We start from the raw sequence: 134,010 nt of genomic DNA, 5'->3' as shown, positions 1-134,010 counted from the left end.
AGTTTGAGACCACCCTGACCAACATGGAGAAACCCCGTCTCTACTAAAAAAATACAAAATTAGCCGGGCATGGTGGCACATGCCTGTAATCCCAGCTACTCAGGAAGGCTGAGGCAGAATCGCTTGAACCTGGGAGGTGGAGTTTGCGGTGAGCCAAGATTGCGCCCTTGCACTCCAGCCTGGGCAACAAGAGTGAAACTTCGTCTCAAGAAACAAACAAAAATAAAATAAAATAAAATAAAGTAAAGTAAAATAAAATAAAATATAGCGTCGGCCCCCAGTGGTCTCTAACTCTGAGGCGAGTCCACACACAGCCTCTAGTGATTTGTGCCTGCCTGCTGCTGGCTGCAGCAGTAACTTTTGTACCGTGTAAACTGTGGCTCTCTGTATTCATGTCTGTCCCCAGCTTTTAAGGTGGTGATTTGCCCGGTGACCTCATTTCTCTGGTTATTCTAAGAAGTGTTGTTGATTTTCAGTTTGTTCAGTTTCTTCTTGTTGTGAGGTTGGGAGTAAGCACTGCAAGTTCTTTGCATGTCAGAGTGAAAACCAGAATTTGTGAATCCAAATAGGTTTTTCGTTTGTCCTTGTTTTGTTTTTGTCTTTAACTGTCCTCTTGTCGTATCATGTTCTTTTATTCACATTCTTTGGAGTTTTTTTCTTTCTTTCTAATTATCTCTTTTTAATTTTTCTACTTTTTATTTTGTAATTATCCCAGGAGGATTTTTTGGTACTTACTCCCTTTGCTCTCTAGTACCTGCTATTTATTTGGTTTATGTACATTTTCTAAACTTTTCCTCTATGTTTTCAGTTTCATCAATTTTTAATAAGTTATTGAATGAATTTATTTAGATATTTATACTTCTTTTTTTTTTTTTTTTTTAGACGGAGTTTCACTCTTGTTGCCCAGGCTGGAGTGTAATGGCCTGATTTCAGCTCACTGCAACCTCTACCTCCTGGGTTCAAGCAATTCTTCTGCCTCAGCCTCCCAAGTAGCTGGGATTGCAGGTATGCACCACCACGCCCAGCTAATTTGGTATTTTTAGTAGAGATGGGGTTTCACCATATGGGCCAGGCTGGTCTCGAACTCTTGACCTAATGATCTGCTTTCCGTGGCCTCCTAAAGCACTGGGATTACAGGCATAAGCCACTGCGCTTGGCTTATTTATTTATTTTTAATGGATAAAACTATATATATTTGTTATGCACAACGTGTTGTTTTGAAATATGTATACATTGTAGAATGACTAAATTTAGCTAAGTAATGTACACATTACTTTGCATAATTATTTGTGATGAGAACATTTAAAATCTCTTAGCAATTTTCAGGAATTTAATTCATTGTTATCAGTTAGTCATATAATAAAGTTATACAATAAACTACTGTTATACAATATATCTCTTGAGCTTATTTCTCCTGTTAACTGAAATTTTGCATCTTTTGACCAACATCTCCTGAACCCGTCCCTCTCCACAGCCCCTGCCAACCACCATTCCACTCTCTACTTCTATGAGATCAACTTTTTTAGATTTCATATATTAGCGAGATTAGTGGCATTTGTCTTTCTGTGCTTGACTTATTTCACTTAACATAATATCCATATGATTGCAAATAACAGGATTTACTTCTTTTTTATGGTTAATAGTATTGAATTGTGCATATATACCACATTTTCTTTACACATCTGTTGATGGACACTTGAGTTGATTCTACATCTTGGCTATTGTGAATAACACTCAGTGAACGTGGGAGTGCAGTTATCTCTCCAACACACTGATTTCATTTTCTTTGAACACATATCTGGTAGAATTGCTGAATATGGTAGTTTTATTAAGTTTTTGAGAAGCCTCCATATTATTTTCCGTAATGGCTGTAGCAATTTCCATTCTCACCAACAGTGTGCACATGTTCTCTTTTCTTCACATCCTCTTCAATACTTGTTATCTTTGATCTTTTTGGTAATAACCATTCTAACAGGTGTGAAGTGGTATCTCATTGTGTTTTTAATTTGCATCTCTCTGATGATTAGTGATGTTGAGCAATTTTTTAAAAAAATTTTTTATTGAAACAGAATCTTGCTCTATTGGCCAGGCTGGAGTGCAGTGGCACAATCTTGGCTCACTGCGACCTCCATCTCCCAGGCTCAAGCAATTCTTCTGCCTCAGCCTCCAAGTAGCTGGGATTACAGGCGCCCACCATCACACCCGGCTAATTTTTGTATTTTTAATAGAGATGGGGTTTCACCATGTTGACCAGATGGTCTTGAACTCCTGGCCTCAGGTAATCCTCCCACCTCGGCTTCCCAAAGTACTGGGATTACAGGCATGAGCCACCACGCCTGGCAGAGCAATTTTTAATATACTTTTTGGCTCTTTGTATGTCTTCTTTTGAGAGATGTCTATTCAGGTTCCTTGCCTATATTTTAATCAGGTTATTTGATTTTTTACTATTGAGTTGTTTGGCTTCTTTATATAGTTTGGATATTAACCTCTTGTCAGATGCACTGTTTGCATATATTTTCTCCCATTCCTTAGGTGGTCTCTTCACTCTGTTGATTGTTTCCTCTACTCTGCAGAAACTTTTTAGTTCGATGCAATCCCATTTGTCTGTTTTTGATTTTGTTACTGATGTTCTTGGGGTCATATCCAAAAATGACCCAGGCCAATGTCATGGAGTTTTTCCCCTATGTTTTCTTCTAGCTTTATAGTTTCAGGTTTTATGTCAAAATCTTTAATCCATTTTCAGTTAATTTTTAAAAATCTGGTGTGAGAAAGGGTCTAATTTTATTCTTGTGCATATGGATGTCCAGTTGCCCCAACATGATTTATGGAAGAGGCTGTCCTTTCCCTATTGTGTGTTTTTGGCATTTTTGTTGAAACTTAATTTTCCATAAATGTGTGTATTTATTTCTGGGCTCTCTATTCTGTTCCATGGGTCTATGTGTCTGTTTTTATGCCAGTACCATGCTGTTTTGATTATTATATGTTTGTAGCAGATTGTGAAGTCAGTCGGTCTGTTCCCTCCAGCTTTGTTCCTTTTGCTCAAGAACCTAGATTGCTTTGGCTATTCAGGGTTATTTACAACTCTATACAAATTTCAAGATTGTTTTATCTATTTCTGTGAAAAAATGTTATTGGAATTTTGATGGGGAGTGCATTTAATGTGTAGATTGATTGCTTTGGGTGGTATGGGCATTTTAACAATATTAATTCTCTCGATCCATGAACACAGGATTTTCATTTATTTGTGTCTTCTTAATTTCTTTCATCATTATATTATAGTTTTCAGTTTAGAAGTCTTTCATCTCTTTGGTTAAATTTATTCCTAAGTATTTTATTTTATTTTATTTTGTAGGTATTAGGTATTGTAAATGGGATTGTTTTCTTTTTAGGTAATTTATTGTTAGTGTATAGAAATGCTCCTGATTTTTGTATGTTGATTTCATTTTACATGTGTGTACCAAATTTGCATATTAGTTCTAACAGTTTTTTTGGTGGTTTTCTTTTCGTGTTGGGTTTTTTTTTTTTTTTTTTTTTTTGGGACAGAGGCTCACTCTGTCGCCCAGGCTGAAGTGCAGTGGCGTGATCTTGTCTCACTGTAACCTCTGCCTTCTGGGTTCAAGCGATTCTCCTGCCTCAGTCTCTTGAGTAGCTGGGATTATAGGCACTACCACGGTGCCCAGCTAATTTTTTGTATTTTTAGTAGAGGTGGGGTTTCACCATGTTGCCCAGGCTGGTTTCAAACTCCCAAGGTCAGGCAACCTGCTTGCCACAGCCTCCCAAATTGCTGGGATTACAGGCATGAGCCACCGTGCCCTGCCAGGGTTTTCAATATATAAGATCATGTTGTCTGCAAACAGGGACAATTTTTTTTTTCCCCCACAATTTGGATGCTTTCCATTTCTTTCTCTTGTATAGTTGCTTTGACTTGGACTTCCAGTACTATGTTGAATAAAAGTAGTGAGAGTGCCCATGCTTGTTTTGTTTCTGAGGAAAAAACCTTCAATTTTTTTTTAACTGGTGAGTACAGGCATACCTCATTTTGTCACACTTCACTTTATTGCACTTTGCAGATATTGCATTTTTTACAAATTGGAGGTTTGTGGCATTAAGCAAGTCTACAGGTGCCATTTTTTTTTTCCAACAGCCTGTGCTCACTTTCTCAGCATTTTTAGCAATAAAGTATATTTAAGTTAAGGTAGGCACATTTTTTAGACATAATGCTGTTGCATACTTAATATACTACAGTATAAACATAACTCTTGTAGGCACTGGGAAGCAAAAAAATTCATGTGACTCTGTTGCAAAATTAGCTTTATTGTAGTGATCTGGAACTGAATACACAATATCTCTAAGGTATGCCTTTATGATGTTAGTTGTGGATTAGTCATCTATGGCTTTTATTGTGTTGAGGTACACTTCTTCTGTACCTAACTTATTAAAGAGTTTTTGTCATGGAAGAATATTGAATTTTGTTAAATGCTTGTTCTGCATCTATTGAGATGATCATATGGTTTTTATCCTTCATTCTCTTAATATGGTGAATCACATTTATAGATTTGTATATGTTGAGCCATTCTTGCATCCCTGGGATAAAGACAAATAAAATCAGAAATGAAAGAGGAGACATTACAACAGATACCACAGAAATACAAAGGATCATAAGAGACTACCGTGAAGAATTATATGCCAACACAATAGACAACCAAGAAGAAATGGATAAGTTGCTAGACACATACAGCCTACTAAGACTGAATCATGAAGAACCAGAACATCTGAATAGATCAATAATGAGAAAGGAGATTTGAATCAGTAATAAAACATCTCCCATCAAAGAAAAGCCCAAGACCTAATGGCTTCACTGCTGAATCTTACTGAATAGTTAGAGAAGAACTAACACCCATCCTTCTCAAACCCTTCCTAAAACATTGAAGAAGAGAGAATACGTTCTTCTCTTTCTTTCCTTTTTTTGTATGATTCCATTTATGTAAAATGTCCATAGTAGGCAAACCCATACAGACAAAAAGTAGATTGGTGGTTGCCTGGGGCTGAGGGAGGGAGAAAATTAAATGACTGTTAATGGGTATGGAATTTCTTTTGGGTTTGATGAAAATGTCCTAGAATTGGATAGTAGTGATGCACAGTTTTCTGAATATAATAAAGACTTCTGAATTGTACACTCAGTAGGTTTGCTTTATGATAGATGAATTGTATTTCAATTTAAAAAAGTTTATCTGAAGGAAAAAACACAATGTAGCCTGGAAAAAAATCTTAGCTCTTTAAATCACTAAAAGTATAACCATCTTAATCTTTTTTTTTTTTTTTTTTTTTTTGACATGGAGTTTTGCTCTTGTTGCCCAGGCTGGAGTGCAGTGGCATGATCTCGGCTCACTGCAACATCTGCCTCCCGGGTTCAAGCAATTCTCCTGCCTCAGCCTCCTGAGTAACTGGGACTACAGGCATCTGCCACCACACCAGGCTAATATGTTTTTGCATTTTTAGTAGAGATGGGGTTTTACCATGTTGGTCAGGCTTGTCTTGAACTCCTGACCTCAGGTGATCTGTCCACCTTGGCCTCCCAAAGTGCTGGGATTACAGGTGTAAACCACCAAGCCCAGCCAATTTTTTTTTAACTGCTACTTTTTCCAGTTTCTAAAAATGCACCCAAGTGAAGCTCCTAAGTACATGAAAAAAATATGCCACCAAACAGAAGTAGATAATGCTAATTTCTAAGAGAGCCTTACATGATTTTCAGGCAAGCTCTCAACAAGTGATTGGTCTTGCCACGCCGAAGTATGCTGGTCATGTGACTCGTGCCATTACTATACCAAGAAAAGAATGTTTGAGGGGTTTCTGCTGAGTTTGTCATGATCCCTTCCACTTTCCTAATCAGCTCTTCAAGCAGATAACTGAAATCGTGTTCTAAATTGGTTGCGCTCAGGAAATAAGCAATTGTTAATATCACCAGTGCTTAGAATGAATTTTTTAAAAATGAAGTTTGAAATCAGTGCTTTACTTTTGCTTAAAAGTAGATTCAAGACAATTTAAAATGAAACATACTAGAATTTCTTAAAAGCCTACAATTTTTCCCATGTAGGTTTTTTTGTGGTAAAATATACAAAATATAAATTTTATCAGGCTAACCATTTTAACTGTACAATTAAGTACGTTCACATTGTGCAACCATCACCAGCATCAATCTCCAGAACTTTCTCATTTCTCCAAGTGAGATTCTATTTTTTAAATTATTATTATACTTTAAGTTCTAGGGTACATGTGCACAACGTGCAGGTTTGTTACATATGTACACATGTGGCATGTTGGTGTGCTGCACCCATTAACTCGTCATTTGCATTAGGTATATCTCATAATGCTATCCCTCCCCCTGACAGGCCCCGGTGTGTGATGTTCCCCATCCTGTGTCCAAGTGTTCTCATTGTTCAATTCCCACCTATGAGTGAGAACATGTGGTGTTTGGTTTTCTGTCCTTGCGATAGTTTGCTGAGAATGATGGTTTCCAGCTGCATCCATGTCCCTACAAAGGACATGAACTCATCCTTTTTTGTGGCTGCATAGCATTCCATAGTGTATATGTGCCACATTTTCTTAATCCAGTCTATGATTGATGGACATTTGGGTTGGTTCCAAGTCTTTGCTATTGTGAGTAGTGCCACAGTCAACATACATGTGCATGTGTCTTTATAGCAGCATGATTTATCATCCTTTGGGTATATACCCAGTAATGAGATGGCTGAGTCAAATGGTACTTCTAGTTCTAGATCCTTGAGGTATTGCCACACTGTCTTCCACAATGGTTGAACTAGTTTACAGTCCCACCAACAGTGTAAAAGTGTTCCTATTTCTCCACATCCTCTCCAGGACCTGTTGTTTCCTGACTTTTTAGTGATTGCCATTCTAACTGGTGTGAGATGGTATCTCATTGAGGTTTTGATTTGCATTTCTCTGATGGCCAGTGATGATGAGCATTTTTTCATGTGTCTGTTGGCTGCATAAAGATCTTCTTTTGAGAAGTGTCCGTTCATATCCTTTGCCCACTTTTTGATGGGGTTGTTTGATTTTTTCTTGTAAATTTGTTTAAGTTCTTTTTAGGTTCTGGATATTAGCCCTTTGTCAGATGGGTAGATTGCAAAAATTTTCTCCCGTTCTGTAGGTTGCCTGTTCACTCTGATGGTAGTTTCTTTTGCTGTGCAGAAGCTCTTTAGTTTAATTAGATCCCATTTGTCAATTTTGGCTTTTGTTGTCGTTGCTTTTGGTGTTTTAGACATGAAGTCCTTGCCCATGCCTATGTCCTGAATGGTATTGCCTAAGTTTTCTTCTAGGGTTTTTATGGTTTTAGGTCTAACATTTAAGTCTTTAATCCATCTTGAATTAATTTTTGTATAAGGTGTTAGGAAGGGATCCAGTTTCAGCTTTCTACGTTGGCTAGCCAGTTTTCCCAGCACCATTTATTAAATAGGGAATCCTTTCCCCTTTCTTGTTTTTGTCAGATTTGTCAAAGACCAGATGGTTGTAGATGTGTGGTATTATATCTGAGGGCTCTGTTCTGTTCCATTGGTCAATATCTCTGTTTTGGTACCAGTACCATGCTGTTTTGGTTACTGTCGCCTTGTAGTATAGTTTGAAGTCAGGTAGCATGATGCCTCCAGCTTTGTTCTTTTCATTAGGATTGTCTTGGCAATGTGGGCTCTTTTTTGGTTCCATATGAACTTTAAAGTAGTTTTTTTCCAATTCTGTGAAGAAAGTCATTGGTAGCTTGATGGGGATGGCATTGAATCTATAAATTACCTCGGACACTATGGCCATTTTCACAATATTGATTCTTCCTATCTATGAGCATGGAATGTTCTTCCATTTGTTTGTATTGAGAGAATCCTTTCAAGCTCATTTCACAAGGCCAGCTTACCCTGATACCAAGTCATAGAAGGACACTACCAGAAAAGAAAATTACAGACCAATATCCCTGATGATCACAGATGCAAAAATCCTCAACAGAATACTAGTAAACCACATTCAACAGCACATTAAGAGAATTATTCACCATGATCAAGTGGGATTTTCCTAGAGACATAAAGTAAAAAGTAGTGAGTTTAATTTTTAGATAATTTATTTTGTTTCTAAAGGATCTTTCTAAAATATAGAAAAAATTATTAAAAGATAGGCATCAATATTCTGATTTTATTATCAAAATTTTCTGATGAAAGATTTATAAGAATAGTGCTATTCAAATATCCCTTCCCACTTCCCACTGGCAACTGTGCCATCGGTATCTTTGTCAACAAGTTTCTCACCAGTGCAAGGCACCATGGATACTTAAGGATATAAGGTAAAAAGATTGCAAAGTCAAAACTGCAAATTCCATGAAAGAGTCAGGATTTAATGGAATTGATGGAAATGATGTGGCAGGCTCTTAGGTAAAGCCGTTACTGATTAAAGATCTGGCAGAAATAGACCTGATAATTTTAGAAGAGAAAATGACAAGAATGATGGCCAGGAGCTTCAAAAGAGAAAAGACTTGCATACTGAAGGATTAAGGAAGGCTTTGGGAATGCATTGAAGAGCCTCTTGATCATCTGCAACGCATTGAAAGTCAAAGTTGAATGAATACCATAATGCAGTTTTTCGGTCTGGCGCATATTAACCATGCTCATGCTCTGTGACCCATCCATTTGGCTCCTATGTCTGTTGTAGCTTGTAGTACTGTCAGAGGCATATGAACCAGAGCAACTCCATCTTAAACAGGAGCTGGGTAAAACGAGGCTGAAACCTACGGGGCTGCATTCCCAGATAGTTAAGGCATTCTAAGTCACAGGATGAGATAGGAGGTCAGCACAAAATACAGGTCATAAAGACCTTGCTGATAAAACAAGTTGCAGTAAAGAAGCCAGCCAAAACCCACCAAAACCAAAATGGCCACGAGAGTGACCTCTGGTGTCCTCACTGCTACACTCCCACCAGCCCCATGACAATTGACACATGCCATGGCAACATCAGGAAGTTACCCTATATGGTATAAAAAGGGGAGGCATGAATAATCCACCTCTTGTTTAGCTTATCATCAAGAAATAATGATAAAAATGGGCAACTCGCAGCTCTCAGGGCTGCTGTGTCTGTGGAGTAGCCATTCTTTTATTCCTTTACTTTCTTAATAAACTTGCTTTCACTTTGCACGGTGGACTCGCCCTGAATTATTTCTTGTGCAAGATCCAAGAACCCTCCCTTAGGGTCCAGATTGGGACCTCTTTCCTGTAATGGTCACAATTGTCCACCTGCTTCCTCTTGTGGAGACAAGGACCAGCCAAAGGAGAACAAACAGGCTGTTTATTTAGAGCTTGTGGTATAACAAGGAATTCAGCTCCACCACCTGCATTCAGTAGGGGCTCAGGGGCGGAGGAGAGCAGGAAAGCTGTAAAGTGAAGAAAGGAAAGCTTCTAGGGTGACCTGATTGGATGTTGCCAGACTGGGGGTGGCTCAGGCAAAGTGAGCATCTCATGCCAGTGGTTTGGGGAACATATTTGGTTTTCTCTAGTTGGTCCTAATTTGGAAGCAGGGGTAAAATATACAGAAACTGGGTGTCGTGGACCTGGAAGGAAACTGAGGCACAGCTTAAGCCACAAAAAATTTATCTGAGCCACATTGGAGTGACTGTAGCCCAGGAAATGCTTCCAAGTTACCTTGGGAAGTGCTTCAGAGAACAAGGGAGGATTCTAAGCTTTTAAAGAAAAAAGGATGAATCAGGAGAGGGGGCAGTTGCCAAAGTCGTTTTCCAACTCTTACAATGGGGTTGATCGCGGTCAAAGCAGCCCTGGAGCTGAGGGTTGGGTGTGACTGTAAGAGGTGCCATTGGAGAGGGAGAGGGCCACCACAGCAGATGCCTTGGCAGCCGCTCAGCCAGGGGGATGTAGCCTGGGATTGAACATTCTCCACTTGAGCCGCCAGAGGCTCAGTCCCAAGTGGCCTCCCAGCTCCAGCTTAGCCCCTTAACTGACAGGTCGCAGGCTTCCCTGGCCAGGCTGTTCACCGGTCCCGAGGTTGCGGGCCGGTCCGTCTGGAGAGCCTGGCCTGCCTTCTCTGGCTGCTGCTGCCGAGGCCGTGGTGGGCGCTCTGCGGTCACACCCAGGCCGGCCTCTGGCCCTAGTCCGCTTGTGTGCTGTCTCTTGATGCTTCCGGGCTTGTGTTGTTAGGGAGTGTTTCAATAACCCTGCACTCCAACCCCGCTCACCCCCAGACTCAGTGGTTTCAGACATTCAGCTTCACTGGATTTCTGAGTGGGCCTGCAGCTGGCGGTCCTGGCCCGGCTGAGCAGAAGCTTGTTTTGAACTTGTTTTGGTCTCAGCTGATGACTTACTGTATGAACAGGCAGTCGCCTAAGAAGAAACCCAAAGCAGCTAACGTTCAAACGGAGCGGCAGGCTGCTGGCTAACCCGGGCTGGCCTGGGCCGGGGCAGCTCAGCCGTGGTGCCCCAAAGCTACCCAGCTTCATCCTCCAGCTTCATCCTCCAGCTACCCAGCCCTGCCGTGCTTCTCCATGAGAAAGGATGGGAAGCCCGTGTGCACGCCCGCTGTGAGCCTTGGCCGGCGTGTTTGCTAACGTGCCAGCCGTCGAAGCAAGACACATGGCTGAGCGCAGGCCTCCAGGGGGAGGGACCGCACAGCTGCCCGGCAGAGTGCACACAGGCGTCTCCACAGCGCTCTACCCAGTGACTGCGGTTTTGCCCAGCCCTCGATCTGGGTGTGGCCGCATGGTTTGCTTTGTTCAGGAAAGTGAAAATGGTTGGATATCAAGAGAAAACTGCTTCTTGGATGGTTTGATAATTGCCATGTATGAAACACAGCATCACTACTTTTATGTATGTATGTATGTATGTATGTATGTATGTATTTTTAAGAGACAAGGTCTTGCTCTGTCCCCCAGGCTGGAGTGCAGTGGCACCATCATAGCCCACTGCGGCCTGAATCTCCTGGCCTCCAGCCATCCTCCCACCTCAGCCTCCTGAGTAGCTGGGACTATAGGCACATGTCACCATGCCCAGCTAATTTTATTTTATTTTATTTTTTGGTAGAGGCGGGGGTCTCACTATGCTGCTGGAGCTGGTCCTGAACTCTTGGCCTCAAGTGATCCTCCCACCTCAGCCTTCCAAGTCGCTGGGGTGACAGGTGTGAGCCACTGTGTTTGGCCTGATACTCCTTTTTAAGCGAGGTTTTAGTCCATGAGTCCAGAATGTATGAATTCATAGGCAAAATATTTAAAATGAGGCCACTGGACTGCTTTTCCGCAGTTCACACATCTGTTTTATTTTCACAGTACAGAGATAATTTGGAAGTAAATGCTTTTGTGGAAATTTTAAGTGTCATAGGAGGCTCTTTCATTTGTATAGTATTTAAGGATTTATTTTCAACATCCACAGGGAAAAATTTATTCCTTTAATTAGGACTGGACTCAGTTTCCCAGTTAGGAGCCCTTAAGTAGTAACAGTCTTGCTGATGGGTTCCATGTCCCCCAGATTAAACCCTGTGTAGTAACTGTCACTCTTTATTACCCTTAAAATGAATCATAAAGAAATGGAGTTTAGACTGTATTTAAGTTCAGCAGCTATGCACTTCTAGATGCCCGTGCGCACCGTGTGCACAGGAACGAGTGCAGCGCAGCCGGGGGGGAGACCCCGCAGCTGTGCCCCTCCTGCCACGACTGCCCTGAGATGCGCCCTTGCCGGGAGACCATCAAACCATCCAAGAAGCAGTTTTCTCTTGATATCCACTAAAACAAATGTTCTGCTCAAACCCTTTACCTCGTGTACACTTTATTCGTGGAAAAAGTTGTAGTTTTATGTAAGTAGAAATACTAAAAGAAACAGAAATAAAGGAATAATACACGTTTGAGCTTGTTTTGGTCTCAGCTGATGTTTTGGTCTCAGGCAATCTGTCCATACAGTAATAATAAAGGAATAATATCACTTCTCGCTGTTTCTGAAACTGTTCTGTTTTATTGTAGCTCTCTCCGTGGTTTGGTCGTGGCATATTTTAATGAATGTTTTTATTCGCATCCTTTCCTGCGTCAGTCTCGGCATAGCCAGTGTGGGTCCGTGTTTATTCCTCAAACTAGGACTTACTGTTCCGCGCCCTTTTATGAAAGCGCTGGGCCGGGAACACAGTCCCAGGTTCACCCGGCTGAGCGCGCTGCCCTCGCCGAGGCCGCGGGTTAGCGGGAGGGGGGCGCAGACGCTGGGTGCGGGGGTGACGCCCGACTGGGGAGGGGAACACGGAAGCCAAGAAGACCGGCGGGAAGGGCGGGAGGAGAGGGCAGAGACCCGAACCCAGAGCGCTGCGCTGCAGGGAGGGGATGGGCTGCGGGCAGGTGCGGGGCGCGCGGCGCGGGAGGCGGCAGGGACCTTGCTGGAGCCCCGGCGCAGGGACGCGGGGTGGGGGCGAGGAGGGTCGCGGGGCAGGAGGGGGAGGGCGAGGGGATGAGGGGTCTGGGGGCGCGCGGAGTGGGGGAGAGCGCGGGGCGGAGCCCTTTGGAGAAAGTGGTTCCAGCGGGGAAAGGGGAGTTTTGGACTCCGCGTGTGACGGTGACTTTTCTGCAGGGTTTTGGCCCCCACCCGTCACCGCAGAGGCCTGCAGCTGTAGCGGAGCAGGGCGGCCGGGGCCTTCCCTTCTGCGGGCGCCAACGTCCCGGGTCCTGGGCCCCGCGGCCAGTGCCAACGCAGGAAAGGCCCGGGGCGCCAACACCGCTTTGCTGTTTCCCTTCTGGGTTCTGTGATGATACATTCAGCCCAGCGTGTTTGCTGACCCTAAACCGGCCCACTCCCAAATCGTGGTTCTCGAGGATCCCGGGTCGCGGCGCTGACACGTGCGGGGTGGAGCCCGCTGAGACTGTGGAGGGGTGACCGCTGGCCACAGTTGAACTTTCAGGTTCTGGAGGGACGTCCGAATCCAAACACATATATATGTCTATAGAAAGTGCATATATGTGCATACTTTTTATAAGTGGAAAACACAGTTCCCCTGGGATCCAAAATATTTTTTTCCTGTTTTCTGAACTGTTCGTCCTCACCACGCGGCCCAGTACCCACCCGGAGTGGGCACCCGAAGGATGTGGAATTCAGAATGTCCGGTGGTAGAAGTACATTAAACTACTTTGTACCCGGTGAAATCACAGGAGGGTTTCTCCTGGATTCAGGCAGGATTCTGACAGAAAAGGTGAATGCATCCGTTTTTAAATGTTAGAGTAACTCATTCATCGGAAGGAAATGTTCCCACCACAGTGTCATAGTTTGGGTTTCACAAATAAAAGTACAGGTGGAGATCTCGGCTCTCTCACTTACTGGGTGCGTGTGGTCTTGGGCAACTTACTGCACTTATTTTGAACTTCAGTCTCCTCATTTGGAAAATGGGAGTGATAATATCCGCCTCAGGGGACTGTAGAGGGATTAAATTAGGTATCGTGTGAGGCCCTTTGCCAGGGCCTAGTGGGCAGCAGTGCTCAGGAAATGCAGTGTCCTTTCTTCACTTTGGTCTCAGACGATGGCCAATGAGACGTACCACCCGGGTCAAATGAGTGTCTATGTGGAACTTTATTCAATGCCATTCCTTATTAATGGGCACCTTGTGGCAAAAGTTTACACGGGAAAGAAATAGGCTGTTGTAGAATTGTTAAATAATATTGAAACCTTGTTTTGATACAGTCTGGTTGGGTACAGATATACCACAGAAAAATTGTTTTTAAACTAAGAAAATGGAGACAAATGAACATGTTTTATTTGAATATAGATCATTCCATTTAAGTTTTAATTTAGCAAGTTGAAACCACAGGTTTTCAAACAATGGCAATTTCAGAACTTGTGGTATGTGAGTTTTGTGTCTTTTCCTCATTATTTAAAGCTCCTCATTCTTTGAGAGTGTAGTAAAGTTCTATCATTTCAGACATCAGAATTAGCATTGAAAACATGGGATTCTTTATCTGGATTGATGAAAGTAATTTATTGTTTGCTGTGTCAAACACAGCATGCTATTTGTCACATTGTGGTTTGTGTATCTTTCTAGAAGCTTTCAACTTTGATCTGAGGCAAAGTACACTCAGTAGCACAGATGACAGAGCTAAAAAAAAAAAGGCCAGTGATGTGCATTGTCACTCACAGAGACTCTAAATCAACAAGCATGGAGACGCGGAGTAAAAAGCCACCTGACTTTAAAGAGGCTTGTACGTTCTTGTGAGAGAGCAGACCTCTGCCTTTCTCCGGGGAGACAAAGGTGTAGAGCGATTTATGAGTTAAAGATCGGGTTCACTGTGTGCAACCCAAAGGCACCTCCTCAAGGCCAGAGCCTGGTCCTGGCCTGCAGCCTTAGGTAAACACTCGCATTTAAAAGACCGCGCAGAGCCAGGACTCCGTGCACATAAAGGCGGCTTTCTTCAACTGTCATCAGAGTGGATTTTAGAACGTGCTTTTAATACTTACAAGGTTGATGTTTGCCTTTTAAAAAATGCTATTTGAGATCGTTTCTTATTTAACTTTCACCTTGGCGTGCCTTTTACCTGATTCGTGGCAGCATTAAGGAAACTCACCTTGTTGTGAGACCAGACAAAGATTTAGAGCAGTGTCGCACAGTATGACCTTTTAGAAGTCAAGGCTCCACCAAATCCTTGTTTAAACACCATAAAAACTGGATGAAAAGCAACAGCATATAATCTTAATCTGAACATTTGGTCTCAGATTCTTTTTATTGCGCTTGGGTTGATTATTCGGTGAGATAAATTAATCGTGTCCCAGGATAGCTGTGTACTTCCATTTCCTTTCTGATTTTTAACAGACAATGGCTCAGATCAATAAAACGGCAAAATAAAGAGGTTTGGAATGAGGAACATTGTTGCATACCTAAGTCTGTACTCTTCTAGAGAATGATTCTCAAAAGAAATTCAGCTATGCTGTTAAATCTGCATTTGCAGAGTTATTAGTAGGACTTTTAAACTTGTATATTAAAATGATCATTAATAGCTGCAGAATAACGCATGGTCCAGATACAACTATTTATTCAAGCATTCCTTTAGTTATTGACATTTTCTGTTATGTGTTTTGCAGTAATAATATTCCTGTGCATTTATACGTATGTACCTGGTGTATTTTAATTCAAGCGTATTGAGCTAAAAAACACATACACCTTTAAAATTTTATAGTTCTATGAATTTTAGCAAATGCAAACTGTCTTGTAACCACCATCGAAATCACAATGAACAACACACTCATCATGACAGAGTTTCCTGGTGCCCGTGTGCAGCCAGTACCTCCCATCACACCCAGGTGGGACCGGCTAGTTGCAGGAAAACAAGCTCAGGGTTCCCACTGATTCTACATTACGGTGAGTTGTATGATTATTTACAATGTAATAATACAATGTATTACAATGTAATAATAATGGAAATAAAGTACACAAATGTAACGTGCTCAAATCATCCCAAAACCATCCTCATCCCAGGTCCATGGAAAAATTATATTCCATGAAACTGGTCTCTGGTGCCAGAAAGATTGGGATCTGTTCTAAGCCTTCTCTGGTGAAGTTGCCCTTTGGTAAAAAGCTTTCCTATGTAACACAAATGTGTCCATACTCTGTGTCCTCTAAGAAGTCTATCCACATAGTTCCTGCAGAGCCTGCCCTGTTACCAGTTTTCCAGCTGTATTCCTTCCAAGTCCCGGGCCATCTGTTCATACTGATGGCTCCTGCAGTCTCAGGCCATCTTCTCTTTGGGGCAAAATGAACAGCCAGGTACTTTGCTGGGAGTCCTGCCCACTGCAAATATTTCCCTCAACACTGTCCTTCAGAGCCATCTCTCCATTTCTGGGCCAATGTAGCACGTATTGTGCACAACCATCTGTAAACGAGTCCTGAACCTTTGATTTCTCAGTCAGCAGGTGGAGGATGCTGTTCCCCAGGCTGCAGCACGCTCGAGAGGATGTGACGTGGCAGAGTGCTGAGACGGGGATCTGAGCCATGCGCCCATGCGGCTTGTGCTTTAGAATCATTTTGGGTGGAGCCAATATTCGCCACTTCAACTCAAGAACGGAGAGCTGCTGTGGCTTTGTGGTCGGAAAACACCCAGTTCATGGTGAAGCGTAAGAACACAGGAGAAGTGGGGCAAACTCTCCCTGCCTCCCTGCAAAAAAGTTTTAAAGAATATTTCCAAATCAGATATATGAAGATTCTATTGATAAATTAAAATGAACAGACACTCAAGTAAGCAATAAGCTGTGTTTCTTGTCATTAGGTCTTATAGATCTTACCTCAGGAATTTTAAAGCTCACCTATTACTTGCATCCAAGATTCTCTTTACCTTTACCAGGTAAAGTGCCTTCGTCGTTTGTGCTGCTACAACAGCACATCTGAAACTGGATACTTTACAAAGAATGGAAATTAATTTGCCCAAAGTTCTGGAGGCTGGAAGTCCAAGATCAAGGTGCTGGCATCTGGTGTGGGCCTTCTTGCTGTGTCCTCAGTGATTCTGATGCAGCTAGAGCTGGAGGACCACTGGCGGAAGACAGGAGACAGCCAGCTCCCTCCAGCAAGCCCCTTTACAAGGGCATTTAGTCTCATGGCCTAATCGCCTCTTAAAGATCCACTTCTTAATACCATCCCATTGGCAACACCTGGATTTTGGAAGGAGCATGTTCAAACCGCAGCATGGTTTGCTATGTGATTTTGGTTGTATACAGCATGGCTGTATCATGCTAGGCAGAAATATGACCTTATTATTGTCTTTATTTGGAGGTTAAACATGGTTTAAGGAGATGTGTATTGGTACCAAAGTGACAAAGGGGGAGCTTGGGATGGTGGATTTTGGATGTCAAGGTGACAGGGTGTTAAGGGATGCCCAGATACCTGACAAAGCACCATTTATTCTTATGCTTCATTGGGCCCTGGGCATGGCCCTCTTCTGCTAAAAGGGAAGTCCAGTTGGCCTGGTGTTTGATTAGAATGAATGTGCTGCCCCAGGCATGTCTGTGAGGGAGTTTCCAGAGTAGTTTGGTGTGCGAGTCAGTGGACTGAGTGGAGAAGATCTGTTGTCAATGTGGGTGGCATCCTTCAGTCGGCTAGGGGGGCCCGGATCGAGCACAATTGCAGAGGAAAGGTGGATTCTGGCCCCTTCTTCCAGAGCTGGGACGCCCTTTGTCTCCTGCCATTGGACATTGGAACTCCAGGCTGTACGGCATTTGGACTCAGGGACTCACACCAGCCCCCTGTGCACCACCCTCTCTGGTACTTGGGCCTTCTGCCTCACACTGAGAGTTACAGCACTGGCTTCCCTGGTTCTGAGGCCTTTGGATGTGATCTGAACCACGCTGCCGGCTTCCCGGGGTCTCCAGCGTGCAGACGGCCTGCCATGGGCCTCCCGAGCTTCCATAATCAAGTGAGCCAATTCCCTGATGAATCCCTTTCCTCCAGCTCCTATGAATCACGTCGGTTCTGTTTTGAGATGCCTGGCTGAAATGCTAGGCATTGCAACACCAAAGATGGTCTCTATTTCTTTCTTTAAATCACACGCACAAAGTTCAGTGGCAAGCTGTGTGTAAAAGGCAAGATTCCACAGGCATTCCCACACAAAAGGCTTTAGTGACTCCCAGGGCATTCGCTCAGCAAAAGTTAACACTGGGCACCTGCTCTGTCCCAGGCCCTGTGCTGGGCAGTGGGGGACAGCAGCAGGCAGGAAACTGAAGTCCCTGCTCTGTGGAGCTTATAATTTAGTGTAAGGCACGGCTAAGACTCATCCCAAGAAATCAGTGAGCAGACCACAGTGCACAGGCCCCACTCCAGGCCATTAGGTAGCTCAGCTCATCCGGGAGGAACAGTAGCTCCAGGGGAGATGCTGACTCTGTCTTGGGCAACCTTGAATCCATGACTGAGGCGGAGCATTAAAGAATACCCAGTACGTCTGGGAATGACACAGAGCTGGGAGAAACAGGACATGCCTCATCTTTCGCTCATGATTGAATAGAGAAGTTGCCAGGAACTGATGTTTAACCCTGGGCTGTCCACTGGAATCACCTGGGAGCTTGAAAAGCGCCCCGATGCAGTCCGATGCTCTGGGGAGCGGGCCCCGGCGTGTGCGTCTCAGCAGTGTCTTCATCTTCTGTCTCCACTGGGCTCTGGCCACGCTTTCTCCACAGCAGTCCTCAAACTTGATTCTCACAGCAGCAGCAGCAGCAGCAACTGGGAACTTGTTAGACATTCAGATTCTCGGGCCCCACTCCAGACTCACTGAATCCGAAACTCTAGGAAGGAGACCCAGAAATCCATGCTTTAATGAGCCCAGGTGACTCTGATGCAGCTAAAAGCTAGAGAACCACGTTCCTGGAATACCCCTTTTCCCCAGCAGTACTCATCTTGCAAGACTTGGCTCACGTGCCCTCTCTGGCAAGGCATCCCAGCATCTGTAACTCCCTGTCCGCACAGGCAAGTCTTCCTAGCACAGCAGACAGAAAATCGTGATGGTGACTTTGTGCCTGTGTCTCTGCTAGACCTTGAATTTCCTAAGAGAAGGGATTTTTTTTTTTTCCTATTCATCTCTTCATACTCTGGAGCCTAAAGTAGTACTTGAAACCTATTGGGAACTTCAAACCAGTCTTTCTCTTCGTAGCCAGCGACAAAAGAAGAAAGTTCTGGCTGCAGTGCTGGGCCTCTGACCAGCTGCCCGTTCTTGCTCCAGGGCCTCCTGCCCTCTGGCTCCTGCTTGCTGCCGGCTCCTCCACTTTTCTTCCTGAATTCAGAAACAGAAGTGGGACTAAGTAGCTCCCCAGCAAGGCACACACCAGGTGCTCGGGAGGCACAGATGCAGCTCCTGACTCAATCTCTAAGCACGGGGCACGTTCAAGTTCAGCACCCCGGCGTCCAATGCAGTGAAGATTCAAGGGGGAATCTCAAGACGTAGCTGTGGAGTCTTAGGACAAGGGAATGAATACTATTTATGTATTTTTGTCTTTAATTTGTCTTCTATAAGCCTCAAATGGGGATTAGGTTAGAATCTGGTGTTTTATGTTCTAAGTATAAGAATACTGAAAAATCAAATCTGATTTACTTTTCCTCCTAAGCACCGATCAGTGCTGTGCTAGAACTTTCCCTTGGTGTGTGCTGGGACTCATCTCCACAACAGTTCACTTTAGCCCTATTGGTTCTTTTAAAATGGACAGTTTTACAAGGCAAATCTTTCTAATATTGGAAAGGATACTAGAAAGGAACACATATTTACAGAGCATTTACTACTCACCAGGCACTATTTTAGGTAATTTTGCATAAATTGTCTTATTTAATCCTCATTCTACCTTTTCAAATGGGAAGCACATTCTAAGTTAAGAAAAAAACAAAAACAAAAAAGGCCAACCAGCCCAGAGTTAGAGCCTAAGAGACTCGTTCAGAGAGGTAATAAGTGATAGTGATAGAATTGGTAAATATTTATTCAGAACTCACAGATAATTTTGTGTTTAGCACTTTTTCCATACACTAAGCTTGTAGGAGGTCCATGAAATAAAAATTATTTTAAATGTTCAGTTCTGGTTTATAGTCACTGATAAGTTGTTCTGAAACAATTTGAAATTGTTTCTAATTTTAAGGAATGACAATGATGTGACATGTGTTGATTTAAGTCCAACTTTGACATTTTGTGGGAAGAAATCCTATAATTCTAGACACTAGATTTATGCCAAGAGTAATTACTTCCTCGTGTTCTGTTTATTTAGGAATTAGCCAAAACCAGAATTTTTCCAGATATACTGTTTTCTTTAACTAGTAGGAAAAGAATCACCAGCTAACACCATTCTCAGAGTGGTCTGACCCTGCTAAGATCGTGTCATAAACGTTGGGCTTCACTGTAAGCACTTTTGGTCCAGAGTTCAGTTTCAAACAATGGACCGTGCAGAACTGGGCGTTCCGAAATTCTTGACAGCTTTCCTGTTTGCTCACTGGGGAGGGTAGATAAAGACTCGCTTAGGTGCCTCTTATCTCTAGAATTCTGTAGATGTCGTTGGGGGGCTGGGAGCCTGGGACAGCTCCCCTGGCATGGACCAGGGCTTTTCCTACCTTCCAATATGCCTTCGTTGTAAGATATTAAAGAGGAAAAAACCCCAATAAGCAAGGACATATTGAGTGCTTGCTCTCCTGTGATACTCACAGATAGGAGAAAATATGTGACAATAAAAATCCCCTTGGGAACAACTAAGATTACTTGGCTCATCGTCCTTCCTCTGTAGAAGAGTAAATTGAGAAGAAAGTAAGTAAATTGGACAAGGTTGTAGATTATTTATGATCAGCACGAAGTCGACTCATCTGATCTAATAATGAGTCCACGGCACCTTCAAGGTGCTTATCGCTTAAATTAAGAAGACTGGTGGCCGGGCGCGGTGGCTCAGGCCTGTAATCCCAGCAATTTGGGAGGCCGAGGAGGGTGGATCACCTGAGGTCAGGAGTTCGAGACCATCCTGACCAACATGGTGAAACCCTGACTCTACTAAAAATACAGAAATTAGCTGGGCGTGGTGACAGGGGCCTGTAGTCTCAGCTACTAGGGAGGCTGAGGCAGGAGAATCGCTTGAACCCCAGAGGCGGAGGTTGCACTGAGCCGAGATTGCGCCACTGCACTTCAGCCTGGCCACAGAGTGAGACTCCATCTCAAAAAAAAAAAAAAAAAAAAAAAAAAATCACTTAACATCCGCAAAACGAGGAATAACTAAGCATCTGTCCATTTGACAGGAAGCCAGAGGGGCGGATGGGTACCAGGCAGGGGCTTGAGAAAGAGTCTCCTCAGGTGGACGTGGGGGCAGGAACGTCGCCGTGTGTTCAGGGCCAGGAAGGAGCCTGGTGGGACGCAGCAGCCGCAGTTGGAGGAACGGGCTGGTGGGGAAGCGGGTGGGGTCATCGCGGAGCCCACGGGGCTGCAGGGGCTGGGCCCGGTGTCCTCCAGTCCTCGGAAGATCGCATGGAGGTTTAGGAGGCATCCGTTTTCTCCCCCGTGGTCTCTACATTTCCAGAATGATTTGTAAATACTTCTTTTGCCGGTCAACAGAGCTTTCCGTTCCATTTTTAAACACACCTGCCTTTCCAGCAAGTCTGGGGCCTCCTGAGGCTGGAGCCCGTCTCCCGTCTGCAGCCCGGTGCGCGGGGCTCGGGGCTCGCGTGGCCTCGCAGGGGGAGCGCGGGGCGCCCCTGTGTTTGGAGGGTGGGCCGAGGGTGGTCGTGGGGGAGGAAGCCAAGTAAAGGGGGAGGCGCCCAGGGCCGGATGCACGTCGGGGGAGCGGTGCTTGGGCTCGGGTGCCCCGGGCCGCCTCCTCTTCCGCCTGGCACCTGCCGTCCCGGGCCGCCCCACGGGCGTCCGCGGAGCCTCCCTCCTCGCCGCCGTCCCGAGTCGCCCCGCGCGAGGCTTTTCCAGGTGCCCCGCCTGGACCGAGCCGGAGTTCCTGGGTCCCCCACCCCCAGCTTCTCCTCCGCGGCAGGTGCGGGCCGACTTTTCTCCGCAAGGTGGTCCCGGGACTCCGCGCTGGAAGCTGAGTGGGTGGGGGCCGCGCGTCCTCTCCCTGCCCGCCTCGCTCGGGGGGCAGATCTGGGGGCCTCGGAGGTCACGGCCCAGATTGCCTTTGCGTGGGGTGAGACGGGAGACCCCGGGGCTGGGGCAGGAGAGGCGCCGTCCCCAGAGATTTATCTGCCGGGCTTCGCTCGGGTGCGGGGAGAAGGGACCGCGAGGCCTCAGAGGCGCTGGGAAGGTGGAACCCACGGGACCTGTGGTGCCGTGCGTGGGGCTGAGCGGACAGGAGGCTTCGCGGGGAGCCCTGGAAGGTGGGCCTGGGGCCAGGCTGCGGGGTGCCGTGGGCTGGGTGATGAGGTGCCAGGTGAGGGGAGTGGGGCGGTGCCCAGGTGTGGAGGGCTGGGCGGTCCCCTGCTGAGGGGGTCAGGATGGTACCCAGGTTAGGTGGGGGAGGTGCACAGGTGAGGGGTGGTGGGGTGGTGCCCAGGTGTGGGGTGCCGGGTGGTCCCTTGGTGAGGGGGGACAGGGCAGTGCCCAGGTGAGGGAGTAAGGCGGTGCCCAGATGAAGGGGGGTGGGGTGATGACCAGGTGTGGGGTCCAGGTGGTCCCCTGGTGAAGGGGGCAGGACGGTGCCCAGGTGCCAGCAGTGGAGTGGTGCACAGGTGTGGGGGTTGGGGTGGTGCCCAGGTGTGGGAGACCGGGTGGTCCCCTGGTGAGGGGGGCAGGGCAGTGTCCAGGTGCCAGCAGTGGGGTGCCCAGGTGTGGGCAAGGAGTGGTATCCAGGTGCCCAGGTGCTGTGCCCAGGTGCAGCTTGGCTGCAGGAGCCAAGTGATGAGGGTGCTGTGTGGGGAGAGGCGAACTGATTTCTGCAAGAGAAAGTAAACTTCCTTCTTCCATGCAGATGAATAAGATAGAATTAATTATATAGATTATAATTATCTAGTTATAGAGATAAGAATACGTTTTATTCTTTAGTTAAGGGCTCCCAGTTAAAACTAGCTGAAAACAATGACAGCTAAATTCTATATTATGAGATGTTGGCTACTTATTAAATTCATTATCAAAAATATATACATACATATTTGCAGTCCAATTGCATTTCATAGAGCACAGACCTGAGCAGCACCTAGCAAGGGCAAGTGTGCACGAGACACTTGTTCCACAATTTTGTACCTTTCTGTTTCTAATGGCCCAACTGGTCAACTGTGGCAGGGCGATCATGAACCTCATACAACAGCAGAAGTGCTGGAAATTTTAACTATTTAATTTTAGGCTTAGACTTAGCTATAAATGCTTTCTGATGAGAAGTTCTGTCTTTTCCTTGAATGATTTCACTTCATTTCGTTTTATGTAGTCTCCATTCAGTCATGAATATCTTCCCCAAAGTACCTTTGTAAATCATTTTTTTTTTAAAATGCTGTAGTTTACTTGTGACAAGCTATAAACTGTATTTGAATTTTTAGGTTAAGTAAGAAACCCATTTTATCTAATATTGCAGCAAAAAAAACAGAACAGTTCCAAGAAAAAGAGGATAAAGTACTTGTTATTCTAGTGATAATACAACTGAATAAGAAAGATTTTCTTTTTCCTTTTTAGTCTTGAGTTCATGAGCTTAGGGAAAGCAGGCTTCCCTCTGCTTCTGGCAGCCTTGGCCATGGGGTCTTCACTCTCCTGTTTGGGCCTCACCTTGCAGGGGCTCCTCACCTTGCAGGGGCCATCCATTCCATCTGCCTTCCAGTGTCAGCCCAGGCCTCCTGTCTTCCCCTTCTCAGGCCCTCCTGGTGGGATCCCATCGCATCCCCTGCCTCCACTGTCATCTGCTCCACGTGGTATCTCCAGGGGGACCTCTCTGCTGGGCTCCAGGCCGCATAGCTGTGGGTAAGGCACCTCCCTTTGCACGACTTGTCTCCTGTTCTCTTGGTGTGGAGCTCACAGCCCTCTGGCCTAGACGTGGGGCTCTTGCAGTGGCCCCTGGTTTAGCCTCCACATCCCATCCACCCAGCTGCTCACGTCACACACCTGGGCCTCATCCTTGATACCTTTTACTGAATCCACCCTATGTGATGACTTGAATCCTGCGGGTTCTCTCTCTTGAATGTGTCCTGAATCTGCCGTTTTCTCTCTGCTGCCCATGGGCTAGGTGGCCGGCATGATGTCCCACCAGGACCCCTGCAGTCCCAGTGCACCCGCCTGGTCATCCGGGGACCTTCCTCACTGCCTGCTGCCTGCACTGTGTGGAAGGACAGAGGCTAAACGAGGAAGCCTGGAACTCTGGTCTCATGGACATGGCAGCCTGCCCACCACCCACGCCTGCCCAGCCTTTCTTCACGCAGCACGTAAGACTGTTTTAAAAATACAAGTATTATCCTGTCCTGTTGATGAGTCAAATGATCCCTCACAGTCCTGGTCTTGGAAGCCCCTGGGGCCTGCTCGTGGGCAGCCTCTGTCAGTGTGGGTGCGGGTGATGGAGGCTGGGGTGTGTGGCTGGCAGTCTTGACCAGGTGGGTGTGCATTTGGCCACAGAGCTCAGATGCAGGGCTGTGGCTCCAGCGCTGGTGGCCGGGGTGAGGGTAGAGAGTAATGCAGAAGCCGTGGCACTCTCTGGCCTAAGCCACTTATTCCAAAGTAGGAAACAATCTTCTACATGAGGTCAAGGGGAAGGCTAGGAAGAGGGGGAGTGAGAGAAGAGGAACAGGAAGCAATAGACCTTGGGAGGCTTTGGCGGGTCCTCTTTATTCTGCAGGTGAAGGAAGATAACAGAGGTTCTTTGTCACGGAGTTACTAGAATCAGGTTTGTGTGTAGGTAGACAACCCTGAAATTAAAGCAGGTTTCTTGCAGAGGGGAGTGTGTAGCCACAGCCCTAGGGAGCTCAGCAGCTGCCCCTTCCGCAGGCATCACAGGGGCTTGGAGAGCTGGGAATTGCCCGGTGGGACTGGATTCCTAATTCTGTGTGAGTCATAAGCCCTCAGGCGACTTCCAGACTGAGGAAGCTGCGGTGCATTGGTGGAGGGAACGTGGGAGGAGGTGAAGGCTGGGGAGAGAAGGGGGGCCTTTGGAGGCTGATGTTGAAGACAAGCTTGGCTTTGGCCTTTTGCGTTGATGCTGGTGAAGATTTTCAGGGCCTCCCTCCCTGCACCCGCTTGTACGTGTTGAAGATCCAGTCCTAGAGCAAATGCATGGGGAAAATAAAATACACAGTCCCTGTCTTCAGGGGACTTGAGGCCTCATCAGGATAGGAGGTCGGCACACGTGAAATAAATAGGAACATGCGAACGTGTGCCTGGGTGCTAAGTCCGCAGGGCTGGGTTTCTTGATGTCTGTTACCTGGAAGATGTAAAGGAACAGAAGAAGCCTTTCTTAGACATAAAATGCATTTGTAAGGTGGAATCTACTCTTGGCTTACTTCAAGATGCATTAAAAAAATGGACATCATCCTTATAAATCCCCTAATCCACAAATGAGTAGTAATGGTGTATAACACTGGGGAAACATTATTCCTGGTGTGTAGTGGGAAAAAAAATTACTTTATCTCTAGATGGTAGTTATTTTAGAATTTTCTAAAAACATTTCCTGGTTTCACGTTGCCCTTTTTCTGTGGTTTGTAGTTAAAACGTGGAGAGCGGAATCTTCTGGGCCCAGGTAACACACCTTTGCTCCGACATTCCCTTCACTACTCACTGGCGAGCTCAGTTGGAAATTCGCTCCCAGTAGGAGGTTCCGCAGCAGACACATGGTGAGTCCCGGGAGAACTTCGTCTTTTAATTGCAGAATGTTAAAGAAAAAGTCACTCAGGTAGCAAAGATTGGCTTTTCAGGGGTGCTTTTATGGAGCTATTAACTCCGAGACACCATTACTTAAATGTAATTTTTATTATTACAATTAAAGACTGATTTGATTTTATGAGATCATGCATTTTTATTTTATGGAAGTTTTATAGTTAAATTCAATTTAAAACATTACTCTGTATTTAAAATAAAATATAAGCAAGTACAGTGTTAAAATTATACCATACTTCTCTTGCAACTGATGTTAAAACTCCATGCAAGTGATCACTTTGGTAGAAACAAATGTTTCCTGATACAGCTAGGTAATAACTCAAGGAAAGTAAACTTGGTTCATTCTGTTTGTGAAGTTACCAGCAGTTGTCGGCTTATTTAAAATACCAAGTCTAATTAAGTTTATTGTCAATTTTTTTTGTGTGTGAAACATAAACGTTGATTTCCTCTCGGTTGATTCTTGGAGGAAGGAATTTCTTTGGGTCAAAGGGAGCTCTCCTTGCTACTTCAGTGTTTGCAGTGTGAAGAGTTGTAAAAGCTGAGACTAGCCACTCAAAACGCGAGCTTCTGGTCCTGACATTTCACAGAGAGAGGGAGGCTCATGAACCGACTAAGACATGGTTGTGCGGCTAAGATTTCTGTAGCTATGATGCTGCCATCCAGGCCGACTTAAGACGGGAAGTTTCCATGTGAGTTTTTGGAAGGTTTTGGGGTTTTGTTTTTGATGAAGGAAAAGAATGTGAAAGAGTGTTTGCACCAGACAGATTGAGCTGTTAGTAAACATGCACCCTTTAAATTAACTGATGAGAAGGACAAAGAAGGTGCTTTGTCGTTGTCAACTGGATTTGTCTGAAGTCACAGAGGCAAACAGGTGAAGGGGCAGTCCCTCTTCAACTCCCTAATGGAAAGCAGAGATTAAACCGTGCAACGAGGAGAAGTTGAATTGGATTCTTCCTCCCATTTATTTTGGCAAAAGCTTGCTCTTCTTTCTCTCACTTGCCTTTCTTGCTGGGGGAAGCCTGGTTTTTCCAGAATCAAATTAGCATAGGGACAAATATTGCTCAGGAATGTGCGTCCTTTCAAGATCCTCAGCGCTTGTGATGAGTAAGCCTCTGTGTAGTAAGTGGCTGGAGACACATCGTGTGGCAACCCCCGCTTCTCGGCTGGACTGGAGGATAATTAATCTCACTCTCAGCACTGCTGAACAGACAGCACTGTTCAGAGTCAGGGACGATGGGTGGGCCAGGCCCTTACAAGACACTGTCCTTAAATCGGGTGCTGGCTTCCTATCAGCACGTTGCTTTAGTCACTTCTGCCTTCACTCTTTATAAAAAACAGAAAAGAAAGGATAGTAGGTTTACAGGGGACTGTTTTGGTCCTGGGAAGAGAATGCAAAGCCCGAAGGAATCCTAAAGGAGGAGAAATGGGGTAGAGACCCAATGGAAAGGAGTCGGCCTGTCCTAGGAGAAGGTGGGCAGGTTACCTTTTCAGCAGTTTTCGTTTGCAAAATATGAGTGTCTGGGTTTAAGCTGGCATGTGTCAGAGAAATGCAAAAGAGCCAGTATGGAAATTTAAGATTGGGTGCTGAGTTTCTTCTTTTGGTAGAGTTTTTTTTTGTTTTTTTTGTTTTGGGGGGGATAGTGACTTCTAGTAACTAAGCAGAGTTAGGGTTGTATTTGCTCTTCAGAGTTGGGGGTTTACCATCAGAGGTTGAATGCGATAGTAAGGAGGTAGAGGTGTCCTGGGGTGCAGTTTTCAGACATGATATGACACCCCTCTTAGGAGTCCTCCAAAGCAGGTGCCTCTGCCAGGCGAGCCTTAGGTGGACGCTGGTCAGAGAACCACAGGGGTCTCAGCTGTGAAGGGATTGAGTGGACCGGACAGGCTGACCGTGGTGCTCAGGCCTCCACTGCAAAGTTACCAGAATTCTGCAGGAATGGGTTGTTGTCTTAGCGCTCATTAAACCAGTCAGGCAGCGGGTGACCATCACGGGTGTGGACCCTGGGAGCCAACGTGCCGGCTGATGTGAGGGCCTTGGCACTCAGGCTTATGATTTATGTGCCCAGCTCACACGTGTCAGCTGCAACCATTTCACTCGAGTGTTGGGGCCTAGAAAGCAAAGACTGTGTCTTGTTCTTTTGTGGATTCTGGGACTTTTCTAACCTAAGATTCCTCAGTCCTAGTGTGGCCATATTCGTGGAGGGGGGCGGTTATGAGTATGAAACGAGGTAACAGTAGTGTTTACACACTGTTGGTGAGGATGTAAATTAGTGCAACCTCTATGGAAAACAGTATGGAGGCCGGGCGCATATAATAAACACATATTAACAGCATCAAGCGTAGCGCTTTCTAGAGGCTCCCTGAAGACGCCCATGCCCCTTCCCACATCAGAACTGCTCAGGCACTTTCCCAAGGGCTCTGCCATTCTGCACTGTCCTCACCTAACGGCTGGACCTATAGTGGCAAACCAAATTTGACCAATTATGATTTGGCACTGTCCTTACTTCTTAACGCTCACGACCCGGACTGAGAACTTGAAACTGGCCACCTCTCACTAATGATTCTGTGACTGGCTCACAACGACCTGTGATGGGAAGGGCACAGGTGAGGGCTCAGTGCCCAGAGCAAGCCCCTTTGTGCTGCTTAACTGCTGTCTAAGTGACGCCTCTTCCCTCTGAAAGACCTGGTGGCTATTAAGGTGCACAGATAATGAGAGCGGGTGGTGGAGTCTCCCAGCCAGGCACGGAGCTCAGCGCCTCTTCCGGGCACACAGTGAGGCTGCACTGCCCAGGGCCCCTTTCAGCTATGCGAGGCCACTGAGTCCTCACCAGTGGGGTCTGAGTGGGAGTGATGTGGGCTGCTGCTGGCCTGCACGGGGACACTTCTCTCAGGCAATCTTTTTTTTTTTTTTTTTAAATAGTATAAATGTATGGAGTACAGGTGTGGTGTTGGTACGTGCACATATTGCATAGTGGTGAAGACTAGGCTGTTAGTGGAACCGCCATCCAAATAGTTTACAAAGAAGCCATTAAATCTTGTTTAAATCTTCCACCTCCCTCCTGCCCCCGCCCTTCCGAGGCTCCAGTGTCTGTCATTGCACTCTCGGCTACCATGTGGACACTTCCTCTAGTTCACACATATGAGTGAGAACATGTGGTATTTGGCTTTTGAGTTGTTTCCCTTAAGATAATGACCTCCATATGTGTGTGTGTGTATATATATATATATATACACACACACACACACACATATATATATACACACACACCACATTGTCTCATCCTCTCCTCTCTTGATGGATACTTAGGTTCACTCCACATCTTTGCTATTGTGAATAATGCTGCTGTAAACATACGCGTGCAGGTATCTTTTTGATATGGTTTATTTTCCTTTGGATCGACACTCAGTAGTGGATTGCTAGATTGAATGGTAGTTCCACTTTTAGTCCTTTGGATCGAAACTCAGTAGTGGGATTGCTGGATTGAATGGTAGTTCTACTTTTAGTTCTTGGAGAAATCTCCGTGCTGTTTTTCATTTTGTTTTTTCAGACAGAGTCTCACCCTATCGCCCAGGCTGGAGTGCAATGGCGTGATCTCGGCTCACTGCAAACTCCACCTCCCAGGGTCAAGCAATTCTCATGCCTCAGCCTCCCAAGTAGCTGGGATTATAGGTGTGTACCACCATGCCTGGCTAATTTTTGCAGTTTTAATGGAGATGGGGTTTCACCACGTTGGCCAGGTTGGTCTCAAACTCCTGGGCTCAAGCGATCCTCCCACCTCGGCCTCCCGAATTTCTGGGATTACAGGCATGAGCCACTGCTCCCGGCCTCCATACTGTTTTCCATAGAGGTTGCACTAATTTACATCCTCACCAACAGTGTATAAACATTCTCTTTTTTCCACATCCTTGCCAACATCTGTTATTTTTGTCTTTTAAGCAATAGCCATTCTGACTGGTATAAGATGGTATCTAATTGTGATTTTAATTTACATTTCTCTGATTAGTGATGAGCATTTTTTCATATGCTAGTTGGCCATTTGTATGACTTCTTTTGAAAAACGTCTATTTTTGTCCTTTGCCCGCTTTTTTAATGGGCTTATTTTTGTTGTTTTTGTTAGTTGTTTGAATTCCTTGTAAATTCTGGATATCAGTCCCTGGTTGGATGCATTGTTTGCAAATATTTTCTACCATTCTGCAGGTTATCTGTTTACTCTGTTGATGATTTCTTTTGCTGTACAGAACCTTTTTAGTTTAATTAAGTCCCATTTGTCTATTTTTGCTTTAGTTGTTTCTGCATTTGAGGTCTTAGGCATAAATTCTTTTTCTAGACCAATGTCTAGAAGAGTTTTCCCTAGGTTTTCTTCCAGTATTTTTAGTTTCAGGTCTTACATGTAAGTCTTTAATCCATCTTGAGTTGACTTTTTTGTTGTTGTTTTTGTTTTGAGGCAGCTGTCTCAACTCACTGCAACCTCCACCTCCCAGGTTCAAATGATTCTCCTGCCATTGCCTCCTGAGTAGCTGGGATTACAGGTGCCCACCACCACGCCTGGCTAAGTTTTGTATTTTTTTTTTTTTTTAGTAGAGATGGGGTTTCACCATGTTAGCCAGGCTTGTCTCAAAATCCTGAGCTCAAGTGATCTGCCTGCCTCCGCCTTCCAAAGTGCTGGGGTTACAGGTGTGAGGCACCATACCTGGCCTTTAGTTGATTTTTGTATATAGTGAGCGATAGGGGTCCAGTTTCTTTTTTCTGCATATGGCAATCCAATTTTCCCAACACCATTTATTGAAAAGAATATCCTTTCTCCAGTTTATGTTTTTGTTGCCTTTGTGAACAGTTGGCTGTAGATGTATGGCTTTATTTCTGAGTTCTCTATTCTGTTCCATTGATCTATGTGTCTGTTTTTATACCAGTGCCATGCTGTTTTGGTAACTATAGCTTTGTAGTATAATTTGAAGTCAGGTAATGTAATGCCTCCAGCTTTGTTCTTTTTGCTTAGGATTGCTTTGGCTGTTCATATTCTTTGGTGGTTCTATATAACTTTTAGGATTTTTTTTTTCTAAGACTGTGAAAAATGACATTGATATTTTGATAGGGTATAATGAGTCTGTAGATTGCTGTAGGCAGTATGGTCTTTTTAACAATATTAATCTTAACATCCATGAGCATGGGATGTTTTTCCGTTTGTTCGTGTCATCTGCAATTTCTTTCATCAGTGTGTGGTAGTTTTCCTTGTAGCAATCTTTCACCTCCTTGGTTAAATATATTCCTAGGTATTCTGTTTTATTTGTAGCTATTGTAAATGGGATTGTCTTGGGCGATCCCTTTACTCTCTCCCAGTTTCCAGGTAGATGTTGACCCCCTGGGAAACCTTGGAAGCCACACATTGATGATGGCAGAACCTCCATTAGCTTGAGTCTTGAAATAACAGTATAGGGGGTAGCTCTCCCCAACCCACCCCTCCATTGCCAGTCATGGGGCATAGCTCCCCACAACCCACCCCTTAATTGCCAGCCATGGGGCATAGCACCCCCTAACTCACCCCTCAATTGCCAGCCATGAGACATAGCACCCCCACCTTGCCCATCAATTGCCAGTCATGGTTCATAGTGCCCTGGAACCCACCCCTCAACTGCTGGTCATGACAGAATATCCACACTGGACTTGTGGTTTGAGAGAAAAATAAAAATTTTGTCTTGTTAAGCTATTTAAATTTTGAGGATTATTTGTTAAAGATGCCAGTATTTTCCTACCTAAAAGAGGATTCCTTATTAAAGGCTGTGGCACCACCGTACCTCAATCCCTGAACCAGAAAACGAAGGCAACAACTTTAATATTTCTTTATCCTTATTTCCAGACCAATTCCAAAGCCTGAATTTTTTTAAACTTTTAACTTTGAGATGGTTTAGACTTAAAGAGTTGCAAAATACTGCAGTTACCAATATACCCTTCCCTCAACTTCCTCCAATGTTAGTATCTTATATAACCATCATATAGTAATCAAAACTAAGAAATTAACATTGATAAATACTATTAATTAAATGACAGAGTTCGTTGGATTTCACTCGTTCAGGGACCTGGTAAGACATAGTAGGAATAAAATGTGAGACTCTTGTGTACTTTGGATTACAGAAGCAAAATATGGTTTTCACACAGTTGGAAGACAGCCAGCTGCCCACAGTGTTATCACCAAAGAAAGACTACTAGGTGGCTCAGAACCACACGTGTATTGACGTGAAACTAGAAGTAACTAGACACGTGAGCCTAATTTTTTTTTTTTTTGAGACATTCAAGTTCAGCTCTCCTACTTCTTTTCTTTTCTCTCTTTTTTTTCTTTTATTTTTTGAGGCAGAGTCTCACTCTGTCACATAGGCTGGAGTGCAGTGGTGCAATCTTGGCTCACTGCTACCTCTGCCTCCTAGGTTCAAGCAATTCTCCCACCTCAGCCTCCCCAGTAGCTGTGACTACAGGTGTGCACTACTGTGCCCAGCTAATTTTTGTATTTTTTGGTAGAAACAGGGTTTCACCATGTTGGCCAGGCTGGTCTTGAACTCCTGACCTCAGGTGATCTGCCTGACTTGGCCTCCCAAAGTGCTGAGATTACAAACGTTGGCCACTGTACCCAGCTTGAGCCTAATTTGATCCCAGAATTAAAGAACACCATAGACTGAGTGCGGCGGCTCACGCCTATAATCCCAGCACTTTGGGAGGCCGAGGCAGGTGGATCATGAGGTCAGGAGATTGAGACCATCCTGGCTAACACGGTGAAACCCCATCTCTACTAAAAATACAAAAAATTAGCCAGGCGTGGTGGCGGCACCTGTAGTCCCAGCTACTCAGGAGGCTGAGGCAGGAGAATCGCTTGAACCCGGGAGGTGGAGGTTGCAGTGAGCCAACATTGTGCCACTGCACTCCAGTCTGGGTGACAGAGTGAGACTCTGTCTCAAAATAAAAACAAAAACAAAACAAAACAATAAAACAAAAGAACACCATAAGGCTGTCCCAAAGGAGGTACCGGGGGGAACCTTGGTCAAGTCAAGAGAAGAAACGAAGGACTGAGGATTATTTGTATGAGTTTAAATACTTATAAACATTTAGAGTTTTGCATAAATATATAAATCCAAGCCCAATGTATGCAAACTTATTGGGCACAGTCAGCCTGTTGCTCCTCCAGTGACAGGTCAAAGGACGCGATGGACTCAGCCTAAGTCGCATACCCGTTCTTCCTTTCTCTTCTAGTGCTGCCATTACAGTAGACGAGAAAGGCAGAAGTGGTATCTCACGATGGGTGTCTCTCAATTCATGACACATGAACTGAAGCATTATGGAAGCATAGTGACACATGAGTTGAGAGAAGGCAGGGCAAGACCTTGCTCTCCCATGCCTTCAGTGGGTTGGGCTGATGTCAGAACAAGCAAAGAATCCTGTTGTCTGATTTTACCCTCTCCCCTGGTTGCTGTCCAGAGCGTGAGGTCCACCCAGCCTGGGAGCAGATAGGGGTTGACAGTGCAATGGCTGTATCCTCTGCGTGGACGTGGTGAGTCCTGCAGACAGCATTCCATTTGTTCTTCCCATGAGCGACGCTCCTCATCTCTCCTCTCCCTTGGCTTGTCCTCTGTTCACATGTGAGGTGCTCACGTGGGAGGTCATGCCCATGAGGAGGATGGGTATGTCTTGGGGATGAGGGTGGGGAAAGGGTCTGATGTAAGGTGCTGCAGGGAGGTGAGATGTGAGTGGGAAGAGCTGTCCTCCCATTTCCCTATGTGCCTGGATGTGAAGGGTGAGCACAGGAAAGGAGGAGAGACAAGCCTAGGAGGTGTCCACACACGGAAGAGGACTTCATCTGACAGTGCCACCTGTGTCTCAGGGCTGCTGTGGCAAAGACCACAGACGGTGTGAGGCTGAAGCCACAGAAATTTTTTCTTACAGCGCTGGAGGCTGGAAGTCCAAGATCAAGGTGTTGGCAGGGTTGGTTTCTCCTGGGGCCTCTCTGCGTGGCTTGCAGAAGCGTCTTTGCCCTATGTCCTCACAGAGTCGTCCCTCTGTGTGTCTGTGTTTGAATCTCCTCTTCTTATGAGGACGCCAGGCAGATTGGATTAGGGCCCCCACCTAATGACCTCATTTTGACTTAATCACCTCTTTAAAGACCTTATCTTCAAATACAGTCACATTGCAGGGGCTAGGACTTCAGCATATGAATTTTGAGAGAGGGAGAACTCAATTCAGTCCATAACATCCCATCATGAATATAATGATCTGTAGATTTCAGCCATGTAGCTCAGTTATATCAGTTGTAAATACTGCAGAAGACTCTCTTGTCTGCTACAAAAGCATGATGGCCCTTTGGTTCCTGAAGCCTTGGATGCTAGAACAAACACATAAATCAATAAATGACCTCTACCTAAGCATTTGCTTTTTATGTGCATAGTATAAAAAGTCTGACCCAGAGCTCCACTCTCAGCATTTTCATTTTTGTCTGGAAACAGCAAAAGGGGAAGGGAAAGAGCATGAGTTCCTGGCCCCAGGCCTACTGTGGACCAGGTTTATCGCTGTGGACAATTCCCACTTAATTACTATTTTGACCCGTAGCTTCCTGTAACCTGGTTGTTAATTATGTCTGCTCTTCTTACCTCATAGATTTCATGAGGATTGAATAAGAGCACAGAGTGAAACCCTTGGCCATTATGGTTGCTAATAATTTAGTTTGGCTCTTCAGTTCCATAGATATTTATTGAGAGCTTATTATCTTCCAGGAGGCATTAGGGATATAAAATTGAAGAGAATGGGCCTTGTCTTCAGGAGAAGAGAAAGACAAGGACAAGATGATCTCATACACAGCTCATTTCAGGAAGATAGATGTAGACACAGTGTGCTGTCCAAGCATGAAGGGAGGGTACTTAGCTCAGCCGGGCTGTAGGTGGGGCGGTCACGGAAGAATTCTGGCAACCTCTCATCTAATGGATGACTCCTGGAAGCGTAATTCTGAAATACTCTTTAGAAAAACAGAGTCAGGAATGCAACTGAGGAAATCAGTCGGCAAATGGAAAATAGTTCAGATATCAGATTTAATGTGTTCAGGTATTAAATATTGTTGATAGAAAATCCAAAAGAATCTACAGGTAAACTCTTAGAATTCTTAGGTAAGGTTTTCAAGGTTGCAGGATACAAGGTTAATAATAACTGCCTTTCTATATACGGTCATTAAACAACTGGAAATAAAATTTTAATAAATTACCACTAGCATCACAGACAGGAAATTTCCATGCATAATTGTAGTGAAAAATGAGGCGATCTCTGTGCTGAAAATTAGAAAACATGGTAGAAATAAAGGAAAGAAGAGCTTCATCTATGGACAGACTTGCCGTGCCCATGAACTAGATGTCATGTTATTGGTAAAATGTCATTATTTCCGAGAACATCTGTAGATTCAATGCAGTTCCAACCAAAATCTCAGCAATATTTTTTGGAAATTGATACACTCATGATAAAATTCATATGAAAATAAAAAGGGCCAAGCATAGCAAAGGCAATTTTGAAGAAGAAAAATAGTTCAAAGATGACCCATCTTGTAAATACCCAACGTTATCATAGATTAAAATGGCCCAAGTATTTATGAAATCCATGTGTTATAAAACATGTCATCTAATCTCATTATTTTCCTTATCATTATTATTTTCCTTATTCTGCTCTTATCTTTAATTCCGTCTGTATTAGTTGGCTCAGGCTGACATAAAAATGTAGTACAGACTGGGTGGCGTAACAGACATTTATTGCTCACAGTTAAGGAGGCTGCAAGTCCAAGACCAAGGTGGCAGCACGGTCAGGTTCTGGTGAGGGCTCTCTCCTTGGGTTGCAGATAGTCATCTTCTGTGTCCTCATGTGGCCTTTCCTCAGGGCTTGGCGGGAGGAGTGGGAGGGAGACAGAGAAGAAGAGAGAGAGAGGGAGAAAGAGACAAAGAAGGAGAGAGAGGGAAAGGGAGAGAGAGAGGGAGAGTGTCTGTTCTTATAAGGACACTAATTCTATGGGATCAGGGCCCCACCCTTATAGTCTCATTTAACCTTAATTATTTCCCTGGAAGCCCAATCTCCAAATATAGCCACACTGGAGGTTAGGACTTCAACATATGAGTTTTGGAGGTGAGGCAGCACAGGTAGTCAAGGAAATAACCATGTCCTTGCAATGTGGCAACTGTGGTGACCACACTGCCAACACAAAAAGCCCCAGCATTTGCACTGTCGTCAAGCTCACTCAAGCAAAGCTGTCTCCAGTGGGGAATTTCCCCTGTAGAGAACATGTGCATTTTGATTTTGCCTGTCCTCAGACTGACCCTTTGCTCACTATAATAGTAAACTACACACCCCTGGCTGGAGATTTCAGACATTCATGAGACCTGTGACATATTGTGCCCAGGGGCCACACAGAACGTGCTTCCTAGCAACATGTCTTCCCACCCCTTTTGAACAATCAGGTAAGACTTCCATAAAGGGGCCTGGTAACTGTCAATGCTGTCTCATCCTCACGAGGAACCCGCTCCAAATCCTCTCCGAAGTGTTACTTCCTCATTTGCACCTAACACTCAGAGTGCGCTTTGTCCCCGAGATCAGTGGCTCAGTGCTGCACCTCCTTTGCTGTGTGTCTCTGGTTTACATTCTTTTAACAAAAAAGAAAAACCGTGGTCTCATAACCACTGTCAACAAAGGCACACAGACGTTCCATCCGCATCATCTTCCTCTTCTTTCTCAGGATTTGCAAGCTTATGTTGGACTCTTGGCTTACTAATTTTTAATTTTTTCTCATACATGCATGTAAGGCTAAGTATTTCTCTTTGGATACTATGAGAGCTGTTTCTCCAAGGTAATACAGATTCTTTGATATGTATTACCTTCGTTATCATTTGGTTCAAATTAAACATGTAATTGTCCTGCGAAGTGACCTCAGTTGGCAGGGCCGTGCATCTCATTCAGCTGTGTGGGTGCAGCGAGATAGTGATGAAATGGGCTTAAGCATCGTATTTTAAAGATGACTCCAGAGACATACTGCTTGGCTTCAAATGCCTGCTTTATTGCCAATAGGTCTTTGACCGGGGTAACTTACGTAACTCCTATGTGACTCAGTTTCCTCAGCTCCAAAGTGGGAAAAACAAGGTGTGTATTGTAGTGTGTGTGCATGCGTGCGGTATTTTCATCTGTCCTGCTTTGGGAATTCCTTCTTCAAAGTGTTCTCATTTTTGCTTCTTTTGGTCCATGCAGGCTTCAGCAGTTCCAGTCTAAATTTCGAGGTAAGTTTTTTGCTTGGAGTTCCTGCTGTCTTCGGGCAGTCGTATTCAGACTCTACCCCCTTCTCGTGCTGCAGATTTGGAAATTCTGCACCTTATGGATGATGTTTCACCTCTCCAGACCCTGGGGAGACAGCGAGTGTCTTTACGCTGCTCCGTCCATTGATAACGTGGCCTTGTGGCTTTGCCCATCACCTGCAGAGCTCAGCCAGTCTCCCTGCTTTGGGCACAGGCTGCACATCCGGAAGCTGTGTGAGCTGGACTGCAGGTCCACTCTCCTGCCCGAGGCCTTGGGTCACCTGTGTGCCGCCGGCTGCTTCTCTCACCCTTGACCTCTGGGGCTTTCTGCTCTTCCTCTTGAGCTCAGCTGTGTCTTTTAAAAATGTTTATTTTGAACTAGTTTTTCTGGCTGACGGCAGTGGGAGAAGCACTGGTTGCATCAGTCCAGGCCCCCGTATTCTTGGAAACAGGACTGATGTTCAAGCACAATTGTTGTTTTAAGTAAATGACACCCCTTTATGTGGCCTGGAATGAGTCTGGACTTTAAAAAATTAGTTCACATGATTCATTCATTATACTTTTCCCCAATGCAATGTTGAACTGTAGCAAAATTCTTGGCATGAGCATTCTTTTCTATTCTTTTAGGCATAAGCTGCCGCTGGGGGGGTGAGCCATCTCCAGCACAGAGCGTCAGTCTCACCAGAAGAGGATGAGGCAAGAGAGCTCAGCTGCTGGAGGTTCTCCTCCTCACCGGGCAACTTAGGGTTATAACATCTACAGCCTCTGTCCACTGTAACTTTGTCCAATAATTTCACTCTTCCTTTCCAGGGACCCTTTTTGAGTCTGTTGGTCTTTTATGCAGTGTCTCTGCTTTCTTTAATAAGTTGATTACACTGAATATCCATTAGAGACCACTCTTTTTTTTGCAGCATAACTGAATTTTGAAGATATCTCTGGAATTCTTTGGGAAGAAATGGATAACTACATAAAACTATATCTGAGTATATTGAACAATCTCAAGAAAAGTATTATTGGGCACCGAAAATTATTTGAATTCTCTTTCTTTTCTGTTTTGTTGAATTTCATTAGACGCTCAAATTCTAAAAGTGAGGCATCTATCTTGCACTTTGGCCGAGTGCCTGGATCTGTTTGAAATTGGATCTTATAAATATTCCATCAAGTCCTATGTAATGGGTTTGCTTTTTCCTGCCAGTTAGCCTGTGTGGATGGCATCTGAAACGTTTGTGACATTTTTGCAAAACTTGACAAAAACATTTCAAGCATTAATAGTTTAGTTAATAAATTACTCAGCACCCAAACACTACATTAGTTAAGAAAATTCTTGACACTGATCCTGCCATTTTACGTTTGACATTTGGTAGGTGACTGCTAGCCTGCAATATATCAGTTTAAAGCTGCACCTCAAATGGCAGCGCTTAGAAAATGCCCAGTGCAAGGTGACTTGGCACTTTCCTAACGAGGAGGGACAACTAGTGAAATCAGGTGGTCGGCTCCGTTTAAGAACTCATTTCATTTAGAGAGTCTGACTGGGCAGTCATCTTTTTTTTTTTTTTTTTGAGAAAGAGTCTCACTCTGTCTCCCAGGCTGGAGTGCAGTGGCATGATCTCATCTCACTGCAACCTCTGCCTCCTGGGTTCAAGCGATTCTCCTGTCTCAGCCTGCCAAGTAGCTGGGACCACAGGCGTGCGCCACCATGCCCAGCTAATTTTTGTATTTTTAGTAGAGACAGGGTTTCACCATATTGGCCAGGCTGGTCTTGAACTTCTGACCTGGAGAGATCCGTCCACCTCGGCCTCCCAAAGTGCTGGGATTACAGGTGTGAGCCACCGCGCCCAGCCTGGACTGGGTGTTCTACACTAGAAAGCTCCCTCTGCATGCCCACGCAGGACTCAGCACCACAGGACCAAGCCATGTGCATTAGTACAGTGTTTATGAATACATATATTCATAGATAATTTAAACTATTTTAAAAGTAGTGATAAAAATAACCTCCTCAAATTTCAGTGTATGCTACATTTTAACACACTGGAAAATAACAAGACAGTAAGACATTACTTTGTGCTTCTAGATTAGTTTCTTTGGGGAAGACTTTGAACTAAAGATAATCCTGCCATTTTGTGGTCAGTATTTGAACTTCTTATAATCCATTATTAATTTAAAAGTTCTATCTCTATAATGATCTTTCTTGGAATTTAGGCTTGTGATTCCCACTAATGTCAACGTCTGTAAAAGACAGTATTTCCAAAGCATTACATATATGTGTGTGTATAGACACGTGTGTGCGTGTATTTGTAGTGGTAATACTGGCTCAATGAATGGCCACACAAGCTTTCACGTTCACTTGACATTTGATCTAGTGACAGCTTATCCGTCATTTGTGTGGTAACAAGTGAATATGCATCTGGCCATCGTGCCCTTATATTTTTGGTACATATGGTAGATATTGTAAACCTGGGATTGCTTTACATATTTTTATAGTTTCCTACTCTTGTTGCAAACATCTGGGTCAATTTGATTGAAGAACAGCCAGATTGCAAGGTGAAATGTTAAAAACCCATGGTTATTTTCAACTATGTAGGGCAATGTGCAACCCAAACAGAATACCAACGTGAACAGGATACAGAGGCTGGTAAATATCTGCAAAGGTCATGAGCAACTCCTGGTTTCTGTGTTTATCAGAATTTGTTATAATTTTCATTGATTTCCTTTATAATAGGAAAATATTTCCTTTATAATAGGGTATTCATTTATGTGTTTACACTTCCAATATACTCTCACTTTTGTTTTGTATATTGGGGTTCTGTGTACATATTTTTACTCCAAAGAGGGTTCTGCTACTAAAGATATTTAAAAACTGATAAAATGGCAAGAACATGGCTAGGAACTCATGAAGAGTTAAGTTTGACTTTTGGTTCTAAAACCTACTAGATGTATGGCCTGGACTAAGTCACCTAATCTCCCAGAGACTCAGCTTCTCTGTGGGTTGAATATGGGTAGGACCTACTGCATGGGTTTGCAATGAGGATGGAATAGATAACGTAGGAACCACTGAGCATAATGCCTGACATAACCTTGATGGACACTACATAGTATTGATTACTGTTCATATTATTCTGATGTGGTAGGATTTTTGGCTTTAAGACAGAATAATCAAGAGTCAGGAGCTCTGGACTAGTGTGTGGAGAAGTTCGACAGCTGGCTGGTTGTGAGGAAACATGGTGTTAATTGAAGTTTAAGTAAGTTTAGGAGTGAAGAGAGGTAAGAGACATGGTGTGGAATGAGGCTAATTTTATGTCCTTGTGTTTACATTTGATAAATACCATTTGACTTTCAAATTATGAGTCAGTGTTAAGGAAGGCAATGGGAACACAGACTTTTACATTGTCTCTGTGTTCACGATCTCATATAGGATTGAATCGCACAATAGAGTTATATATAGATTCAATAATTATTATATTGTTTTCATCAATTTAGAACTTAGAACTTTGAATTTGGAGGGGATATAAGAGATTATTTAGAGTATGTTTGCTCACTTTATAGATGGTGAAACTGAGGCCAGAGAATTGGGGAACTTGTGCGTAATAATTACCAACTCACATCTGCAACCTGGATTTCTTGGTGCTCAGACCAGTGCCCATGTGGTTGTCCTGGCCTGGCAACTGTTACACTGTGGGCTTCCAGGTTGATCTGGTTCCATATATCCAGGTCCTTCCTCAAACTTGGTGCCAAAGTTCCAGATTGTGCATGTCATGATTTTTGGGAGTGAAGATTGAGTCCCTGTAGATTAGATTACTCTTAGGACTTTCCTTCATAGAGCATACAATTCTGTTAGTGATAACCCAATTGTGAAGCAGTGGGGTGTGTACTTTTATGCATTTCCTATTTTCCATCACTGTGAACAAGGACAGAAAAAGCAGAGAGACCAGTCCTTAGAAGGATTGGTGAATGGCAAGGCAGTGAAAGATGAAGAATTTACTGATACTAGAGATAATTTCTTCATGGGGAATTTAATATTAGATTAAAATCTATGCTTTTTCCTCTCCCTTTGCAGCTTATATAAACCAGACTTGGCTGTATGGTAGTCACTCATTTAAAGAAAGCTGGGCAGAGATGTAGGTGAACACAAAATTCAGCATGCTTAGAGTTTTTATTAACTGGTTTATTAATTTATTCATCTATTCATCAAATGACCATTAAGGACCTCCTATGTATTGAGATCACAACGCCTAGCATACAGTAGGTGCTTAATCAGTGGTGGATATTATTATTTCTATCATTTCTATAGTAATACAAATACTAATGAAAACAACCCTATGCTGAAAAATGCTGAAGCAAATTAGGTTTCATCTGTGCAGAGCTTAAAGTTTGGCAGGAGTACCGTGATCAGCCAGGAAGATAGAAAGCATGCTCGTATTTGTAGACATTTACTTGAGTCTTGATTTTTTTAATCCACGCTGACAATCTCTGCCTTTTAATTGGTGTATTTAGACCATTTACATTTAAAGTGATTTTTGATCTAGCTGGGTTAATATTTACCATGTTTGTAACTGTTTTCTATTTGTTGAACTTTTCCCCTTCCCCTCTTTTACTGAGTTCTCTGGCTTTAATTAAGCATTTTATATGATCTCTCTCTCCTCTTTTGGCTTATCAGTTATACTTATATCTAAATATTTTCTTAGTGGTTACCCCACAGTTTGCAATATACATTTACAACTACTTTAAGTTCACTTTCAAATAACAATATACAGTTCACGAGTAGTGCAGATAGGTACCTTATAACAAAATATTCCCAATCCCTTCTGCCCATCTCTTATAATGTGGCTGTCATTCATTTTCCTTATCCATATACTATAATCAACCAATACATTATTACTATTGTTACAATGAAAAAATAGTTACTGGTAAGAAAAGATTAAGGATAAAAAAAATTTTCCCTTCATGTATTCCTTCTGTGATGCTTTTCTTTTCTTTAAGTAGATCAGAGCTTCTGCCCTATATTATTTTCCTTTGGTGAGAAAGGGAGCCAGAGGAGGCTGGAGATGGGTAGTTGTCCTCCCTGCAGGTGGTAGGTGAGATAAGTCCCTGGTAAAGTCTTTTCCCTGCAGAGGAGGGCATTGTGATGGAGAATGCTCTTGGCGTCCTTCAAAATGATTACTTTCCCTCCCCCTGCCTAAAACACAAGGGATTTTTTCTTGGCTCTTTATTTGAGAACCTGGTGGGGTTCCTGGAGGTAAAACTATGAGAGTGTGGACGCCCCCTAAGGTTGGGCCAGGAATTTCTCACTCTCAGGCTGGGCCATGTGCAGCCTCCAGAGGTTCATCCAATCACCATCTAATATTCCTGCCAGCTTGTGGCTCCTGCCCTCAGCCCCGGGTGAGCTGACTCCAGTGCTGGTTCTCCGTGTATGGTCTCTCCAGTTCTCGGAGCAGCAGTTTTCCCTGTGACCTCATAGTTCTTCAATGGATCCATAAAAGGTCCTTGATTTTCAGGTTGTCCGTTTTTTTCCTTCCTTGTGTTAAGGACAAGAGCTCCGGAGATCTAAGCTTTTTACATATTGGAGTAATAACAACTACTAAGTAGTTAAGGAATTGTTTTAAAGTTCCTCATCTTTGTTTTACATACACTTTAATACTTTTAAAATATTTCCTAAAGCTTTAAGCTAGGAAGTTTGTTAAGCTATCGCAAATATTACCATTTTTAAAATTAATTTTTGTGGAAAAAGGGTGTTAATATTATTTTTCTATAAAATACTACCACATCATTCCAGCTCTGGGAGTATCACTTAAGAACATAATTTTACAGAGTAAGGCTTTCTGCGTAAATATATATATTGTAATAATATGTCTAGAATGTCTTTTGGTATTATAATCTAAATCATTTGTCATTTATCTTACGCTTAATCTATGCTGTAAATTATCTTCTGTGATGTCTCATTAGTCAACTAGGTTTGTGAACTCCTGATGACGTGGAGCTGACTTATACCCCTTTAAATCTGGCACCCCCGACCCCCCACCCAAAAATCTCAGCACACTTGTGTTTGTAGTCAACAGAGATTTGTGCCCTTGGTTCTGGACGATACGAAGATGAATAAGAAGGAAATGGCCTCACGCCCGTGGGACTTAGATTACAGTGGAGAAGACAGACTTTACTTCCAAAACCGTGCGAACCATTTTTAATTAAGATGGAATAAACACCAGGAAGGAAAATACCGTTTGCAAAATTTAATAGTACAGGGTGACTTCCCACTGAGGAGGTCCACAGAATTTATTGATTTCTCCAGAATGAGCCCTGAGGACGCGTTTGCTTGTGTAGCAGGTGTAATTTTCAAATTCACCTCAGCCTGACTCACATTGTCACCACAGGATACAGGTGACATTTTCAGAAACAAACTTTTCTGTCCTTACTAGCAAGTGTTTCAGCCTGTGTGCCAGCCACTGATGTCACCACAACATCTGATATCCATTTCGTAGACTATCAGAAATGTGCTGCGGGTGCAGTGTGGTTTCTATTAATGTTATTAGGGGTTGTGTGGTTGAATTCCATTTCACCCTTCCAGAAAAATATCCTCACAGTAAGTGATCCCTGCGAAGCAGAGCGCTGGGAACGTGGCTCTGGCATTGTCAACCGTGGTCATGACAGTGTCATTTGCTCCTGTTACCGTGAGCATTTGTGTTTTACTGCAAATACTCCAGATCGAAATAATAGGGATCTGGAGGTTTTGAAAAATCAGAAGAAAAAACATGACGTTTTGCTTGTGTTTCTGATTTTTAAAACTGTACATCAGTGTGGTAAAAATTAGTTTAACCACTGTACGTTTTGCCACTAACCTGTGACCAGGCTGCTAATAAGAGACGTTTGAAAGGCAGCTTTTCATTTTCCCTCTTCCATGCGTGTGTGGACTTACCCTACAGCTAGCGGTGGAGCACTCGCTTCTGCCTCCAACTCGTGGCTCGTGTGCAAGGTCCTTCCCGGCTCTTGACCTTTGGAAGTCACAATCCTCAGCACTGAATACTTTTAAAAATAGTTTGTAAGCGTTGTCATTTAATGTTGCTTTTTACACCAATTCTGTGAGGGGTCATGCAGTCGAACGTCTCTGTGGAGTGGGCTGCCAAGATGTTACTGTTCCCACAGATGAGGAGCCTGAGAATTACTGAAAATGCTCACCAGGAAGTCTGCTGTAGAAAATAAGTGGGAGAAGCCGGGGGCAGCGGCTCATGCCTGTAATCCCAGCACTTTGGAAGGCCGAGGCGGGCGGATCACCTGAGGTCAGGAGTTTGAGAGCAGCCTGGCCAACATGGTGAAACCCCATCTCTACTAAAAATACAAAATTACCCAGGTGTGGTGGCATGCACCTGTAATCCCAGCTATCAGGAGGCTGAGACAGGAGAATCACTTGAACCTGGGAGGCAGAGGTCTCAGTGAGCCGAGATTTCACCACTGCACTCCAGCCTGGGTGACAGAGCAAGACTCTGCCTCAAAAAAAAAAAAAAAAAAAAGTAGGAGAGCTGAATGTGAATGTATATCTGTGAATTCAAGGACTGTGTGTGTGTGTGTTTGTGTGTCTTACCCATTCCATCTCATTCCTGCACCCCAAGTCACAGACTAAAACCCCACAGGACCCAGCAGGTGGTGCCTGTGAGTGAGCTGGCTGTGAGGCCATGGAGAATGGCAAGGCTTGTGTAGAAGTGGAGAGTCCCCGCACCATCTAAGGGCACTCAATATGAATTTTCAAAATTCTATGGTTGCTGCAAAGCACCCCTGCTGAGGTATTTTCCTGGAAGCCGCCTTACGTAAAAAGTTGGGAAAGCAGCGGCCTGGGCCTAGGGCTTCCGTATTCATTGCAGCACGGTTCACAGTAGCCAAGATATGGATGTGACCTGTGTGTCCGGCGGATAAAAAAGGTGTGTGTGAGAGAGATACACACATACACACACACACGTGCCTGTGTGTGTACACACATATACACACACACAAAATGGAATATTACTCAGCCACGAAAAGAAGGAAAGTCTGTCATTTATGACAACCTGGGTGAACTTGGGGGACACTGAGTGGAATGAGCCAGGTACAGAAGGACAGACTCTGCATATTCTCACTTAGATGTGGAATCTAAAAAAGTTGAACTCACAGAAGCAGAGAGAAGAACGGTGGTTACCAAGATAAAATCTTGATATCTTGGTTCTTAGAAATGCAAGATACTCACTTAGACTGTCATGATGTGGTTAAAATGGGTGAAGATGCTGCGTGCCGCAGGGAGAGGCAACAGGACCTAGAAATGTGTAGGAGAGAGATATATATATATATATTAGATGGAGTTTCTGTCGCCAGGCTGGAGTACAGTGGCATGATCCCAGCTCACTGCAACCTCCGCCTCCCAGGTTCAAATGATTCCCCTGCCTCAGCCTCCCGAGTAGCTAGGATCACAGGCATATGCCACCAAGTCCAGCTAATTTTTGTATTTTTAGTAGAGCCGGGGTTTCACCATGTTGGCCAGGATGGTCTCGATCTCCTGACCTCGTGATCCGCCCGCCTCAGCCTCCCAAAGTGCTGGGATTACAGGCGTGAGCCACCGTGCCCAGCCATAATTTTTTAAAAGATTAAAAAATTACAATTGTTTATAGAGCATTACTTAGTGAAATACCGGTGAGCACTGTCTCCCTCTCTTTCTCTCTCTATATTTATGTTAATATTAAAGTTCCAGCCAGGCACAGTGGCTCAGGTCTGTAATCCCAGCACTTTGGGAGGCTGAGGTGGGCCGATCACCTGAGGTCAGGAATTTGAGACCAGCCTGACCAATATGGAGAAACTCCATCTCTACTGAAAATACAAAATTAGCCGGATGTGGTAGCGCATGTCTGTAATCCCAGCTACTTGGGAGGCTGAGGCAGGAGAATCATTTGAACCCGGGAGGCGGAGGTTGTGGTAAGCTGAGATCACGCCATTGCACTCCAGCCTGGGCAACAAGAGTGAAACTTCTCAAAACAAACACACAAACAAACACACAAACACCCTGAAGCTCCACACTTTCAGTTAACTATGTGTGGGCATGGTCTTTGGGCCCCGCAGAGAGTGCAGCTGTGCACACAGTTCTCTGTTTGGCTCCACGTCTTACCTTCCTAATGGATGAATCTAAGTCTGGGGTTTAATGGAGATCAAGCATCCGGATGACGCACAGTATCAATAAACAGTATGCAGAGACTGTGTAAGGAAATACTCCTTTTTACAAATAAAAGATACTCTATTTGGATGGTTATGTAACTTTACCATTAAAAGATGGAGTTACAAGAAACAGTAGCATTTTGTGTTATAACAACACTAAACTGGCTGGCTTTTTCTCAGCCTCTGTTGGGCATCGTAATGTGTGAGTAGTCACATTTCATCGAGTTTTAATTTCTTCTGTTGAGACTTATCATGGAATTAATTTCTTCCTCACTTTCTGATGTTCTATCATTTTTTCACCTTTGCATCGTTCGCCTGGACTCTCGATGTCGGAGGAGCCCACGCCGAGGTGCTTCCATGCCACCCCAGGGCCTCGGCTGTCTGCCTCCATCCTCGCCCTGCCTGAGGCTTTCGGCCTTCTGGTCTTTCTTCCTTTCTTCCATCTACACAGGCGTGCTGGGTAGATGTGCCCTCCTCTCTCCACCTGAGGCCCCTCCAGCTGCAGCGCTGTCTCGATGGCCAAACTTCCACAAAACATTGCCTGCCTTCCCGTCTCCCACAGACGCTTCGCCATGCCCCGGCCCCCAGCTCCCCTCCTCCTCTGTCCACAGCTACTGCTCGTGGACTACAAGACGCCAAGACTACGTTTTGGATTTCGACTGGCTTGAGCTTGCCTCTCACATCTGTGGTTACCTCCTGGATGTCACTGCGCACCCTGCAGCATCTCAAACTCATTTCACTTCCTTCGAAATACCCCCGATGCTTCTTTCAGGGAATCCTCTGTCCAGTTGCACGGATTGCTATGGCTGACGCCCATCCCTCACCACGTACCAACTGTAGCCTCGGGAACTACATTGGATGCGTCTGGGCCTCAGTTTCCTCATTTGTAAAGTGATGATTAAAAATCATACCCATTTCATAGGGCTCTGGTGAAAATTCAGCGTGTTAATGGACGTAAAGCCTATTGAAGAAGGCTTGGCATGTTGAAAGGGTTCAACACATGTTGTTATCATACAGCTTTGATTCTGGTTTTACAAAAGTAGGTCATACTATGCTATATTTTTTTTTTTCTTTGAGACAGAATCTTGCTCCATCACCCTCTGGGGTTCAAGTAATTCTCGTACCTCAGCCCCTCGAGTAGCTGAGATTACAGGCATATGCCACCACGTCGGCTCATTTTTGAATTTTTTGTAGAGATGGGGTTTCACCATGTTGGCCAGCCTGGTCTCAAACCCCTGGGCTCAAGCGAGCCACCCACCTCGGCTTCCCAAAGAGCTGGGATCACAGGCGTGAGCCACCGTGCCTGGCCTTATGCGATCTTTTTAAATCCAGTATTTTGTGGACGTCTTTTCAGGTCGTGTTACCTGTTTTTCAAAATGTCTGTCCCGTGTTGCATCGTAGAGACGCTTGTGAAATGCTGTCGCTGTGTGCCGATGACACGCCTCTGACTTCCTTCCCATCCTCAGGCCATCCTTGTCCAGGGGTCCTTTGTGGGGTCTTGGTTTTGGGTCTCTCCTGGAACATTCCTGTTGTTCAGGGTTTTGTTCCAGACCTTCTTCCTTTTTCTCTTTATGTACTTCCTTGTTTGTGAGCTCATCCTGCCACGCTGATGTGAACATACACTGATGTCTCCAAAATCCGTATGTCCAGCGGAGCTCTCTCCCCAACTGGCTCTGGTCATCTGTACTTGAATGTTTTAAAGGCACTTCAACTTCTACAAGTCATTTTCTCCCAGGCACGACACCTCATCCCTCTGGCTTTCCAGCAGAAGTTCAGGTATCACACTTGATTTCTCTCCTGCCCCTCTCTCCGCACCACTCACAGACATGCCACCACCCCGTGGACTCGCCTCTGAACTTGTCACAAGTCCCTCTCATCCTCACCGCCTTGGCCTGTCCCCTCTCCACCATGTGAGAGGTGCCCAGCTGGCCCCTCATAACCCTTCCTCACCCTGCAGGCAGAGACCCCCCTCCGAAAAACCGGGCCATGTCTTTTCTTTCCTTAAAACCCTTCAAAATCTCCCTGGCACACCTAATGCTCACAGCTCGTGGGCTCTGGCTCCACGGAACCCTCCAGTTTGTGTTTGGCCATTTCCTGTCATGGAACTCTCAGTTCTCAGTCTCTGGGCGGCTCTCACCTCTGGGTCTTCATGTGTATTGTTCTCGGACTGGACCCCTCTTTCTCTAGCAAGCAGAGGAGCAGATTCTTGGCATCCTTCAGATCCCAAGGTAAACGCTGCCTCCTCCAGGAGGCCTCCCTGGGTCTTTTCTTTCTCCATAGGGCAGCCGCCCTTGTGTTTGCCCCACCCCACCCCACTCCTGGGCTTCCCCAACCCAGCTGTGATCATGAGGACTCAGTTGCTTGTCTGTTTTGGTCTCAGTCACCATCGTCCTCGCGCCCTCTGGGCTTAGCAGTGTCTGAGGCATTGTGGGACTCACAGCTCTTGCTGAGTTGAATTGCTTTTGGAGTCAGGGCCCCTTTGCAAAGGCTGTGGAGCCTCCTGTGAAGAAGAGGCATGGATGCATACGCTCCCCAGTTGCCAGTGACCTTGGTGTTCAGACCCCCTGAGCCCAGGCTGTGAACTCCCGTCCTGGGGCATCACACATCTCTAGGGTACACATACTGCGTGGCAGCCAGTGCGGGTGTGTCCTCCATCCCCTCAGCGCTCTGTGCCCCTTCAGCACAGAAGCGAAGGGTCCAGCGCTGTTTTAAGCACTTTGTGTGCGTCATACTGTGTAGGCACCACGGATGAGATGTGCACTCTAATTACACCCACCCTGCAGGTGGAGAGCCTGAGGCACAGAGAGGGCGAGTGACTCCAAGGTCACTTGAGTGGCCGTGGGTCAGCCAGGATGGCAGCCAGAGCCCGCCCTGCTCGCCAGCATGCAGCACTGCCCCCTGAGGACACTGGGGCTGCTTGGCGTGGGTGGTGGTGACGGATTGCGGCGAAGCCAGGGGTCTGTCTCTGACCCGTTGTATTTCTCCTGTACGATGCTGGCAGAGCAGTGTCAGGTACAGGTCAGGCTGTCAGGTGAATATCAGATTGGGAGGAGAAAATGCTCAGAACGGCTGCATGCCCTCCTTTTCCTCCCTGGCAGATGTTCTAAAGAAAAAGAAATTAGGTCTGGGCCAGAGGATGTCCTCAGTGCCTCAGAGGAGGAGCAGCAAAGCAGGGGCTGCAGGAGCAGGACCGCTTGTTCCCGATTCTGCAGCTTCTGAACATCATGAAGACTGAGTACATCGAGATGCATAAAAAATACTTCTGACCTTCATTGTCATTTGGAAGGATGTAAAGTTTTTTGCTTTTTTTTTTTTGGTTATGAATTCCCCCTTTTCTGACATTTCAGCTTTGGTAAGTTAGGTAATGCAGACAGCTCTTCCTACAAATCTGATGTTCTATTATTACCCCATTGGCAGCTCAATGTAGAGCAGTCACCAAAGGGGACAATTGACAAAGGCATGTCTGTCTTGGCCTCCGTCCAAGGGGCTTAGTTCTTTAAGTGTGAGGACTGTAAGACGGCCTTATTAATAAGGAAGATGAGCTTGGAGGATTGCCTGCTCACAGCTGCTAGCATCTCATAGAAGTTTTAGCTCTGTAAAACAACTAGGCAGGCATTGCTGTCTCTACCGACAACTCTGGAAATTAAGAAAACAAGCTGGGTGTGGAAGTGCATGCCTGTGCTCCCAGCTACTCGGGAGGCTGAGGCAGGAGGATCACTTGAACCCAGGAGTTTGAGGTTGCAAGGAGGCATGATTGCATCGCTGCACTTGCAACAGAGCAAGACTCTGTCTTTAAGAAAAAAAAACAAAATAAAACAACACAGAGAAGTTAAAGTAATTTGTCCAGTTATGAAACAGAGATAGCATAAAGGTTAGGAACTGGGTTTTAGGGTGCCTTCCCCTTTTATTTAATCTCCCTCAGTCAGCGCCTTCCGGAATGTGGCAAGTGGAGAGACCCAAATTTTAAGATGAATGATTCGGTGTGTGTGTGTATATACTTGTATGTATTTATAATTGAGATCATTTTATATTCCATAAGATGCAGAGATCTGAGGTGCTCAATTTGTGTTTTAACACATGCTTATCCATGTAGCCCTGTTCCAAAAAAAAGGCAGAACCTTTTTATCATCCCAGAAAAGTTCCCTCATGACCCTTTTTAGTCATTCCTCATTTCCTGCCCCCAAACCAGGCAGCCACTTTCTGAATTCTATCACCATGGGTGAATGTTGCCTGTTCCTGGAGTTGATGGACACGGGATAACACAGCATAGACTCTCTTGGGTCTGACTTCTTTCACCCAGTAATGCATTTGAAATTGATCCCCACGGTCGTATACATCAGTAGTTTGTTCCTGTTTATTGCTGAATAGTCCTCGGTGGTATAAATCTGCCACAGTTAGACAAATATGAATGAATTACTTTTTTTTTTTTTTTTTTTTTGAGACGGAGTCTCGCTCTGCCGCCCAGGCTGGAGTGCAGTGGCCGGATCTCAGCTCACTGCAAGCTCCGCCTCCCGGGTTTACGCCATTCTCCTGTCTCAGCCTCCCGAGTAGCTGGGACTACAGGCGCCCGCCACCTCGCCCGGCTAGTTTTTTTTTGTATTTTTTAGTAGAGACGGGGTTTCACCGTGTTAGCCAGGATGGTCTCGATCTCCTGACCTAGTGATCCGCCCGTCTCGGCCTCCCAAAGTGCTGGGATTACAGGCTTGAGCCACCGCGCCCAGCCAGAATGAATTACTTTTGACTTTACTTTTTTCCCTTGCATAGAGTTGTTTGATGTTGTAGGATGGTGCTACCTGTATGAGAAGCTCAGCGTGTGCCTTGCTATGCTATGTTCTGTCTGAGCGGCTCATCTCCTTAGCCCATCCCTCATTGCATGATTAATGAACTGAACCCCACCTCCCCAGACAGATGCTCACGGACACCCCTCACACACCAGGCGGTGGTCTGCGCCTCACAGATGTGGTGGCGAAAACGCCCACATTCCTGCCCCTGCAGAGTGGACAGTCGGGTGGGGAAGACAGACAGCAGGAGGTGTTGGCAGAATGTGCGGCTGGTCCTGGGTGGTTAATGAAGGTTAGGGAGGAAAATCAACTTGGAAGGGAATAGAAAGTAACCGGGTAGAGTGCAGTTTCAGAGCGAGTAACCGGGGAGAAGCATGGGAGAAAGACCTGAAGAGGACAGGGAATTCCATGTGGATATTTTGGGGAAGCACATTCCAGGTGGAGGGGAAACCAACTGCAAAGGTCCGAGACAGGAGCAGATCTCAAATTCAAGAGCAATTGAAGAGCAACGTGTGCGGTTGGTGTGGTGTGGTGGGTGTGGCCAGAGTGAGCCCAGAGGGAGGGGGAAGAGTCGACTCTAGGACCCGTTAGGGACTTGGGTTATTTGCTTGGAAGCTCAATGCCATCTTCCTATTTGGAGGGGACCAAGCTCTGGTGAACATCTTTTTGTTTGATAGCCAGAGTCGGGAGGTATTAATTAACCGAGGGGATTGCATCATCTATGTCCCCCAGGTGGCGATTCTTGAGACACAGGAGGGTGTCTCTCATTTCCTTAGATAAGCAAGAAATCAAAGCAAAATAAAACATGAGTTTTGAAGTCAGCAGATTGGTTTTATTGGCAACTGGAGAAATCTTTCTTGGTCCTGGAGAAGGATATTCCTTTAGCGGCTGGTGTTGGCTTCAGTCTCTGCTCCCTAATGGAAGCTGCTGCTGGCTCAGTGCCTGGGCAGCACCTCTGACTCAGGGCTGGAGAGGACTCAGCAGGATGGATCTAGAAAGTTCTGGGGAAGCCAGAAGCTTATATGATTTTGGGAATGCTTTTAAGTAAAAGGACATAAGATTATGAAGACAAACTGCTGGGACTCTCTTGGAGTCTTGGAGGGACCCGGGGAATGATAAGTTCCTTTGCTTCAGGGCGAATGTGTCCTGATGGGGAGGGGAAGATGGATCCCAGGAAGGGCTAAAAAGATCTGAGTCCTATTTGTATGAAAGCTATTTATAAGCTCTTCTCACTGCCCTAATACAATTTACATTAATGCAAAGTTATGAAACTAACCCTTCCCTTTTTCATTTTCCCTTTCATGTTGCATTTTATGACGTTTAGCTCCTACAGGGAATTTTCTTAAAACTAAAAATAAATTTATTGAAGTAAGGTTTACATAACATAAAATTAACCAATTTATTTATTTTTTATTTAAACATACTAAATGTATTTTCATCTAGTTTTGTTAATTTCAAATTGTCCCAAATTGTTCTTGGGAACCTTTTCACATAGCATTTTTTTTTTTTTTAATCCTTCACGCCCTTCCCACCCTTCCCCCTGAGTCCTCAAGGTCCATTGTATCATTCTTATGCGTTTGCATCCTCATATCTTAGCTCTCACTTATGAGTGAGAACATATGATGTTTGGTTTTCCATTCCTGAGTTACTTCACTTAGAAGAGTGATCTCCAATGCCATCCAGGTTGCTTGCAAATGCCATTCTTTCTTTCCTTTTTATGGCTGAGTAGTATTCCATGTTTTATATATATATACACACCACATTTTCTTTATCTACTCATTAGTTAATAGGCATTTAGGCTGGTTCCATATTTTTGCAGTTGTGAATTGTGCTGCTATAAACATTCATGTGTAAGTGTCCTTTTCATATAGTTACTTCTTTTCCTCTGGGTAGATACCCAGTAGTGTGATTGCTGGATTCAGTGGTAGTTCTACCTTTAGTTCTTTAAGGAATCTCCATACTGTCTTCCATAGTAGTTGTACTAGTTTACATTCCCACCAGCAGCATAAAAGTGTCCCCTTTTTATCATATCCATGCCAACATCTGTTATTTTTTGATTTTTTGATCATGGCCATTCTTGCAGAAGTCAGGTGGTATTGCGTTGTGGTTTTGATTTGCATTGTGATTATGAGTGATGTTGAGCATTTTTTCCTGTGTTTGTTGGCTATTTGTATATCTTCTTTTGAGAATTGTCTATTCATGTCCTTTGCCCACTTTTGGATGGGATTATTTGTTTATTTTTCTTGCTGGTTTGTTTGAGTTCCTTATAGATTCTGGATGTTAGTCCTTTGCTAGATCCATAGTTTGCAAATAGTTTCTCCCACTCTGTGGGTGGTCTGTTTACTCTGCTGATTGTTTCCTTTGCTGTGCAGAAGCTTTTTAGTTTAATTAAGTTCCATCTATTTATTTTTGTTTTTGTTGCATTTGCTTTTGGATTCTTGGTCGTGAACTCTTTGCCTAAGCCAATGTCTAGAAGGGGTTTTCTGATGTTGTCTTCTAGAGTTTTTATGGCATCAGGCCTTAGATTTAAGTCCCTGATCCATCTTGAGTTGATTTTTTTCTATAAGGTGAGAGCTGAGGATCCAGCTTCGTTCTTTCACATGTGGCAAGCCAGTTACCCCAGCCCCACTGGTTGAATAGGGTGTCCTTTCTCCGCTTTCTGTTTTTGTTTGCTTTCTCGAAGATCAGTTGCCTATAAATATTTGGCTTTATTTCTGAGTTCTCTATTCTGTTCCGTTGGTCTACATGCCTATTTTTATACCAGTACTATGCTGTTTTGGAAACTACAGCCTTGTAGTATAGTTTGAAGTCAGGTAATGTGATACCTCCAGATTTTTTCTTTCTGCTTAGTCTTGCTTTGGCAATGCAGGGTCTTTTTGGTTCCATATGGATTTTATAATTTTTTCTAGTTCTGTGAAGAATGATGATGAATTCTGATGGGATTTGCATTAAATGCTCCACTTAAAAGATACAGAATGGAAGAACGCGTAAAAATCTACCAACCAAATATCTTCTGTCTGCAAGAAACTCACGTAACACATAAGGACTCACATAAACTTAAGATAAAGGGGTAGAAAAAGATATTCCGTGCAAATGGAAACAAAACGCGAGTGGGGTATTCTTATATTAGACAAAACAGACTTTAAAACAACAACAGTTAAAAAAGACAAAGAGGGACATTATAAAATAATAAATGAATCAGTCCAACAGGAAAATATCACAATTCTAAATATATATGCACCTAACACTGGAGCTCACAAATTTATAAAACGATTTTACTAGACATAAGAAATGAGAAAGAAGGCAACAAGATAATAGTGAGGGACTTCAGTACTCCACTAACAACACTAGACAGGTGATTAAGACAGAAAGTCAACAAAGAAACGATAGACTTAAACTATACCCTAGAACAAATAGACTTAACAGATATTTACAGAACATTCTACCCAACAACCAGAGGATATACATTCTTTTCATCAGCACACGGGACATTCTCCAAGATAGACCATATGATAGGCCACAAAACAAGTCTCAATACATTTAAGAAAATGAAAATTGTGGCCGGGCGTGGTGGCTCAAGCCTGTAATCCCAGCACTTTGGGAGGCCGAGACGGGTGGATCACGAGGTCAGGAGATCGAGACCATCCTGGCTAACACGGTGAAATCCCGCCTCTACTAAAAAAAATACAAAAAACTAGCCGGGCAAGGTGGCGGGCGCCTGTAGTCCCAGCTACTCGGGAGGCTGAGAAAGGAGAATGGCGTGAACTCGGGAGGCGGAGCTTGCAGTGAGCTGAGATCCAGCCACTGCACTCCAGCCTGGGCGACAGAGCGAGACTCCGTCTCAAAAAAAAAAAAAAAAAAAAGAAAATCAAAATTATATCAAATACCCTGTCAGATCATAGTGGAATAAAATTGGAAATTAACCACAAAAAGAAGCCTCAAAACTATACAAATATATGGAAATTAAATAATCTGCTCCTGAATGAGCTTTAGGTCAGCAATGAAATCAATATGGAAATTAAAAAGTTCTTTGAACAGAATGATAATAGTGATACAACTTATTAAAACCTCTGGGACACAGCAAAAGTGGTGCTAAGAGGAAAATTCATTGCATTACATGCCTACATCAAAAAGTCTGAAAGAGCACAAATAGACAATGTAAGTAAGGTCATATCTTAAGGAACTAGAGAAACAAGAATAAACCAAACCCAAACCCAGCAGAAGAAAAGAAATAGCAAACATTAGAGCAGAACTAAATGAAATTGAAACAAAAAAATGCAAAAGATAAAGGGAACCAAAAGCTGGTTCTTTGAAAAGATAAACACAATTGATAGACCATTATCAAGATTAACCAAGGAAAGAAGATAGAAGATACAAATAAGCTCAATTAGAAATGAAATGGTAGCTATTACAAACAATACCACAGAAATACAAAAGATCATTCAAGGTTACTATGAACACCTTTACATGCACAAACTAGAAAATCTAGAGAAGATGGATACATTTCTGGAAGTATACAACTCTCCTAGATTAAATCTGATCAGACCAGTAACAAGGAGTGAGACTGAAACAATAATAAAAAACATTGCCAGCAAAAAAAAGTCCAGGGCCAGGTGGATTCACAGCTGAATTCTATCAGGCATTCAAAGAAGAATTGGTACCAATCGTACTGAAATGATTCCAAAAGATAGAGAAAGAGGAAATCCTCCCTAAATCATTCTGTGAAGCCAGTATCACCCTAACACCAAAACCAGGAAAGGACATAACAAAAAAAGAAAACTACAGACCAATATCCTTGATGGACATAGATGCAAAAATCCTCAACAAAATACTAGCTAAGTGAACCTAACAGCATATCAGAAAGATAATCCACCATGACCAAGTGGATTTTATACTAGGGATGCAGGTCAACATATGCAAGTTTAACATACGCAAGTCAATAAATGTGATACACTACATAAACAGAATTAAAAACAAAAATTATATGATCATTTCAATAGATGCAGAAAAAGCATTGGACAAAATCCGACATCACTTTGTGGTTAAAACCCTCAGCAAAATTGGCAGAGAAGGGGCATAATTCAAGGTAATAAAAGCTACCTATGAGAAACCCACAGCCAACATTTTACTGAATGAGGAAAAGTTGGAAGCATTCCCCCTGAGAACTGGAACAAGACAAGGATGCTCACTCTCACCACTTCTATTCAATGTAGTACTGGAAGTCCCAGCCTGAGTAATCAGACGAGAGAAAGAAATAAAGGGCATCCAAATTGGTAAAGAGGAAGACAAACTGTCACTGTTCACCGATGATATGATCGTATACATAGAAAACCCTTAAGACTCCTCCAGAAAGCTCCTAGACCTGATAAATGAATTCGGCAGAGTTTCAGGATACAAGATCAATGTACACAAATCAGTAGCAGTGCTGTACACCAACCACGACCAAGATGAGAATCAAATCAAGAACTTAACTCCTTTTCTTTTGAGATGGAGTCTCACTGTCACCCAGGATGGAGTGCAGTGGCGTGATCTTGGCTCACTGCAACCTCTGCCTCTGGGGTTCAAGTGATTCTCCTGCTTCAGTCAGTCTCCGGGGTAGTTCCTAAGTACCTCCCACTTTGGCTCCCATCAACTTCAGTAAGATTTCTCTCCTTAACCTTTCCTTGATCTAACCTTTTCCTGAGTCTGTTTAATTAACTTCCCAGCTTTCCTGTTGACCAGACATTTTTCATGACAGGAAGCTCCTCTTCTGTCTGTCTCATCCCCAGGGATCCAGCTGCCAGGAATCTCTTTTCTTCACTCACCACTACCTTCAGACACACTCTGCCAAATCTTCTCTCTCGGATGACATCTCAGGTGGATCTGACAGTCCATTTCAGGTATTATATTAGGATAATCTCTTCTTTTCTTTTCAAGATGGAGTCTGGCTCTGTCACCCAGGCTGGAGTACCGTGGTATGTCCTTGGCTCACTCCAACCTCTGCCTCCTCTGCCTCAAGTGATTCTCCTGCCTCAGCCTTCCGAGTAGCTGGGATTATAGACACCTGCCAACATGCCTGGCTAATTTTTGTATTTTTACTAGAGATGAGTTTTTACCATGTTGACCAGCCTGGTCTTGAACTCCTGACCTCAAATGATTGACCTGCCTTAGCCTCCCAAATTGCTGGGATTACAGGTGTAAGCCACTGTGCCTGGCCAATCTCTTATTTTCAAGAGTTAAAAAATAGTCCAGACCAATCTAAGTCAAAATTCCTATTTTGTGTCTGAGTCAGTCTTTCTCCTTCCCCAGCTCAGGATGGCTCCCACTCAAGATACCGTCATCTCTTGGCTAATACAAACCCACATTCTCTTGGTTTACTTCCTTTATCTGATTATTCTCAATTTCCTTTAGGAGTCCCTCCTCCAATCTGTAGAGACACGAGACCTCCAGTGTGTAATAGTCAGGACTTGGTACCGAGCCCTCAGCCTTTGCTTCTCTCTCCCAGGTGACCTGGCCACTCCTCCGGATTTGTGTTGTCCATGGTTCCCATATTGTTGTGCAGAGCCCACATCTCCCCCCAGAGGCCCGGGATGTCTATCCATCTGTTTCCGTGTCACTTACACTCAGTTGTCTCAAGCCTAATTATTGTAATTAATGTAACATGCCTCAAGCCTAATTATTGATTTATCTCCGTTATTATATATAAATATCAGTCTTTCCCATCTCAGTAAACATTATCACTATGTGTCCTTTCACTGAAAGCAGAAACTGAGAAGACCTGATTGTCATAAATGGGCAGAAATATCTAATAGGAACTAAAAGTGAAGTCGAGAAGGAAAAGGCTTATGCTATTTTAGGTGTTAACTACGGATCTTCTAGAACATTCCAAGAAAGGAGAATACAGGATGTTCTTATGCCCACAAAGGCTAAAATGTATCTGCCCTTGAAGCTTTTTTTCCCGTAGATAATTTATAGATTATTATTAGAGTGTAAAGGAAAGAGCAAATAATGAAGACAACAAAGATTCAGAGGACGCCGAGACAAAGGCGTTATACTGAGAGGTGTAAAATGAAATGAAGCCAGAGGTTTTGCTTGTGGTGCTTGAATTTTATAGGTAATTAATTGTGAAAAGTTTAAGCAATCCACTTGTAGAGGTAACACACTGTGTGCTTCCTGTTTTGTAAGGAGAAAAAAGAGGACATGAAAAGAAGGATTTGGTGGTTCCACGTACTATTGGATACATGTCACAAAACTTTGAAATTTCACTTTAACGTGTAGCAGCAATTCCTGGAGAATAAGACCATAAGGAAGGAAGACCCTGAATGCATTAGGATTAAAAGTGGGCAGGGAGGAGTTTCAGTGAGGGAGGTGGATGGAGATGGGATGGATCCGGTCGCATCTAAGATTATTAAATATGTCTGTGTTGCATAGCCTTCCCACCTCTAAGGCTCCTCCTCCTCTGGCCTGCATTGTACTTGAACTTGGCCTGTGACAGCATTTGTCATGGTATTATCTCTGATCATTTAGTCATTGGATTGAAACCTCTTAATGGTGAGAGTCATGTCTTTCATACGCCATTGTGTCTCAGTACCCTGCACAGCCCCACGGACTTAGTTGGTCTCTATGAATATTTGTTGAATGAATGAAATGGTAGTTTAATGACTATTAAATACTTACTAATGTTCAGTGGTAAGAATAATGAAAAATAAACTTAGGCATAGGCTTTCTCTGGAGAAGTTAAACATTTCACTGGAGGAGACAAAACCAAAAAAATAAACAAGTTAAATTTAAAAAATTCTGTAACAGTACAGGCCTATCTTTAATTAAATACTAAATCTATGAAGATGGCCAGGCATAGTGGCTCACGTCTGGAATCCCAGCACTTTGGGAGGCCGAGGTGGGCGGATCACCTGAGGTTGGGAGTTTGAGACCAGTCTGGCCAACATGGGGAAACCCCGTCTCTACTAAAACTGCAAAAATTAGCCGGGCATGGTGGTGCATGCCTGTAATCCCAGCTACTCGGGAGGCTGAGGCAGGAGAATCTCTAGAACCCAGGAGGCGAAGGTTGCAGTGAACTGAGATCATACCACTGCACTCCAGCCTGGGCAACAGAGTAAGACTCTGTCTCAAACAAACAAACAAAAAAAAACTATATGAAGGTGACAATACATTCAACAAGATTTCAGAGAAGAGAGTGTTCACCATACTGATCATCGTCAGGGCAAGAATGGGTGTGGAACTGGAAGATCGGGTGGAGTGTGAACGGATGCAGTCAGTGGCTGCATCGTGCAGAGCCCCAAGCGTTTGGACTGGACTCCTAGATAAAGAGGATTTGGGGGGAATTCTCAAACTGCTACCTTTAGGAAGATGAGTCTGCTGTTTGTGCATGAGTGGAAAGATCATCGGGAACGCCGACTGTTTGAGTAGGTGCAGGGGTCCAAGTGTCGGGGGCAGCAAGGGGCAGCCTGAACTGGAGAGGGAGGCAGGGTGGGAGGGACCTAAGAGAAACACAGCGGGAGCTCTGAGGGGCTTTGAGGGGAGTAAAGAAAGAACAGGGGCCAGAGAGGCTGGGGTGGGGGGAGTGAGCAGGCTGCCCACGGAGTTCCAGAAAGGGAGGCTGGGAGGGAATGCTGGCGGGGCTCTGATGAATGTGGTGGGACATAATTGAGTCGGGGTCATCACGGAGAGGAAGCAAGTGAGGCAGGAAGACTCAGTGTCATGGAAACTCGGAGGGGAGACTTTGGGACGCACGAACGGGGTGTCCATCAGCTCAGATGCTTGGGGAACTACAGAGGAATGAAGACTGAAACATGGGGATTGAATTTGGTAGGAAAAAGGTTGAGAACTCTCAGGGGCGCAGAGTCAGTAGCGTGCTGGGTGCAGGGCCGGCGTTGGCACAGGGAGGCTGGCGGACAAGGTGTCAGGGAGGAGGCCAAGGTCAAAGGAGGCTCCAAGCCCTCTGCCCTCCATTGCCGCAGGAACCGTAGATAACCTGGACACGAAATAGAAGAACGACACAAATTTAGAGAAAAACCAAAAAGGAAAAGAAAATATGTAAGATGGGCAGGCATCATCCGATCTGCACAGATCATGGCACATGGCGGGCACTCAGTGTTCAACAACTCAGGGAGGCATCCTTGGGTCTTTGGGCGTCTCTTCCCCTTGTTTGGTCGACTGGATTTCCTGGAGCCAAGCTTGCTCTTCAAATGAGAAGTGGGAAGCTCTCTCACAGGGAGGAGGGGAAGACAGGGCTTCCCTGAGCGGTGTGCATCTGCCCCAGAGGGAGGAGGCCACGGGTGCCCTGGTCCTGCTCCCTCGGGAGAAGGAGGTGGGTGAGCCTAGGTGTGGCTGCTTTGTCTCTTCTCTTGTGTGCCTCGCCTTACCCTGTGGTCCCCAGCTGTTTGCCACCCTCTCCCCCCACCTTTTTCACCCTTTCACCTTTTCTCCTCCTTATTTTGAGTAAACTCCAGTTTACTCCTATTTTCTCAGTATTGACTGACTTAAAAATTGAATCTAATTCTTATGTGGACAATAATGACTTTGGAGTAATAGAAGAGATGATAAAGGCTTTCAGATATATGGCAAATAGACACAACTTCTGGAATCCAAAGTCAATGAAAACTAGCATATATAATATTTGCAGGGTTAAAGAAATAAGAATATAAAGTCACTTGGGAAAAAGTGATGAAGAATAGAAAGAAAATCATTACAACAAAATGGGCCCTATAGAGGCAGTCAATCTGAACAAACTTATCAGTTTCAATTTCTTGTCCAAATGGGCATGAATGCGAGAAATTGGTGATGTTAATTTTTGTATAGCTGTTTTAGTCTTACTTTGTGGAAGAACAAATCCATGGTGAGAAACATAGGTGTGTGCCTCCTTATAAAATGTAGAAATAGTGAATTCTGAGCTTTTCTTTGTCAGTAATTTCGAGAAAGAGAGGCTTGTGATAATCTTGTGACCATCTATTCTCCCTTGTGGGAATGGAAAAGTCTCTGCATCCTGAAATTCTGAAAACATGAGCAGCAGTTCTTCAACTGGATCCCTTGCTCCTTCAACCATTTGCTATATTGCCTTTTGGATTTCAGACTTTTTTCTTTTAATCTGAAAGTGTGTGAGATTTGAGAAGATTTTGTTTATTTCTGTTTTTTCTTCATGTTCTTTTAGCTGTTTTTTTCTATGCTGTATCTTTTTTTTTCTTTTTCTGGTGTTCTGAAGTGCCTTGAATTGAACCCAATGAAAAGACTTAGGATCCTATTTGGTAAAGAGAAAACAAAATCTGTTTTTTAATGCTTGGTGTTATTTTAGAATGGCGTCTTTTCCGAGACATAGTAGTCATGGGAAACATTTTGGCAATAGCAAGGCTGATCATAATAAGCACATTGAGTAGTGATTTTATATCTGATAGATGACTTAATAGTAATTACACTGAAGTTGCCATGTAATTAGATGTTTATTTGCCATGTAACTTTTATATTTCATCAAAATGATGTGATTTAAACAGCAAAGGTAATTATCCCTTGATTATGAGGCTGTGACCTTGAACTCTACCTTAATTAGTTCTAGGTTCTGAGGTAATTACATTGTTGAACCAGATCTTGCTGGGTGAGAGGGCAACTAACTGCATGCAAATCAGTGCTCACATCCTTGGAAGGAAGGATAGAGAATTGTGGACTATCTCCCGCACTGAGACGCGGATGACAGAGAATTGTGCACCGTCTCGCCACTGAGACGCGGATAAAAGAGAATTGTGGACTATCTCCCGCACTGAGACGCGGATGACAGAGAATTGTGCACCGTCTCGCCACCGAGACGCGGATAAAAGAGAATTGTGCACCGTCTCCCCACCGAGACGTATGAATGGACTTCTTACTGTCTCTCCCGCAGATGCGAGCTCGGCCTGGCACTCACACTGCTGTGTGCTGGGGGCTTTGTCTCAGTCCACGTTATTACTGTTCCCCAAAAACAGGAGCCCACCGGGCATCACACTCCAAAAGTCTCCGTGCTTAGGCCTGGACTCGGCTGCTTCCGTCTTCCTGCTGATTGGTTTCGGAATCAGGTTGCGACCCAGTGTGGGCCAATGAAACTTAGAAGTTTCCTGGTACCTTAAGGAAAGCTCCTTCTCACTTTTTAAAAAATTTTTAATTTTAATTTTATTTTTCCATGAGTGATTGGGATACAGCTGGTATTTGGTCACACGAATAAGTTCTTTAGTGGTGATTTGTCAGATCCGGGTGCACCCATCACCCGAGCACCATATGTGTTGTATTTTATTCCTTGCCTCTCTCCCACTCTTCCCTGCAAGTCTGCAAAGGCCATTCATTGTATCATTCTTACGTCTTTGTGTCCTCATAGCTTAGCTCCCATATATCGGTGAGAACATATGATGTTTAGTTTTCCATTCCTGAGTTACTTCACTTAGAATAATAGTCTCCATTATCGTCACTGCAAATGCTGTTAATTCATTCTTTTTTATGGCTATTATTCCATCATATATATATGTGTGTATATATATATAAAATAACATATATATACAACTTATATAAAGTTTTATATACATTTTATATATATTTATATAAAATACATTTTTATATTTATATATTATGTAAAATATATGTTTTATATAAAATATATATTTTTATATAAAAATATGTTTATAGATATAAAACTTTATATAAAATATATAAAGTTTCTTTATCCACTCGTTGATTGATGAGTTAAGGAGAGTCACAGAAATCTCTCCTCCTTCCATGGTGTGAAGAAGCACATAGCTGAGGCTGCTGTTGGGAGCCTTGTTACAGCCGTAAGAAAAGCAGCAGTGGGGCAAAGTGACACCGTGGGTGGCTGCAGGGAAGGTGGTCACTCGGGCTTGAGCGGAGGCTGCCCAGCCATTGGGCTGACCTTTGAAGTCCCGAGGACTCTGGACTTGCTCTTGTGTGATCGAATCCATTTCCTTATTATCTAAGCCATGCAGCTTCTGGTTTTCTGTTGCTCGAAAGCACAGAGATACTAAATGACACACGCACCCAGGCTGTCCTCTGGCAACTCCTGATGTGTGAAACGTACCCTTGGTTCTCAAGCCTCCGTATTTGCTCCACTGGCCTATGTGTGATTTCTGGCCAATTCCACATTAACTAAACTGTGAATGGGAAGAGATTTGACATCCCTGAAACCCTCAAATGAACTTCCCAAGGACCCTTCAAAAGAAGCGTTTCAAGCAAATTTCAGCCAGTGTGTGGAGGTAGCACCCGTGTCGGGGAGCCCGCCTAGGTGTGTGTTCCGATCACTCCTGTCAGTAGCCATTGTTAAATAAAGCTTACTTCGCTCATTATTCACCAGACCTTTCTGATTAGAAAAAAATTCCCAGTGTAATTGGACCAGAAAGCATTAAAAACATCAGAATTTTCTCTGGAAATTCTTTACTTATTTTTAAGGATGGATCACATTATCAATTTTTTTTTTTTTTGTTTTTTTTTTTTTTTTTTTTTTTTTTTTGAGATAGAGTCTTGCTGTGTCACCCAGGCTAGAGTGCAGTTGTACAATCTTGGCTCACTGCAACCTCCGCCTTCCAGGTTCAAGCAATTCTCCTGCCTCAGCCTCCTGAATAGCTGGGATTACAGGTGCATGCCACTGAGCTAATTTTTGTATTTTTAGTAGAGACGGGGTTTCACCATGTTGACCAGCCTGGTCTCGAACTCCTGACCTCAGGTGATCCGCCCACCTTGGGCTCCCAAAGTGCTGGGATTACAGGCATGAGCCACCACGCTCACCCTACGTTATCAATTTAAAAAGTATTAGTTACCACTTTGTGGTGGTGAACTTTATTTTTTATTGTGAAAATGTGGTCTTTTTCACAGTTTTCATATGTTGTATTTTAAACCTTGGTTCAACTAGTGATTTCAATTTATCTGATGTAGCGCTCTCATCTTTCTAATTGTTGACACTGGAGGAAACTCCCCACCAGGATCTGCTTGTTTCTAATTACTCACAATAGTTTATGTTTCCAAATTTATGAAAACATTTACTGTGGCCCATCTATTTGATTAGGCATAGTCTCGTGATCATAATAGTGCTTCAAAGATTAATTTACTAAACATATAATCTGATGCTTTTAATTAATCACATGCCATAGTGCTCATGACGTAACCTAATGGTCAAGACCTGCAATTGATGAGCTATTAATTACCCATTAACTCATCCACTCACATGACCTGTAGATCCATCAGCTTGATTGAGAGTACAGACCTAAATGATCCTAAAAGGTATTTTATATAACTTTCACAAAGAATTCCAGGAAAAGTGGATCCTTGCATGAGCAAGAGGGCAGGAAAAAAAACCTGACACATTTTCCATGCATGTTCGTGCCCTCCATTCCAGAACGGGGAGCTAGTCATTAGAATAGCATGGTACTTTTCTTAGTTATTCCCTAGTAACACTGTTAAGTGACATGACTAACTCTTTTTTCTTATCCTTAAGAAAAAGGGAGGAGGAATCAAAAGTGATTTTTTTTTCAGGTCCTTGGAATGCACGATATCAAGCATAAATTTTAATTGGCTTCATTTACTAAGTGTTGCATTACCTCATCCTCCAGTTTTAACTATGGATTTTCTATAAATCTTCATACGGCTAAACATGATAAACTGCTCAACATATCACAGAACAAGGCAGTGCTTATTAGCACTTGAGAAGTTATTGATTCTTTGTCTTGATTAATCTTTTATTGGTCTCCGGAGTGTTCATTCCAGAGAAGAGACTATAGGTTTTGCTGCAACAGAGCTCATTCAGAGTTTCTACTTCAATTACAAGATTTTTGATGTCACAGCTATTAGTCTAATTATGACTTTTCTGGCACAAATACTTTCTGGGTCTATTTATCAACAATGAGCACTTTTAAATTTATTTTAAGATCTGCCAATAAAATACAGCCAAAAAGTGTGTTTTATACTTAAGGATTAAAAAATAATTTTTACTTCTGTTTTAAAATAAAGTTTATTGTTCTTGATTATGTAAATTAAAAACTATAACTTTTGGTGAGTGGGCTTTTTAACACGAAGAATCAGCCTTATTATTTTTTGAACATTTTGCGATACTTTGATGCTGGCTTTCACTATTGATTCTGCCTGAATGCTTTCTAAACTAGAAATCTATCATGACATTATCAGATGCATGTGGAAATTTTAACATTTTTACAAATAGTCCTGGATGGTGCAGTGGAGGCTGCAGAATTTCTAGTACAGAAAGGGTTGGGTTGGGGGAGCCCTCTGGTTTGGAGGAGAGATCTTGGGGAAATGATCCTGAAGCTACATCTACACAGCATTTGCTTTAAGACTGAGGCACTCTTAGTGGGGGCAGAGTCCTGGTGGAGTGGAAGGCGTAGCTGGTGCCCCCACTTCTGTTTCATCACCACCTTGGGAAGGGACAGACATTTCACCTCACAGCAGGCAAGGCAGGGTCCTAGCCCTGAGATGTTAACCATTCAACACCATCAGAGCAACGTGTTCCTCAAGTTTCCCGCTAAAGGGTAAGTCTCTTCTGGGTGGGGCCCGAACCTCAGTTCCTGCCAGTTAATTAATGCTGAGCCTACACATCACAGCACTCAATAACTCTTGATTTAATTCAACTGAACCAACAGCAAGAGTTGGTTGGTTAATGAGTTAACACCTTTGGCAGGGATAGCATAGGGTGGAGGCTGAAACAGAACAGAAGGGATGATAGCTGCTTGCTGGGGAGAGGCTGAGCCCTGAGCTCCCGGCAGAACCTGAAGGTGTGGTGGGGCCAGGATGGCCCAGCGCTGGCTCTGCTGACAGCCTTGTGTTTCAGGAGTTAAAGTGATATGATTTAACAACAGACAAACTCACCTGTGCTAGATGTGCAAGGTGGTATAAAATCCTGTTTGTGATTGTTGCCAATTTCTATGAAGCCGTATAGGCTCAAGAAGGGTCATTTCTGGAAAGGAATTTTTAGGTAATCATGTTTGCCAACCAATGTGTGAACACCTTGGTCTGAAACACCTCATTTCCTATTGTCATTTTATCCATCAGGATAAGATGAAAAATACATGCTTTCTTATCCTGAGGAACAGGTGAGCAGGCTCAACAAATTGAGCTCATGTGGGAAAGGCAAGTTGTTGTGAACTAAATTCACAATTTAGTTTTAAAAATGTGTACTCTTAAAAGTTATGTGCTTACGTTTTCAGCCCAGTTAGGCCTCTTGGTTTAATTAAGGTCACACGTTTGGGGACTGTGGTGTTGTGTTTTTTATTTTATTTTTATGCCCCAGGGAATACAAAGGGCATTGTGTTGCAGTGAATGTTCTGATTCATTGAGAGTTAACCATGGAGGATTCTTTTTAAACTCAAAAATCATTTTGACCCTTATCTAAAATTGGAAGGATCTGGATTTGAGAACCATCCATCATTTACCAGCTTTTTGAACTTGGGAAAATTACTTAATCTCTTTTATTCATCATTCTAATCTCTGCCTCCAAGGGCTCTTGGAAGGATTAAATTAGGTAAAATGTGTCCTAGCACAGATGATATGCTCAAAAAATGGTAGTTATTTAGTGATCTGAAGTTTTAGTGAAAGCTTTAGTATGATGTAATAAAAATAATAGAATCCTTCAATAATGACTGATGTTGAATTAGCTAATATCTATGTGCCAGAAATTGGAACAATAAAGATGAAAAAGGTCCCACATTCTGAGAGCCCACAATCTACAGGTAAATCTTCTCTGAAGTGGTGATTTCCAGATGAATTCTCCTTATTCAGGTCTGGAGGTGTAGAATAGGAAGCAGAGGATGCCTTTGGGATGGCCAGGTGAAAGGTGGAAGGTGAAGACTTTGAGATTTCTGTTCTCAATGAAATGTCATAACTCTGATAAATGTGATGCAAATCAAAATGTTTATGTTAACTCAGGAATTCTGGTTGAGTTGCACTCATCAAAATTTTGACTTTTGTGATTAGTATTGTAATGAAACATGGCAGACTATGATTTCTGAGATAAACTAGCTCTTCACATAAATAAATATGTGAATAGAGAATATCTGAGCACCTACTTTGTGCAAAATTTGATGCCAGGTACTCTTGGGAGCATAAGGACATCAAATTCAAGTCATAGTCTTTGGGCTCTGGAAGCTTACGGCACGATTGGGGGAAAGCCATAAATAGGTAAAAGTGAAATTACACTCAGTAGTTCAATAACAATATAAGACCTCCCAAGTAATTGGTACAGAGAGGGGTGATAATGAGCACAGAGGGAGAGGTCACTTTTGGTCATGGCGATTGAGGCAATCCAAGGGGAAGAAGCAGCAACAGAAAGAGGACAGAGGTATGTGATTTCAGGATTTGAAATGAAGTATTGGCTCAGATGATTAATTGAGAAAATAAGCTAAAAGAGAATGTCAATGTCTTGAGTTATATCAACAATGCATTAAAATACCACTCAAAAGCAATCAAGTGTGAAGGCTAGGATCACACATAATATAACAAGCATTCTGTAGTTCCCCCACCCGCTTCCTTCCTTCGCTCCTTCCCTCCATAAGCACCTAGTTAGTCCCTACTATGTGTCAGATGACGCTATTCAAATTCTCATACAGCTCACACTCTAGTGAAAAACAGCCTTCCTGATATGATTTGGCTCTGTGTCCTCACCCACATTTCACGTTGAATTGTAATCCTCACGTGTCAGGGGAGGGACCTGGTGGGAGATGACTGGATCATGGGGGAGAATTTCCTCCATGCTGTTCTTGTGATGGTGAGTGAGTTTTCACAGCATCTGATGGAGATGAGGAACTTATTGGGAACTGGAGTAAAGGTCACTCTTGCTATGCTTTAGCAAAGAGACTGGTGGCATTTTGCCCCTGCCCTAGAGATCTGTAGAACTTTGAACTTGAGAGAGATTATTTACGGTATCTGGTGGAAAACATTTCTAAGCAGCAAAGCATTTGAGAAGTATTCTGGCTGTTTCTAAAAGTATACAGTCATATGTGTTCACAAAGAGATGATCAGAAATGGAAACTTATATTTAAGGGAAGCAGAGCATAAAAGTTTGGAAAATTTGCAGCCTGACCATGTGGTAGAAAAGAAGAAAACAATTTTCTGGGGAGAAATTCAAGGTGGCTGCAGAAATTTGCATGAGTGGAGGAGCCAAATGTTAATAACCAAGACAATGGGGAAAATGTCCCCAGGGAATGTCAGAGACCTTCATGGCAACCCCTCCCATCACATGGCAGCCCCTCCCATAGGAGGGAAAAACGGTTCTGTGGGCTGGGCTCAGGGCCCTGCTGTTATGTGCAGCCTCAGGACATTGTGCCTTGTGTCCCAGTCACTCCTCCAGCTGTGGCTAAAAGGGGCCAAGGTACAGCTCAGGCCATGGCTTCAGAAGGTGTGAACTTCAAGCCTTAGTAGCTTCCACGTGGTGTTGGGCCTGCAGGTGCACAGAAGGCAAGAGTTTGGGAGTCTCTGCCTAGATTTCAGAGGATGTATGGAAATGCCTGGATGTTTGGACAGAAGTCTGCTGCAGGGGTGGAGCCCTCATGGAGAACTTCTACTAGGGCAGTGTGGAGGGGAAATGTGGGATTGGAGCCCACACACAGAGTCCCTACTGGGGGACTGCCTAGTGGAGTTGTGAGAAGAGGGTCACAGTCCTCCAGACCCCAGAATAGTAAATCCACTGACAGCTTGCACTGTGCACCTAGAAAAGCTGCAGGCACTCAACACTAGCCTGTGAAAGCAGCTGTGAGGGCTGTACTCTGCAGAGCCAGAGGGGTGGAGCTGCCCAAGAGCTTGAGAGCCCACCCCTTGCATCAGCATACCCTAGATATGAGACATGGAGTCAAAGGAGATTATTTTGGAGATTTACCTTTTAATAACAGCTCTGCTGGATTTTGGACTTGCATGGGGCCTGTAACCCCTTTGTTTTGGCCAATTTCTCCCTTTTGGAATGGGAGCATTTACCCAATACCTGCACTCCCATTGTATCTTTGAAGTAACTAACTTGTTTTTTATTTTACAGGCTCATAGGTGGAAGGGACTTGTCTTGTCTCAGATGAGATTTTGGACTTGGACTTTTGAGTTAATGCTGGAATGAGTTAAGACTTTGGGGGACTGTTGGGAAGGCATGATTGTATTTTAAAATGTGAGAAGGACATAAGATTTGGGAAGGGACAGGGGCAGAATGATATAATTTGGCTCTGTGTCCCCACCCAAATCTCATGTCAAATCGTAATCCTCATGTGTCAGGGGAGGGACCTGGTAGGAGGTGATTGGATCACGGGGGTGGTTTCCCCCAACTCTGGTCTCATTATAGTGAGTGAATTCTCACAGGATCTGATGGTTTAAAAGTGTGGCACTTTCTTCCTTGCTCTGTCTCACTCCTGCCACCATGTAAAACATGCCTTGCTTTCCCTTTGCCTTCTGCCATGATTGTAAGTTTCCTGAGGCCCCTCCAGCCATGTGGAACTGTGAGTCAATTAATCTGTTTTCTTTATAAATTACCCAGTCTCAGGTAGTTTCTTATAGCAATGTGAAAAAGGACTAATACACCCACCTTTCCCAAATCAGGTAGTGGTAAGTGCTATGACAGCATGTCCTACAGAGTGGGCAGGAGCTACTTACATTGGCAACTCAGGGAAGACCTCCTGAAAGAGTGATGTTTAGCTGATGTGTCATGACTATAACATCCAGCCAAAGGAGAAATCCTTCTTTCTTCTGTATAACAGGTTTTATTTCCTTCCCCTAAGCACAGCTTCTCGAAATTCCTTTCTCCTCAGTTTCATTCCTTCTGTTTCCTCTGTCTGAAATCTTCTCCCTTTCTATGTGTTTTCTAATTAAATTCTGTTCATAGGAGGATTGGGTTGGAGGATTACCCCTAAACTCAGCATCTTTAAGAATTAAATATATCATAGCTTCTCTCTGTAGCAGTTTATGGCTCTAATATTATCATTTTATCCCAATAATTCTTAAATCCACTTATAGTTCCTGTCTTCATTATCCTCTGAAAAAAGAGTTTCATCAGTGGATTGCCTGTGAGGCTTATGGGACTCATTGATGGCCCTTGAAGTGGGCCTGGTAGGGTTGAGAGAATGAAGGAGAAGAGGAAGGAGCCAGCATAGTGAGGAGGAAGTCCATCTCCATTCTCCATCACACAAAAAGATGTGTGTGATGCAATTTTCCAGGACAAACAAGTATATTTTCATCAGCCTTGCCAATTTCCTCTTCTTGATTCTGATCAATCGTCTTGAAAGCCCCTTGGAATTACTAAATTCGTGATGAATTTCCCATGATTATTATGAGTGTGAATGATGAAGAACAAAATAATTGCTATTTAATTATTTATCCCAATTGAACATGAGTGATGATAAGAGCTTCACACAAGATGGAATTGGGCCATCTTTACCCATGCTTCTCACTGCCTAAAAAGAGTTAAGATGCATGTATGCTAATAATCATAAGGAAACAAGAAAAATAAACTTCTTCATCTTCTCATTGATGTAGGCATAAATAATTACAGATGTTCCTCAATTTATGATGGGGTCACGTTCCAGTAAAACCCATTGAAACTTCAACTTGAAACCCATTTCAAATTGAAAATATCAAAAGTCGAAATTACATTTAATATACTGACCCTCCAGAACACCACAGCTTAGCCTCGTCTACCTTAACTGTGCTCAGAGCATGCTTGTTAGCCCATAGTTGGCAAAATTATCAAGGGTAGGCTGCTCACCCTCATGGCCGTGGGGCTGTCTGGGAGCCGCAGATGCTGCTAGGCAGTGTAAGGGTATCCTACAGTATATTGCTAGCCTGGAAAATGATCAAAATGCAAAATTTGAAGTGTGCTTTCCACTGAAGGCATCTCCCTTTTTACACTATTGTAAAGTTGAAAAATTATAAGTCAACTGTTGTAATTTGGGACCCGTCTATATTTCAAAATGTACTTTTCCCACAATGCTTTAGGGAAACTATGAAGTAAATGTCAGGAGCACTTGCTTAACCCCTGAACCAGCTGCTTTTTCTGAGCCTTGACCCATCAGTGATGTTCAACTTGTGTGATCCGATGGCCATGGCACAGCTGAGTGGACCAGGGCGGGTACTGACCTGGGTGAAGCTGATCAGATTCTCTGAGAGATTTGACATTGGGCCTCCCAGCCCCCAACAAGTTGTTGTCCGCTTCTGTCTGCAAATGTGGGAAGGTCTCCTGAGTTGTAGAATGGCCAAGCAAAGGAGGTCAGAGAAAGAAAGGAGAGAGGAGAGGAGAGTGGGAAGGGACGGGGAATCAGACAGTTCTGTGACCCACACTGTTGTTACTTTGTGTCATGGGGTCTGAGTTTGTGTTAGGAAAATTCAGATGATGGTTTCTTCATTCAGAAGCATGACAGAGAAGCATGTCGTTTGAATGTGGAGTGCTCTTTCCATAAGAAAGAACGTGGGCTAGAGGAGGGCGGCATCACCTATGGTGGCACTAAATTCATTTTCACCTGCAAGGGCGACCATAATTCCCATGAGCTTTGGTTGGGCTTAATGTTTTCCTGTCTTCTAATGGACAGTAATTGAAATGGATTTATTATCTAAATTATTCCTTAGTTCAGGATATCACTTAGAAAAATGGGACTATAAAATGAGATATTCATGGTCAAAAGCAATCTGTAGGAGCTGTGAGTTAAGGCAAGATTCCTCCAGCCTGACTCTTCCCTAGAGAATATAAAGTAGTTTTTCAAATTTGGAAAATTTATTATATTATAAATCGGATTTAATATCTTTCTTTACCCAATTAAGAAAAATTGTTGGGAGAAAGTATGTCCGATTTTACAGGTAATTGAAGACTTAGGCACTTTTGCAAATGAACAGATACCCAGGCACAGTTGCCCTGGATGGCTGGCCCCTGGAATTTTCTTTCCTTCCAGCAGTCACACAGTGACTTCCTGCCTTCTCTTTCCTTCTTCACAGCAGATCTGGTGGATGCCTGGAGTTCATCTCCCTGACTCTCGTTTTCACACCTTCCTCACATGCTGCTTCCTGAGAGGCTCTCGGCAGTCAGGACAGGGGGGAAGAGGAGAGGGAGAGCGCGGAGCCCCCTCCTCCCGGTGGCTCCAGCGTTGGTCAGGTGGAAGCTCCTTCAGACCTCATTCCATCTCCTCCAACATTTCACTCCTGGTGCTGTGAGGAAACACCCTGGAAACTCACTGCATTTGCATTTTCCTCCGATACATAGATAATAAATCTTACTGTAGCTACTCCTTTCACATTTGAGAAACACCTACAATACGTGTACTTAGTAGGTCGCAAATCCCAGGCATCTGAAAGTGATAGAATTGCTCATCTCTGGAAGCTCACAATCTGGGAGGAGACAGATACACTAAATATTGTAATAAAATGATGACGACGGAGGAGATGGAGACAGGGAGTGCTCAGGTGGCTGGGGCAGTGGGATTGGCCGCAATAAAGAGGAAGTGATGTTGCCAAAACCTGAAAGCCGAGGGAGCTTGTGGTGCGATCGGGGGTAGGTGTTTTAGGAAGCCACAGGCTCAGGACCCGCTTGTAAATAAGGCTGTGTGGGTGGGATGCGCGGATGCACACGCATGGGGCAGGTGTGTGGGGTACAAGTAGTTGTGAGGTGCTGGGAAGTGCAGCATAAGAAAGCTGCAGTTTGAGGCCAGGAGCTGGGCTGAGCCAGGTGGCAGAGACCTCCATGCCACTTGCAGGAGTGGGGGTTATCCTCGGAGAGAAAGTCACAATGTTCCCAGACTCATGGTAGCCTCCGGGGGCGACCAAGGGAAGTTCTGCTCACTGTCTCCCAACAGGTGTTGCGGGATGCCATCATGATTTCCTGGCGCTCTGGGTCTAACCTGAAAGTCTTGCCAATCCCAGGGACAAACTTATCCTAAATAAACTCATGAGCCACATGCATGAAATTAGAATGCTGCTTTGTTGTTGCTGTTGTTTGCTTTGTTTGTTTTTTAATATAGAATTTTGCTCCGTTGCCCAGGCTGGAGTGCAGTGGTGCGATCATGGCTCACTGCAGCCTTGACCTCCCGGGCTCAAGTGATCCTCCCTCCTCAGGCTCCCAAGTAACTGTGACTACAGGTGCGCCATCACACTCAGCTAATTTTAATGTTTTTTAAAAAAGTTTTTAGCAGAGACGGGGGTCTCACTATGTTGCCCAGGCTGGTCTCAAACTCCTGAGCTCAAGAGATCCTCCTGCCTTGGCCTCACCAAGTACTGGGATGACAGGTGTGAGCCACCATGCCCAGCCCTGCTTTATTAATTTATAAGGCAAAGCAACAGTGTAAGGGCTCGGAATACCAGGGGAGAGTGTGGAGCAAGTGCTCTGCTCGGTGAACAGGAATCCCGAGAGGGAAGGAGGCGAATGCTGTCCTCAGAGGCTTTATTGGCATTCAGTGGGAGTGGTCTCACTCCTGGGATGAGGACACTGGGACCCCACTGCCTGGAACCCCAGCGCCCAGCTCCCCTTTGGGTTGCCTTTCCCCAGAAGTGTGGGGCTCTCAAAGTGTCCTCTCTCCTAGACAGTGCTGGATTGGCAGAGTCCACATTTATCTCTTACCTTTTCCTTTTACAAAGTCAACCAAGCTTGGAGATTCTCAAATTCATGCTTTATACACATCAGAATGTTCTACAAAGTGACAGTCAAACGTGGTTAGCATGGGAGGCATTCTCCCTCCCTCTGGTGACACAAGTCACCGTGCCTGGATGAGAAGGCCATCACCTGGCTATGGCAGCCTAGGCGGTCAAGGACAGGAGAGGCTCCAGTTGCCCATTGCCCTGAAGGACAGCCTCCCTGGCATGGACAGACGCGAGCTGTGGCCCTGGCCATGCCTGTGGCTGAGTCATCATTTTCAGGCGGTTGTAGCTCCCAGTGAAGAAGCTTGCTAGAGTCCAGTTGGCCAAAAGCAAGCAGCTTGTGCATTGGAGTGGTCACAGCCCCTGAGCAGGTCCCTGTCTTCTTGCAGGATGCACCCCTGAGTCACGCAGACCCCCTCACCTCTGTGTTAGAAATGGGCCTGCTTGTGACTTGGTCACCTGGCCTAGGCTGCTCACACCAGAAGGTGGGGCTTAGCTCCCCAAGATCCCAACAGAGGCCAGGAATCTATTTTGATGGCTACTTTATCTCATTTGAGGATTTAGGAATAAAAATGATAACGCTCCAAACATTCCTCTGAGCAAGTCCTGCTGCCTCCACAGTGGTCCATGTTTATATGACTCTGAAACATACATGGAACCACTTTTGGTTCTGCTTTTCAGGGGACAAAGATCACCTTCTTTTGTGGAAAATATTCTAATATATTAGCTAGCATCTTTTTAACTTTATTTTCTAAGATTAGATGATCATAAGCCGAAGTTTAATTACACTACTGCACTCCAGCCTGGGCAACGGAGCAAAATTCTGTATCAAAAAACATTTAAACTAAAACATTACTATAATATATACTCAGAAAATTAGAATGCTTTTATGAAAAAAACCATTATACCTAAGATTTTTTTCCTTCTGTGCTCCTTGGAATGTATTTATTTCTTTTCTTTGCGTTGACTCTAATATTGTCTAGTGTCTCATCCCTGCTCAAGTATGCATCCTCACAAGCTACGGTATCACAGCTCATTAACCAGGCAACAGGCCAGTGTGGATGAGATCAGAGCATGAGATGAGGCCAGGCTTCCTGAGGTCTGAATCACTAGGTGTGTTCATCATTGTGGGCACAAAAGAATAATAGGAACCTGGGAGGCCAAGGCTGGCAGATCACAAGGTCAAGAGTTCAAGGCCAGCCTGGCCAACATGGTGAGACCCCCATTTCTACTAAAAATACAAAAATTAGCTGGGTGTGGTGGCGGGCACCTGTAGTCCCAGCTACTTGGGAGGCTGAGGCAGGAGAATCCCTTGAACCCGGGAGGCAAAGGTTGCAGTGAGCGGAGATTGCGCCACTGCACTCCAGCCTGGGTAACAGAGCGAGACTCCATCTCAAAACAACAACAACAACAACAAAAAAAAAACAAAGAGAGAATAATAGGAACAGACTGCAGTCTTTTGCTAAATGTAAAATGTTTTACAACACTAACTTTTGTAAGGAGTTGATGTTGGAGAGGCAAGAACTTGAACCTTCTCCAGCACATCCTAACATCTAGAACTACAAATGCAGATTAAAAATTAACATATGATCATTATAAAAAGTTTATGTGACACAGACAACTTTAAAGTAAAAAGTAAAAATCCCTCAGATCTTACTGTCCATTAATAATCATCATTATCATTTTGGTAAAAATCCTTTCAGATTTTTTCTTTTGCCACGAAAACATACAAATGCACTTCCAAAGAAAACTAAATTTGTTTATACCAGGTGTGCTATTTTATAACCTGGATTTTACATATCATATTATAGTTTGAACATATTTCTAATTCAATAAATATAGATTTATACCATCATTGTTGACTATCAATCATTCCATTGTGTAAATGTCATAGATATATTCTAATTTAACTATATCATTTTAATATTAATTATATTGTTTAACATTCAGTTTGTTGCCAGCTTTTAGTTTTGCAAACATAAACAATTTTGTATTGGCTATTCTTAAATATTCATACTTGTCTAAGTCTTTTGTTTTTTTCAGAGATGGAGTCTCACTCTGTCACCCAGGCTGGAGTGCAGTGGCTTGATCTCAGCTCACTGCAAGCTCCGCCTCCTGGGTTCAAGTGATTTTCCTACCTCAGCCTCCCAAGTAGCTGGGATTACAGGCGCTCGTCACCATGCCCGGCTAAGTTTTTGTATTTTTAGTATAGATGGGGTTTCACCATGTTGGCCAGGCTGGTTTTGACCTCCTGACCTCAAGTGATCTGCTCACCTTGGCCTCCTAAAGTGCTAGGATTACAGGCATGAGCCTCTGTGCCCAGCTCAACTTGTCTGATCTAAGGGTTAATTCTGAGAAGCGTAGTCACTGTTAAAAGATTATACAGATTTTTAAAATTTGACGTATATTGTTAAATTTCTCTCCAAAAAAGCTTGTAACAATTTTCACTCCTTCCAACAACATAAAAACTCCTGTTTCTTCAAATCTTTGCCATTATTTTAGATCTTTGCCAATCCAGTAAAACAAAAAAAGATTCCGTTTTATCTTCTTTATTAGTAATGTTCTTTATTAGTAATGTTTCATATGCATAGAAATTCTTTTGTAAGAATTTCTTGTTTCATATGCATACTTCTCTTGTAAACTGTTTTTTCATGTATTTGTCATTGTTTTTATTTGTTGATATATTTGTATTTTTTTTCTATCCTATCTTTTTAAATTTGAAAAAATAAGGTATTATCAACATCTGGTTAAAAATCAAAGCATATATAAGGGTTTATGAGAAAATGCAGCATCCCTTGCTAGTCCTCCTCAGCTCTATGCTCCTCTCTTCATGGTAGGTATCTTCAGCTCTGCTTGCTCTCTCTCTCACTCTCGCTCTCTCTCTTTCTTTCTTAGAGACAGGGCTCACTCTGTTGCCCAGGCTGGAATGAGTGCAGTGGTGTGATCATAGCTCATTGCAGCCTTGAACTGCTGGCCTCAAGTGATCCTCCTGCCTTGGCCTCCCAAAGCACTGGGATTACAGGCAGGTGCCACTGTGCTTGGCCTCAATATTTTTGACTTTGGATTGTGATAAATATTCCCAGGAATATCATAAGCAAACAATGAGCATTTGTTGAACTGGGACTGTCTTACGCAACTTTATGAAGTGTATACTATGGCAGGCTTCTTTTTCAGACCAGGACACCGAGGCCCAGAGAGGCTAAATAACCTTTCCAAGGTCATACCATTACTAAGTGGTAGCCCTGGGACTCAGAGAGGGGGTCTGCCGGGCTTAGGCTCTTTGCCTCTATGCTACAATTGGCCCCCCGTCTCTAAATTGTGGCTTATGCTGCCATTGCTTTCATTTTACAATTGTACTGTTTACATATACCATTTTGTGAGCACCTAATCCTAATACATATCAAGTACTTTACATATTTCTTTAAAAAATACTATATCGAGCTATAACTTACGTACAGCAAATGCATTTTTTTTTTTTTTTGAGATGGAGTCTCACTCTGTCGCCCAGGCTGGAGTACAATGATACGATCTCAGGTCACTGCAACCTCCACCTCCTGGGTTCAAGCAATTCTGCCTCAGCCTCCTGAGTAGCTGGGATTACAGGTGCCTGCCACCACGTCCAGCTAATTTTTCTGTATTTAGTAGAGATGGAGTTTCACCATGTTGTCCAGGCTGGTCTTGAACTCCTGACCTCAGGTGATCTGCCCACCTTGGCCTCCCAAAGTGCTGGGATTACAGGTGTGAGCCAGTGCTCCCAGCCATGCATTCGTTTTGAGTGTACTAATACATACCCTGGTGTAACCTCCACTGAAATCAAGACTTAGAATATATTCATCTCTGCAGGAGACACCCTGGTGCCCCTTCCCTACCATCAAGCCCCTGGCCCACCCTGGCCCTAGGCCACCACTCATCTTTCTCTCTGAATCAGAGTTGTCTTTTCTTTAGTTTCATACAAATCGAATCGTATAGCATGTCATCTTTAGTGTCTGGCCTCTTTTGCTTAGCATCATGTTTTCAAAATTCATCATATTTTTACATATGTCTATAGAGTTTCCCTTTTTATTGCTGAGCAGTGTGACTATACTACAGTTTAAAAAATCTATTCAAATGTCGATGGACATGACGGTTGTTTCTAGTTTTGGGCTGATATGAATGAAACTGTTATGAACATTTGGGTTACAAGTATTTGTGTGGATATTTTTTCTAGTTTTAGGTAAATACTCAAGAGTAGAATTGCTAGGCTGTATAGTAAGGACATGTTAAAACAAACAAATGAAAAACCAAACAAACCTGCCCATCCATTTTGCAAAGTGTTTGTCATTGTTCTTTCCCAACCGCGGCATATGCGTGTTCCACCTGCTCTCCCTCCTCGCCAATGTTTGGCGCCGAAGGATCTTTCCATTTACCCGTCTCGCGGCTGTGTGGTGGGATCCTGTCACAGCTTTAACTCACATTTCCCTAGTGACTGATGACGTCGAACATCTTGTCATGTGTTCATTGGCCATTTGTGCGTAGTATCTTTGGTGAAATAGATGTTCAAGTCTTTTTTCATTTATTTTTAAATTGTTACTTATTTCCTTGTTATTGAATTATGTTGTTCTGAAATTCTATCAGGCCTTTATCAGATATATGTATGGAGAATAATTTCTTCCATCCTTGGTTTTCTGTCTTGTTTTCTTAACAATGTCTGTTGATCAGTAAAAGTTTATAATTTTGATGAAGTCCAACTTACCATATTTTTTCTTTTAGAATATAAGTTTTTTGGCCGGGCACGGTGGCTCACGCCTGTAATCCCAGCACTTTGGAAAGTCAAGGCAGGTGGATCATGAAGTCAGGAGTTTGAGACCAACCTGACCAACATGCTGAAACCCTGTCTCCACTGAAAATACGAAAAAAATTAGCCGGGTGTGGTGGCGGGCACCTGTAATCCCAGCTACTCAGGAGGCTGAGGCAGGAGAAGCGCTTGAACCTGGGAGGTGGAGGTTGTAGTGAGCAGAGATTGTGCCATTGCACTCTAGCCTAGGCAACAGAGGGAGGCTCTGTCTCAAAAAAAAAAAAAAAAAAAAAAAAAAAAGAATATAAGCTTTTTGTGTTTATTAAAACTTCTTTGCCTAACCAAAAATCATAATGATGTTATCTTATATATTCTAGAAGAGATGTGAATTTAGTTTAGGCTCAGGTCTATTCATTTTGAGTTAATTTTTTATGGGGTGAGGTAAGACCAGATATCCAGTTATTTTAGCATCATTTCTTGAAGAGATTTTTCTTTCTCTATTGAATTGCTTTAGCCCATTAGTTAGAAACCAGTTGGCCATCTTAGTGTGGTCTATTTCTGAACTCCATTATGTTTCCTGGATCCGTATGTCTATACTTACATCCTTACCCTACTGTCTTGGTTATTATAGCTTTATAGTAAGTATTGAAATCAGGGAGTATAAGTTCTTTTGTAAAACAGCTTAATTACATTTCCTTATAAACTTTAGAGTCAACTTGATAATTTAAAAAAAGTTGGAATTTTGATCGGAATAACATTGAATCCATTCATCAGTTTGGACAGAATTGCCATTTAATCCCTCCAGTTCATGATCATGGTACAGTTTTCCATTTATTTTGTTCTTCTTTAGCTATTCTAAGTGATCTCTTAGAACTTTCAAAGCACAGGACTTGTACTGATTAATCTCTAGGTACTGCAGATTTTTGGATGTTTTTATAAATGTCATTTAAAAACTTTAAAATTTTAATTGTTTATTGTATATAGAGATGCAAAATTGATTTTTGAACGCTATCCCTATATCCTGAGACCTTGCTAAACTCACTTGTTGGACTATTTTTCCTTATAGAGTTTCTACGATTTCTTATATATCCAATAATGTCATCTGCAAATAAAGAATTTTCTTTTAAAATTTCAATCTGTGTGCCTTTAATTTCTCTTTCTTGCCTGACTGCAGAGGCTACCACCTCCAGGATGATATTGATTAGGAGTGGTGCCAATGGTTTCCTTGCCTGGGGTTGCCAGTCTTAAGGGGAAGGCATTCAGTTTTTCAACATTAAATATGATAGCTGTGGGCTTCACCTAGACATGTCCAAGCAGGTTGAAGGAGGACCCTTCTGTTTCTGGTTTTCTAAGCGCTTATTATTATTTATGATATTGATATTGGCCAACAGTGTATTACTCTTTTTTCCTATCCCTTTATATATTGCTGAATTAAATTTGCTAGTATTTGGCTACACTTAAACTAGGGATATAGTCCCTAGATTTTTCTTGTGATATTTCTGGTTTTGATTTCAGGGTATAACTGGTTTCACAAAATTGAGTTGGAAAGGGGTTCTTTTTCCTTTACTTTCTTAAAAGTTTGATAGAATTTACTGAAGTCCTATAGGTCTGGGAGTTTGTAGAAAGGCTTTGTAGGAAGGCTTTATTTTTTAATTTTTAAAATTTTTGTGCTTAAATGTATGGAAGGCTTTAAATTATTAAATCGGTTTTCTTTCTTTTTTGCATCTCTTTACATTTTATTTCTTCTTAAGTAGGTATTTTGTGTGTTTCATAGAGATCATCATTTTCACTTAAATTGTTGAATTGTTGTGATAAGGTAGTTCATACTAGTCCCCTGTTATCTGTTTTATATCTGTAATATTTATCATGAAATTTCCTCTTTTATTCCTGATATAGGCAATTTGTGTTTTCTCTTTTTTTCTAACTAAAATTAATAATTTTTACTGATCTTTCAAAAAACCACCAATATTCCTTTATTGTTTATCTATTTTCTGTTTGTTTTTAACTCTCTATTTTCTTGTACTTTAGATTCAATTTGATTCATATGTCTTGCACACCCAAAACTATTTTCTGATTACATCATAGCATAATATTGTAGACACATCTTCCTTGCAAAACATTTGGACAAAAGTGTTAAGAGAAAGTGAATTCCACCTAGATATGCACCACCTGTGATAACAAACATCGGCATTCGGGAGAGATTCAAACTTGTATGATTTTATGCAGATGAAATTATTTCATGCAACTTCATATTTTTTCTTCTACCTCTCTGTTCATTTTGCATCTTAATATCCCTCTGAAATTCTCTCTCAGCCCCACACCAAAATTATGAAAACTATAGTGTGTAAACTTTCATCTGTTTCTCCATGCACACTTAATATTCTGGTGTATTTTTTAGTTCATTCTTTTATATAAATACATTCATATTATATGTATTTCACTACATCTTATTTTTTCTTATGCTTACATAAATTTCTTTCTTTTCTTTCTTTTTTCTTTTCCTTCCTTCCTTCCCTCCCTCCTTTCCTCCTTCCCCCCTTCCCTTCCCTCCTCCCTCCCTTTCTTTCTTTCTTTCTTTCTTTCTTTCTTTCTTTCTTTCTTTCTTTCTTTCTTTCTTTCTTTCTTTCTTTCTTTCTTTCTTTCTTTCTCTTTCTTTCTTTCTTTTTTCTTTCTTTTCTTTCCTTCTTTTTCTTTCCTTCCTTCCTTCCTTCCTTCCTTTCTTTCTTTCTTTCTCCTTCCTTCCTTCCTTCCTCTCTTTCTTTCTTTCCTTCATTTCTTTCTTTCTTCTCCTTCCTTCCTTCCTTCCTTCCCCCCTTCCTTCCTTCTTTCCTTCCTTCCTTCCTTCCTTCCTTCCTTCCTTCCTTCCTTCCTTCCTTCCTTCCTTCCTTCCTTCCTTCCTTCCTTCCTTCCTTCTCTCTTTCTTTTCCCTCTCTCTCTCTCTTTCTTTTTGAGACAGAGTCTCCCTCTGTCATCCAGGCTGGAGTGCAGTAGTATGATCTCCACTCACTGCACCCTCTGCCTCCTGGGTTCAAGTGATTCTCCTGCCTCAGCCTCCTGAGTAGCTGGGATTACAGGTGCCTGCCACCATGCCTGGCTAACTTCCTTGTATTTTTAGTAGAGAGGGGGTTTCATCATGTTGGTCAGGCTGGTTTCAAACTCCTGGCCTCAAGTGATCCACCTGCTTCAGCCTCCCAAAGTGCTAGGATTACAGGTGCAAGCCACTGTGCCTGGCACATAAATTTCTTAAAATAAATGTGGAATGGAAAAAAAAAAACAAAAAACAAAAAAACAGGCACAGAAATTCCCCCAAGCCCGTTGGCATAGTTCTATCTCATTCCGTGTAGTAGATGCCATGGCATTGTGCCAGAGTCTGTCATCTCAGGCCCATTTTTATTTTACTTTTAATTCTTTCTTTGGACACTTAAAACTAATAAGACCCTTCTGTTTGTACACATTGAGTGCTTATATAAGGTGATTTTTGCTCTTTGGGATAGGAAAAGATAGAAAAGTAGATGGATATATGCTTTTCTGTATGTTGCTAGACTTAGTGAAGAAAATGGTAACAAGCCATACTTCTCACACTCCCAGCGGTGAATGAGCGAAACTTCTTTAGCCAGTGTTGAGGTAACACTCCCTTTACCCCAGTCCTTGCTATCCGAGTATTCTGCAGCTCCTTGATTTTAGCAATTTGGACAATGTCTTTCCAATTCCTCCTATGATTGATGAGGATTTAATGATTTTATATCACCAGCCCTTCCCTTTCAATATATTATAAGACTATTTGCATTTTCATCAATAAACAGTGTTTTCTTTTTGGCATGCAGACGTTTCACATTTTCACATCAACCAATATGTATGGGTTCTGCTTTGATGTCAGTCTCAGGGAGCTGTATTTCATCCGCCTGTTCTAGACTGTTCCAATGTGTGGTTTTATTATCTGCTGGCACCATTTTCCCTAATTGCTCTTCTTTTTGTATGTATATAAGATTCCTGAAGAATTTTCAAATCTTTTTTTCCCAAATTCCTAAAGTAACTTCATTAAGCTTTGGATAGAAATGATGTTTTTAATTTAGGGAGAACTGATATTTTAGAGAGCTGAATTTCTTCATTTAGGAGCAACAGGTGTAAATTCTCTCAAGTCTTCTTTTATGTCCTTGGGTGGCATACAGTGTGTAATGGGTGTAATGGAATACCTCAGTGTGGGGTGTGTGTGTGTGTGTGTGTGTGTGTGTGTGTGTGTGTAGACAAAAGATGTGCTAGTTACTTTTCTTTATGGATAGATGGAGATTGCCACAGAGGAAATCTATGTTGCCTGATAAATTTATGTCTCTTAATTAACCCCCACCTTGGCAAAATTAACTATCAGGACCTTAGTTGGACACACCCACTCAGTTCTTCCTTGAAGATGCAGGGCTTGGGGAAGGGGTTACTATATAGTAGAAGGAGTCCAGGGTCTCCTGGGGGGAAACCAGCACCTCAGCCTTTTCCTCCCTGGATTTGGGGCTGGGGAGACCTGTCAGGGCTTAGCAAGTTGGCACCGAAGTAAGTCAAGGGTCAGAAGAGGTAAGTCCCTGAAATAACTTTGTCCTGGTGGCAGAAAGAGATGGATCAGTAGACAAGGAGGAGGAGGAGAGGGGCAGTGGCCGTGAGCCTGGAGGAGTCAAATCCTTGATCTGTGTAGCCCAGCTCTCCTCAGGCAGCCTCCTGGGGAGGGGATATGACTGTGGGATGGAAGAATCAGCCCCATGGTACTTCGTGTGAACTCCTTCCACCTCTTCATCCTTCTGTTTTTTGCAGTGGTTGGAAAGCCGACTGTGTTTCTAAGACATACATGCGACTGGTGTAGCCATATGACTGTCTGGGCTGGTGAGAAGGTAGAGGTGAAAAAACCACCTTGCCTGGACACCTGCTTTTCCTTTCAGCTGGTAGGATGTGGAGACAGCTGTCGCCTCTGCCCAGAGACGGCCATGCGCCCAGCATGGCAGAGCCACCGGGCCAGCCTGGGCCTCCAGCAGCATCATGCCATTGCCATGTACCTACCGCGGAGCTCTGGACGGTGACATGAGCATGATGTACACTGACAGCTTATTCATCTCGCTGTATATGCAGTCAGTAACCTAATCAGAAATGTGAGCCTACAGATGGGGATCCGCTGTAATAAAACCCTACAACATGTGCGTTGGCCCAGTGGTCGGGGTAAGCGTGAAGAAACAGACATCGTGGGCTGTGAATATGATGGTCTTGTGAGGTCCTGGGAAGACGTTTGGTGAAAGTGTTGCCCTCATGGCCTGGAACCCAGAAGGCAGGCTGTGGCTTGTGGAACCCATTGCTCCAGGAGAGGCAGTTCTGGGAATAAGAAAGGCTTTGGTGAGTCCCGGTGTCTTCTGGCTGCTTCCAGCCAAGTACTGGGAGAGAAGGAGCCCAGGAGGGGACCAGGTGGTGTGTAGGCAGATAGACGGGACGGCAGGTGCTCTCAGTCCTTGGTCCAGTCATGTGAGGCCTCCCAGACTTGGACAAGAACGTGCTTTGCTTCTCTTTTAAAAATCGATTTTTCAACTTTAAAAATATATAATGTGGTTTTTAATCTTTTGTTGGTTTTATGGATGGCAAAAATCTGCCAGGCTGTGACTTACTGGTTTCTGCAGGCTTTTGCTGCACCTTAAACTTCTTACCTGTAAGGAGAGTATGTGTGGAGGGCTTCATTTCTTTACCCTCTATTTATCCTGCGTGGAATTTGTAGAACTTTATAAATGTATGGCTTGCCTTGATGATGTCTTTCATTAGTTTTGGAAAATGTTACCGATGATCTCTTTAAACAGTGGTTTTTCTGGCTTCGGCTTCTCTCTGGAGCTGCAGTTCGATGCATGTCACGCCATTTCCCTGAAGTCCAGCAAGCCTCATGCTGTCTTCTGCAGTCCCCACCCTTTTCCTCTCTGTGCTTTAGTCGCGATGTTTTCCATTGACCCAGACTCTAGTTCATGGCCCTTTCTTCTGCTGGGTGTCATCTGCTGTTAAACCCATCTGCTGAGTTCTTAATTTCAGTTATTATATTTTCCATTTCTAAAATTCCCATTTGGTTCTTTTTAATAGATGTCAATTCTCTGGTGAGATTTCCCATTTTTCTTTCTTTTCTCCATCATTTCCTTGAACATATCCGTAAACTATTTTAAATTCCTTACCTGATAATTTCGATATGTGTATCAAAGGTGGGTGTATTTCTGTTGACTGGTTTCCCCTGACTTTTGGTCACTGAGTTCTGTCACTTTAATGTGCACAGAATTCCCCTGCCCACCCTGAATTCTAGACCTTGTATATGAACAGTTGTGAGACCCTGGGTGTTGTCTCCTCCCAGAGAGGGTTCACGCTTTCTGTGCGAGGCAGATCAAGGAGGTGATGATCGCCTTTCCCTCACTGTGGTCTAAGCTGACTTGAGGCCAGGCCCTCAGCAGGGCTCCGTGTGCCCCTCCCCTCCTGGGGTCTCAGCCAAAGGCCTGTGGGGATCGGCAGGCCCCTCTTCTCAGCAGGTGCTAATCTCCAAGCCTTGATTTTTCTAGAACTTGCTAAACACTCACTACTGTGGCTTGGGGCTTCTTGGCATGGTGCCTTTCCACCCCTTGCAGCCTCAGAAGGCAGTGTATGTGTGAAGGAAAACGCTGCACCTGCCAGGACTGGTTTATCTCTCCCCTTCCCAGGGGACACCTGGTCCCTCGAGTCTCTCATTTTAGTTCTCCACCCGCATGAGCCTGCCGAAACCTGGGTGGGGTCTCTGCCTCTCCGTCGTGGCCTCAGGACCGGCCCTTTGTGCAGACTGTAGTCTCGCTCTGTATCAGACTCAGTAGATGGCTTGATGGGAGAAGCTGCAGGATGTGGCCCCCTCTCCGTGGGGTTTACCCTTCTCTCAAGTCCCTGTGGCCTGCGTGGTGCTTCAGTGCTTTCAAACAGATTTTGGGGGTGGTTTTTTCCCACATTTTCTATTTAATATTGGCAGGAGCACTGGCTCACCACAAGCAACCTCCCGCATCAGCAACTTGAGCTTTTTCCAAATAAAAACAGTTTAAAACATTAATAATAAATAACTGTCCTCTTGGAAGCTGCAAGGGAAAAGCAACCCTATAATGATTTGAAGAATTAGGCAGGCACCTAGAAGTGAGCTGAAATTTCATCATGCCCTGCTGGGAGTTTTTGATTATCCCCCCCTTTTTTTTTTTTGGAAAAAGAAAGTTAAGAAGTTCCTTTCTATGTTCTATATTGTTTAAACACATGAATGATTGTTAATTTTATACAATGATTTTTCTGAATCAACTGAGGAGAGCGTATGTCTTTTCTTCTTTAATCTGTTAGGTTAACTTAGTGGTTACTTTGTAGATATTCTGGCGTCCAACCATTTTACACTCTTAGGTTAAATCCCACATTGCCACGATAAATGATCTGTATACATGGCTGATGTGCTAATATTGAGTTTGGAATTCTTGCATGTGTGAGCAGAAGCAGGAATGGCAGTGACTTTCTCCTGCACGTTCCCGCTCTGGTTCTAGTGTTAACGTTGCTGGCTGCGTTAAACGGGTGGGACCCTCCTCTGGCGCTGCTCGTCTGTGAGCCTGGTTTACCTGGTACCTCAGGGATGCTGTGTCATGGTTGTTGTGCTGTTTTCAAACTCTACGACTCTCAGCTTTCCTTTTTTTTTTTTTGAGACGGAGTCTCGCTCTGTTGCCAGGCTGGAGTGCAGTGGCACCATCTCAGTTCACTGCGACCTCTGCCTCCTGGGTTCAAGCAAGTCTCCTGCCTCAGCCTCTTGAGTAACTGGGATTATAGACGTGCACAACCACGCCCAGCTAATTTTTGTATTTTTAATAGAGACGAGGTTTCACCATGTTATCCAGGCTGGTCTTGAACTCCTGGCCTCAAGTGATCCACCCACCTTAGCCTCCTAAAGTGCTGGGAATACAGGCATGAGCCACCGCGCCCAGCCAGCTTTCCATTTTTGTATCACCTTTGGTTCATAGAGTTATTTAGCTAAATTTGAGCTTGATCATGTTTTTTTTTGGGGGGGGGGGTGGGAAGCAGGGGGTGGTGCAATTGGTAGATTTTATCTGTCATGGTAAATGGGCCTGAGAGGGAACCTCAAAACTGATGCTATAATGACATCTTGGCAAGAAGCACGCAAGAGGACATTTATTTATTTTTGAATTTTTAAAACGTCTTTATTTGGAAAAGGCTCAAGTGCAGAGGGAGGGTTGAAGAGTGCTGTGAGGAGCACACAGGCACAGATCATCACTGGTGAGCGTTCTTGCCACATTGACCCGACGTGTGTACAACTTCTCGGCTGAACTGAGGAAAGCACATTTTGGATGTTGTCACTTTGCTCCTTAGTGCAACATGCATCTCCAAGAGAGTCTTTCAGAGCTTGGAGAAGACCCAGTTTCCGATGGATGAGAGATCTCACCGTGCAGCCACCCCTTCCCTTCATCCTCATCATCATCCACGTTCACTTCCATGGTTTCTGACTGCTGGAAGGACGGCAGTTGCGGCACAGGAGCCTTTCCAACGATGACGGGGTGGGGAGGTGGCCCTCCCGTGGTTTTCTGCTGCTGTGTCTGTTTCCTGGGCAACAACAGCTTTGTGTCACGTTTTTCAGCCTCCTCCCCAAGAGACCCTGCGTGCATTTTATTTGTTACTCTACAGGGAACACCTGAATTTAAAATTGTTAAAAAGCTGTAGTAATGAGTTTTCTCAGGCATATAACTGACGTCAGGAGACCTTTGCGGCCCATTCATGAAATGTGTCAGGTATAGAGTAAGTCTAACACAAAATTCACAAACACATGCTTGGATCAAAATGCCATCATACTGAGAAAGAAAATATTACCTCAGTGCCAACAAATTAAAAATAATTTTATATCCAAATTATTGACTAAGGTATTCCCAAGTTTCTCACATCCAGGCTTTCATGCTAAAGTTCAAAAAGAAAATGTTTAATTTTTTACTTCGGAATACACACCAATTTGCTTCACTCATTTGAATTTGATGATGTGTTTTCAAAGAGTGATTGAATGAAACTTGGACTTATCTTGTGTATGTTTTCTGGTGTTCTGTGTAATGAGCAGGAAGCCTCATTAGTATTGAATGCATATGCCCCCGTATTGCCTGGTGTGATCTCTGGCCAGGCGGTGCATGTCCAGAGGCCTGAGTAGGAGGTGGGTAAACCAGTTCCCCGATTCTGGCCTACCACCAAGCCTTGATCAGACAGAGTCAAAACAAATACTTATTAAATTAAATCAAATAAGTGGGTTCTGGTAGTTGGGTTGGTTGGAGTGTTTGCTGTGTATGGAACAATGGAAATGCACATGGGGTCTCTGCCTTTCCATTCACTTTTCTCCCAGTGTGGAGTGGTAGATTGCCTTTCCGTTCCCTCCTTTTTCCTCCTTAGACTTCAGGGTTATTCACATGACTTCACACATGTGACTCTGCAGCTCCACCTGCTGAAAGGGTGGTGTGCATTTTCCTGCCCTGGACTTTGGATTCAGATGTGTGAGTTGTATTGACATTTGGAAGGGGGCCAATGTGCCAGTGCACCTTCATAAACCTAGAACTCAGAGGCCCTTTTTTTCCCCCAGCCTCTTGAATTCTTCCCTTTCGTTGGGGACTTGCCCAGGATAGCCCACTTCCCTTGAGTTGGGAACTGGCCCAGGATAGCCCGCTCTTCCCAGGAAGAGACTGGAGGGGCAGAGGCAAGCTGCTCTAGCTGAACCCAGCCTAGATCGGCTGACCCCTACCTGACCTTCAGGTGTGTGGGAGCCACGGAAAGGCCTTCTGTGTGCTGTGCTGAAGTTCTGTGGTTGCTTGGGTCTGTGCCTATAGGTAACTGCTAGTGTTATCGAGGACGCCTTGAGACAGAGAGGCACTGTCTTTGTCTTAACGTGATACAAAATGTGTTAACTGACAATGCAACAGGTTTTCTATTTCCGTTTAATAGTCTTCCTAATGAAAATAATCCAAGAACTGTAAATATGAAAAGTTTGACCTCAGACTTGAGGCCTTTACAGAAGAAGAACGGGCTCGTGATTTAAAGTTGGCCTGAGTGGGGCTGGAACCCTGACCCTGGAATGCTGGAAACAGTGCTCTTTCTTTTACCTGCCGACTCTCTTGTATGATAAGAAAAGGCGCCAGGACCACCCAGTTCTGTTCTGCACCTGGAAAGTCTAACTCAAAAAGCAGCCTCCCTTGCTGGGGTCGGTCCGTCTATGGAGGCACCGTCAACGTTTTAAATAGTTTAGTCTTTGTCGCGGTTGGCCGTGTGCTGGTTCCTGGGGCCCTAGGTTTGACCCGAGTCAAAGTGGCAGGGCTGCGCTATCTCCCGAGTTCTAGGCACAAGATGTCACTATTGTGCTGACTGTGGAGATAACGTTCTTGTTGCAATTTTAATGCCTTTAATGGTTTGCCTTTTTAGCCCAGAGTGAACTAATCAGACAGCCTCTGCTAGGATATAAATCATAGCATATTTCTGAGGAACCTCGGGTGACATAAATCAAGGAATTTTTTTTTTTTAATCATCTCTTCAATCACTCTTTTTAGTCACGTAGAAAAATGGTCCACGCTGTATTTACAGTTTGATGGTAAGGAGATGTTTAACATCAGTGTAGGAGATTAAAAATGACAAGTTATATGGTGAAGAGTGTGAAAAGGTGTTTACACTGACATGCAATATCTAGGCTGATCTACAACTCAATAATAGATACCATAAATCTCACCGCAGGCCCATGAGGCTGCGCGCGGGAGAAGCAAACATGGCGGGCCGGCGACTCCCCCGCCTGGGGCAGGCCTCGCTGCCCAGCCCCAGCCACACCTCGCGGAGCCACCTCGCAGCTCTCCGGGGCGCGCTGCTATGACGTGGCCTCCCAGCGGCCACAGGCAGCACTTCTCACGTGTGCGCATGCCCGGTGCAGGTTCGCCCACTCCGCTCCTCCATTCGGTGAATTAGAATTCCTTCCCGATTCCTGATAAAATAATGTTTTATTCCATCCCTAGTCCCAAACTCATTCTAGTTGTTTGTTTAATCAAAAATCTTTATCGAAAGTGTATTTATTTACTTATTCTACTTTTTAAAATAGATATTACTTTTTACATTATTATTATTATTATTATTATTATTATTATTATTATTATGAGAGAGTCTTGCTCTGTCGCCCAGGCTGGAGTGCAGTGGCACCATCTCGGCTCACTGCAGCCTCCACCTCCCAGGTTCAGGCGATTCTCCTGCCTCAGCCTCCCATGTAGCTGGGATTACAGGCACCCGTCACCACACCCAGCTAGTGTCTGTATTTTTCAGTAGGGTCAGAGTTTCACCATTTTGGCCAAGCTGGTCTCGAATTCCTGACTTCAGGTGATCTGTCCTGCTTGGCCTCCCAAAGTGCTGGGATTACAGACGTGAGCCACCGTGCCTGGCCGTATATTATTTTTAATTGACAAATAATTGTGTATACTTTTGGGGTAAAATGTGATGTTTTGATCTAGGTAATACGTTGTAGAAAGATTCAATCAAGCTAATTAACATATCCATCACCTTACCAACTGTTTTTTCTTTGTGTGTGGTAAGAATGTTAAAAATGTATTCTGTTAGCAAATTTGAAATATACAGTATGTTATTATTAACTATGGTCGCCATGAAGTACATTAGATCACTAGAACTTCTTCCTCCACACCAAGGGAGGCCTTGGATCAGCATTGTCCTCTCCCGACCACCACAGCCTCTGGGGTAAATCACCTTTCTGCTTCCCCTGTCTATCAGACTGACGTTTTAAATTTCACTGTGAGATCACACAGTATTTCTTTCTGTGCCTGGATATTTCCTTAGTATAATGTCCTCCTGGTTCATCCTTATTGTTACAAATGACAGAATTTCCTTTTTTATTTTCTTAAGGATGAATAATATCCCATTGCATATATATACCACAATTTTTTTTTTGACCTCTCTGTCTTGCTCTGTCACCCAGGCCGGGGCACTACAGGTGCCCGCCACCACACCTGGCTAATTTTTTGTATTTTTTGTAGAGACGGGGTGTCACCGTGTTAGCCAGGATGTTCTTCATCTCCTGACCTCGTGATCTGCCTGCCTTGGCCTCCCAAAGTGCTGGGATTACAGGCGTGAGCCACCACGCCAGGCCATGTACCACAATTTCTTATCCATTCATACGTCGTTGGACTCTTAGGTTGATTCCAAATCTGGGCTATTGTGAATAGTGCTGCAATAAACCTGGGAGTGCAGGTCTCCCTTCTGCATACTGATTTCATTTCCTTTGGGTCTATACCCAGCCGTGGGACTGCTGGATTGTATGGTAGTGCTACTTTTAACTTTTTGAGGAACCTCCATGCTGTCTTCCAAAATGGCTGTACCAGTTTACATTCCTATCTACAATGTGCAAGCTTCCCCCTTCTCTACATCCTTGCCAACACTTGCCATTTGTGTTTTTCGTAATAACCTTCTAACAGGTGTGTGGTGATATCTGGTGGTTTTCATGTGGATCTCCCTGCTGACTTGAGAAGTTGGCATCTTTCATGTACCTGGCCATGTGCATCTCGTCTTTTAAGATGTGTCTGTTTGGATCCTTTGTGCATTTTGTAATCGGGTTCTTTATTTTCTTGCTGCAGAGTAGCTTGAGTTCCTCATGTATTTTGGATGTTTGGCCCCTTACCAGATGGATGGTTTGCGGATATTTTCTCATTCTGTAGTTTGCCTCCTCACTCTGTTGATCGTTTCCTTTGCAGCACGCATTCCAGTTCTTGCAAAAGAACTGTAGATGGCAGGTGTTTTTGGATTTTGATTTTATTTTAAAGATGAGGGATATTTATTATATAAAACATTTGATGTAAAAACTTCACAGACCCCAAGATTATTTAAATGATATGTAAAGCAGAAATAAGTTTACTGTAAGTGAAGCCTGAAAGGCTCTCTTACAAGCTTTTATGCTTTAGCCTTTTAGGGCCATCCTTTCCCCATTTCCCTTTTCAACAAAAATAAAATCCTATAAATAAAATCAGCATTTACTTTCACTTGCACACATTCACATGCACGTGCAGGCGTGCACACACACACACACACACTGGCATGTTTCCTGGGTCACACTGTGCTACAGGCTGATGTTTTCCAAACTGGGACAGAGAGTGGTTGGTATCAGCCTATTCACATTCTCTTGGCCACCGTTGCACTTGATGCCAATAGGAAGGATTTATGCGAGGATGACCCAGGTTAGTAGTGGGTTCCGGGTATCAATACTTTTTAGAATTTTTGATTGTGTTCAGTAAGTATTTATTGAATGCCTATCATAGACACAGCCAAATAGTAGCTTCTGTGAAGAATATAAAAGCTGTGAAGCCATGGCTATTGTTCCAGGAGATTGTAATTCGTTGAGAAAGGCTATAGTATAGTGCTAATCAAACCACGTTAGAACCAACTAAGCCGGCTTAAGCCCATCCACAAAATAAAAAGATATGACCATAGAAGAATAATGACTATAAAAAAAGGATTTTTTTTTTCTAATAGCACAGTATAATGTTTTAAAACTCAACTTTGTAATAGCATAAACTGTAAGGATTTCCATAGCATATCACTTCTATCCTTTCCCAACTCCCCTCCACCTGAAAATTCCACTCAGCATGGTGGGAGTTGGTGATGCCAGCGGAACCCCAGGGGCTGGTGTTTGGCGTTCTGCTCTCTGGCTGGCCTTCATGCTGAGGCTCTGCCACCTGCTTCCTGGCCTGCCCCACCACCTTGGGAAGAAGCCTTCTGTGCTTCTGACTGTCTGCTTTGTACGGCTACTGTGTGAAACCTGAGGTCTCCAGGGTCCTGCTCCCACAGGCTTAGTGAGCAGAGGGAGTTCCCAGCCTGCCCATGACTGTCCCCACCCTCTCCCCATCCCGCTTCTCATGGGGTCTTCCCAGGTCTGGAGTTGCAAGCTGGTCCTCATGTCTTACCTTGTCCCATGTATGCTGTTAGCTCCATTTATCTTGGGTCGTGATATTATTTCCTAATTTCCTGCATGGTATTTAATAGTGAAACATTACAGAAAATCCTGTTAAAAACATAGAAAAACATGAATGGCTAGGATTCCCATTATTATTTATTACTATTCTGAAAAATCCAAGCAATTACAACAACAATATGGTAACTAGAATAAAATAGAGGAAAAAAGGAATCAGTATTTTAAATGTTAGCACAGAAAATTCTAAAAGGAAGCAAGTTAAAATGATTGAATTTGATTGCTGGATGTGTAATAACTACATAGATGTCAAGATTATTACCATATTTGGGAACAACTTGTGGGTAATATAATGAAAGATAAATCCTGCTATAATAAATGTGTGTGTGATGTCTAGGAATGCCATTAGCCACGTCGATCATTTTCAGACCTATTGACTGCACTTTTAGGGGCCCTGTCACCTGTGCGTTGCCCTGGAAGGGGCGGCCTCAGCGTCACATGACGCAAACACCACCCTGCTGCCTCGTGGGTCTTGTGCACTTCTCTCGTGTCCCAAACCGATGGTTCCCGGAGCGAAGTGGCTGACTCACACCTGCCACCAATTCTCTCTCTGCTGAATTTGAATTAAGAGACACAGAGACTGTACAGGCTAGTTCAGTGGTGGTGGGGAGGGTGGCACGGAGGTGAAAATTCATGCACAGTTGGTGGGAAAATGGACCACAACAAATCAAATCCCTGTGCCAGCTACATTCACAGAGAAGCAGACACCTTGAGTAAATCGAGAAGTTGGTCTGAAGAGAGACACTCAGGACCGGAGTGGATTCACCAAGCAGAGCAGAGACTGAGACAGTGTGTGTATGTTGCCGGGTGGAGTGGGGAGAGGGGGGTAGAGAGAGAGAGAGAGAGAGAGAGAGGGAGAAGGAGGGGAAGGAAGGGGGAGAGAGAAAGAGAGAGAGAGAGGGAAACAGAGAAGGAGGGGGAGGGAGGGGGAGAGAGAGAGAAGAGAGAGAGAGACGAGAGAGAGGGACAAAGACAGGGAGGGGGAATGAAGGGGGGGAGAGAGAGAGGGAGAGAGAGAAGGAGGGAGAGGGAGGGGGAGACAGAGAGAGGAGAGAGAGAGAGAAAGAGAGAGACACAGAGAGGGAGAAAGAGAGGGAGGGGGAGGGAGGAGAGAGAGGGAGAGAGAGAGAGAGAGAGAGAAAGAGAGAGACACAGGGAGAAAGAGAGGGAGGGGGAGGGAGGAGAGAGAGAGAGAGAGGGAGAGAGAGAGAGAGAGAGAGAGAGAGAGAGGGAGAGAGTGGGAAGAAGAGCTTTGGCCCTGGCTATCTTGTTCCAGCCCCTGGGGTGCTTGTCTATATTGTGTTCTGTCTGAATTCCTTGAGTTCCATGAGCTATATTCTTACAATAAAATCTCTTTTTCTTGTTAGTTTGAGTGGCATTTCTGTTTATTAAAGCCAAAGATTTTCCTGCCTAAAATAATATTAAGAAGGAAAGTACAGAACATATTAGAGGAAAGCAATCATTTATTTTATGAAAAGATAGAAACAATAAATGGAGAAGCATTCCATGTTGATGCAGTGGGAGATGGATGGTTTCCTAAAATTAATTGTTAGGACTAAAATAATCAATGAAAATGGGATTAAGCTTCCTCTTCTTCATATTTTTGAGATTGCCAGAATTATTTTAAAGTTCATCTGATGGAATAAACCTAATAAGAAATAATACTAATAATAACAATGAACATTTACTTAGTGACTACCGGTACTAGATTCTTTTTAACTAATTTCCAGGTATTCAGAAGAGAATGGCCATGAATAAACATGACATTTTAAAAAAGAAAGGGTGGTGAGGAGACACAAATGCTATAAAATATTAAAACCTGCTATAAAGTGGTAATCAAACATTTGTGGTGTCTGCTCAGGAGAATAAGTTGAAAATCAGAGAGCCTCACAAGTGCTCATTTTGAATTTATCTTTACATTATGTAAAGGAATATGTCATATATTCTATATGTTATAGTTGGCTACTAATTTTAACTATTGTCTTAAAAGGTCAACTTAGACGCTTACTTTATTCTCCCAAATGAATTACATTTAGATGAGGTGAACATGTGAACAACATCAGGCCATAGAATATGGAAAAATACTCTCATGGTCTCTCCCAAATCTTCCCTGGGCCTCACATTTCATTTCAGCTCAGCCACTTTTCATTAATTCTGATTCCCAGACTTTTTTCCATTCTGACTACACCATAAAGGGACTTCACCCGTCGATGAATGATTTTAGCTATCATCTCTCGAACTGTTTTAAACAGGCAAATGTCTTTGAATTATCACCCATTTGCAAAATGGAAAGTGACTTGGAGGTGGATTATACTGCAGGCAGAAAGACCAGCCAGGAAACTACTGTAGTCCAGGAAAGCCAGTGGTGGCTTGGGTTTAGGTGCAGATCATGAACACACAGAAATATTCAAGAGTTTGTGATGGATGGGACATGAGGTTCTGGAAGAGGGAGGAGCTGGGCAGCTGGGAGTAGTGGTGCAATTCACCAAGACAGGAAGGGTGCAGAAGCAGGCTGAGTGGAGTAGCTCATGTGTTCATTCTTCAACATGCTGAGTTTGAAGGGCTCTGAAATACCCAAGCGGAGACATGTTATGGACAGCTAGACCTGTGTGTTTGAGTTTCAGGAGACCAGTCTTGAATGGAAATACAGATTTTGCAGTTACTGGCATATAGATAATAACGGAAGCTTTGGAGATTGAGTGGCAGTGGTTGAGATGAGTAGTAGAGAACCCACAGAGCTGGGCCCCCTGAAAACACACACTCTGGGACCTTAGCCCTGGAAGGTAAGAGCTGCCATGAAGCACGCAGTGGCAGAGATAGGGGCTATTTGTGGTCCCAGTAGCAGGAACTCCCATTTGCCAAGGTGAATTTGGTGGCTGATGTTCCAACAGTCAGCAAGAAAAGTCACAGGTGAGCCCCTGAGGTGACTTTGTTCCTCAAGGAGGCCTCTGACCACCTGGGGACAAACTGGCTCTCTTGTGCCCTTTCTATCTGGGAGGAATGGCAGCTTGGCCTCATGGTAGCAGTCACCCATCCTGGGTGCTGGTTTGCTGTTCCTGCTTCAAAGCTTCAGACAATATCACTGAGTATCAGGTGCACAGGCAGGGACGCTAATGGAACCTCAGGGAATCACAGGGAGGGAGGGTGTATTAGTCTGTTCTCACGCTGCTCATAAAGACATACCCGAGACTGGGTAATTTATAAAGGATAGATATTTAATGGACTCACAACTCCACATGGCTGGGGAGGCCTCACAATCATGGCTGAAGGCAAAGGAGGAGCAAAGTCACGTCTTACATGGTGGCAGGCAAGAGAGCGTGTGCGGGAGAACTGCCCTTTACAAAACCATCAGATCTCGTGAGACTTACACACTATCACGAGAACAGCATGGGAAAGACCCGCCCCCATGATTCAGTTACCTTCCACCGGGTCCCTCCCATGACACGTGGAAATTGTGGGAACTACAATTCAAGATGAGATTTGGGTGGGGACACAGCCAGACCATATCAGAGGGGCAGGAGGGCCTCTGCCACAGTAGCCACTGGAAGCATCATGCACCTGTCCACGTGCTTGAGGCCTGATAGAGCAGAGGGGTGTTGGCTGAAACCCCACCTTGAGGGCAGTGCTCTGCGAGGTGACAGGCTATGCCCAGAATCTGAGCTCTCTCTGTGGCACTGTGTTCCCGAGGAAGCCCAGGAACCAGGGGTGGAGAAAGGAGTAGCCCCACTTTTCATCCCTCCTGGTGGCCCACTGGGAGACTTGGTGCTTCCTCTTCTTGCCACTGTTTATCTGATAGAATAAACCTAATATGAAATAATACTAAAAATAACAATGAACATTTACTTAGTGACTACTGGTACTAGATTCTTTTTAACTAATTTCCAGGTATTCAGAAGAGAATGGCCACGAGTAAACACGACATTTTAAAAAAGAAAGAGTGGTGAGGAGACACAAATGCCTCAAAATGTTAAAACCTGCTATAAAGGTGGTAATCAAACATTTGTGGTGTCTTCAAGGGTAGTTCTAGTTCCCCGAGAGTGAGAACTCTTGCTAGTGGTCATAGCTGGGGTCCTACTGGATGACAGGCCAACAGCTCCCTCTGTGCCAGTTTTGCACGGGCTGGCAGAGACTCTCGAGCTGTGCTGCTGCCCCGGGACCTTGTGCCCCAGCCTCCTTCCTCATCCTGCAGCAGGTCAGGTCTGCAGTTCAGCTGTGGGCTCTCCCCTCCTGCTCCTGCTTCCTCTCTCTCACTCACAGGCACTTCGCTGATCAAACTCACACACTTCGAACTCTGCTTTCGAGTCAGTGTCGCCGAGGCTGTGAGCTGACCCAGCTGGCTAGGTTGACATTGGGGCATAGTTTTGTATCTCTCAGATGTCCTGAAATGAAGGAATTGCTTTTAATAATAGGAAGATATTCTTCTTCCACCAAACAAGTTTGAGGAAAGTTCACTATGGGGAAGATTTTCAACGCTCCATTAAGGAGCATCATTTGAAAAGATACAGGGAACATAAACCCCTAAAAAGCCCACAGTTGAGGGAATCTCACTGAAGCAGAAAACAGGCTAAAACTGGGGAGGGTCTTAACAAGGCTGAAGTAGGGCAGGAACAGGTTCCAAGCTGTGTGGATGGGAAGTGCACTGATGGGGCTGGTCCAATTACGAGATGCAAAATCAGACCAAATGATTGAGCAGCAGAAGGAATTTGGGCCTCCTTGAGCCGAAAATACTTCCATCAAAACTTTGCCTCTTCTTTTGGGTTTCTACCCCAGTAACTTGCAAGTGTTTATCTGGCTTTTGACTTTGTCTGAATTCTTGAGTTTTAATTTTGTGGGTAAGACCAGAATGCTTCCTTCAGGAAGGGCTTGACTCCAGGGAGGTAGAACAGAGCTATGTCCTGCAGGTGGGTTAGATTGAGGACTATTCTGGAAGACTCCTGAAGATTCACTGAGCCTCCCATGGGAGCCCTTGGAATTCTCGTATCAGACACGTTAGGTTTTCCACAGTTTCCTGGTGAAATGCAAAAAGACCCCTATGTATCTCAGAGAAGCAGCTGCACTGGCATCCACTGACACCTCAAGAGGACTTGGGAGGCAGAGGACTGTTGATAGGTCCAGAAGGAGAAAGATACAAAAGGCCACATTTACCGATCTCACACCTCTCCACTCCACCTGAAGCTTCAAGCTCCTTCTAAAGAGCAAGGATATCAACCCGAGAGCACTCAAAGCAAAGTCTTGACTAACTCAACCTTTGCCTTTCCTTTAAGAAGTTAGAAGGCTTTCCTCAATGAACAGAATTTGTATTTATAGTATACTTGTGAAACGGAATGTGATGATGCATTATCCCCATTTTATAGTTGAGAAAGTCAAGTCGTCAACAAGCCGAGTCACTCTTGGGAGTCTTGGATTCTACCCAATGCTCTGTCTCCACTAGGCGATGCTGTCTTGTCACATGTTCAAATCTAGTGCCTCAAAAGAAAACACACTTAAAAGAAGAAAGCACCGAGGCAGAGGAAACATCGGGAAGTGCTCTGGAATACAGCGTGATACATTTTCGGCGGATTAGGAGGATTCTTTGCTAATGAGGGGAATTCCAGGCGTGCCCAGGAAACATCTTTCATAACCTGCCTTTATGTTTGGTCTCATGCGAAGTTTTGTTTTGTTGCCAGAGCATTTTCTAGGGTCATGCCAACGCTAATGAAGGTAGCCCCGTGATCTGAAAACTTTGATGGTTGATTAATCTTTCTGATGGGAACAAAAAGGCACAGACACTCAGAAAATCCTCAACACAAATGATGAAGGTAAATAGCATATCATTTCCTAAATTGCTTAATAGTATTTGGGCATAAATTTCTTGGTAAGTCTTAAAAGATTTGCAAAGAGTTCACAGGAAAATCAGGAACCTGAAGCTTATTGCTTCAAGCAAAAGTCCCTTTTCCTACTAAAGAAACCAGAAGATTGTCTTTTTTTTTTTTTTTTTTTTTCCTGCAGACTAACTTCAGCCCAGAAGTAGTAACTTCTTTAATTCACTATGGTATCAGGTTTGTTTGATTTTCAAAAAATACATTTTAAAAATTTTCTTCAAGTCTACAACTGACTTGTTTCTAAGAGGTCTGTAACCTTTTGGGCAGTGAGGCTTTCTGACCCACACTGGCTTTGCTGCACCTGCTGAGGCCGGTTGCACTGAATGAAAGGCTGTTAGAGGCATGCTGGTGGAATCTGAGGCCTCGCTGCCACTCCCTAAAGGGACACAAGGGTCTTTCCTGATACGGGAATCACATGTCGAGGTGGAAGCTGAGGAGCCGAGCCTCTTGGCTGAGGGTTCCTGTTTGGGCCCGGCCCAGTGCCAGGAGTGGGATGGTAGAGTCAGGTTGGCCTTGGCCAGCTGGTCTTGCCATGGCACTGTGCAGTTCTCTGGGTTTTGCATAACAGGCCCCATATCAACTTAAGGGCATCATTATGAAAGCAGAGACTGCTGCCGACTGTGAGTGTCCGAGACGCCGCTTTGAAGAGGTCACATCCCAGGATCGATCTCTTCATTCTCTTAGAGTCCCACATTAATAAGGCCTATGTGCATTTTGCTGCATTTTTAAATGTAGAACCTGGTTTGTTTGTAATGAGGCAGTGAGAACATGGTCTGTTGAGTGGAACTCAGGTCTGAGGAGCCCTCTTCCTTCTGCCTTCATTGCCCCAGGTGAGGTCCGGCAGAGACAGAACGCGAATGCAGGGCCCATTTACAAAGGGATGGGTGAGTTTAGGGAACAGACACAGGAAACTGAGGCACCCAGAGAGCACCGGAGAGGGTGCTGCTCCCTGGGGCTGGCCTGGCATGGAGGGGACAGAGGGTGCAGAGCCCAGGGAGGGCCGTTCGCGTGAGGCCCAGTCTTGGATGCGGCACTTGGTTGTCTGCTGCCTGTGTCTCCTGCTGGACTGGATCAGAAGCCAGAGGTCACAGGGGTCCAGGCGAAGCAGCTGTAGAGGTTGGCCTGGGGGCACAGAGCCATCAGAGGAGGGTCAGCACGGTTGGGCAGAGGATGCCAGGCCACAGAGGAGGGTCAGCACGGGTGGGTAGAGGATGCCAGGCCACAGAGGAGGGTCAGCATGGGTGGGCAGAGGATGCCAGGCCACAGAGGAGGGTCAGCATGGGTGGGCAGTGGAGGCCAGGCCACAGAGGAGGGTCAGCATGGGTGGGCAGAGGATGCCAGGCCACAGAAGAGGGTCAGCATGGGTGGGTAGAGCATGCCAGGTCACAGAGGAGGGTCAGCACGGGCGGGCAGAGGATGCCAGGTCACAGAGCTGACGGGAAGGATGAGGCATAGATGCCATGGCAGCCCCAGGAATGAAATGATGGCCCTGTGGGTCAATTTCTAGTGTCCTTTGCACACCTCCTGTACATTTGTCCCCACAGATAAACTAGCACAGGGGCTCAGATTCTGCCTAAAGAAGCAGCGTTCTCCACCTCAAAAGATTTTTGCCTGGACTTCAAGGTCCCTTTCTGTTCTCAAATCTATGAGATCCTGAAATTCTAATCCCAAAGCACTTTTCAAGTGAGGCTATAACTCACACAGGTCCTGCAGCTACACATGCAGGTGTCAAACCTTCTCATAACACCCCAGTGAAAACTGTTTGCATTGCTGTGTGGCCTCTGTTCCATCCTCTCAGCCCGAAACCAAAATGCTAATGAAGACCACTGAAGAAGTCATCACCATTTAGAAAACCAGAACGGTATTTTCTTTTTTGCTGAAGGACTTAATTATTATGAGAAATGATAATTAAAATCATAGTTTACCTTGGAAATATCGAGAGATTTTTAGTTCTCTCATAAACTTATAAGCAATTAGATAGGAAAGGGTCTCTTATAATGACTTTTAGTAAGAAGAAGGAGTAAATTCAACCTGGTACTTAAACAAAATTTTAAAAATTATTGATTTTTCATACATATAAATGAATGTGGGGCTGGGGAGAGCCACCCCCTTCCCATGTTTTCCCCTCCTTATACTCCAATGTGCCTGAGCCCCCACATCATTCATTCACATGGGCTGCTGCTCCCATCCTTCAAAAAAGGGAAATGCCATCTGGTTAGGCTGGAGCAGCTGTAGTTTCATGCACATTTTGGAAGGCATGGACTGAGGCTTGTCTATGTTATTTGGGGAACATGTTATGGATGGAATGTTTGTGCCCCCCCAACCAGATTCCTATGTTGTTGCCCTAATCCCCAGTGTGACTGTGTTTGGAGATGAGGCCTGTGAGGAGGTGATAAAGGTTAAATTATGTCATCAGAGTGAGCCTTGATCTGACAGGACTAGTCCCTTCTAGCAAGAGGAGGAGATACCAGAGCTCTCCCTGCCAGGTGAAGACACAGCAAGAAGGCGGCCGTCTGCAAGCCAGGAGGAGAGCCCTCACCAGGAACCAACCCTGGCACTTGGACTTCCAGCCCCCAGGACTGTGAGAAAGTAAACATCTGCTGTGTCATCCACCCAGTCTGGGCTACTTCACTGTGGCAGCCTGAGATGACTAATACAGAAAGATAAAGAAGTTCACAGAGTCAGGTGCAGATAAAGTGGAGATAAAAGAGAAGATACTTCTGCCCACTGGGAAGGATATGGGTTCCCTGTGGAAGTAAGGAGCACACATACAAAATCATGTAGATGCTAACTATGGATCGTACAGTTTTCTACAGAAACCCTATCATTTCTCAGCTGAGACTCCCTATCTAAGTAGTAGGCCCCAGTCTTTGATCTTTTGCTGTCCCACATGGGCCTCTCCTGCTGTGCTGGCATAGCAGAATCTGTTCCCACATCTCGCCATGTTGTTCCTCTTACACGTCTTGGTGGTTACATGGCCCAATCCATCCAAGGCAGAGCAGGCTGCAATTACAACTATTAATAAATTCTTCTCTGTTTTTCCACTTTCATTATTAATCTGATGGATAGCAAGCTATTCCTGTACTTGTATATGGTTCAAACCCTACTCCAAATATCCAGAACTGTGTCTCTTTTTACCTCTCTAAATGGAGATGAGTTCAGTTTGTCCATATTCACCTATTATGGGCTAAGTCATGCCCCCATAAAATTCATATGTTGAAGTCCTAATCCCTAGGACTTCAGAAGGTGACTGTGTTTGGAGACGGGTCCCTAAAAAGATAACTAAGTTAAAGTGAAGTCACTGGGATGGGCCCTAATCCAATCTGATGGGTGTCCTTATAAGAAGAGGAGATTAGGACACAGACATGCACAAGGATGACTATGGGAGGACACAGGGAGAGGACAGCCACCTACAAGCCAAAGAAGGAGGCTTGTAAGGAACCAGCCCCACTGACACCTTGATCTCAGACTTCCAGCCCCCAGAACTGTGAGAAAATAAATATCTGTTGTTTGAGAGCCCAGTCTATGGAACTTCATTATGGCAGTTCTAGCAAATGAATGCATTATCTTACAGGAGCCAGCTAACAGGGAGAATGGCATGTCACATGGTTGCTGGATAGATGCCATCTTTGGGAGCTACTCAGGTTGGTTCATTTAATCATTCATCCAACAACTATCTATGATATATCTGGCACTAGTAACATACAGTGAGCATTACAGCCAGAGACCTCTGTGGGGCTTAGTATTTTTAAACTTAGTATTTTTTAGTGACTAAGTCACATCAGGCAGCACATAATATGGACTTGTACTTAATCACATTTTGTGAAAAATCAGTCTTAGGTCATTTATTATTGCCATTTTAAATTACTATTTAAAAATAGAACCATATATAGGTTTATAAATGTATTTTTCATTTTAAACCAGTAAAAACAGGGCAATGGGTCTCTTTATCTGTCACTATATTATAAGTAAGCAAAATACTTCTAATCCTAATTTTTCAGGTTGTTATCTCAAACACGTCAATCTAGTCCTAGTGGGGAAAGGGGAAAAGCCTAGTTATTGTGAGGGGAACAACATGGCCCTTAACACACAAATGAACACACAGCTTGTACTATATACACACTTTACACAACATCTACTGCCTAGCATGTACTAAACATGAACACACACCTTGCAAACACACAGGTACATGCATATGTTTTCACTTTTTGCTTTTAGTATGCAATAATGTCATGTCAAAATAAACTTGCTGAGTATGTTTTGAAATAAATTGCAGAATTTTAAACTGTCCATGAAATTAATTTCCTAGAATATATTCCAGCCCTTTCAACCTGTGTAGCATGGACTTTTCTAGTTAGTCATTTTTGTGAGCCAGATAACAAGGTTGAATTGGTGCAAGCTAGGAGGGAGATGGGAAGCCAAAACAAGGGGCCCATCTGGGCTTGGTCAGGAGGTGGGAGACTAGTAGCACCTTGAAGCAGATCATGCGGTGGGGGACCTGGAGTTGAGGGACAGCCGTGGAGGCTGCAGGTCAATCTGAGGTTAAAAATGAAAGTATGCAACAAGAAGACCAGGCTGAGCCTGCAGCCAGGGACAAGGCTGGCCAGCGGCCGTGCTTGTGGATGGCGCCATTTGCCTTATAGCCTTCTGAGGGCTTTTTGAAATGTCATTCTCAAGGGCAGGCCTTTGTCTGGCTTGAAGCTGTTGCTCCCTCAAGGCAGTGGCTGACGCAGTTTAGAAACTGATCAGCAAGGAGACTCTGCATATCTGGACTCAAGTGGAATTGCTCTTAGTTTCTCCTTCGTTATTAATAATTAAGAAATTAAGGTGTATGCATGTCCCCTCTTGCCACTCTTGCATACACAATTAATTGCAGCGGAGCTCGGGGTCTACTCTCATCATTTACATATCCTGGTACCTGTGGGTGTGTGCTAAGCATCATGGATGGGCTACTTTATCTTTTTCTTCTGCATGAACGTGCTCAAGGGTGAAAAAAGAGGAATAGGACAATGGAAACCCACATCTAGCTGCTGCATACCTTAGTAGTTGGTAACTTGTTGCCGTGGCATTTTTGCTGAAGCATCTAAGATGAATTAAGGATGTTATAGATGTCAGGGCACCTGGTCCTGTAGAGCTGCAGCATTTACCTTTCCAAAATCAGGAAGCCTTCCAATGTAAACACAATGCCACTATCACACTGATATGGTTTGGCTTTGTGTCCCCACCCAAATATCATCTTGAATTGTAGTTCTCATAATGCTCCCATGTCATGGGAGGGACCTGGTGGGAGGGAATTGAATCATGGTGGCGGATACCCTCATGCTGTTCTCATGAGAGTGAGTGAGTTCTCATGAGGTCTGATGGTTTTATAAGGGGCTTTTCCCCCTTCACTCTGCACTTCTCCTTGCTGCCGCCACGTGAAGAAGGACATGTTTGCTTCCCCTTCCACTATGATTGTAAGTTTCCTGAGGCCTCCTAGCCATGCTGAACTGTGAGTCAATTAGATATCTTTCCTTTATAAATTGCCCAGTCTTGCATATGTCTTTATTAGCAGCACGAGAATGGACTAATACATACGTCAAACAAAATTCACAATTACCATCCCATACTCAGTCTATATTCACGTTTTGCCCATTGCACCCTGGGGTTGATTGATCACTTCATTTTGGTTTCAATTCTGTGTCTGATATTGTGACTTTGGACAAATTCACTGGGCCTCATTTTTTTCCTGTTACTTGCTAAATGATGATAATAATATTTGTGTTTCCTGTCTTAGAAGAATTTCATGAGAATATGAAAAAACAGATATGGAATCCCTTTGACAGACTGAAAGTACTATTCTAACTTCAGGGATTATTTTAATTTGAAGATGATATTTCTTAGCGATAAAGAAAGTGGAGTTTCTCACATTAGCTGTCACTGTAATGGAGATGGTGTGTGTTTAAGAGATGCCTGTGTGTTGGGGGACTCAGGTAGCCCACACATTGCCTCACAGAAAATGATCCCCCATGCTGGAGGGGCACAAAAATGGAAGCCAAGGGAAAAACCACAGCTTCATGGATGATGGCTCACAGCATGGTCTGATTCCTGTTACCCTGAACAAACCATCTGGGTGTGACAGGTGGTGACAGAGCTCCTCAACACTTTTGTTCAGGTTCATCCTTCTAGAGCTTCTCCAGTTTTGCTTCCATCCAGAGAAAGCCTCCAATCACACTAGCCCACAATGGTCTCCCCAACTTGAACACAAGTCCTTCACTTTAACTCAGAAATGTGACATTTACCATAAAATTTTGCCTTATGAAATCTTGCACACCTCAAATTCTGCATTTTTTAAATGTTCGGGGTGTCGTATCTCTGCAAGTGAACTATCAGCCCCCAAAAGGCAAGAGTTAGTTCCATATGCACTTTTTATGTGCCAGAAAGTCTCCATGCTGATCTGAGTATGTGCTAGGTACAGCTCATAAGTATTGCTCAGTAAGTGAGAAAACCCTTCTTTTCATTTTTGAATAGTGAGCAAAGAATGGGAGAGGAACTCCAATCTTATAAGTAATTTTGATTAGTGTCATTCTTAAAAGAAAAACCTAAGCCTTTTTAATGACAAAATGTGGCATAAGGCACCTGGCTTCTCTCATCACCGTTCTTCTGAGAAATATTTTGCAGTCTTTACTTCCTTGAAGAATTTGACCTCAGTTTAAAAATCAGAGGCATTAAGGACAGGGGACGAAAGTCTCTGTGGAACCCTCCCACTGGCAGAGTTTCAGAGGAAGAGCAGCCTGGCCAGGTAGAAATGCAAGATTCAGGACAAGACCAAGGTCTTTTAATGAATAGCTCAGCCCAACAGCACACTTAAATGGAAAACCAACACAGCCTCTAAGCTGTGGCCAATCTTTTCCTTGTTTTGCAACACCTTTTCCTGACGTTTTATCCTGTGTCACTCACCATCTGTCATCATTAACATTTACTGAGCACTGAGCGGTAGAGACAGCCGCACATTTGCGTGTGGGGACTGAGTACTTGGGTTGGGTTTGAGTATTGTCCACAGCTTCCCAACTGACCAGCAATCTTAAGGCTCCATTTCCTCAAATGGGAAATGGGGATACCAATAGGGCCCCTCTCATAGCTTGTTGAGATCATTAAATGAGACAATGTGGGTGAAATGTTTAGTATAGTGCCTGGCACATAGTAGGTGCCCAACAAACATGAGCTGTTTTCATTATTTGAAAATGACAAGAAGGGTTTTCTCGTTTACTGAGTACCTGTGTGGCATTGGATTGCAGCCTGAAAGGGGCTATGCCAAGCAGGGCTGAGCTAATTATAAGGTAGAAGGAAGCCAAATGGACTCAGGAAGCTAGACTGTTCATGGAGGATGAGGGGGAAGGTGGAGACCTGAGTTTCAATCCTGGGACCACCGGTTATCCCTGGTCCCTATTTCCTCACTCTCGATATAAAGGAGCAGATCTGTCGACTGGTTCCCACGTGTCTTCTTTGCAACATTAGCCTGTAAGATGTTCCATGGAAAAAGAGTCTCATGATCAGACAGACTTGGGAAATGCTGAACATTTTATCTTCCTCTTGGAGAATCACAATGTCTTTAAATGTCCAGAAATAGAGAAGCCTGTATAGTTTGGTTAAGCTCAGAATTTTCAAAATTATTTGCCTGTTGATCCCCGACGTCTCTTGAGTGAGTGAGTGACTATGGTATCCTTTGACGTTTGTGGAGTCTAATGTCTCATGACGCTTACTTTCAAAATTGTTGGACGGGATGGTCTGTAAAGTCCCTTTAAGAAGCCTATTTTTGGGCATAATCCAAGGTTAATGATTCTTGCTTATCTCCCTCATAATTCCTTTTTTTTTTTTTTGAGACGGAGTCTCGCTCTGTCACCCAGGTTGGAGTGCAGTGGCACAATCTTGGCTCACTGCAACCTCCACCTCCCAGGTTCAAGTGATTCTCCTGCCTCAGCCTCCTGAGTAGCTGGGATTACAGGCGCCCGCCACTACACCTGGCTAATTTTTGTATTTTTAGTAGAGATGGGGTTTCACCATGTCAGTCAGGCTGGTCTCAAACTCCTGACCTCAGGTGATCCACCTGCCTTGGCCGCCCAAAGTGCTGGGATTACAGACGTGAGCCACGATGCCCAGCCTCATAATTCTTTTTCTGATTTTCTCACACACTGAGGATCCTTCCCAGTACTTATGTCTTCCCCATAACTTCAGGGTAAGCTGCCTTTCTGTTTTATTTTTATTTTTTTACCTTTCTTATGGTGCTGACAAGAAAGTTTCTAGAAACAAGTTATACCATCCTTCAATCTCTTGTTTAGATTTTGCAAAAGTATGTGTAATATCAGGGCTTCTAAAAAATAGAATTGTAAAGCTATTCTGAAACACAAATGGAATTATTAATATTCTATGAAGGAGATGAAATTGGGACACAAAATTAGCATCAGCAAACAGCCTGTGAATTGAAAATCCACTTGTGTGGCCTGCCACATGGCAATTGAGAGCAACAGTGGGTAATTAGAATAATACTTATTTTGTTCTTAGGAGTCAGAATTTTGAGGGGAAAAGATCTATGGATCTAGTTATTAATAACTTCTTTTATTAATAACTAGATATTTTATTAATAAAGGAAATTATCAAAACTTCCTTTAGCTGGAAACACAGTTTTTAATGTAAAGATTTAACTAGTAAACTAGTGTAATCATCTTTAAGAACTCATGGAACACCACAGCCTACTGGAGATTTAAATTACTCTAATTTTTATAAAACACCAAGAGGGGAAGCTGCCAGGTCCTAAGGAGCTGACGGCGAAGTCCAGTCCCAGCACGGGAGCCAGACATCAGCCTTGTTGAACCAAACACAGGGAGTGCTCCAGCCCCTACATCTGCTGGAGCCGAGGGGTGACCAACCAGGAACCTGATTTTTTTTCTTCGTCAGTTGTAAAACTTTGTCAGAAGTATGAACTCTGCTGTTATTTTTGTGATAGGAAACACCAGCCAGTGAGCAAAGTCCTGTCTTTCTTGTGTGACCGAGAATCTTGCGGTTTGCCTGGGTCATGATTCTGGAAGCAAATTTCATTTTGTCTGTGAGTTCGCCCAAACCAAGTATGCTTGGGGTGGGCTGGCCAATGGGGACAGAGTCCTCCCTCAGGCACTAAGGAAATAAATGAGACAAACCTCGAAGCCTCAGTTTACCTGAATGGAAGGTGGAGAGAATAAAAGCTCCAGGGCTCCACGAGATGGGCACAGGCAGCTCGCAGCTCGAAATGTGGCAAACACACTTGATAAATGCTAATTATCATGATGATGATGATTAACTCAGATAGAAAAACAAAAATGCAATAGGTAACAGACGTTGTGGAGCAGAGGCTTACCTCTTTCTAATAAAAACAGAGGTCCCCCAAATTTATGTTTAATTGAAATACTTGCTTATTTGAATTCTACATTCTCTATAAGTAGAAGTCAGTGGTATCCCAGCCCTAATAAAGATGAATAAAAAAGAACATTATACGTTAGCCAAAAAATATGAACCAAGGAGCATCTGGTAAAGAATATTTTTTTTGGAGACGGGGTCTTGCTCTGTCACCCAGGCCGGTGTGCAGTGGTGTGATCATGGCTCACTGCAGCCTCAACCTTCTGGGCTCAAGTGATCCTCTCACCTCAGCCTCCCAAGTAGCTGGGACCACAGGTGCACACCACTATGCCCAGCTAATTTTCATATACATATATATATATATATATATTTTTTTTTTTTTTAGAGGCAGGGTTTTGCCATGTTGCCCAGGCTGATCTCAAACTCCTGGGCTCAAGCAATCCTCCTGTCTCAGCCTCCCAAAGCATTGGGGTTACAGGCGTGCACCACCGCGCCCTGCCAGAACACAGAATATTTCCATGCAAGTTCTTCCTGTAGAGGTGAGTTGTGGAGAATAGAGCAGAGAGAACCCCCTGGCCGCCTGTTTGGGCTTGGGAGTATGACCCGGGAGACACCTTCCACCAAGGGAGGTTGCCCGGTGTTTCCTTTGGAGTATGGTCAGCACAGTACACGTTGTCGCTGTCATTGCTGACGGTGTCGTGAAGTGCATGTGGCCTGCTCTCTGTTCTTTAACACTACCCTCACCTGTTCCCACTCTTGGAGATTTTTCTTTCTGGGTTGGCTGCCTGGTGGCCACTGGCTCCCTCACTTCCCGCCTTTTATTTCAGAAACGAGGTCACTGGCTCGGTCTTCTTCAAGGGATTCTGCCACTCACACTACAAGGACACAGACAGCGGGATCAGGCAGGAAATACATTTGTGGGAAGTCACCCTGATTAAAGAAATCTCACAACTTCCGGCAGGAGGCTCCTGGGTTGAGTTCTGCCTTCTGGCTCAAGCTTGTGTTTCCTGCCGTCTCTCCTGCTCCAGCTTTCAGGAGGAGGCTGGAGCTTCCTGTCGTCTGTTCCTGTCGCCTCTTCCATCATTTTCACATCTTTCTCATTTTTCTCTGCTCTTCCATCCAGTTTGCTCAAGTTAATTAAGCCTCAAGTCTATGCTGACTATGGTGCCTGGTGCTATCCGAGGATATTATGATTCTTATGACTATTTATGATGTAGCCTGAGCAGGACAAATATAAATGAACGAATTAATAGGAAGTACACGGCACTGTAGAATCAAGTCCTAGAAACTGCACGGCGTTTATCGCCTCTAGAACTGGGTAGGGAAAAGGTGGTGAGCATTTTCTGGTCATAGAAAAAATTAAAGCGCTTACATTCAGCTTTATTCATTTTGGCACTGGAATTCGTATTTGCGGGGGTTCGGGTTACAGTTATAAATTGGACATTCTGCCTCCTGGAGGAGAGGAAACAAATCCTGGAGAGATCTGTCAAGGTCTTGCAGGACCTGTGCCCCTGGATCAGCGGGGCTGCCTCATTTGCAAGGTTCCATGTCTACCTAGTCCTCAGACGCAAGTCGTGATGCCAAGAAATGCTGATGGCGGGCAGAGCCCGCCTGCCCACAGCCTGCTTCCGTAGCACAAGGCATTATTTCTGCTCTTAGGCCACCCACGGGTCCCCCTCGAGGGCCCAACGAGGGCCCAAAAATGCAGAGATCATAGCTCGTGGCACACGCACCTTGCAACACAAGACGTCATTAAAAACTCGACATCCGGTGATGCTGCCGGCTGTGCTTCCGGTTCGCCCTGTGTCTGCTTCAAGATGGCGTCCTCGTTGAAAGGGCCCTCACCAGTCGCCGATCACAGGAAGCCCCTTTCCCCTCCTAGAATAAGCCTTTCATTTGCTGCATTATTTCTGTGATTGTTTCTTTGCACAGTCATCTTTCAGGAGACCACTGCTCAGGGTCATGTCTCATGGGTCTGGCACAGAAGAGACACCAAGAGATGTGGGTGAAAAGGATGCATCGAGTACTTCACCAACCCAGAGAGGTCGCCTGAAGGTCAAATGAGATAATATGTTTGAAGGCATTTGAAATTTTAAAGATACATGTAAATAACTAACATTTATCGAGCACTTACCATAGGCCATATATTGTTCCAAGCACGCTACAATATTAATCGTTTCAATTTTATTAATACAATTGCCACCTGTTTCATGAGGAAATAATACAGTTAATACAATTACCATCTGTTTCATGAGGAAGCGCTTTGAAAATAAAAAGCAAACTGATGCAAGGTGTCATTTTCATTTCTTAGAAATTCTAACTTTCTGCAAACGTTATTATAAAAAAAACTGTCATTGTTACTCAAACTCTACCAGGATTCAATACATTCTTGGGAGATTTGATGCAATTTTCTTTAATCAATATTTTGCATATTTACTAATTTCCCACAATATAATTTCTTGACCTTTATAGCACTTATTACTCCTGGAAGGATTTTTATTTGAAAGTCTTTTCTAAAGTAATGAATTTGTTTGTGGACTTTTCTCATCTTTATTTCTAGAGATAAAAAAATACTTTAAAAAATCTTTATGATTGTTGGTTTCTTTGAAAGTTAGTGCTGCTGAAAGGATAAGGTATGTTTGATATCACATCAAGAAGGCACGAACTTAACAACTCCAGGTGCGTGGTAAATAGACATCCCATGAGGGACCCAATAGGCTTTATTTGAGTTTCTGTCCCTATTTCTTGATAAGCTGTCTTGAATGGATACAATAATTAACAACACAGAGAATGCAATTCCACTTCCTAACATAATGATTTACTGCTGTCAAGATACTTTACAAGGTCACAGAATTACTTTTATATATAGCCCTAGGATCAGGCAGATAATAAACACTCTTGATGTATTTCTACTATTAGATTGACATTTTTGTCTCTAACTAGGGTGGAAAAAATGAGTTTGTCTAAAGATAGGATTGCATTAACCTTCATATCTTTGCATTTTCCTCTTGTTTGATAACCTATTTGATATTTAGTAGCTTTGTGTCTGACATCTGGTTTTTCGTTAGTCACATGATTTGGCCAATAATCAAAGAAAACTCTGCTATGATTTTTTTTTTTAAGGTGAACAAATGAAGACTTTGGTTTTGAACATAAGGTCAAAAAATGTCAAGTACAGATCCTTAAATTAAAAGTAATGAAATCAATAGCATTAGAAGGCTAAAAATACATCTACTCAATATGGAAAGCAAAGAGGCCCGGCGAAGGCATCAGATTAAAAAAAAGTTAGCATAATGGAGCACCTTTCAAATAATTCAAAGCACAAATGAGATGGGGAAGGAGAAAAAAGGGGTAAAGCTTGCATTTACAATGGAAATCTAATAAGACAAATTTGTAGAAACATCCTTTTCTTTGTGACAACACAAGGAAATTTATCAGTGGACATTATTAATGTAAATAGCAAATGCATTGACACTTTTCCCTGTATTGTTGTCATTAGGATACTTGAGTGATCTCTTCCCCCAAATTGTGTGTGATTTATGTTGGAGCTCATCTTTGCAGGCCACACTGGAGGCACCCTCATCCTCCTGTCTCATCCCTTTATTTTTCTGTAGATCCAGAGAGGACTGTCACACACACAAATTTTGTTTTGGAAAAGTCAGCCCCTCCTGCCACTCGCCCTCCGCTTCTTCATCACTGGGCTTGAAGGTTAGGAGAGGCCTATGGGCCTAGACTCAAGTGAAACCATACTCTAAGTCTTCCTTGCCTTATCTGTAAAATGGGAATGTTATTCCATGATTGTCCCTTGAAATGGTGTATGGAACGGGCTTACACAGTTCACTGACATGAACTAAGTGATCAATAGTGCTTAATTGTGATGTGTTTGTTGTTTTGTTCTTTTCTCATCATACTCTTTGCTGCATAAGTCCTTCCCACAGTGTTCTCCTAGTCCTTACCATATTGTCCTTTTAGGACCTCACTGTGGCATCCTCCTAGGCCCTTGCTATGATGTGCTCCTAGGTCCTTCCTGTGTTTTCCTAGGTCCTTGCTATGAAGTCCTCCTAGGTCCTTGCTGTGATGGCCTCCTAGGTCCTTGCTATGAAGTCCTCCTAGGTCCTTGCTGTGATGGCCTCCTAGGTCCTTGCTGTGATGTCCTCCTAGGTCCTTGCTGTGATGTCCTCCTAGGTCCTTGCTGTGATGGCCTCCTAGGTCCTTGCTTGAGGTCCTCCTAGGCTTACTGTGATGTCCTCGTAGGCCCTTACTGTGTTTTCTTCCGAAGTCTTGAGTGCGATGTCCCCCAGGGCCTCACTGTGATATTGTTCTGGTCCTTACTGTGCTGTCCTTTTAGTTCTTCTGGTGACATCCTCCTTGGTTTTGTTCTCTGAAGCATTTCTGAGTTTCCTCCTCACTAAGCATCATCTCTCCGAGCACTCCATGCCTTTCTTACTGGATCTTTAATTTCTCTGACCACCTAAGTGCAGCATTTCCCAAACCAAGCTTCACAGAGGGGAGTGATCTGTGAGAGGCTAACAGGTGTTTTGGGAAAGTAACTATGCAGGTGAGATGATTAGAAAATATTTGTAAGAAAAATATTAGACACATTTATCTTCTTCTGCTTATTGCTCAACAATCTGTTTTTCAGTGTTGGGCCAAAAACAAACAGGCAAACAGACAGAGAAACAGAAACGAAGGGGACCTCATACATAAAAACACCAGGAAATGAAGGGGACCTCATACTTAAAAACACCAGGAAACGCAGGGGACCTCATACATAAAAACACCGGGAAACGAAGGAGACCTCATACATAAAAACACCAGGAAATGAAGGAGACCTCATACATAAAAACACCAGGAACCTGATGAGCAATCAGCTTTGCATTTACCAACCATCTGTCTTCTCAAAGGACACTTACGTTGGAGAGATTGACACCTCCCTTGATCTCCACTGGCCACCATCATCCCTGCACAAGGACACTGAATGCCTGCCACGTAGGCAAAATAGCGCGTCTACCGTGCACATCCGAAAAACAGCGGGCCTACTGTGCACATTTGAATCCGAACACACCCCTCTATGTAGAAACTCTGTAGCCCAGATTTGATCTGTTCTGCTTTTCTCTTGATGTGTGATAACCTCAACACCAGTGGCATCAAATGACAACCCTATCATACTCACGGTGCTGTAAGCCAGGCATCCAGGTCTCCAGGCATCCAGGTGTCCAGGTGTCCAGGTGTCCAGGTGGGTGCAGCAGGGCTGGTTGGTGTCTGCCCTGTGGTTAATGGGGTGGCTTGAGTAGCTGGATGGGTCAGGGGTGGCTTCACTGGGGTCCCTCGTGGAGCCTCTCTCATGCCTGTTGGCTCTTGGTTCCTCTTGAGTTGCAACTTTGGGCGCTGGAACATCTTAGAAGCTTCGTCAGTTGCCTCTCTGGCCTCTAGGGTGGGGTGACTGGAAGAGTTGGGGTTGGCCAGGGGCTTTGCTCCCTCCAGACAGCCTGTCCACTTGGCTTCTCCTCACATGGTGGTCTCTGGGTGGCCAAGGGTCTCACATGGTGTCTGGCCTCCCTTAGAGCAAGGATTTTGTGAGAAGGAGGTGGACGCTGCCGTCATCCCAACGCCTGGGCCCAGACCTGGGCCGTCACTTCTGTCTCCTCTTGTCTGCCCAGCAGTCATAGGCCCTGCCCATACTCCAGAGGCGGGGATGGAGCCCGCGTGTGTGGATGAGGTGTGGGTCAGAAAGGTGGCCATTTTAAATATGCACAGAGGCTTTTATCTTTCTCATCAGCTTAGTGTATATTTTTGATATTGTTCAGTGTCATTGTGTATTCAAAGTTAATTAAATTTTGTTAATTTACTTAACTACAACGAGTATTTCATCTGAAGTCCATTTTTGCTAGTCATTTTAATCCAAGAACTCATTATGGCTCTGAAGTCCCTCTGGGATGTCCACCAGGCCATTACATTCATAAAATATTCTGTTATTGATGTCTGAGATGGTTGGTGTGGAGAGCCACCATTTGCCCATGTGTTCCTCAGCTGACAGACATGTGGCCATTGTGAATACACTGCCATGAATGTGGTGATGGTGGCCATCACCAGGACATGGCCTCCTGCCTGCCCCACAGGCAGAGTCCTTCAGAGGTGTGCTTGTTGGCGAGCCTCCCTCACACAGCCTCGCTCATGGGCCTCCAATACACAGCTTCCCTTACACGCCTCCCTCACAGACCTCCCTCACAAAGCCTCCTTCACACAGCCTCCCTCACAGGCCTTCCTCAGAGTCTCCCACATAGCCTTCCTCATGGGCCTCTGGTACACAGCACAGCCTCTCTCACATGCCTCCTTCACACAGCCTCCCTCACACAGCCTCCCTCACAGGCTTCCCTCACATGCCTCCCTCACATAGCCTCCTTCACAGCCTCCCACACAGCCTCCCTCACACAGCCTCCCTCAGCCTCCCTGTCACAGCTTCCCTCACACAGCCTCCATGACAGCCTCCTTTATACAGCCTCCCCGACATAACCTCCCTGACACAGCCTCCCTGACACAGCCTCCCTCACACAGCCTACCACAAAGCCTCCCACACAGCCTCCCTCACACAGCCTCCCTCATGGGCCTGCCGTGCATAGCCTCTCTCATGTGCCTCCCTCATAGCCTCCTACACAGCTTCCCTCGGCAGGGATGGTGAGGAGGGGTTGAACCTCTGGTGTGGAAGCAAGGGAGGCAGTTAGAGGAGGAGGAATAGGTGGGAGGCTGGACAGGAGGAAAACGATGACTGCTTCCTGCATATGTGCTCAGAATTTCCTGGAAACACGCTGTCCTTGAAAGATCAGGCCGTCAGATGCGCGACACGTCCCCTTTTCAAAAGGCGACAGTCTTGATTTATGGAACGGACGCAAATCACTCCCCTTAGCTTCACCTACTACCTTCCTTTCGTGTCTGACTCAGGTTTTGTTAGGATGGAGGAGGCCAGGAAGGGTTTCGGTTGGAGAACCCTGCGGGTGGGCTGTGGAGTTGTAAGGAAAAGCGAATGAGTAGAAATGATTTTAAAAAAGGATTGTGGACTTTAGATGCTCAGTATCATGACTGAAATGATAGTCAACCTAAGGTCATGTCCAACAGAAATGTAAACAAAATGGATAATGCAGGAAAAAGAAAAAAAGAAAAAAGCAAAACAAGCAAACGAAAATAAGGGTTGAGAGTCTGGTCGCTCTGACCTTGAATGAATTAGTGTCATGTGCTGCCAACCAATGTGAAGGCAAACGGCTTTTGTGAAAACAACATTCTCGATGGAGTTCGGCTTCTCCGGCCTCTCCAGGTCTGTGCAGCAGAATCTTCATAGAAAAAGCCCCATGGGCCCCTCCAGTGTGGGTGCTGCCTGCAGCTGTGCCCGGCATTGTCTGCGTGGAACCTCCTGCTGGTGCCGAAGGTCCTGACGAGGCTGGGTGAGCCTGCGCAGTGCAGTGAGAATGGAAAGCACTAATGTGAGCATTAACAGCAATAATGGCAGCGTTAGCATGTGGCATTTATGGAGTGCCGACTTTGTGCCGGGCACTGGTCTAAGATGGTTGCAAGACTGACAGCCGTCAGTGGGGTTAAGCGCGGTCATTGTCCCCATTTCTTAGAGGGAAACTGAGTCAAGACCGAGTGCCTTCCTGAGGTTATACAGATGGGAAGTATAGGAGCTAGGATTTGAGCCAGACGATGGCCTCCAGAGCTTGTGTCCCCAGCTGTGAGACAGTCCGCACGACAGCCTGTGGGAATACCGACTGTGGGATGGAGTGTGAGTTCCCAGGTCTTCTTCCCTAGGGGTCTGGGGGAAATGTCTCTCGGGTGCAAAAGAACACTCTTGCTTTGATCCTGACTGACTCTTCTCGCATTGTGGAGTTTCTGTTGCCTTCCCTTATCTGACATAGCTCTGGACCCCACTGGTTTGTTCTGGGAAGGGCGCCTCTCCCTCAGGGACTCAGGAAACCCCAAACAGCCACTGCCTTCCCCTGCCCGTGATTCACGTTGTTCTTGAAGGCTTATGTGGGGGAAGAACAAGCGTTAATAATTATAAGGCCCCTTAGAGAGCATCGGTCACCTGAGGGAATCAAACTGTCAAACTCACTTTTCAACTTTCCAGACCTCACTGTCCCACCCAAGCATCTGGGCAAGTTAATCTTTTCCTTTAATTGTCTTAATAAAAATAATGCCCTGTGAATGATTTCTTGGGAAAGCCAATGTAATAGAAACAAAAAAGTGTTAATTTGGGGAAAACATCTGGGATTCAAACCGAAATGAAATTGATGTAAGCGAGGCGCAGTGGAGAGATTTGGCATGGCTGGGAAACAGCTTCTGTATTCTCTCTTCCATCTATGTCCTGCTTGTTTGAGGCGAGCATAACAACTGTTTCACTCGATGCGATACGTCTATTTCATCTTGAAGACCGCCTCTGGGAGTTAGCAGGGCCACACATTAAAGCCCTGCCCTGCACTTCAAGACCCTTCTAATCTTGTTAGAAGTTGAAAGTCCTCAGCTCTGAGCTATTAGAATATGTGGGACCAGGAGAGACAGGAAACACTCTACACTTTGGGAGGATGGAAAAGCACCCTGAAGGAAGGAGGTAATGCAGCCGGCATACCCAAAAGCTTGTTCACAAATAGTTATTAAGTGTCTTCTGTCTGCAAACTCGTGTGATAGTGTATGTATGTGGAACATGACAATAATTACTTTAGCAAGCCCTCTGCAAGGGAAATCCAACACATCAACACAAACAGCAATGGCACGTGGTGCACAGTGAGGAGCAACACAGTCAGTGCAGGTTGTCCTTGACATTCAAAGGAGGGAAACGCTGTTGCACGCTCTGGAAGGTCCGAGAGCAGAGGTGGATGGGAGGGTGAGGAGCATCGGAAGGCCGGACATGGAACACAGGACAAAAAATCGGAATGGTCTTGACAAAGTCCTGGGGTTTGAATGGGTAGAGACGGTGGAATGAGATTTGAAGTCACTGGATCAGAAATGCACATCATTTGGGGTTGAAAAGTGTAAGATGTCTGCGGTTACCAAATGAATGGGTCTGTGGAAGACAAAAATGGGTAAGCAGGTGAGTGAGACAGGACCACACAGGGCCAGGATGCAGAGGCCCTGGGTTTGCAGCACAAGTGTCCTTCACTAAGTAAGCAATGTGGGGTTCCCCCCCCCACACGTGAACACACACGTGAACACACACACACACACACACACACACAGACCATAGCTTTATTGATGTATAATTTACCTAAAATGCACCTCACTCCATTAGAGTGTACTATTCATTGGGTTCTGATAAATGTGAAGTCCTGCAGCTACCACCACAATAACATTTTAGAATACTTCCATCACCCCCCAAATTCCCTCCTGTCCCTTTGCAGGTAATTCCAGCTCCTACCCCAGCCTCTGGCAATCACTGACCTGCTTTCTCCCTCGATAGCTTCACCTTTCCCGGAATTTCATGTAAAGGGAATCATACGGTATGGAGTCTCCTATGACTGGCTTCCCTCTGGGGCATGATGTGGTAGAGTCACCCACGCTGCTGCGTATGTTAAGAGTTTAGTTGTTTTTATTGCTGAATAATATTTCATTGCATGGTTATACTACATTTTGTTTACTCACCAGTTGATGGACATTTGGGTTCTTTCCAGTTTTTGGCTATTATAAATGATGCTATTATGAACATTCACATAGAAGTTTTAACGTGGGCGTATTTCTTCATTTTTCTTGGGTAGATGCCTAGAAGTGGGATTGATGGGTTTGTTGGTAAGTGTATGTTTAACTTAATAAGAAATTGCCAAAACTGTTTCCATTTTCCACATTCAGCGATAACGTATGTATATGATTTCATCAACTTAGGTAAAGGTTTGTAAATTTTATTGATCTTTCTAAGAACCATTTCTTGGCTTCATTGATTTTTAACTATTGCTTGCCTGTTGTCCATTTCATTGATATCTACACTATCTTGATGATCTCTTTCCTTCTTACTTCGGGTTTAATTAGACCTTTTCCTAGCTTCTTAAAATGGCATTTCATATCATTGACTATAGACTTTCCTATTTTCTAACATAGGCTGTTAGCAGTAAGCATACTACTTCAGCTATGTCTCACAAATTTTCGTATGTTGTGTTTTCATTTGCATTTTGTTCAAGATATATTTTCCTTATGATGTCTCTTTTGACCTGTTGATTATGTATAAGCATTGTGTGTATAGTTTCCACATATTTGGGGATTTACCAGAATATTTTTTCTGTTTTAATTTAAAATTTTATTCTGCTGTGCTCAGAGAACATGCTCTTCATGATTTCAGTCTCTTTAAATGTATAGAGACTTGCTCGATCCCAGGATGTGGTCTATCCTGGAGAGTGTTCCCTATGTGTTTGAAAAGAATGTGTATTTTGCTGTTGTTGAGTGGAGTGCTTTCCAGATGTCAATTGTTTGACAGTGTTGCTCTATGTTCTTGCTGGTGTTCTATCTGCTTGATTTATGAATTATGGAGGGAGGAGTGGTGAAACATCTAGCTATAACTAGTTGTCTATTTCTTCTTTTGATTCTGTCAGTTTTGCTTCCTGTATTTGGAGCTCTATTGTTAGGTGCATATATGCCTAAATTATTATATATTTCTACTACTTTGGACATTTTATCATTATGAAATGTACCTCTCTGTCTTGAGTAATATTCTTTAGCTTAAAACTGTGTGATATTAACATAACCAATCTACTGCTCTCATATGTACAGTTTGCATATCTTTTCACTTTTACTGTCTTTGTAGCTTTCATTTAAAATATGTCTTATGTAGAAAGCATACAGTTAGAGCTAGTCTCAAAATCTTTGCCTTTTGATTGGAGTGGCATGTAAATTTATATTTAATGTAAAATTGATATGCTTAGATTCATGTATGTCATTTTGCTCTCTTGTTCTTCCTTCTTTTGTGTTAATATTTAAGTAGAACATTTTTATATCTCTATTGATTTCTTAGCTATATTTCTTTGTGTGCTTTAAAAATTATTTGTAGTTGTTCTAGGGATTATATAAGTATTTTAAACTTATCACGATCTACTTCAAGTTGATACTGACGTTCTTCTGGTAAGTCAGGCACTTTGCACTGGTACAGCTTCATTTTCTCCTCTCTTTCTTTGTGCTGTTGTTGATACACACACACGCCTACATATACATATGTATGTATAACATATATGCGCATGATGTATATATGTATAAAATCTATATGTATACAATTAGAATTAAAACATATATAATACACATATGTATATACATACACACATATGCACACACATGCACACACACATTCCTATATGTTAAAATCCAACAACACGGTATTTTTTTTTTGCTTTAAACACTCTTTAAAAGAAATTCAGAGATAAAAAGAAAAGTTTATATTCTTGTATATTTATGCAGATTATAACTCGTATTTACCATTTCTGGTGTGTTTTATTGTTTCCTGTGGGTCTGAGTTACTATCTGGTGTCATTTTCCTTCAGTCCACAGGCATTCTTTTATCATTGCTTGTAGTGAAGTTCTAATAGCAACAAACTCTGTTTTTTTTTTTTTTTTTTTTTTAAATATGGAATCTTGCTCTGTCACCCAGGCTGGTGTACGGTGACGTGATCTCAGCTCACTGCAACCTCCGCCTCTCAGGTTCAATCTATTCTCCTGCCTCAGCCTCTCAAGTAGCTGGGATTACAGGTGCATGCCACCATGCCTGGCTAATTTTTGTATCTTTTAGTAGAGATGGGATTTTGCCATGTTGGCCAGGATGGTCTTGAACTCCTGACCTCAAGTGATCTGCCTGCCTCAGCCTCCCAACATGTTGGGATTATAGGCGTGAGTGACCACGCCTGGCCTCTATCTATTTTTTCATATCTAGAAAAGTTTTAATTTCATTACCATATTTGTATGATAGTTTAACTGAATATAGACTTCTTGGTTGATAGTTTTATTCTTTTTGCACTTGAATATGTCATGTCTGTTGGCCACATTGTTTCTGGTGAGAAATTACCTTTACATTGTATCTTTGTTTCTCTATATGTGATATGTTATTTTTCTCTTGCTGCTTTTGAGATTTTCTCTTTAACTTTGGTTTCCAGCAGTTTGACTATAATGTGTCCAATTGTGGCTTTCTTATTGTTCATCTTACTTGGGGTTGGTGAGTTTCTTGGATCTGTAAGTTAGTGTCTTTCACCAAATCTGGGAAGTTTTTGTACACTATTTCTTCAAATAATTTTTTTCCCTTCTTTTCTCCTGTATTTCTGGGGCTCTAAGTACATGTATGTTGGTATGTCTAACATTGATCTGCAGTCCGTGAGGCTAAGTACATGTATGCTGGTATGTCTAACATTGATCTGCAGTCTCTGAGGCTCTATTCATTTTTCTTTGTCTTTCTTCTCTCTGTTCTTTGGATTGAATATTTTCTACTTATCTTTCTTTAAGTTCACTGATTTTTTTTTCTTCTGCTACCTCATAGCTGCTGCTGAGCCCATCTAGTGAAATCTTTATTTCAGTTATTTTACTTTCCAGTTCTAGAATTTCTGTTTGGTTCTATTATATAGCTTCCAATATTTTGTTCTCTACCTATTCAGTCATGTTTAGCACATTTACTCTAATCCTTTGGACGTATTTCCTTTTGAATTGTTGAGCATGTTTACAAGAGCTTTTTACAAAAATCTTTGTCTCTTAAGTTCAACTTCTGGCCCTTCTGGGACTCACTTTATATTGATTGGTTTTTGTTTTTCTTCCCTGAGTATGGGTTATACTTTTATTTTCTTTTTGCATGTCTTATAATTTGTGTTTGAAAACTGGACATTTTAAGTACTACACTGAAATGACTATGAATTCTGGTTTGTTCCTCTGAGGGTGTAGACAATTAGCTTGCCTAGACTCAAAATGCAAAGCGTCTCTGCTGTGTGTGCAGCCACTAATATCTTTATTTTGTTTTTCTTTTCACTTTCTTTATGGCCTGGCTCCCTAGTGGTCTCCCAGTGCCTACGTAGGCTAGCAGTCAGCCAATGATTTGAGTAGAGGTCAGCCAATGATTTGAGTAGAGGTCAGCCAGTGATTTGAGTAGAGGTCAGCCAGTGATTTGAGTAGAGGTTATGCTGTTCCATTCAAGCCACGAAGGCTTCGGCTGTACCATGTGGCTGTGTGTGGACTGCAGGATGTATTCAAAGACACGGACACATCACAAGTGTCTCATGCGTGTAATTTTGACAGACTTTTCCAGCATCTTCTGTGTGCAGTTCGGCAGCAGTGACATGTGATGAGCACATCTCGGCTCTTTCATGGCTTGTTTCCCTCCACAACCTCCTTCTTACGTCTCCAGCTGCTTTTGCCACCCACCCTGAACATTGGTGAGGACACACGAATTTGCTGTCGGGTGTGTGTGTGAGCTCATGGGTGTGTGTGTGAGCTCATGAGTGAGTGTGAGTAGTGAGCAGTGTTTGACTGGAAATTGTGGGACCTGGATTTTAAGTAATTTCTCATCTCATCTGACTGACCGAACCAGCTAGTCAGAAGCTACAGACTCTGTGGCTTCTGATCATAAGGCTGCACACCCTCCCTACCTGATCTAGTGAGAGGTGGTGTGGGAATGCCCCAAGAAGGAAGGCTGCAGGTTCACCAGTCTTACCTGGTGCAGGCTGGCTTTCTGCAAGTAAACAGTTCTCAAGTTGTTACCTGCCTTTGGTTGTTTTCCAGTGCATCAAAATGGATATGTTTAATATATATATTTTTTCATTTAGTACATGTTTTCTGTGGAGGGAAAATGTCTAATATTCTCAGACCACCATAGTGAAACTAGGTTGCTTTAGAAGTTGCCTGGATGGTGTGTCAGGTTGAGGAACGGGGTGAATGTGTGAAATGGGTGATCCACGGTGAGAGGAAGGGGATGGGGCCACATGAGGAGCAGTCAAGGTCGTACTGGAGAAGGTGGCAAGGTGCGGGCAGTGAGAACAGAGAGGGAGGAACAGACGGTGTGGTGTGACTGAACATGGGCGAGTTACTGGAACTCACAAAACCTCAAAACCAGGTTGTTGGAAATTAAAAAGGCAAATACAAGAGAGCGAGAGCAATAGCTAGAAGGGAAGACAGGGTGGCTGATGTATTATTTAAGATGAAAGTGACCTGTGCAACCTGGTAGGCAGAGAGGGAAGTTCAATGGAGAGGTTAAAGACAAAGAATAAAGAAAGCCATGTGTGTGGGGACATAGTCTTGAAATTGTGTTCACCTCGTCTGGATGTTACATCTGGGACACAGTAGCCTTTGTTCTGGCTTAGATGGTGACAAGCTGAGAGGAGCGTCTTCCAAACGTTGCCCACTGATGCACACCTTGCCTCTTTGGTTGAGAGAGGTGGCACCATCACTGACTGAATAAATGGACAGTGGACACTCCTCCTTCCTATGAATGCTCACTTTTCTTTTTCGAGAGGAAGAAAGGGTATTTTTCTTTCTAAGACTATGGATATAATAGTGCAGACGTGGAAAAAGGGAGAATGTGAATGACCATTTGGAATATTTGATCTAGATCAGTAAATGTCATCTTAAAGAAGTGGAAAAATGATTTATTATATAGTTGACATTGGTGAGGACACATGAATTTACTGTCAGGTGGGTGTGTGAGCTCATGAGTGAGTGTGGGTAGTGAGCAGTGTTTGACTGGAAATTGTGGGACCTGGATTTTAAGTAATTTCTCATCTCAGCCCAGCAGTTTTTTCATTTCCCCCAGAAAAACTGGATTTGATGATATCTAAAGACCAGCACAGATACATACTTTATAATGATTCTTGTGGTCTGGTTGGGGAGTATATATTTCAACAGACTTCTAGATCTTGTATTAGTTGTTCCTGGGTGTATGTGCAAAGGAAAGGCTGCCTCATAATAAATTGGTTAGATTGTTTTATAACAAGATTTTTTTTTTTTTTTTACATTTGTGATCAAAGCTTGAGATTTAGTTAAAATCCTTATGGCAATGATATTGTTTGACTCTGTGTCCCAACCCAAATCTCATCTTGAATTGTAATAATCCTCATGTGTCAAGAGCTGGACCAGGTGGAGATAATTGGATCATGGGGGCAGTTTCCCCCATACTGTTCTTGTGATAGTGAGTGAGTTATCATGAAATCTGATGGTTTTATAAGGGGCTTCCCTCTTCACTTGGCTTTTATTTCTGTCTTGCCTGCCGCCATGTAAGACATGCCTTTGCTCCTCCTTCACCTTCCACCATGATTGTGAGGTCTCCCCAGCCATGTGAAACTGTGAGTCCATTAAACCTCTTTTTTATTTACAAATTACCCAGTCTCAGGTATGTCTTTATTAGTAGCATGAAAACAGATTAATACAGACAATGTTCAACATGACTTCTTCTTTTGCTGAATTCCTGCCTCTAATAAAGGGCATTATATTAATATTGGGGTGCAGTCCAACCGAGCTCACCTGTGAGTGGCCACAGAATCCTGCAGATGGGGGGATTTGAGTGATGGTACTCAAAAGGCTCACCTGCTCAAAATCATATTCCATCTCCAGGTGCTCTGGAATTCTACCCTGAGGAACACCTTCCAAAGGGTGAAGGCATTATATTTCCCGGATTCATTTTCAGAAACTCAGTGCTTCGTGGAAGTAATGACGGATTACACCCTTGACACTGTAGTGGGGCTGAGTTTATTTCAAACTTTTTGGTGCCATGGGGCAATATCACGTTGTTGGTGACTTGAGTGATGCAGCATGGAGAGGGGACATGGCATGCAGGAAGTGCCTCCATGCGTCACTGCAAAGGTACTCCTGAGCTAGGCCTCCTGTGTCCTGTCTTCTTCCCTCTACTTTGTCCCCCGTACACTTGCTGGCCCACTCTTCCTGTTGTAGTCAGAGTGCTTTTAGTTGCAAAAACCCAGAAACCCCTTAGGCTAGTTAAGATGGGGAAGGGGGTTTATTTTAAGGGGCAGAAGAACTCATGAAAGCCAAAGACAGAGAGTGAAGGACAGCTGGATCCCCTGGAAGCTGAAAGTAGGGATCACACAGCCAGGAATTAAAACAATGGCTCCTGTTGTAATGTCTTAGTTGTATTCCTCTCATCTGGTAGACTGGCTTCCTCTGCTAAAGAATGACCTAGGATGGCCAGCCTGGCCCCAGTCTTTAAGCTCTCCTAGGCCTGGTGCCCACCTCTCACTGCCTGATTCCTTCTGTATTGATTGGCTCAGATTTCTTTTTCTTTTCTTTTCTTTTTTTGAGATGGAGTGTCTGTTGCCGAGGCTAGAGTGCAGTGGTGAGATCTCGGCTTACCACAACCTCTGCCTCCCGGGTTCAAGAGATTTTCCTGCCTCAGCCTCCTGAGTAGCTGGGACTACAGGCACGTGCCGCCACACCCAGCTAATTTTTGTATTTTTAGTAGAGACGGGATTTCACCATGTTGACCAGGCTGGTCTTGAACTCCTGACCTCAAGTGATCCGCCTGCCTCAGCCTTGCAAAGCGTTGGGATTACAGGCGTGAGCCACTGTGCCTGGCCAAATTTCTAAGAGAAATACTCTTATAGACTCAGCTCAACTTGGTTGGGGGAGAGTCCTTTGCACCTGGTAATCCTTTAAGTTTCTGTGCCAGAAGGTGAAGGTCACAGAATCTGTTGGTCCCTACCCCAGAGTCAAGCGGGGGATTCCTGCAGACTCCACAAGGGTGGGGCAGCAGCTGTGGCTGCCTCTAATACATGCTAACCATTGCTCTGATTTTGTCATTCATTTGCACCAAAAACTTAAACAAAAAATCCTTATTTCTTGCAAGACTGTTTACGACATGGCCTATGGTGTCTCTCTCATCTCACTTGCTGCATTTCTCCTTGCCCAGACACTGCCTCCGTCTCCCCGGGCCGACTGCTGCAGTCCCAAATGCCCTGCTGCTGCCTCAGGACATCTGTACTGGCCGTCTGCAGCCTCAGGGTTCTTCCCCTCCCAGCTGTCAACCTGTCTCACTTTAGCCCCCTCAGGGCTTCACTGAAATACCACCTTCTCCTCGAGACCTCTCTGTGCACCGTCTCCTGAGGTGGGACGAGAAGAAACACTGACCGTCCCTCCATGGGACTTTGTGTGGCCTCACTCGCATAGTCCAACCGGGTTATGCATTTTGGGGAAGAGTGTCCCCGGTCTTTGGGGAAGACTGCCTACGCCGGTCTGACGGTGAGAGTAAGACCAGACAAACCCCCATTGTGGGACAGTCAATATCTCTCAAAACAGAGGAGGACATGAAAACCCAGGAAGGACTGAGGAACTGTCCCAGAGAGGTGGCTGAAGAGACATGTCAGTGTCATGACAGCCGCACCAGAGAAGGACGTCGGTGGAAGGACCAGTGGTGCCTGGATGGTCTGGAGTTCTGGCAGCAATGGAGCAGCGCTGGGGCCCTGGTTGTAACAGACGGATTCTAGTGACGTAAGATGTTAAGTCTGGGGGAAGCCGAGTGGGGGTACTATCTTTGCAACTTTTCTTTAAATCTAAAACTATTCTGAAGTAAACATTTTATTTTTAAAAAGCACGTGTCCATTACCTTGACATTACTCTTGCATCTTCCCTGCTGCAGCACCTAGTGAGGGGCAGCTGCCTGTGGGGCCAGCACTGCCCGCCTGCCCGGGGGCTGCCTCTCCCACCCGCAAAGTCCCCTGCCTTGTGTCGTACGTTCAACTCTCTCCTTCAACTTCTGGAGCCAGTGCTCCTCCTTGATGAAGCTGCCCTGACCTTGAAACACAGGTAGCATTCTTCGTGTCCCAGGACTCCCCTGGGACCTCCTCTCTGCGGCCGGGCGCTAGCAGCTGCCTTGAGACCTCCCGTGCGTCTGATCACATGATGTCCCCAGCTCAGGAATGACTCCCGCTCAATCCTGGACTCCCACAGTGCGAGGTGTAGGACGCCATGCGTGCTCGTTGAGTGGATAAAGCCGAAGGCTCACGTCTTTCCTGCAAAGTCCCCTACCCGTGTCCATTATGAGGTGGTTTTGGGGGAGAAAAGGCCAAGACCACCTTGGCGAGTGGGCTGGGCGTCCTGGATGTTGGAGGTCAGAAGTGAATGATGGACACATGCTGAGACTGAAGCGTCTGGATCTGGATGAATGCTTTAAAAAGAGAGTGTGTGTGTCTGAGGGTGCTGAATTTCCACCTAGGCGCCAGAGAGAGTGACCAGAGGAGGAAGACGCCCCCCCGCCCGCCCGCCAAGGGAGAACTTCCCGGCCCCAGCAGAGTCCCGGGCTGCCCTGGCCTCCGCTCTGGAACGTGTGACAAGCACCCACAGCGTGAGCAAGGGGTGAGGCCAGCCCTGCAGACCCCATAGTCACAGCGAGGCCTGGGTGGAGTGTGACTGCCCAGTGGGTGCAGGCCTTCGCAGAGCACCGCAGGCCTGCACCGGGTTGGCATGCGACACGCGGTTTGCGGCTTCCTTCTCAGGCCTGTTCCGGAGTGTGGGAGGCCTGCCAGGAGATCACGTGAGCAGGGGAGAGGAGGACATTCCTTGTGCCCAACCATGGGGAACAGTGTATTTTCCACAGCCTGATGAACTGAAGGGAAATTCAGAGCCAGCGTGCACGAGCTGATAAAAGGGGAGTAGCCCGCTTCTGTTGATCTTATAATGAGTTTGTAAATGCAGACATGCACACATCCCACCTGGTTGCGCTTAGAGACCAGGCATCCAGAGGCCCCCATCCCCTGGGCACAGCTACTGGGCGGTCAGCGGCCAGGGGGACTGACCCGTGCTCACCGGGTGCAGTGCAGGCCTCGGCTGGCTTCCTGCACGCACTGCCTGAAGCTCCCCGAGAGAAGCATTTCCCCGTGAGAACAATACAGCCTTATTGAAGAAACTGAACACTGGGGACCCAGGGGCCGGGTAGCTACAAGCTGAGTCAGTGAGGACAAGGCAGGCAGGAGGCAAGGGGTGTTTACTCATCGCTTGGTGCCTCCCACAGAGACAGGATCCCCGCAGCCCCACCCGGCCTGTTCATTGTTCAGTCACCCTCAGTGCCTGGCATGGAGCTGGACTTAGGAGGTGCTGGGTGGCGTGTTTGGAAGGAATGGCCTAGAACCAACCTGTGGGAGGGCCCGGATGTGTGACCTCTCCTAGCAAGCCTTTCTTCCTCAAGGAGCAGAGTGTCGGTCACGTTGCCCGCAGTAGGGCCACACACGTTTATTCTCCTCCCTTTCCTCTCCAGAGCTTCGGAGAGGTTGATGATGACCTGGGGAGGGTAACATGAGAAAGGGTGGGGATAGCAGGTTTGACTAGGTCAGATGCTAAGTTGGCAAGCATTAGGGTTGCCAGGTAAAATCCAAGATGCCCAGGTAATTTGAGTTTCTTGGAAACCTGGCTAGAAGGTGGTTCTCATGAACTTGGGATGTGGGTTGGAGGCCTGCAGGTAGCAGCTGGTCTCATGTGGAAGATGTGTTTTTCACAGCTGCAGACCCGAGCCCTCGCCTCCAGTGCCTTCCCACAGACACATGCTGCTGGACACTAGTTACGAGAGTTTTGGGAGCCGCTGCCCTGTCGGCGCAGCGCCGTCTTCACGCTGCCAGGGCAGCCTGGTTTGGGACGAGCATGGGGGCGCAGGTGGGGAGGAGACACAGGTCTTCAGACCTCAGGTCCCACCTTTCCTGGGATTCTCCTTCCAGCTCAGGCATGAGTTACTCCTGTGGCTGTACTTAGAGGGTCTGAAGTTCTGCATTGTGACCTAGACTCTGTGGAGAATTATTGGAGAGAGAGCAGGGATGAGTGACTCAAACCCCTGCTTAGAAACCACACATTGTTACTGCTGAAAGGAGGCATCCACATCACTGTTATGTTGCCTTGTGCCGCGGATGGGGAACTGAGGCCGAGAAGGTTCAATGAGATACTCAATGAAGAGTCTCATGGTTCTCTTGCCTGATCGTCCCCACACTCAGGGACAGATGGGAGGATTGGTGCTATTGGAACATAGCCAGGGTCTGGCTTTCCTCAGGTTTGAAGGTGGCATTTGTAAACGTACATGTAGGAAAACAGTGATTGCTTCTGAAAGGCCTGAGACAGAGTGAGCAATGAGAGAAAGACGGCACAGGCAGCTGTGTTTGAGAAAAGGACTCGGCTCTCGCCCTAATACAAAGTGTTGATATCACCTTGAACGATACAGGGCAAATGAAATCAGCTGCTTGGAGATTACAAAGTTAATTAAATATGGAGAAGTGAATTACACCCCGACATCTCAGATCCCCAGAGGGACGGCTGCGTGGATGGGCTCTGGGACTCCCAGAATTCCATGGTTGAGGGGCCTAAAGGGCCGAGCACTTGGTCCAGCTCCACTCGGACACTAGAGGCTGCTCTAGTCAGTCTTTGCCTGAGCTCATTACTAAGGGGAAATCCATCCCTTGTTTTCTCTCTCTCTCTCTCTTTTTTTTTTCGACAGTTAAAATATTTTAAATCAAAAAGACAGAGAATTCAAAATGCTGATGAGTATGTGGAGAAAGGGGAACCGTTGTCGCTGATGATAGAAATGTAAATCAGTATTGCCACTGTTAAAAAATAATGTGGAGGTTTCTCAAAAACCTAAAAATAGAATTATGCTATGATCCAGCAGTTCCACTGCTGAATATATATCTAAAGGAAAGGAAATTAATATATCAAAAATTTCTTTTTCTTTGGGTGGATACCCAGTAGTGGGATTGATGGGTCAAATACATCCCTTGTTTTCTAAAGCAGGTAATTTTTGTTCCCAGGCATGAGTAGAAGTTTTGCTTAATCACATTTATGTGTAACTTACCCATTACCGGCAAGCCAGGAGACCACATACCTAGGGGAGAAAACAATATCAGTTACCCAATGCCTTCTTCATTCACACTTAGTTTGAGATGACAAATTCTCCAAGTTCCTTTTTGTTGAGAGCAAAGCATCTATTTCCTATCTGCAGGAAGCGGAACTGGCACCTCCACGAGATACTCCTTAAGATTTTACCTGGAACACCCATTTAATTGAATATTTCATACAATGCTACTGTTTTTCACATTTTGAAGTTATAGTTGAGAATGTAGAAGTCACTTGGGGTTGTTTGCTGGGCTATAAAACCTGTGGTGGCTAAGATGGTATTTGACTGAAGAAAAAGAACAGATTCAGAATGAAGATTGTATTATTTTGGAAATGTTGGTTTTACTTGTTTTAAGAAAAAAAATTATTTTATCCAACATGGTGCTGTTTGCATATTCATTTCCTTGACAAGTAACAAAGTTATTGAAAAGACTATTTCTTTGGACCCTTTGATCACTGTGGCTTAGTAAGGTTGGAGACCTGCAGGCTCTGAACTAAAGACACAGATCTGGCCAGAAAATCCAGTTTTATTTAACTCAGCAAGTTTGATTTGACTCAGGCTGGGTCACTCTTTGTTTTTTTTTTATTTTTTTTTAATTATACTTTAAGTTCTGGGGTACATGTGCAGAACACGTGGGCTTGTTACATAGATATACATATGCCATGGTGGTTTGCTGCACCCATCAACTCATTATTTACGTTAGGTATTTCTCCTAATGTTATGCCTCCCCTAGCTTCCCACCCCCCAACAGGCTCCAGTGTATGATGGTCCCCTCCCTGTGTCCATGTGTTCTCATTGTTCAACTCCCACTTATGAGTGAGAATATGCAGTGTTTGATTTTCTGTTCTTGTGTTAGTTTGCTGAGAGTGATGGTTTCCAGCTTCATCCATCTCCCTGCAAAGGATATGAACTCATCCTTTTTCATGGCTGCATAGTATTCCTTGGTGTATATGTGTCACATTTTCTTTATCCAGTCTGTCATTGATGGGCATTTGGGTTGGTTCCAAGTCTTTGCTATTGTGAACAGTGCTGCAGTGAACATACGTGTGCATGTGTCTTTATACTAGAACAATTTATAATCCTTTGGGTACATACCCAGTAATGGGATTGCTGGATCCAATGGTATTTCTGATTCTAGATCTTGAGGAATCGCCACACTGTCTTCCACAGTGGTTGAACTGATTTACACTGCTACCAACAGTGTAAAAGCATTCCTATTTCTCCACATCCTCTTCAGCATCTGTTGTTTCCTGACTTTTTAATGATTGCCATTCTAACTGGCATGAGATGATATCTCATTGTGGTTTTGATTTGCATTTCTCTAATGAGCAGTGATGAGCTTTCTTTTCATGTTTATTGGCAGCATAAATGTCTTCGAGAAGTGTGTGTTCATATCCTTCTCCCATTTTTTGATGGGGTTGTTTTTTTCTTATAAATTTGTTTAAGTTCCTTGTAGATTCTGGATATTAGACCTTTGTCAGATGGATAGATTGCAAAAATTTTCTCCCATTCTGTAGGTTGCCAGTTCACTCTGATACTAGTTTCCTTTGCTGTGCAGAAGCTCTTTAGTTTAATTAGATCCCATTTGTCAATTTTGGCTTTTGTTACCATTGTTTTTGATGTTTCAAACTATACTACAAGGCTACAGTAACCAAAACAGCATGGTACTGGTACCAAAACAGATATATAGACCAATAGAACAGAACAGAGGCCTCAGAAATAACACTACACATCTACAACCATCTGATCTTTGAAAAACCTGATGAAACAAGCAATGGGGAAAGGATTCCCTATTTAAGAAATGGTTTTGTGAAAACTGGCTAGCCATATGCAGAAAACTGAAACTGGACCCCTTCCTTACACCTCTTACAAAAAAATTCACTCAAGATGGATTAAAGACTTAAATGTTAAGACCTAAAACCACAAAAACGCTAGAAGAAAACCTAGGCAATATACCATTCAGGACATAGGCATGGGCAAAGGCTTCATGGTCAGGTCACTCTTAATTATTATTTTTTATTTGAGATGGAGTTTCACTCTGTCACCCAGGCTGGAGTGCAGTGGCCTGATCTCAGCTCACTGCAACCTCTGCCTCCCAGCTTCAAGCAATTCTCCTGCCTCAGCCTCCCAAGTAGCTGGGATTACAGGCACCTGCCACCATGCCCAGGCCAGGTCACTCTTTATGAGTCAGACAGACAGGTGAATGGGATGTTGGCCTGAGCCTTGAGAAACTGATAACAGGGAGGGTAAAAGGGACCATGAGACGGGGCTAGAAAGAACAGAGAACCAAGCATGTTCCACAGGAGGGAGGAGAGAGACAAAAAGAAGAAAGGTGAGAAAGTTTGATTCTGACATTTGGGGTAGCGTCCTTGGAGACCAGCATGAGGCCAAAATGTATCTAATTCCACCACAGTTCTCTGTTGTCTGCATTGACTATGGGATTGAAAAAATATTTTGGAGCATTCCTGCTACTTTACCTTGGAGAAGATACTTCTCAGAGGCCGAAAAACAGCAATTTTCTCTGCTGGTTGAATGCATTATCCTCACCTTTGGCTTCCACATGACAGAAAGCAAGCTTGCCTTGATTCTTGGTATCGATTTCCAAATATGAAAGCAGTACTTGGAATTTTCGAAGCTTCTAAACAGATCTGGTGCAGAGAGGCAAGCCTTTTTCCATCTTCTTCCAAATGATCGTTAGAAAACGATGAAGAGCTTTGAGCTAATATCATACAACAAGCCAGCCCTATCCCCTGCTCATTCATTCATTTTGGTACAATTGAGGTTTCTGTGTAGAATCGGAACTTTTCTGAGACCCGTCATTGGGATGTCTCATTGGCATCACACAAACTTGAAGCCTGCATTAGTGAGGATGAGCTTCCTTTTTACAGTCAACTCCTTTAAAGCCAATACATATTTTGGTAAAAAATTTATGTTTTAAAATATATATAATGGGTAAGCAAGATATGCTGCTGACTCTGAGGTTTCTTCCACGTCTGAGAAAGCAATAGGAAGTTTTGGCAGAGGGAGTTGCCTAGAGGCAGGATGGATCTGAGCAGCGCTCCGCCACTTGCTGCAGAAGAGTTGATCCAAAATGTACACACCAGACGCTTTCAAACAGTGGAATTTTTCTACAAGAAGTCAAAAATGACAACACAGAGGCATAACATGGCACTAGACTTTTTATTAAAATCACCATGCTCTTTCAGAGAGAAGGAGCTCCGTTCAGGAAATACTGTTCTCGTGGAATGAGTCAGGTCTGGAAATTCTGGGTCAATGCTCCTCTAAGATCTTAATAATTGTGGTTATTAGAAATCTGGGTCTCCGTGGAGGAGAACAGAAAACATTTAGATGCAAATATTAATAGTTAAGTCTCATACAAACTTGAGTTTGGGACAGTTTCCAAAAGAATGGAAAGAGAGGAACCAGTCAAAACAATGCATGGAAAGAGTGACTGGCGAGACACAGGCGGTATGCAGCGTGCGGGTGTGTGTGTCTGTCTCTGGGTGTGTCTCTGTGTTAGTCTCTATGTGTCTGTGTGTCTGCATGTGTGTCTGTGTGTATCTGTGTCTGCGTGTATGTTTTCCTGTGTCCATGTGTGTTTGCGTATCTGTGTGTCTGTGTATCTGTGTGTCTCTCTCTCTGTGTCTATGTGTGTGTCTCTGTGTCTATGTGTGTCCCTATCTCTGTGCATATCTGTGTGTGCACCTATGTGTCTATATGTATGCGTCTGTATGTGTTAGTGTGTCTGTATTTCTGTGTGCACCTATGTGTCTCTGTGTGTGTGTCTGTGTGTGTGTCTCTGTGTCTGTGTGTGTCAGTGAGTGTGTCTGTGTGTGTGCACCTGTTCGTCTCTGTGTGTCTTTGTGTCAGTGTGTTTGTGAGTGTCCTTGTGTCTGTGTGTACCTGTGTGTAAGTGTGTCTGTGTCTCTGTGTCTGTGCACCTATGTGTATCTGTGTATTTGTCTGTGAGTGTATCTGTGTTTGTGTGTGTGTTTTCCTGTGTCTGTGTGTGTACCTGCCTGTGTCCCTGTATGTGTCTATGTGCATATCTGTGTGTGTCTGTGTGTGCATACCTCTGTGTCTCTGTGTGTATTTGTGTGTGTGTGTGTGTCTGTGAGTGCATCTGTATCTGTGTGTCTGTGTATTTGTGTGTCTATGAGGTGTCTGTGTGTGGGTTTGTGCATGTCTCTGTGTGTGTGTGTGTCTGTGTGTTTGTGTGTCTGTCTGTATCTGTGTGACTGTAGTGTGTCTATATCTGTGTGTCTTTGTGTCTGTATCTGTGTGTCGCTGGTCTGTGTGTGTGTGTCTCTGTGCATCTGTGTGTGTCTGTGTGTTTGTGAGTGTGTCTGTATCTGTGTGTCTGTGTGACTGCAAGTGTTCTGTATCTTTGTGTATGTCTGGGTGTGCGTGTATGTGTCACTGTGTCTGTGTCTCTGTGTGTGCCTGTGTGTCTGTGAGTGTGTTTGTATCTGTGCGTGTGTGTCTGGGTGTGTGTCTGTGTGTTTGTACATGTCTCTGTGTGTGTGTTTGTGTATCTGTGTGTCTGTCTCTGTGTGTGTGTGTGTGTGTGTGTGCATGTCTCTGTGTGAGTGTGTCTGTATCTATGTGTGTGTCTGTGTGTGCATGTCTCCGTGTCTGTGAGTTTGTGAGCGTGTAGCTGTGTGTGTGTGTTTGAGTGTGTCTGTGTGTCTGTATCTGTGTGTGTGTCTGGGTGTGTGTCAGTGTGTTTGTGCATGTTTCTGTGTCTGTGTGTTTGTGAGTGTCTCTGTGTGTCTGTATCTGTGTGTGTGTGTGTGTCTGGGTGTGCACCTGTGTGTGTTTCCCTGTGCACCCCCCTTCCCACCAGGCAATCTGCCGTGCATGCAGGGAGCCCGGGGAGGGCTCGTCATCTGGGAGTGTCAGCAGACACCGCAGCCATCCGCAGCAAGCATCCACCTGCTCCGCGGGCGTCTTTTTCAAGCGAGTTCAGCTCACCTCTGCTTCTCTTGGTTTTCCTTTGCTTAATTGCAGGTGATGATTCAAAAAAGCCTTCACCTGTTTGCGCCTGGCTTTCATCTTTCGCAGACAAAGCAGGCTGGGGCCTGGGCCTTGATCTGTGGCGTGCTCAGGGCCTGGGTATTAAAGGGGCTGGATCACCCTCAGGCTTTCAAGGGTTTTTTTTTTTTTTTTTTGTTAAATAGATGAGCATGTATAATAAATTGAAGCTTTGTTATTTGGCAGATTTTTTTATATTTGTTATTCTTCTATCAGTGCAGAGACTGGTGGGGGGTGGGGGTCACCTTCTCTCTCCCCTCCACGGCCCAGATTTGCCTTGGGATCATAATGGACAGATTTTAAGATTATAAATACTTTTGTTATGTTTCTGTTTCTTCAATAAGAGCCCTAAATACAAGTGTCCAAGTGTCTAGATGTCCAGTGTTAGTGCAGCCGCGTCTGCAGCGGGCTGAGGGACGTGGCCCCGGAGGACTGACTGCTGCACTCCCCGCGTCTTCGGGCCAAGAGCGCTTGGCCCGAAGGCGAGGCCGTCCCCACCCAGGCTCAGCCTCTCAGCCCCCAGCTGCCTCCTGGTCCGTGGCAGGGGCTCTGCAAGTTCCTCTTTGTTGGATGTTGGCTGCTCATTCATCCCCGTGTAGTTTTCTTGTTCATTTCTGTGGAATGTTATTTTGTCCAAAGCAGAACCGAAGGAATTTACGAAGTATAGGTATTGTGCTCGGGAGCGACTTGCCTTGGAGAAGCACACCACACCTCGGAAAGATAAACGCGCACGGCCCCGAAGCCGTGACATCTACCAGTAATCAATTTCAGACACGCTTGCCTGGATCTGTAGACAGACTGGACTGTAAGATTGTATGGCTCCTGTTTTCTGTGTGGAAAGGGGAGCGCTGAATGTATCTCCGATGCTTCTGTTACATACCAGAATATAAAATGACGTGTGTGTGTGTGTGTGTGTGTGTGTGAAGTGCACGTGTGTACTGATATATTCATTTTGCAGTGGGCAAAAGGGAACATTTATCAAATACTTTCTTTTTTCTTTTTCTTCCAGTAAGTCAACTGTTACTCTCGGTAGTGTGTGGACAAGTCACGGAAT

The 134,010-nt window shown here is 44.1% G+C and overlaps 1 protein-coding gene across 3 annotated transcripts; it reads left to right on the top strand.

Annotated features, from left to right (window-relative positions):
- The first annotated feature begins 12,558 nt into the window (after positions 1–12,558).
- On the top strand, positions 12,559–124,643 carry LOC144340036 (uncharacterized). 3 transcript variants are annotated; one of them, XM_077997806.1, is made up of 7 exons: positions 12,559–21,485; positions 23,287–23,392; positions 23,655–23,850; positions 25,121–25,248; positions 35,637–35,758; positions 36,540–36,568; positions 37,495–44,854. In XM_077997806.1, exons 3-7 carry the CDS (start codon positions 23,794–23,796, stop codon positions 37,501–37,503), a joined length of 345 nt encoding a protein of 114 aa, XP_077853932.1. In that variant the 5' UTR covers positions 12,559–21,485; positions 23,287–23,392; positions 23,655–23,793; the 3' UTR covers positions 37,504–44,854. The 3 variants fall into 3 exon arrangements, 1 of the variants encoding a protein (XP_077853932.1); XR_013415757.1 differs by lacking the exon at positions 35,637–35,758; XR_013415758.1 differs by lacking the exons at positions 35,637–35,758; positions 36,540–36,568; positions 37,495–44,854 and adding an exon at positions 123,966–124,643.
- The last annotated feature ends 9,367 nt before the right edge of the window (positions 124,644–134,010 follow it).

The sequence above is a fragment of the Macaca mulatta genome, chromosome 3 (assembly GCF_049350105.2).
Source record: "Macaca mulatta isolate MMU2019108-1 chromosome 3, T2T-MMU8v2.0, whole genome shotgun sequence".
NCBI lineage: Eukaryota > Metazoa > Chordata > Mammalia > Primates > Cercopithecidae > Macaca > Macaca mulatta.
The sequence above is the reverse complement of the archived record's forward strand: the minus strand, read 5'-3'. Positions and strand labels throughout refer to the sequence as shown.

Bases quoted from the DNA above. Each gene is read 5' to 3' on its own strand.
- LOC144340036 (XM_077997806.1), top strand. From the start codon at position 23,794: ATGGACATGGCAGCCTGCCCACCACCCACGCCTGCCCAGCCTTTCTTC. The intron at 23,851-25,120 runs GTAAGACTGTTT...TGTGGTTTGTAG, and splicing joins AGCCTTTCTTCACGCAGCAC to TTAAAACGTGGAGAGCGGAA. The intron at 35,759-36,539 runs GTAAGACTTCCA...TGGTCCATGCAG, and splicing joins CACCCCTTTTGAACAATCAG to GCTTCAGCAGTTCCAGTCTA.